General features: G+C 48.0%; 1 protein-coding gene across 1 annotated transcript; it reads right to left on the bottom strand.

Moving 5' to 3' along the window:
• Positions 1-45,932: 45,932 nt before the first annotated feature.
• Positions 45,933-95,479, bottom strand: ZBTB40 (zinc finger and BTB domain containing 40). The gene is given in 22 exon segments (XM_053963185.1): positions 45,933-45,963; positions 45,965-46,095; positions 46,838-47,007; positions 48,074-48,157; positions 49,680-49,842; positions 51,157-51,190; positions 51,192-51,501; positions 51,504-51,569; positions 52,181-52,193; positions 55,586-55,658; positions 55,660-55,717; positions 56,671-56,846; positions 57,322-57,478; positions 59,830-60,010; positions 67,873-67,916; positions 67,919-67,982; positions 68,486-68,734; positions 75,256-75,386; positions 75,984-76,204; positions 76,206-76,540; positions 76,542-76,707; positions 95,391-95,479. Coding segments are annotated over 22 exon segments (2,946 nt in total).
• Positions 95,480-144,179: the final 48,700 nt, after the last annotated feature.

The raw sequence follows: 144,179 nt of genomic DNA, 5'->3' as shown, positions 1-144,179 counted from the left end.
TACCCACCATAATAAAAGGGTTAATGGTCAGCAAACTACACCAGAGAGACACACACATGGAGTCTATGGAGTCAGATGCGATCTGAGGGATCTGGTGGAAGTTTCCATCATTTATCAGCAATCGTAGCGCACTTGGGAGGTCACAGCTGTCCCAAAGCTGCCCTGGTGTTCCCCAGGGCTCAGTAGTGGGTCCAGTCCTGTCTAACATCTTTACCAATGATTTGGATGAGGAGATTGAGTGTACCCTTGTCACTGTTGAGGCAGGACAGGAATAAAGAAGACTTCAAGTCAGAAGGCAAGAAGAGAACTGAACTGATTTATTTCAAATGCACTGCTCTATTTATAGAGAACATCGTGCAGACCAATTTCATTGGTCTTTAAGTCAAAACATCTCACACCATTGGTGCACTGTGAATGATGCACGGTGGCAGAATATATCTATAAACAATGTGAACAACAAGAGAGATAGAGAATTATTTACATTCCTTTCCAACTCTCTGCCAGGCTCAGCCTGGTTAGAAATGTCTCTTTTTCTCTCTGACTGAACTGAGAATATCCATATACCCTCAATAAGTTTACAGCCAACACCACAAGCGGGGTGGGAGTGTGGATCTGCTGAAGGGCAGGAAGGCTCTGCAGAGGTATCAGAACAGGCTGGATTGATGGGCCGAAGTCGACTGCACAAGGCCAAGTGCCAGGTCCTGAACTCAGGTCACACCAAACCCAGGCAGTGCTTCAGGCATGGAGAAAAGACTGGAAAGCTGCTGGGCAGAAAAGGACCTGGGGGTGCTGAATACGAGCCAGCTTGTGCTCAGGTGGGCAAGAGGCCAATGGCAAAGCAGCACCAGGGCAGTGATTTTCCTTTGGGCATGACAGGAAAGACATTGAGGAGCTGGGGCAGATCCAGAGAAGGGAATGGAGCTGGGAAAGGGTCTGGGGCACCAGGAGCAGCTGAGGGAGCTCCTGGAGAAAAGAAGGCTCAGGAAGGACCTTCTGGCTCTGAACAACTCCCTGACAGGAGGGGGCAGCCAGGAGAGGGTCAGGCTCTGCTCCCAGGGAACAAGGGACAAAACAAGATTAAATGGCCTCAAGGTGTGCAAGGGGAGATTTAGACTGAATATTAGGAAAAATTTCTTCACTGAGAGTGTGTTTGGATATTGGAACAGCCTGCCATGGCCAGGGTGGAGTCACCATCCCTGGAATTGTTAAATAATGTGTTGATGGGGCATTTGAGGACATGGTTTAATGGTAAACATGGTGGTGCTGGATTGATGGTTGGGCTCAATGATCTTAAAGGCTTTTCCCAGCCTAAATGATTCTATGATTCTAATTAGAAAACAGGGAACCAGCTGCCTGTCATGGGTGGTCTCTCTTTCCCATCAGCAATGCCCACTGCTAAGCAGAAATGGAGCTGCAGGAGCACTCCCCTCCCAGTCCAGGGGCACAGGAATGAGGGCCTGGGAAGGAGCGAGGGACTCTGGCTGAGTCAGGGCAGCCCTCAGCAGAACTGAGCATCACAGAGGGGCATGGGAGGCACCTAATTAATTGTGGAGGGATCAGAGAATCCCAGAATAGTTTGGGTTGGAAAGGACCTTAAAGCTCATCTCATTCTATCCCCTGCCATGGGCAGGGACACCTTCCACTATCCCAGGTTGCTCCAAGCCTTGTCCAACCTAACCTTGGACACTTCCAGGAGTGCGTTTAAGCTTCTCTGGGCACCCTGTGCCAGGGCTTCACCACCCTCACAGGGAAGAATTTCCTCCTAACACCTAATCAAAATCAATCCTCAATTAGTTTAAAACTGTACCACCCCCCACCATGTTCTGTCACTGTCTGCCTGTGCAAAAAGTCTCATTTCCTCCTTTTTATATGCTCAGCTTATCAAAGCTGCAGCTGCTTTGGGATTAGCAAACAGGAGAGGCTGAGACAGACCCTCCCCATCAGCAACATGGACAGTGGCTGTCACAAGGGAGGCCCTGAGCCCCTGTGCCAGTATTGATGCAGCTGGCTGTAGCAACCACAGCCCATTCAGAAGGGAATAGAATAGAATAGAATAGAATAGAATAGAATAGAATAGAATAGAATAGAATAGAATATCCTGAGGTGGATCATGGAAGTCTCCTGGCCCTGCACAGACTACCCTACCTCCCTCTCCATGAACAAGGAGCTGTTCCAAAGCAGTGATGCCTGGGGTAAATGCCAAGATTCCCTCCTCCTCTTCCTCCTCCTCCTCCTCCTTCTCCTCCTCATCTCTTGTCCACTCACCTGCAGGACAGACCTGCAGGGAGAGGAAGAGGAGGGATGTCTGGTTGCAGCAGAGCATCAGAAGCAGGGCTCAGCGCAGCTGCCTGTGCCTGCAGCTTCCGGCTAGGCCACTGCAGTGGAGCCTGGCCTGCAGCAAGCTGCACACAGCTGCCTGCACTGCCAGGCCTCCTGCTGGGCACCAATCTTCATCTCTTTGAAATCCACATTAAAATACATGAGCCACACTCCCTGGCCAGGGCTCCCAGCGCTGGATAATTGCCTTTTAAGTGCTTTCTAAATGCAAACTGCATGTCATTCTTACCACCATTGCCACCTCCCCTGCATCAAGTCTTTGATCTGCTACATGTCATGATAATATTGCAATTACCCTGTCAGTGTCGGGAAGTGCAGGCAATCCTGGATGGAAAGCACGGGGATGTGCTGGACACTGCAATCCTGCCCTCTCAACTGACCCTACAGACAAGGGGCTGGCAAGAGTACTGCTCACTGGCTGGACTTGGTGGATCCAGAGGAGCATGTGGGGGTCACCAGTGAGGAGCACCAGGATAGATCCCCTCAGGTAAGGAGGTGACCTGCTGCAGGCTGAGGCTGGAAATGCAGTGTATCCCTGATTATGCAATGGATCCCTGGTGATATGATGATATGATCCCTTGCAAGCTGTGTGCAACTTCCTGGCTGTATCCTTCCTCTGCAAGGATCTACAAAGTCCATGGTTTTTAAAACTCAACCAGATCCCTGCCTATGTATCCTTTTTCCTCAGGCCCATGAGCCCAAGATCTGCTGCAAGTTGAAACAGCAAAAATCACTGAATTCACCCCAAAACCAACTTATAGTCACAGAATAATAGAATCACTGGGGTTGGGAAAGCTCTCCAAGATCATCAAGTCCAGCTGTTAACCCAGTGCTGCCATATCCACCACTAACCCATGTCCCTAAGCGCCACATCTCCACGTTTTTTAACTCTTCCAGAGACTTTTTCTGTCTTTTCGCTTTGTGGGAAATGCTGAAGGAGAGAAAGAGAAAAAAGAAAGAAGCGAAAAAGAAGCCAGTACCATTCTGGACTGGTTCCAGGTGTTGATTTAAAGGTGCTATTTCCAGACTTGGCAGCAAAGCTGAACTCTGACCCACCCACCACATCCTGGGAGGACACAGCTCTGAAGGCAGCAGCAGTCAGGCTTCTTCACAGCTCACTCCAAACTCTCTGCCAGCATTATTCCCATCTGCTGGAGGGCTGCTGGTGGGAACCTGCCTCTGCCACCACCTGCAGCTGCCTGTCATGCCCCTGTCATCCCCACCACAGCCAGACCGTGGGGCAGGGCAGATCCTTTGCACAGAGGTGAGACAAGGCAGTGCTGCTTAGTAGAGCGTGGCTCGGGAAACCTTTGGGGATGCCATGCAGATGCAGTGGGGAGCCCTGGGGTATTCTCCTTCCCCATCTGCTCCATCTGGCCCAAACAGGGATGGTGAGGCTGGGACACAGGTGTTCCTCAGCAGGGGACACTGACTGGGATGGAAACACAGTGGGAAGAACCTCCAAATGGCAGCAGAGCCTTTTGGACTGTCACGTCAGCAGACCCGGGAAAAACACCCAAAATGATCCTAATACAGCTCTGCGGGAGCAACGTGCACCATGTCACTGTAGACAGCATCACCCTCCTGCTGTCATGTCACTGGGCAAGGTCAGGAGTACAGGGCTGTGGACTGGCTCCTCCACCAGCTTCCAGTATGCCCAGTATGCCTGGCAGAGCAGTGCCCCAGGGAGAGGGCACAGGGAGCTAGCAGCTCCCATCTCCACAGGAAAAGGACAGAGCAACTCCTCATCTATGGGGAGCTCCAGAAGGCACATTGCTGCCTGACTCCAGAGAAAAGGGACAAAAGCAACATAGAAAAGACGGTATAAATGCTGCTTTCCTTCCCCATTCACTCTGGATGGGTAACTCTCTTCTGACTGTTCCTAAATCCTACAGGGATCCTCTGAATACCAATTTCCACATCACACGCACCTCTAAGTCTCCGTGCAATGCAGCTCCCCCACAGCCGTCTCCCCCTCTCCAAAAAAAAAGGAGACACCTTTACTTTGGAGTACCCAACTACATCTCAGGCAGTATTTCCCAATTTCCAGAGCTCCTTGCCCAGTCATACATGCACTGAGTGGTCAGGACTCAGCAGGAAACTGTGTTTGAGCTCACCCCAACTTGTATTCACTGCCTTGGGGTGCAAGGGAATGTGCAGGGATGTGCAGCTGGGACGTGGGCACTCCAATCCCCATGGATGTGCCCACTGTGTGTGCAGTACACAGTCATTTCAGAAGGCTTTGGTGCTCAGCACTGGCTGTGAGCTGCTGCATTTCATACCTGGCTGACTCATTTGAAATGTGCCAGGTCCCTGTGGTCACTACCACAGTCTTTGTGCCTATGAGTGGCCACAGCCACAATCTGCTTGGTGTGACACCAGAGGGAAACACCACACTAGGAGCTGCTGGGCATCTTTGCCATTTGGGGAGGAGACAAAGCAGAGCACAGATCCTGCCTTGCTCAGTGCTGGTGGGAAGGTGGAGAGACATGGAGACATTGCAGGCAGAAATGAGCTGGTACTTTGTCCTCTGCTTCCTGCTGCCTTGGATCCCACAGGTCACTTGAACCCTGCTGCCCCAGATTCCACAGACAGATCACTTGAACCTGAAGAAAGCTCCTTCCTGCATCCATTTCCAAGAAGGGCCCTTTCAGCTCCCCAGGCACCTCTTGCTTTGTTGAGAGTGGCTGGTGGATGCATCTCCCCTGTCCCATTCATTATTCTATCCATTTCACCCTTTCATTTGTCCCTTCTCAAACTAAATAGCTCCTTTCTCCTCTCTTCTCATGTGGAAATTGCTCTCCACCCATTATCATTTTCATGATTTCACTTTCTGCTGTATCCACTGTGATGAGACACGAGGATGCAGCAGTTCTCTGTGCATTCCTAGGTGCATGGAACATCTGCCCTCATGCTGGTGTGTCTTGTCTTAATGCATGTGGAAAAACTCATTTCCTCTCTTTTAGTGGTGATACTATCCCCTGGTGAGAGCTCATTGCTCTCTGTTTCCAAGCCCTGTCTCAATGCAGGGGTATCGGAAACACGTCTGAGGGTCTTGTTCCCAGCTTCAGATGATCTTCCTCCCAGCTGTTTCACTGCTATATTTAATTTCCTTCTTTTCACCCTCTCATGCTGCAATAGAAAGATGCACTATGCACCTCTCCATGATTCCTCACCAATTTGCTCCTGGATATCAGGAGCATGACACCATGGCCATTTCTTCAGAGGGATACAGTGGCTTGGAGGCATTTCCAGCTGTGGCCATGTGTGGTGTGGTCCTGTCCCAGCCATCAGAGAACTGCCAGCACCGTGCTAACAACAGGCCAGGCTCACACTGCCTGGCTTGGCCTCTCTGTTACATCGAACAGAGCAGTGCTGGGACCCAGTGTAGGCAGGACCTCTGCCTCCTAGGATCCAGCATCCAGCCCCCCCCAGCCACTGCCAGCCTGGCCACTCCCAGAGTCAGCTGCTCAGAGAGCTGAACAAACACTTGGGCTGGTACATTCCTGATAAGGCTCTTTTTTATTCTGCAAAACAATGTCACACTTCTTATCTGACACAAATCCTCAGTGTTGCTCCAGTAGCTCTCCAAAGCAGCAATTTAACCCCAGACACATTGATGTGAACTTGGGTAATTATAGCTGGAGCTGCCTCCAGCTCTTTGAGGGCTGTGGGTGTTACAGGTGCTCTGTATCAGCAAGGTGAGCTGGATTAAAGACATCATCCTGCCAGGAGAGGGTAGGTCAGTCCTGGAATATAAATCAGCCTCTTCTCCAGGCTAATATGTCATTTGCCTGACCCCCAGAGCATCGTGCAATGCTTTACACTAGTTGCCCTGTGACTAACCAAGGCATTAGCAATGGCAGCTGGGTTTTGCTGTCTGCCCATTCATGGCTAAGGGGTTTTTATGTGTGTGGTTCCAGATGATGACCAAGTGTCACACCAAGCCTGACCAGCACCACCAGAAGAACCTAGAATGGTGTGGCTCAGGGTGGCTTCTCCTTCCACTCCCCAACTTCAGCAAAATTCAAGACTGAAAGCACAGGTGAACCCTTTTCACCCTGTCCATTTCCTGTAAAACCAGGCCAGGTAAGGAAAGGCCACCACCAACTATCCAACACAGAGAGGAACTGCCAGCCTTGAGGGCAGCCCAGGGAGGTGCCTCCCTGACCGAGTGCTTGCTGGGATTAGGGAGCCTTTCTGAAGGGCAGACCTTACAGTGGGGAGTGTCCTGGCACTTCACAGATGATCAGAGAGCCTAGTGCTCCTCCACAAGGTGGGAACAACCTTTGTGCTCTTTGTCCCGAGCTGTCCCTGATGTCTGAGGCTACAGTCATCATGGGCAAGTTACCTGGGCTGGGCACTGTGGGGAAGGGGAACAGATTCACACCATGGCCCTTGGGGTGAGCCGCAGGGACAGTGACATCTGCAGGGACATCCACAGTAGCACTGTCCCACTTGGATCCCAGCTTGAGAACCTGGGCAACTGGAGTGTGGCCACACTGGCTCTGCCCAGAGTCCCAACACCACCTAGGCACTGGCTCCTGGTAGGGTCAGCAGGGGACATGGCCAGGCTGGGGGAAAGGACAGAATGATCATGATGCCACAGTGACATTTGCAGCATGATCCCAGGAATGTTCTCAAATCCTAACACATCCCATAGCCACCGTCTGGTGGCAGACCTTGCTGCTTGAGAGAAAACCCACTCATCGCCCAGGCTGGGGGAGAGAAATGGGAATTTCCAAGGGTTGCGGACAAAAGGATGCGTAAGGACCGGAGCATCAGCATTGTGCATAGGTCTGGGACAAATTTCAGGTCTGATCTCTGCATGTCTAATGGAAGAGAAGCCTCCCCACACAGGCTGTTCCACTGCAGCAGGGACAGGCTCAGATGCACGCCGAGGGAGGCATGCAGATGCCAGCATAATTAGCCACAAAATAGACTTTTCAGTATCACACAATGACAAAGGAAAAAAAAAAGCTCTGCGTGCTGATAATTCCTCAGCGCGCCTCAGTGACAAGGAACTGGGACAGACCTGAGCTTCCACTGAGCCAGAGGAAAAGATATTTTTAAAAAGCAGATTATCTGGTTAAACAGAGGGCAGGGGGCTGAGCCAGGAGATAATGGGGGTGTCTGTGACAGCTTTATTAGGAAGTGCCTAACGTCGGAGTGATTTCACAGAGGCTTTCAGAGCAGAGGCTAACTGAGAGCTGGATCCCCACCAGGGAGCCTTGGCAGCACTGTCACACGAGCTTAGATGGCAACTGGCCCCAGCTCTGTGCAGCAGGGGGCAGTGAGAGTGGCAGGGATGTGCTGTAGGGGGTCCCCACCTGCGTGTCCTTCTGAGGTACTGCCTGAGGGTGGCAATGGGTGAATGCTGTATCCATGAGCTATCATCAGTACCAGTAGCTCTACTAGGCCAAAAGAGGAGAATTCTCAGAAACACAGGGGAATGCCATTGCCTCCATCATCAGCACTGACAGTCCTGGTCCAAACACTCCCTGGCTCAGCAGGGGCAAGATACAACCCTTCCTTGGCCTTGCAACTGCCACTCAGGACACACTCACCTGCTTTTTGCAGGGTTTCTTTGTTGCTTCTGTCTCATTCCTTGCTGTGTCATGTTCCCACATGATGCAAAGAGCCCTCAAAGTTGGCATTGCACTTGTTCAGCTGACTCCAGCCAAGGACAGTACTCAAGGGTGCTGAGGCACTGCCCAGGCTCCCCAGGGAATGGTCATGGCCCCAAGGCTGCCGGAGTTCCAGGAGTGTTTGGACAACACTCTCAGGCAAGGGTGGGATTGTTGGGGTTTTCATGCGGGGCCAGGATTTGGACTCAGTGATCTTTCTGGGTCCCTTCCACCTCAGAATATTCCATGATTCTATGATTCTCATCACATCTCCAGCACCTTTTGCATCCAGGGCCTGCAGAGAGTTACTATCTGCAGCTCTCAAGGTCCTGCTGCCCACCCTGGCAGCTCGCCATGTCTCACACAGACACCTCCCAGCGCTGACTCCTGTAGTGCTGGGCTCCCAGAGGTTTGGGAACGCACAGCTCCAGAGTGCATGGGCAATACATTGATGGGATGGGTGCATGGGGATGGGGCACATCTTTTCCTTCTCCAGACTCTTCTGTCAGGGTAGGGACCCAGCCTGGCATCAGGGTGTCACCAGTATGCACTAGCGGGATGCTCACCACTGAGAAGCCCAAGCTGTGATCATCCCATTCCCAGGGACCAGCCAACAATGCAGGGTACCAGAGAAAAACAAGGCTTTGCTAGCGTGACTCCTGGCCTAGGTCTCTAGGAGCAGCTGTAACTGGGAACAGGGGCACTCAAACATGTCTCTAATCCCAGATTTTACATGAGCTGAACAGGTCCTGCCACTTGCCTGAGGCTTACAGTGGGATTGACAGCTGCTCCCATGCTGCCTGGATGCCCTGGGCAGCCAGAGCTGCCCTGAGTGGCTCCTGTCTTCCGGGCCAGGGCTTCCCTGTGAGAGAAGGGCAAGCTCAAATGCTGGGACTGCCTCGGACATGTACGGCCGTGGTTCTGTCCACAGGCATCAGACAGAGGATGTAAATCCAGGTCCCCAGGAACAAAGGCTGCGGCGCCTCTGCCCTCAGAGCTGCCAGCTCAGCATGAGAGGACTCCCCAGGGCTCAGGGGAGCCAGTGATGAAGCTGTCTCTTGACAAGGGAAGCTAAAGATGTAAGAGGCAGCATGAAATCACAGGTGACAACCATAACAGGCAGCTCCAGACATGCAAGGAGGAGCAGGAACTGTGGTGCATTCACCCGGGAGGCACAACCACATTTGTAGAGAGTAGTGCATGGTGGTGGGGTGCAGGACTGACATAGGAGGAGATGGAGACAGGCCCTGTACTGGCCCCATTGCCTGGTGATGCTCTGTCCTGTCTCACCAGCACAGGGACCAGGTGACATGTTGTCCCAATCCTGGCCATGATTCCAGCTGCTGAATCTTGCTGTCCAATGCTGCAACCCTGAATGAAATGTTTTTAACACAAAGGGGATCGCAGCACCCACGGTGCTTCACCTTGACTGGGTTGTCAGCCTGAGTGCCCAGCTAGGACAGAAAACACTTGCTAATTTCCTTGTGAAAGTATTTCTGTTCCATTATCACTTTAACCCAGAATGCCTGAGCCAGTGCAACATCTTGTCAAACCCTGGGGCTGCAGAACACACTGCCTGTGCAAGCAGGCTGCTGCCTGTGCTGGGGTGTTACCTGTGCTGGGGTGCTGTCTGTGGTGTCAGTGATGCTGCCCAGCTTCTCCCATCACTTCTCACCACCAGCTCCACATTTCCCCTTTGTATGCCTCTGCATTAGAGCACCAGAATTTAGCCACCCTCTCTTTCAACTTTTCCCCTCTCTCCTGTTCCCCACTCTGTAACAAATCAGTGAAAAGAGGGAAGAGAAGAGGCTCCAATGACAGATGGAGCTGACACTATCATCTCTCTTAACTGTCACAGAGAAAATCACATGGCAGCCACTGAAATTCAAATTAGAGTTTTGCTGAAGCTGCTAAAACTCATCAAAAGATATCTTTGAAGTCCACTGTCAGGCTGGTCATTTCTTTTAAATTAGTCCCTGTTGAAAATGAAATTGCAGGGAGTTGGTGTATTAGCATATTGGAGTGAGAGAGACAGCATAATGCTGCCTTTCCAGGGAGCAGAGGCAGTTTTCTCCCGCACAAAGCCCACACTCAAACGGGGCTCTTACTGCATTAGTTTAAATGAGCGAGTAATTTCAAAGCTCCCATTAAGGGGGCCGGGCTGGCGCTCACAGGGAAGGCGGTGAAGACAGGTCAGTGCTGTCCCCGTGTCCGTGCCCTCGGAGCCGAGCTCCCGGCCACAGCACCGCTGCCCATGCAAATGAGGAGCTGCCTCGTTAGAGGAGCCAAATTGATGCCCAGGGGAGAGGGGCCCTCTCCAGTCCCAGTCTAGGGACTGGCGTTTGCCAGAGCTGATGTGGTGTTCAGGACATGCAGCTCATCACAACTCTCTGGGGGGATGCAGAGCCAGGATCAGTCACATAAAAGCAGGGACAGTCTCCTCCCCAGGCTTCTTCTACATTGTGCTTTACTCCAGCACCTTCCAGACAGACTGGAGTCAGCATCCTGCTGTCCCAGAGGTAGCTAAGCCCCAAGGAAGGGCTCTGGAGAACTCCAGACCACCCTTGAAAAGTTGCAGCAGCAGGAGCCTCAGGCAGACCTCCTCTGAAAATTTGGCCCTGAAAAAGATCAGTCCCAGCAGTGGCTTCTCCTCACCTGAACTCCAGGTGCCTTGCATCCCAAAGGTGCCTATCAGAGGTGAGTGCAGGCATTCATGACCCTTGTGAGTCACAGATTGTGGTGGGACTCCCCTGAGACATGGGAAAGCAGTGAACTGGATAGAGTGGAATGGTGGGCAGTAACCCCAAGAACAGCTGCAGGATCTCCCATTAGCAGATTTTTTCAACACAGACAAAATTGGTCTGTCAACCTGCTCCAGCTCAATCCAACAAGGAATTGCTTAGAAATACTGATTTTTAGGATGAATACTAGCCTCATTCTCATCTCCCAGGCCCTGCACCACACCACTCTCTCCTCTCCTGGGAGACTGAGCACAGCACTCTTGCTCTTGAGGAGGTAGCCAGCCACTGCTGCTTCTTTCCCCAGCTCCACTAGCCCAGAACATATAGTTTCCTTTGCCTGCCCTGAATCTCTGAGCAGAAGTTTCCCTATCACTTCGAATCCTTAGGCAGACAGTTGCTGTTGGATAGAACTGCTTCTTTCATTCCCAGGCTGATGTGATGGGATTTAGAGTGGCACTAGTCACACACTGGTGTTTTGACACAGAATGTCTTCAAGCCAGGGCTCAAAGCTCTGAGAGGGGTTGGGAGCAGGTCAGAGGTGGAGAGTGTCGCCAATTCCCCCCTGAACTGCAGGAGACAGAGCAGAACTTGCCCCAGAGCATGTAACCTGTGACATTTTCCTGAGCTCATGCAAATTGCACCAACCCAGACGGAGGAGCTCCTGCCATCACCAGCACACTTGGCACAGGCTGAGCAGAGGCTTTTGCTGAGGGTTTTGTCAGAAAGGTCACACAGTCCAGGGCTGAGCCCTGTGTTCCAAACTGTTAGCTCCTTACTGTGATTTTTCCTGGATTTCTGACAAAGCGGCACAAGGAGGCACAGATCCAATCTAGCAAATACACCATTAGGGTGCATAGTGAGAAGGTTTTTCTCCACCACCTTGGCTAGTTTATGGCACTTAACTGCATTTCCCATCCTTGACTGGGCGGAACACTGAAGTGTTGGATGGGGTGGGGACTCTGAAGGTCATGCAGCCTATGCTGTGGTATAGCCCAGCACCCCAACATCCCAGGCAGGAGCAGCAAGCAGGGAAGCCAGTGCCGGGGTTCTGAGTGTATGTTTCTGACATGCAACCCCAAATCCCCTGCATGGGAGGAGGCTTGAAGCAGCAACTGCAGTTTGGCCAAGGTCACTAACCTCCAACTTGAAGGAAAAGCAGTGCCCAGGGATCACTGGGAACATCCATCATGGTTGCTTCTCACAGTATTACAGAATCATGGAATCATAGAATATTCTGAGCTGGAAGGGACCCACAAGCATCATCAAAGTCAAACCCCTGTCAACAATCCCACCTTGTCCCTGAGAGCATTGTCCAAATGTTTCTGGAGCTCTGGCAGCCTTGGGGCGGTGACCATTCCTTGGGGGACCTGTTCAGTGTCTGACCACCCTCTGGGAGAAGAACCTTTTTCCTGATATCCAGCCTAAGCCTCTCAAGCTTTGATAAGCAGGTGGCCAGTTGTTCTGCAACTGGTGGGATCACATCCCAGTCACCTGGCTGAGCTGGAAATTCAAACCTCCATTACCAGTTTTCAGGATCTCATCTCAACCCCTTGCATTTCCCCAGAAATCCTGTCACTTACCTATCAGGAAAAGTAGTAGGATGGCCAGAAAGCCATGACAGAAACAAAACTTCTTCAACTCTGGGCTGTTAATTGCCCTCTCTCTAAAATGCCACAAGCTGGGATACTGTAGGCTCCAACTGCTTTGCTTTCCTCCAGCAGCTCTTCATCCCTCCACAGGCATGAGCAGCACCAACAAGAGTGTGCCTGGGGCAAGGGCAGCAGTCTCCTGCCCACCCAGGCCAGACACCTCCACTGCTCACCCCAGCACCAAACCCCATCAATACCTGCTGAGCTCCTTTTTGCTGCCACTGCAATGCTTGGCTCAGAGACAGTGGCTGCAGCGGGAGCAGAGGAGGCAATGCAAGGCCTCTGTTCCCACACCAAACACGGGAGGATCGCTCCTTCCAGCTGCTCTGTGTGCCAAGAGCAGCAGCAGGTGCCTCACCCCACCCAGCCCTGCCCCGCTGCCTTCTGTTCAGGCAAACAGGGCCAAACCCAACTGTTGTAGATGTCGGCGAACCGAATGGGAAGAATGCTGATGTCTGACTTGGTTCAGAAGGCTGAATGATTTCTTTATTATAATTATGCTATAATACATTAATATACTATGTAAAAGAGGCTACTAAAAACTACATGCTACTTTCTCTAACCACTAACAACTCGTGACCCTGTTCTCCAGAGTCCAGACACAGTTGGTTCCGATTGGCCATCAGGCCCAAACAATCCACCATGATCCAGCCAAGCATTCACTCCAGGTGAACAATTCTCCAAACACATTCCACAAGAGAAAAACAAGGAGCAGAAATAGAAATTTTTTTCCTTTCATTTCATTCTATGTACCTTTATGAAAAATCCTGAGAGAGAAATGTGCTTGCCACACCCAACCATCTAGATGCGGCATTGATGGGGAACAGAGAGGAAGGCAGGGAAGGGCAGAGCCCAAGAGCTCGCAGGGCACAGCCACCATCATTAACTTCTCATTGTGTGCTCCACTTCCTATTAGGGAGAAAGGCTTTAAATATCGCCATTTTCTACTGTAACAAACCAAGAGGTGGTGACGCACAGAGCAGTCCTTGAGTCACAAGCCCTGGTCAGGTTTCCAGCCTGAGGGAATTGCAAGAGCTGACAGGGTCCCACCAGCCTGGGCATGAGCTCCTGAAATATCCCTTTTCTGAGCCCAGAGAGCCTTGTGTGTGGTGGGAGGCCCTTCTCAGGCTATTTCCTGAGGGTTTTGAAAAGCCCCTAATATGGACAGGATTGTTTCCTATGGGATCACAAGAGAAGTGAGCTGGAGGAGGGGAGTGGGGAACTCATGTCCCAGACACAGACAAATATCAGCCCAGGGACCAGCATGATGGCACAACATCCAACAAGGTTCCCATCTGAAGTGCTCTTGACAATTCTCCTTTTAAACCTGATTGTTTTACCTTCTGGTAAGATCAAAAGTGACGTAAAACCTCAGTGGGAGACTGCATGAATGGGAAAGAGATTTATTTCATGCCATTTCCAAGGTGAAGCCATCCACTTGCCCTTGGCACCCAGCAGTGTCCAAGTGGTATGAGCAGAACCCCTTGTGTGTGACAGAAGGGACACAGGATGTCAGTCAATGTACCATCCCCAGCAGCAGTGACAACAAACTGGCATTAACACCCTCTGGGAAGCAGTGGGAATTCCAGGGTCATCTCTCACCTCAGGATTTTGCTTATCCCACCTCACAGATCATGGGCCCAGTCACTGCACGTTCTGTTGGTGGTTGTGTCCTCGTTCTGCATGGCCATAGCCACAGCCAGAGGTCTTTCCCAGCTAACCTTCTGCTGCTGGCTGTTCCCAGGGCAGGGCACAAAGGCTGTTTTGCAGGATGGGTACAGGGGGAGAAGTCCATGTCATGAGCTGTTTTCAGGGCAGGGATCTGGTCTTATCCCTGTGGGGAAGGAAGAACTAATCTGAATTTCTACAGGTTGGTGAGGATTTATCTGGAGACGTTCACATCAACACACACAAACTGCAGAGCATCCCCTCAATGTCTTGCCCAAAGGAATGATCTGTCAGAGAGGCAAACACAGTTTCAAGTGTTCATGAACAACTTTATCATCCTTTTGGATTTGTCATCAGCCTTCGTGCCTGGTGGTGAATAATCCAAGGTCCACTGAGACAGTTGGAGAGACAGAAATTGAATGACTGCCCCAGGAATGCAGACAGGTAAGTAGGAAACCAAGATCTTTTTAATGCTACCCAAAAAATACAGGAGTTAGATGGAACCTTAAAGCTCATCCAGTCCTACCCCCTGCCATGGAGAGGGATACCTTTTATTGTCCCAGGTTGCTCCAAGCCCCATCCAGCCTGACCTTGGACATTCCAGGGATGGGGCACCCATAGCTTCTCTGGGCAACCTGAGCAAGGGCTTCACCACCCTCACAGCCAGAAATTCCTTCCTTGTATATATTCTAAATCTGCCCTGTTTAAATTTAAGGCCATTATGAAAGAAAGGAGCCATATTCTCTGGAAGGATTAATGGTAGGAGTAGCTCGGTCTGTGATGGGCTGAGGGAATCACTCTCTCCTCTTTCTGCTGGGGTCTGGCATTTTGTCCGCATGGGGACAGCTGGGTCTGGGTGATGGATAGCCTTGCAGTGAGCTTCCAGAGCTACATGTTCTTTGGGCTGGATCCTTGTAATGAAATCTGACAACACTGCTCAGGTCTGCTCTCCTGCTCAGCATTATCTTAATGAGGGGGCACATAAAAAAAAGAAAACTACATCTATCTTATTGTTCCATTCAAGAGATAAACAACAGAAATGTAAGTGAGCAGAGTTTGGAGAGGCTGGAGCAGAGTTTGGAAACACTGGTGCAGACCCTGGTGCTGCACAGACAGGCTGGTGCAGAACATCCCAACTCTTCTCACTGGAACAAGGTCACCATTTTCCTTCCAGAAACAGAAACAATATCTCCAAAGAGCCTAGGCCCAGCAAACACTACAGTCACCACAGGCACATGAATGAGTTTTGCATCTCCAGGCAGGAGCAGAGGAATCAGTTTTACTTTTTGAAGCACAGACCAGCTCTGAACAAAGAGATTCTGATCTTCTCCAATCTTATGGCTTCCAAAGGGGTCATGTTAGAAATCTGGAAGCTCCTGAATCCCACATTTTTTCTAAAGAAGTATTTTTTCCCAAGATAATTTAAAATGTCTTCAAAATTAGCAAAACAGCATTTTCTGTGGAAAAAACCCCAAACTGTCCAGCCCCAGTCACCCCCCTATATCCTTGATCCCTCTAAAGACACTATCAAATCCAGCAGACATAAAGCATGAGGTGAAAGCTTCCACACCAGTACCATGTGCCAATGCAGAGTTCACCAGATATGTCACCAAGCATCTCCTCATTTCCTGAAGCCCACGATAGAACCGTATCTTGGACTTCTCCTTACCACTCCTGCACTGCTGAGGGCTACCTCAGACCCTTGTGTTCTGGCTTTCTGGAGTAGGCATTGCTGAGTGAGGCCATTAGCCCCGGCCCTGTCCCCGTCATCCTGTGGGGATGGGGACCTTGGTGGCCCTTGATGCAGCCAACAGTTGCACAGCCTGCTAATGCCAGAGACTGCTCACACCGCACATCCCTCACATGGTGACAGGGCCAACCAACACAGTGGCTGCTCCTCAGCAATCTCTGGCAGACGGCGACAGCTCTCCCAGCACTCTCTGGCAAACAGGAAGGCAGTCACTCATCTGCAGGATGGATTAGGGACAGTGTGACAGTGAGTGGCTCTTACCTTGCCTGTGCCACTGTTCTGGTTTGAAAGCAAAACCAGTGAGACATGCCAAGTCAGAAATACAATTTATTAGGAAAAGGGAAAAGAAACAAAATACATGCAATAATACAAAAGAAAAAACACAGAGTCAGAATACCACCTGACACCCCTTTGGCCAGCGTGTTGGTAGCAGTCCAAATTGGAGTGGCTGCAGTCCTGGAGTGGCAGATGTGGTTCTGTCAGAGCAGTGATCCTGTAGAAGGGTGTAGTCTTCTTCTGAAAGTCCAGTGGAAAACCCCAGCTGTTCCTCTTGGGAACCTGTGGAAAGGCTGCCTCTGATGTCCCCAAAACCCAGATTATATCCAGATAGGAATGCTTGGCTTCTCCCTCTGGGCAGAGCATCTCACAGTGGGATGTTCTAGTTCTTATCAGTCACCAGTGACATTCAATAGCCCATTATCAGCAGATGTCTCCCCTGAGAGAGGATTGGTTGTGGAAGAGATAAGGAAAACTGCTCACTTAACAGAAAACAACTGCTACACAGATGGCAATAGAATACATCTTGCTTCTCAGTCTGGGACAGCCACCCACGGACTCATCACAGCCAAGGGCGTGGAGCAGCAGGTGGCCTGTGGATATGGGGATCAGGCCCTCGGACCAGGTCTCATCCTGCCACACGTGTGGAGCTCAGGGCTGTGTGGGAGGACAGCATTGGCTTGCACAGGGCCCTTCCCAAACCTCCCCACCCATATGATCCCCACTCAGATCATCCCTTCCCAAACGTTCCATTCCCAAATCCTCCCTGCCCACACCCTCCCTACCGAAACATTCTATTCCCAAATGTTCCTTTCCCAAATCCTCCCCCACCCAAAACTTCCCTTCTCAAATCATTACTTTCCAAATAATTCCTACCCAAATTATCCCTTTCCCAAACCGTCTCTACCAAAACATTCCATTCCCCAAACTTCCATTCACAAACCCACCCCATCCAAAACTTCTCACAAACCTTCCTTTCCCAAATCCTCCCCACCCAGATCTTCCTTTCACAAACCATGCCCCCTCAAACCACACCTGCCAAAATCAGCCCTTCCCATATTCTCCCCACCCATAGATGTCCTTCCCAAAACTTCCTTTCCCAAAACCTCCCTATCCAAACCATCCCTTCCCAGATCATCCTCACCCAAATCATGCCTTCCCACACCCTCTCTACCAAAACCATCCATTCTCAAATCTTCCCTTTTCCAAGCCCTCCCTACACAAATATTCCCTTCCCAAACCTCGCCACCCATATCATCCCCACACAAATCATCCCTTTCCAAACATTCCATTCCCTAACCTCCCATTTCCAAGACCTCCCCACTCAAAACTTCCTTTCCCTAGTCATTTCCACCCAAATCATCCCTTTCTGAAATATTCCCTTCCCAAATCATCCCTTTCCCAAGCCTTCCCTACCCAAACCTGGCCACTCAAATCATCCCTTCCCGCAGCCTCCCTACGGAAACATTCCATTCACAAATGTTCCTTTCTCAAATCCTCCCCACCCAAAACTTCCCAAAACTTCCCTTCCCAAAACTTCCCCACCCAAATCATCCCTTTCCAAACATTCAGTTCACTAACTTTCCATTCCAAAGTGCTCCCTTACCAAAAACTTCCCTTTCCAAATAATTTCCACGTAAATCATTCCTATCCCAAACCTCCCATACCTCAACATTGCCTTCTCAAATCATCCCCACCCAAATCATCCATTTCCAAACATTCCATTTGCTAACCTTCCCTTCCAAAATCATTCCCATCCAAAACTTCCCTTTCAAAATCATTCCCATCCAAATCATCCCTTTGCCAAAACCTCTGTACCCAAGAAGTCCAGTCCTGAATCCTCCCCACCCAAAACTTCCCTTCCCAAATCATTCCCACCCAAATCATCCCTTTCACAACCCCCCCCTACCCAAACATTCCCTTCCCATTCTTCCCACCCAAAACTTCCCTTCCCACACCCTCCCTATGGAAATATTTCATTCCCAAACCTTCCCTTCCCAAATCATTCCCACCCAAATCATTCCTATTCAGATCATCCCTACCCAAATCTTCCTTTCCCAAACAATCCCCAGCCAAACCATACCTGCCCAAATCAGCCCTTTCCTTCTCACACTCTTCCTACCAAAACCTTCCATTACCAAACTATCCCTCTCTCAAATAATTCCCACCCATAAATCCCTTTCCCAAACATTCCCTTCCCTCCCCACCCATATCATCTCTTCCCAAATAATCTCTTCCCAAACATTCCATTCCCTAACCTTTTATTCCCAAATCCTCCCCATGCAAAACCTCCCTTCCCTATTCATTGCCACCCAAATCATCCATTTCTGAAATATTCCCTTCCCAAATCATCCCTTTCCTAGACCAAATCAACCCTTTCCAAACATTCTATTCCCAAAACTTCCATTCCCAAATCCTCCCCCCTGAAAACATCCCTTCCCAAGTAATCTCTTTCATTCCCACCCAAATAATCCCTTTCCCAAATCCTCCCTGACCAAAAAATCCCTTCCCAAACCTACCCCACTGATATCATCCCCCCTCAAGTCATCCCTTTGTAAACATTGCATTCCCTAACCTTCCTTTCCCAAATCCTTCCCACCTAAATCTTCTCTTCCCAAATCATTCCTTTCCAAAATAATTTCCAACCAAATCATCCCTTATTCAAATCCTCCCTATCCAAACCTTCCCTTCCCAAAACATTTCTTTCCAGATCCTCCCCATCCAAATCATTCCCTGCCATAACTTCCCTTCCCAAACCATCCCCACCTAAATCATCCCTTCTCAAACCTTCCTTTCCCTACCTGAGTAATTTCTTTCCTAAATCATTTCTTCCCTAACCCTCCTTACTCAAACATTCCCTTCCTAGATCATCCCCTCCCAAATCATCCCAAACCAGAAATTCTTCTCACAAACCTTCCTTTCCCAAATCCTCCCTTCCCAAAATATTTCTTTCCAGATCATCCTTTCCCAAATCAATCATTCCCAGATCATCCCTCCCATGCCAGTCTCTGGAGAGGCAGCAGAGCCTGTGCTGGTCCCTTCTCATAGCCCAACTCTGCAAAGTTTCCATGGGCATCATTTGCTCCTTTTTCCTGAGCTGCCCTTGAAGATGGGAGAAATTGGGATGTTTCAATTATGGAATCATGGGATAGTTTGGGTGGGAAGAGACCTTAAAGCTCATCCTCTTCCACCCCCTGCCATGAGCAGGGGCACCTTCCACTATCCTAGGTTGCTTCAACCTGACCTTGGACACCTCCTTGAACATCTCCATGACTGTCCAAACTGCCTTGAATCTCCATGGACCACCAGGAGAGCTGGATAAGTGGATAAATTCCATTGTTTCCCCCTGGAATGCCATCCCTGGCTGCAGCTGTAGCCCCTTAGCTTCTTTGCCTGTGGGAACCCAGCTGGAAACCCAGTGCTCCTCATCCTCCTTCACAGTTTGGAGCCTTCTCAAAGAACTGGTAGAAAGGGTTCAAAATATTTCCAAAATTTTCCCAAGCCCTGAAGTTTTTTAAAATCAATACATGAGTTTCAGGAGAAAAAAAAAAGAAAATAATTTAAAACTTCATCCTTCTCATTATTTGAAAAGTTTCTTATTTTGATATTATTAGAAATTGATAATAAGTTTTTTACTCATTTTACTTATTACTATTTAGTAGGACTTGCAAAGCCAATCTGTCTTGGTTTGAAAAGACAGGACAGCAGGTATCTGCTAAGAAAGGCAGGAGCCTCCCATTAAATGGAAAATGTAAAGCTCCTCCATCTGAATTGTTATAATTTTGAAATTAAGGGGCTCTCAGGCAAAGATATGGGAGTAGGAATAACAGTTCTTTATTAGGGAAGAAAATAAAAATTAAAAAAAAATGCAATAATACAAAACAACACTGCCAGAGTCAGAACAGGCCCTGACACCCTGTGGGTCAGGGTGGTGGCACAGTCCCATTCCATGGTGGCTCAGCCCTCCTGCAGTGCCAGCTGTGCTTCTGCTGGAGCAGGGATCCTGGACAAGGCTGGAGTTTTCCTCTGAAGGTCCAGTGGTGGTGTAGATGGGCCTGGTCTTCCACTGGGAATTCAGTGGAAAACAAAGCTCCTTCTCTGGGAATCCAGTGGGAAAGAGCTGCTTCTCTGGGAATCCAGTGGAGAAGGCTGCTGTGGTGTCCCAAAATCTCAGATTGTATCCAGGTAGGAATGCTTGGCTCCTCCCCTGGGGTGGAGCTTCTCCCAATGGAATGATGTCATTTTATCAGTCATGCAGGGACACTCACTGGCCCATTGCCAGAAGATATGTCCTGCAGGGAGGATTGGTTGTAAAAGAGATAAAGAAAACTGCCCAATAAACAAAAGATAACTGCCCCACCTCTAACAGATGGTGATAGAATACACACCCCCAGCCACATCTTCTAACCTAAGACACCTTCCTAGGTGGAAAATTGCTTTTCCAGAGAAGTTCAAGAGCAGGAATAGTAATAACAGACCAGGAAAAGTGAACATTTTTATAGCAGGAATTCTGCTTAGGGAGAGGCTCTCAATGAATTGATCCAATCCCAGGTTTTTGAAGGTTCAATTGTCAAAATCCTGGATTTGAAAGTCCACTCAGGAGTGCTGGAAATTAATGGTTCCCTCTGCTCTAAATGGCAATTTTTAACTGGGGATAAGCAGTGGGAAATGCAGGAGATTCCCTGGACTGACACTGTCTTCCAGGAGTCACCTTCTTCCATCCTTTCCAGAGAGAAGGTTCCAGTTGCCTCCACCTCATCTCCTTCCGTGGAAATGCTGTTCATATTCCTTACAAATGTTGAGCTTTTGTATTCTCTGTGCAGAACAAGCCTTCCCAGGATGTTTGGCACCATTTCATCCTCTTATCTCCAGAAGATTCCCTGCCTGGAAATCCAGTAATCACCAAAATCCCTTTTTCCACATAGAAGTCACTCAGACATTCATCCAAATCTGCAAACAATGCAAACAATTCCCTGGCACCAGGAAGAGATGCTGACTCTAGAGAGCTGGGAATCAGGGCCTAGTGTTGGTTAAAGCACTCGGCATTGGATTATGGAGAGAGGAATGAGCCAGAGCAAAATGCAAGGAAAACATTGGAAACTAAGGACCTCAACAGGTTGATGGGCAGAGAAAAACTGTCTGGAAGTAGAGAACAGGGAAATGCAGGTCTTGCACGTGGGGAGAAACAACCACCACAGGCTGGCGGGGACTTGCTGGAGCAGTTCTGCAGAGAAGGACCCAGGGACAACAAGTTGTCCCTGCCCAGCAGAGTGACCTGGGTACAAAGAGCCAATGTGATCCTGGGGACCATCAGGAAGAGCATTCCCAGCAGGTCAGCATCACGCAGCAGGTGATCCTGCCACTCTGCCCAGCCCTGGGAGGTACCTCTGGAGTGCTGTGTCCAGCTCTGGGCTCCTCAGCACAGCAGGGACAGGGAGCTCCTGAAGCAGAGTCAGCAGAGGCTGCAGAGCTGAATAAGGGCCTAGAGCATCTCCCTGATGAGGAAAGGCTGAGGGAGCTGGGTCTGCTCAGCCTCAAGAGGAGCCCCAGCTGAGAGGGGCCCTCAGTCCTGGTGTCCCTGTGTGAAGGGGGGGCAGAGCAGGGCCCAAGCTCTGCTTCGGGGCCCAGCAATGGCACCAGAGCCACAGGCAGGGTCTGATCCCAGGAACTCCCCCTGCACAGGAGGCAGAACTTCTTCTCTGTGCAGTGCCCAACCCTGAGTAGAGACCAGAGAGGCTGTGGAGTCTCCTTCCTGGGGATATTCCAGAGCTGTGTGGACATAATCCTATGCCCTGTGCTCTGGAATGGCCCTGCTGAAGCAGGGAGGTGGCACCAGTGACCCACTGTTTTCCCTCCAATCTGACCCATTCTGGAGGATCCCTCTTCCCATCCCTCCTCTCCTTCCTCACCTCCTGCAAGGAGAGAACAGCTGTGTTTTCCTGCCATCTCTTGAGGCTCTTTCATACTTCACCAAATATCATTGCAGAGAGACAAAATACTGTGTTTACTGTGCTCTGTTTACAGAAGATGCTCTCGATTTAGGGTTTTTATTATGATACTTTATTTTTATGGCTCTTTGCATGATCTGTTTGTTTGCATTAATTTGAGTCAAAGGTTTCATAATCTGATTATGGGGAGCAGGGCTTGGGAAGAACTTATAAAACACTCAGAGTCCAGCAATGCATCTGCATTCCTGAGCACTGGCTGGGTTTGCTCCTTGATTCTCAACTTCTTCTTTTGCAGGGCTTTTTCTGGAGAAGAAAGGTTCTGATGGATCTGTGGCCAGGAAAAGGGACAGAAAAGTAACACAAGAAGGACTTTGAAGACTTGTTCCTTAACTTTTAAGGTGTTCTCTGCCTGTGCCCAGTGACCCAGGACCTGCCTGTCCATGAGTTTAACAGGTCCATTGTTATGAAGTAGAATGATGCGGACTCCCCAGGCAGGTGCAAGAGAGAACCCTTTATTGCAAAACCAGGCCTTTTTAAGCAGTTAGGCCTTTATCAGTTAAGCACAACAAATGTAATTCAACCAACCACCATAAACCACAATGTATACATGTAATGGTTATATAACTTGTTTTTCTACCTCTAATTCAGCTGAGTCACTTTCCCATAGTCCTTTTCTACTTAGCCAAAGTATCAGGCCTGAGCTATGTTTTTACAAGGGTAACAAAGGCCTTATTTTGTAAAGTTTTACCTATACCAAACATCTTCCTCTTCATTTCTTGTGTGAAGGGTTCATGTATCCTAATGCCAAAACAGTCTGCACCTGTAAGGCCATTATCTTATTAAGACTATTACTGGTCATCTGCTGAACACAGGATAAGATACATGGAATACAGATCACAATCAATAAAAAACTCATCAAATACAACCATGCCACTGACAAAGAGACCCACAGCACAGGGAAACAAAAAGATGGTGTCCAATGCCCCCAGGAAGTGGAAATAAATGTCTACTGTTCCAAAGTTCATATGGCTGGAGCTCAGGGGCCGTGCTGTTTAGGTAGGAGGAAGTCCATTAGCTAGAAATACTGTCTTTGACATTGCTGAATGTCTTTCTGGAAGCATGGAACAGGGAATAACTGAAGAAGGTCAGCAGGAACACAATTACGTGATGGTGGGTGCAGTGGGACACAAGGCCTGTGTTGGCAGGCTGCCTTCATAAGCTTCCAGACACAGCCATGTCCTGGCAGTCCTACCCCTGCTCCTGTGTTGGCCACGAGGGCTGGATTGTGATTACAACATTTCTCCTCTCACTGGGCCTCATCTCCTTGGAGGCGATCCCTGTTTGTCCAGACAAGCAGGTAGCCACTTTAGACCTGTTGGCAATAAAAACACATGCCTACCTTCTCCCCTGGGTTAGTAAATCAGCTAGGCCTTGCCATTGCACACCCAATTGTGGATCTTTACATAAAACTTTTAGAAATTGGTTCTGTCGCGGCGAGTGTTGTTCAGAGTGCCGCGACCTTCCTGAAGAAGAGTCTTGAAAAAGACACCTCAGGGGTATGGGCACGTCTGTGCTCACACCAGGTGATTTCAGCTCTTCTGTGAATCTGGGCAATGCAGAAGGAGAGACAGGGTCTTTGTGTGGGGTTCTAAGGAGAGCCTTTATTGAGCTTCTTCCTCAATGGGATCCAGGGACAAAAGAGCCACTCAGGCACGGAAAGCAGGGATTTATATAGGGATCTCAAAGGGTGGGACAGAATACCAAGGTCAATGGGATGAGGGCACAGGGGTGGAGCAAGGGGGAAGGGCCAATGGGATACAAGGAATCAACATAAAAAACAAAGAATTCTGGGGATGCTCTTTTTGCTCGCCATAACCAAAGGGTTGTGGCTTAGGGGTCAATCCTCCAGGGGAGACCAGCAGGCTTTTCCTTCGCCAGATTTCTGGCCTCTACAGGTTCTGCATATGCAAATCTTCAAAGCAGTATTGTTCTGCTGGGGACCAAATTGGTGATCTGCTTTCAGAAATTCTTGTGTAAGTATTGCATTATCTAAATGTTCTTGAGGAGACATATTCCCCCTTCTTTGTTTTTTTTTGACAACATGTGCATCTCTCACTATGAAAATGAAGGCAACATAAAAGTAAAGCCATACATGTGATAAAGTAATAAACTCACACCAAGCAAAAATAAGCAAGGTGTACATGTAATAATTAGCACACAAGAAAAAGGATCGTGATTTAGAATGATACATCATCAATTGCCTAAATACTGTACCATCACCTAGAGTCTGCAATAGCTGGCAAGCCCTGTTTCACAATGAGGACCCAGAGAACCATTTCACAGGAAAAGTTTCTAGGTTTACCTCAAAAGGGGGTCCGGCTTTTATAAGCCCAAATTGGCAAGTCAAAGTGACCTGAGTACAGTTTTAGTGCAGAAAACACCTAGGTCTGTTGGCATACTTCCAACCAGCTAGGGCCAGGGCTTGGCCAGAGAGAAGGCCTTAACTGGAAAAGTCTCCCTAACATATCCTATGAACAAGCCTCTAGTAATAGGAGTTGGAAAAGTTCCTTAAAATTATACATGTCCTGCAGATAGCTACCAACAGTATGGGGAAGTTTGTAAAGCAGCTATGGGAAAGTTTGTAAAGCAGCTGGCTTTGTCATTTATCCTTAGCTAAGTAGTCTATGGTACCACAAACTCCAAACATCCAAAGCAATGCATATGAGTCAACCTCAAATAATATCCTACGGATAATGCCCATTATGAAAAGTCAGTGAATTCACACTGTGACATCGACAACATATTCAGAATCATTAATACATCAACAGTAACCATCCTAAGAAGTTGAGATTATGCTTTTCCAAACATCTGTGCATATGTGACAAAAAAGCAAAATAAAAGCAAGAAAGAAAGCACTAAACAGCTTGCAATTAATAGCAGCCATAATTTGGAATTGTTATTCATTCCTCTGTGCTACCTATGGAAGATAAAACAGCAAAGATTGTTATGAATAATTATGTTAATTGATCAATGTAGAACATCTATACCCTTAGAATTTTCTATGAAATTAAAGATCTAATAAACCGCATCCTCACTATTTTTACACAACTTAGTATCTTATATTCTTAAACAGTTGCTTAACAAATTGTTCATCATACTTGTTTCGGTCAGTTCCATCTTATCTCTATAACAAAAGAGCTGTATCTTGTCATTTAATAAGCATATTTCAACAGATCTTAAACTTAACGTCACCCAAACCTAATGTCAACCAAACATAACAAAAAGCATACCTAACAAAACTTAAAGTTAACATTACTGAAACTGAACAGAAATTAATCTTAATAGAATATAAACTTAACAGAGCTTAACATAACAGACTTCAACTGAACAACACTTCACTTAAACTTTACAACACTTAAACTTGACAGAAATTAAACTTAACAGAACTTAACCTTAACAGAATTTAAATTTAACAGAACCTAAACTTGGCAGAACTTAAATGTAACAGAACTTCATATTAACAGAATGCAAACCTAACATCACTTAAATTTAACAGAACTTAAACTTAGCATCACTTGAATTTCACAACACTTAACAGAAATGAACCTTAACATCACTGAAACATAACAGAACTGAAAATTACGATCACTTAAATTTAACATAACTAAAGTTAGAGTTGAGGGTATTCCTTTAGAAGTTTCAGATACAAAAGAATTTAACTCATTTTGACTCCATCATTACAAGAAAGCTGTTGAAAATTTGTCATACAACAGTTAAGCATCAATGAACAATATGCTGGCAAACAACTGATTTGTAATGGAAATAGCAGCAACATGGATTTACTGGAGAGATTATAAAGGTGTGGCAAATGCGTTGTGATTTTATATAATTTAGTTTTGATAATAGCTCATGGTAAGTGTAAATATTATTGAAAATACCTGTTCATAGTGAGGACTTTTCTGGTGTAAGTTTGCCAGGGTTTATTCAAGTGCAAGCTTTAATCAGAAAAATGACAACAGTGTATATCTTGCCAAACTGTACTTCAAACCTGTTCAGTTCAGAGATGGTAAGACAGCTTTTCAAGATTGTCTGTACAATAGATTTGATCTTGGACTATTAAAGGTAATGAGATATAAATATTTAGGGATAAAACATCAAGGACCTATATAATACTGCCATGAGTCTTGCACATGTAACTCAGTTAGGTCAGTGGGTACATGAGAGTAACATGTGGAATTAAACTGCTACAATGTCATGGATTCAGATGATTCTAAAGGAGTGAGCTACTGTTTACTGTACTTGTGGTCCATCAATTTTTTTTTAATATCAAGTTTTTATCAAGTCCAATTTCAATTTATAAGTGGCAAGGAAAAATAACTATGTTTGAATCACTAAATAGCTGTACCTAACTGAAATGCTGTCACATGTGTCTTCATGGCAAAAGATTCACAAAAAAATTACTTTATCAAAGCTGTGAGGTAACAAGCAAGCAAACAGGTGAAGCCAGCATAATTCTGCCTACATTTACAGTAGAGAGTCATGAGCTAATTATATCTAATTCTCTAATAGCTTCTGCAGATAACACTCAGGGTTTGCCTTCACACAAGCAAAGGAATGCGTGATTTATGAGTGGCATTAATTGTTGTGGCTTAACATTGTGTTCCAATAGTATCCACCTGAAATATTTCCAAGGAGGAATCTACTGAATTTTCTAAGAAGCCACAATATCTTACAAATATTATTCTTCCTGTCCACAAACTAAAACATTAGCCACATAGTGATAAATGTGGCTCTGAGGGTAACAACTTGCAAATATTTTTCCAGGTATATAGATCTCTAATTTTTGTGGTAACAGCTAACATCATTATAACTTAGCAAAGGATTGGTATTAATTCAGTCCAATCAGACTTTTAAATCAAAATTCCTGAAAAGACAGTATTCATCCCACACGGCAAGTTTTACCAATCATGCACTATATCAGCATTTCTGTTGAAGAATTTAGACCTTGCTAAGCAGACTCAATGCAAGAAATTACATAATGCAAACAGCATCTGCAAAGACACTACTTTCACACACCTAGCCTTGCATCTCTCCAATAAACAATCCTGTCAAAATCCACAGTTCACTGAAAAAACAAGGTTAGTTTTAACAGAGTTCCGGTAATGATGTCTGTGTTCTGGGGTTGGAGTGTGCAGCGTCACCTGTTAACTGAATGACAAACTCTCCTGTCCCACTCTCCACAGGTCTTTGATAATAGAGTAGCCTAAGTCCTTGTAAGCAGGTCGGCACACAGTAATAACCAACAGATCTCCACATTTCAATGCGTCCTCTTGCCATTCTGACAGTGATGTGCTGCAGCATCAGCACTCTGTGTACACTGTAACTCTGCCATGTTGCCCCTGAGTTATGGTTCTGGGGTCGGAAGAGCAGGCTGACCCAGGAGCTGCAGGGATGCTGTGTTCACCTGTGCAGTGCTCCTGGGACACTCATTGCTGCACTGAGACAGAGCATCAAGAAGGTGCAGTCTCTGACCAGGGGAAAGCATCTTCCTCAAAGGGAGAGATGGGGACAGGATGAGGTGGAGGGTGAACCAAAGCAATGGTACTAGTTCTGGAGACTGGGAGAAATAGCTGCAGATGCAGTTGGACTGCATCTCTCAGTGCAAATACCAAAGCAGTGCAAACATGTAACAGAAACACACTCCTGCCATTTCAGCCATGTGACATGGAGAGAGACCAGCAGCAACACCAACAAGAGTTGCCCAGGAGCAGCCTGACAAGGAGCAGCCTGAGAAGAGGCTGCAAATAGTGCCTAAGAGCCCTTCTGTGGCTCTTAGGAATGATAAATTTGGCATTACTCAGCAAAGAGCCCCAGCTTTTCCCCTACTGCAGGATGGCACATGCCATCCTGGAGTTCCTTTAAGGGGTTTGCAGCTACAGACCTGCATCAGCAGGGGGATGTTGAGAGAAAATAGAGTTAGATGAGACAGGTAAACTGCGCCTACATGAAAAGCCTGGAATGGGTTCCACCCAGGACCTATGAGCACCCAGAAGCAACATGTGTAGATTCTGATTAAACTGCAGAAAATAGTTTAAACGCAACTGAGGTCCTTTGCACAATCTAAAACACAAAAGACAGTTTTGGACCCCAGGTTTCAAGGTCACATTCTGCTGGAGAAGCAGAGGCAGATCTTCCAGATCCAGAGGATCCTCAGCTGCAGGGAAATGGCCCTGGGAGCCTGTGATGCTGGATCTCAGTCCCTCTGGGCTGTCTGCAGAAGCAGAGAAGAGGGAGAGCAACATGTAATTAGCAAATTAACTTTGTGCCAGAGCAGAAAAGCCCCTGAAACAGCTGCTGGGCCACAGCTGGAGCAGAGAGCCTGCCCTGAGCAAGGCAAACTTTGCTGTCATGCAGCAGGCATCATTTGACACTCACTGGCTCGGTACCATGTCTCCCCCCCATCATTTCAAGAGACAAAGAGAGGAGATGGTTTCTTCCTCCTGAAAGATAAATGCCTCCAGATTGTAGCCACTCGACAGGTCCACTGAAATTCATCAGTTCTGACTTGAAATGAAAGCTGTAATAAATCTCCCTGTTGAATAGGAGATCAAAGGCAGATCATTAGAGTTCTTGGATTACCCAGTGAGAATGCACTTCCATCAGCCACTGTGCTGCCAGTCCCCCGTATCCAGAACAACCCCTTTGACAGTGCAGCTTTGACTCTAAAGAAAAGGACAGCTTTCCTATGAGAAGGTCTGGGTTGTGCCCCTCTCCTTAATCCACCTGTTCCCTGACTTCTGTCAAACAGCTCTGTGTGGCTCGTGTCCACATCCTTGGCAGCCACAAGAATGGAGTGGGACATTGCTCCACCCCACAGGCACAGCAGAAGAATTCGGTGTTGGCCAAGACCTCAGGGAAAGCCCTTCCCCACATCAAAAACTTCCTGCACCTTCTTTCTAGGGAAGGGAAGTCCTCACCAAGATTTAGGAACTATCCCAGCTCAGCTGCTCTCCTTTAATTAAAGACAGACCTCAAGACTGCAAGGTAGAGCCCTGCAACCCTTAAGTGGGACCAGGTGTCACTCCTGTCTCTGGAGGGATGTAGGATGTTGTACTGATTTTCCACTCTGTTCTGAGGATTCCCAGCAGGAATCAGGAGCAATCTCTGTCTCAGCCTCTCAAAACATATTTGTTGTCAGCAGCCTACGATATAGCTACAGTCTCAATTGGCTCCACAGGGAAAACATCTCCCTTTCCCAAATCGGTGTGAGTTAACCCCTTCTCTCTGCTTGAGCCATGAGATCCCAAACTCAGCGAGCCCCTGGGCTTCCTGCTTTCTCATTTCAATCTCAGTAGCCATGTTCACACATCCAAGCTGGCATCTGCATGTGGGTGCAGGGGAAGGTTGTGCAGGAGGAGCATAAGGTAAGGAGGCTTCAAAGCTGCAGGTGGTGCCATCCTATTAGCAATACAGCTGCTGGTCCACCCTTCCTGGCTCCTTGGTGCTATCAGGCAGGATCTTCTCCCAGTCTAATGCTGATCTGGTGAGACAGTTGTGCCTAAGCCAGCTGGAGGATGCTGGAGAGCAAATTCTCTAAATACTAACAGCATAAGGCAAGTAGGTCTTTTCCAGTGCCCTGGCCTGTGGATTGCTAGGTTTTGACCAGAACAAGCTGGAAAACATAATCTGATGTCCCTGGCTTAGCACAGCTGGGGCACAGACTTTGCTTCAGGTGCAGCAGAGCTGGATCCAGGCTGTGGGCTGCATGCCCGGCAGTTCCTGGGGACAGCAAGGGGACCAAGCTCTGTGGAAGACACACAAAGGGAGCTTTATCTCCATGCAAAATGTGTTGCACACAACAGAATGAATTTCATCCCTGGAGAGATTATTTTTTCCCCCTGAGACCAGGTTTGCTGAGCTTAGGTCTGAAATGAGGGACCATAATAAGTCCATTAGCTTCAGAGGAGTTATCCTGAGCACATAGTTCGGCCTGTGATCCTTCATTTTACAAAGGGATAAACGTGGAGAGGATGTAGCAGTGGAAGTGAGAGAACCTCTGCCATTTAGCACGGCTGTGATGTGAAAATCAGTGCTGGGGTGAAAGTGGGGTTATGTGGGACTTACTTCACTGGCTGAAATGTGATCCTGGTAATCAAGCTTCTCATGCTGTATCTGCTCTTCTGTTCTGCAGGATGGGGCATGGGGTGTCTTACACCAAAGAGTGTCTGGGGACATAGAGTATGTGTGTTGGGGGTGTTCCATGACATAGGAAGTCCTGCAGTTGGGTGTCCTGTGATACACCCAACAAGTTATCTTCACTTGCAGGGTATCCCAGAGAAAGTCCTGACAACACACATATTGATACAAGACATTGAGCACCCTGAGAAAAGACACTTCGAGTGGACTTTTATTAGGTACCAGCCTGGCTGGCTGCAGGAAAATATCTGCAGCTGGGCAGAAAGCAACAAAAAAGGTCCCAGCACTGGGGCTCCAATAATGAAGAAACAACCCTGCAATCTGTAGCTGAGCCCAGAGTTTTGGAAGACCAACTTCTGAATTTGAAGTGCAAACCAGCACAACATCCCCCATTACCCAGCTCACCCTGGGAGCAGCCCCAGCCCTTTATGTCACCTCCAGCACAGAAGGTTTCCTGGACCCCTGAGCACATCTCCCACCGGACACTCGCACAGATGAAACTGCTGAGCAAGATCAAACACAAACCATTCCCCAGGCTCCCCCCGCCCCGACTGCTCCAGCTGCCTGATAATCCCTCCGACTGAAAGGGAACCTGAACCCTGAGTGGTTTTGTGCACTGGGAAATGGAGCTGAGCCCCTAAACCCTCTTTGTGCTGGGATAATGGTCCCGGTGCCCTCCATCCCCACACTGTCCCGATCCCCACTGGCACTGACCAGCCAGGAAGATGAGCTCTGGAGCTGTCACCACTCTGAGCTTCAATCCAGCATAAACCAAACTTTTTGTTTGAGGTAGTAGTTAAAAAAAAAAAAAAAAAAGCATGTCTTTGATCTTGAATAAAGCTTTTATCACAGCGCCTTCAGTCTCAGTGAGCGAAAGGGATTATCTTTCTTTCGCACAAAAGTTCACCTCCCAGTGCAGGTCACGGGAGGAAGATTTCACTGGATTGGGAGGCATTTTCTCCAGGGCATTCACCTCAAGTTCGGCAGGCAGCTGCTCCCAGGGAAACCTTTTTATGAGCTAACCTACTGCCTCAAATCCTTTCACATGCAAAAGGAACAAAAATAAGAACCCTCGAAAAGAAGGAAGCAGATGCAAACTGCCTGACAATCACTGCCGGCCTCATTTAGCAGCAAAGACCTCAGCTCAGCATCCTGCCAGCTCTCCTAACTCCCAGTGAACATCCAGGACTCAGGGAAGTCACTTGAGGCTGTATCCGGGCCCAAATCCAGCCTGCATGCAACCAGAGTAGGGACTGGATTTAGCCTTGTGCAGGGTCTGCTCTGGATCTGACCAAGGGTGTCCCCATGATTCTGCTCCCCATGTCAGGCAGGCTGGATCCATGAGGATCATCCCTTTATCCACAATAGGTTAATGCCAGAGGTGCTTGCTGCCTGGAATGGGGCTCATTACCTGTGCTCTGGGCAGCCTCCCTGCCCTCACCTGCCCTGCCTATGCATCAGACAGGCAGTGCTGGATAATAGGATTTACCAAGACTGCCTCAAAACTGCTGCCTGTTCTCAGGATCTGTCAAGAACTGGGGGCAGGAGGCAGCATCACCAGCATGCTGTGACCTGCCCATGGGGGCACACAGGTATGGCAGGGCTGCCTGAGGTGCAGCACCCACCTCCACTCTCCTACAATCTTTGGGAGCCATGGGGAGCAGGGTGCTGCTGGCCACCTGCTCAAGGAAGGGTGCTGTGGTGGTAGAGGCCCAAGTTCTCCCTCTCCCATGGACAGGGACATTAATGAAAGTGACAAATATGCTTTGACATCAATTATGTTACTTTCTTATTCAGCCAAGCAGTAATTAACTTAAGTGAAGCAATTAGGTAAACTTATCAAGGGAAGTTTGCAGTACCTTAAACAAACAGCTAATTGGGATAGGAAGGAGTGGAGATAAAAGAGGATAGGCTGAAACTCCCAAAAGGGGCCTGGAGGTCCCCAGGGACTGAGGCTGCTGCAGGCATCAGTTCAAGGGGGAAATTCTGCTATGAGGATGTCTAGAGTGAAACATCCCTCCTCCCATCTGTACCTCTGAAATTGTCCCTCTTGCTCTTCTCCGGACACAGGCAAGAGGAAATGACACAACCCCAGGGGTCTGCTAAGAGTAGTGGTAAGAGATGAAGTGATCGATGGGAACCCCCACTGTGTACAAGAGACTGTACAAGCAAGTCTCAAAGCATTTGCTGATAATACCAGGTAAAGGCAGAAGATGGACATGGACACTCAGTGATGGACTCCCTGAAGGGACAGCAAAGACACAAGTGGCTGTGTCTCATTCCCAGCCTTCTTCATAGAGGAGCAAGAAGGGCTTGGGGTGTTCTGCTGAGACAGACGGTCACATGGCTCCGTCCCATGGAAAGGTGGGACAGAGGCATGGAGAGAAGTGCCATGGCCCAGAAGTACTTCTAGAAGCCCATGTGCTCCCAGGACCCCATCACTTTATAAAAGACATAAAATTCTGAAAAAGGTCCCTCAAGAATGAGAGAGAGACAGCACAGCCACGCCAGCCATGTCATGTGTGGAAATGGATGGTGTGTCCCCCAGCCAGTGCCACTCCCTTGGGCAGTTGGTGCCATCATACCGCTCTGCTGTGTCCAGTTCACTGCCCTACCTTTCAAGTCAATGAACTGCTAAATTTTAAGATCTAATTTCCAGATTTCAGAAGAATCCATGGCACAATCTGCTTTTAAAGGTTGCTAAGGTGTCAAATCAAAATGCAATACGATAAATCATTAATGTACCCTGTGTTGCAATGAAGCTGGAATATTTTAATCACTGAATAATGAAGTCAATACTCACAAATCTCAGCTGTCATTAGAAATTCACATGCCTCTGTGCACCCTGCTGGAGACGAAATTTTGCAACTGGACTGGATTTACCCAGAGAAGGTGCAGGCAGAAGCACCGCAGCAGCAGTGGGACACAAGTGGGTGGGGTTTGCAGCTCAGCTCTGTGACCAGCAGTGAGTCAGCAGGCTGCTCTGAGCAGCATGATGGACTTGTTACAAGGGCATGTAGTGATAGGACAAGGGGGAATAGCTTTAAACTGAGACAGAAAATTTAGATTAGCTATTAGGAAGAAATTCTTCCCTGGGAGGCTGGTGAGGACTTGGCACAGGTTGCCAGAGCAGCTGTGGCTGCCCCATCCCTGGAACTGTCCAAGGCCAGATTGGACAGAGCTTAGAACAACATGGGATAATGGAAGATGAACATAGCGGGTAGAATGGGATGAGCTTTAAGGTCTTTCCAACCCAAATCTCTTTGGGATTCTGTGATTGCTGAAAGAAAGAAACTTGTGCTAATCCATGACATGGTTCCTGGTAGAAATAACAGTGGCTGGAGCATTTACGGTTTGGATGAGCACTGAGGTTTTGAAGCGAACACTACCAGACTGCTCACCTTGGTACCAGGAGAGTTTTGTCCATTCCCACTGAGGACAGCCCAGAGTGGGAATGTCCTGCGTCCAGGACCAGACACCATCCTAGAGCTGGAAAAGTCCTGGAGACAACAGTGTGGAGAGAACCAGAAAGGGCAGATCTGGAAGCTGGTGAACAGAAGGCAGAAGGGCAAAGTTAGAACAGTTCTGTGAATGCTGGGACATGCCTGAAGGCAGCAAGAACCACTGTGTCCCTGGCACAGATGGAGCATGCGGCTTGGAGCTGCAGCAACCGCGTGGGTGGGAGGAGGGTTGGCCCTGCCAGGGAAAAGAGGAACAGGCATTAGGCACTACTGAGTAACACCAGCTTCCTCAAAGAAAGGAAACCCCTGGAAGTACAGCATCAGGATGGCAAACAACCACAGCCAGCACAGAGACTGAACACAGAGAGAAGTGCTGATGTTTCTGCCTGCTCCGGTTAGGATGTCCACAGTGATGCACTGCTCAGGTGTGTGGTCCCACCACTTCTAGGACACACCTCATGGTGTGACAACAAGCCTGAGGCCCCAGCATTGCAATGGGGCTGCTATCCAGCTGGATGTCTGAATACTCATGGAACCTGCATGGTCAGATGAACATCACCAGGACAGAGGGACAGGACAGAGGGACTCATCGCTTGATACTTCCAGAGCTGGGTCCAAATCACATTAAGACAGAGCTGGTAGGACCTGTGGGAAGTGGAATAGGTGAGAAACTGCCTCTTTGTTTCGTCATAAAAGGAGGAACAGTCATAACAGTGCTCTCACAGGGCTATTGCAGTGGGTACAGAGCTGTCAAATGGTCACCTGAACCACAGGAAACCTCCCTGGCTCTGCACAGAGCAGACTGAAGTACTGCACACCCTGGATAAGTGGCATAACTTTGAGTCAGATATTCCTCCTTCAGGGACCTGGTGAGACAAACTGTCCACCTTGAGTTGTCCTGCTCCAACCTGTTATGGCAGTAAAATTGCACTGGAGCCCACACTTAAAAGTCTTTTGGGTTTGGTCCATTTTTTCTCCAGCTGAAGAATGGAAGCAGCACTCTTGAGTTCAGGATTTGCTTAGACTGGAGAGGGACATTTTCAGGGGCGTTATAGTGACAGGACAAGAGGAAATGGCCTTAAGGTGAATGAGGGTAGATTTAGATTGAATATTAGGAAGAAATTCTTTCCTGTGGGGGCAGTGAGGCCCTGGCACAGGCTGCCCAGAGAAGCTGTGGCTGCTCTGTCCCTGGAAGTGTCCAAGGCTAGGTTGGATGGGGCTTGAAGCAACCTGGGATTGTGAAAGGTGTCCCTGCCTGTGGCAGGGAGTGGAACTAAGTGAGCTTTTAGGTCCCTTCCAATTCAAAACATTGTAAGCTTCTATGATAGTTCTCTGTTCCAGTTAGAGAAACACAGCTAAAGCGATGGATTCAATCCTCAGGGGAAAAATTGAAGAGATCTGTCAAAAATTTGCAATCACAGAATCACAGAGTAAACGGACATTGGATAGAAGCTCTGAAAATCACCTCGGTCACCACAACACACTGCTCAAATCATTGCTGTACCTTTTTCTCCCAACTTCACTAAGCCCTCAGAGATGACACGCTGGTGGAGCTGGTCACATCTCAGGGTGTAACAGCACAGAGGCACAGTAGAACATACAGCTGGCATCCTTCTATGGGTGACATCAACATCAACAGTGCCCATCAGATATCACTTCTGTTTCACTCTTTTTGAGGTAATGATTTAACTGTTGGAGCTTCCTGGAACTGCCCCCATAGATAAGGGGGGCCTGGAGCAAGTCTTGCCAACCAATCCCTAAATTAATTCCAACCTGGACAATACCATAGGCTTTGCAGCAGTGTAACAGGGTTTGGCCCTCCAACAGTGATAGCCAAAATATTTACTTAAAATCTGAGGGGATACAGTGCTCCAAAGGGATTTCTTTCCCCCTCAGGCTGCTGCAGAAGTGTTCATGTGGGTGGCAGAGGATTTTCACCTTTAGTGCATGAGTCCAATCACCTCTGAAGAGGGGACCCTGAGTGAGTTGGACCAACATGGCAAATCCCATTTCCTCATCAATTTTCTTGAAGGATGCTCTGGAAGTAGCTGGGTGTATGTATTTGTGTGAGCAAGGGATATTAGAGACTTATGCCGTGAGATTATATCCAATACCAAAGGTTGTTCTCTCCTAAACCCCTCTTTTAAGGCGTTAACGACTTTAAAAAAACCCAACTCTTTGTGCTAGAGATGTCTCAAGCTTAATCACAGATGAAAGAGTTTTTTGGGAAAATCTGAGCCAAAGTCTCTGTGGCTGTGTCCTGCATTATCTGAGCTTGTATTAACAAAAAAAAAAAAAAAAAAAAAAAAAAAAAAAAAAAAAAAAAAAGAAGGGGGAAGCACACCCTGTTAATACTGTTTGTCATAATCCTCTTCTTCCATCATCCTGCCCAGCAACAGCCACTTGGGTCTGCCCCTGCTCCTCCTCTGAGAACAGGCTTGTGTGTGCACCTTGCACCTTCCTGCTCCCCTCTTTCCCCTTGGAGCCATCCAGTGCCCTGATCCACCTGTGCATGCATATAAGATGCCCTCTTAGACCATCCCTTAGGCAGGCAGCTGGGAAACTCTTGACCCCCCATCACCTCCCTGCTGCCTCCAGGGCACAGTGACCACGCTGATTCCCTGTTCTCAGTGCCAACAGGGCAATCAGCAATGCCAGGACATGGCAGGAAGTAAGGAGGCTCAGCAGACAGTGGAATCATGCAGGCCATGATTCCACAGGATTGTGAGGGGAAACCTCATCCAGGCCGTCCAGCACATGCAGTAAAGAGCATGGAAGACTCGGCAGGAGAGCTCACTGAAGTCAGGGAGTGACAAGGCACAGTGGGCAGGGCCAGAAGAAAATGGAGCAACCCCTCAATGAGCAGAGACCTGCCTCAAACACCCAGAGGGTGGGGATAGCTCCCCTCAGAGCAGGGAGGAAGCGCCAGCCCTCATCACTGCCCCAGATTAAACAGCTTCTGCAGGTGAAATTGCCAAAGCCTTGTTCAGGATCCTCAGAGCTCCAGCAATGTGGTTTCTTCCAAGGCACTGCCATCAGTGCTGGGGCTCAGCCAGGCACAGCGCGAAGCCAGCAGAGGTACTCTGAGGATCAGACATCACTGGAGATGCCAGTGTCTGAACCCTCAGGGCCCAGCCAGTGTCCCCAAGGGATGAGAAGATACAACTCCTACTGAAGCCTATTACCAGCTTGGGGTTCCATTCATCCCCCTGACCTGCAGTCATTGATTCCATCTGCTTTTGGATTCTTTTTGCTTCCCATCATGGCAGACAGGAGTTTCCATATTTAAACCAACACCAGTTAGTCCCCACTTAAAATACAGCCAGGGGAATCCCCCCAGCCCAGGGGAAGGGATTGTTCCCAACAGGAGACCCCTCCCTGCAAGCACCTGGCCTGAACACAACCCCAGGAATGAGCTTGTGACACAGAAAAAGGAAATTGTGTTTGATCGCTCTGGCTAGATGAGCTGCCTGCTCCCTGAGGGGAAAGGGGAGCGCAGGATCCCTGCCGGTGTTGCAGGGTTTTGGAAGGGGGAAAGCAGCCGGGCAGGATCAGGGACAGGAGCAGTGTGTGGGGCTGTCCCAGGACTATGTCCCACATCCCTGCATGGGCTGTGGCTGACACATGGAGAAGTGCAGGGACCTGAGCACCCCATTGCTTCCCAGAGCTGCTCTAATATGCTCCAAATAATCTCTGGAGCATCTGCAATTCTTTGCCAAGTGCTGAATCATCTTCCTGCAATATTTGCATTAGGAATGCAGGAGTGGTAGAGCCCTTTGCAGAGAGCCAGGGAGGCAGGGACAGGTACTGGCACCCAGCAAGGACAGTATCAGTAGGAATGTGCTCTCTATGTTACCTGCTCTGCTGGCCCTCCTAAGTGCCAACACTTGGCAAACACCTGGGCACATCCATGAGGGACACAGGCTGAGTCTGAACATATGGCAAGGCTGAGGGTTTAGTTTCATCACCATGAAATGAGTCACTGTCAACCCCCAAAGCAAATCCGCTCTGTCCTCATCCTCCACTAGAGCTGTAGGGAGAGCCAACCTCACTTGTGCAAAGCTCCTGGAATCCCAAATCCAATTCCCTACCATGGATTCCCATCAGCTGCATCAGGTCTTGGCCAGCTGTACCACCAATGATGTGAGTCAGCTCATCGGGGGGAACAGCAAAGCCTCACCTTTAAAACAGAAAAACCCTCAGAGCCACAGAGAAATGGATGAGTAAAAGCGGTGTATTTATTTAGACTTTGACAGAAACTTTGATAAGAATCCTACATTGGGGGATTTGAAATCTCTAAGCATATCCTGGTTACACACAAGGACACAAGAACTCGTGTGTATTTAATAGATCTACTGAGATGTGGCAGATAGCAAAGGATTATCTGGGTTAGTCTGTGTGAGAGGCTGGAGGGATCCGCAGAGGGAATTCACTGTTCACAGAGACCGGCTGTGTGGTGAGGGGAACACGGTGGTGATAAACAGGAGTTCACACTCACCATGGGAATCATCTGACCTGCTCCTGAGTGCCACTAAACTCACCATCATCTATAATTCTGCTGGAGAAAGCCCCTGTCTACCACACAGCTCAATAATAACAGCTTTACATGCTCAGAGACAAAAGAAACAACTTCAGGTCTGAAGTGCAATGTACTAAACCAAAGTGATGTTATTATGGCATTAAGGATCAACAGATGGGGCAGCTCTGCTCTAAGCAATGTCTCACTGGACCCTCTGAAGAAAAAATAAAACGAACACAATTTTTTTTTTTTTCCAGTCATCTCACCCATCTTCTACCCAGCACAGAGACCTCCTTGTGACTCCTGCAGAAGGCCAGAATGGGAAGTATTTACCTGCAGCTATAGACTTTCCAGATGTGCCTCTACACATCTCTACAGAGAGCAGAGCATGGGCACATGTTGAGAGGTGCTACCTCTGCAGCATGAGCTTTGGGAAGAAAGTCTGGGTCACAGCAGACCAGGGGAGTGTGGGTGGAGGGCTGGGGTGAGTCAGCAGGGGACCTAGTCCAGCTGAAGAACAGCAAAGTGGGGGGACAAGGATGGCTGGCAAGAGCTGGAGTTTAACTTTTGCCTACCAAAGTGGTGGCCAGAAGGCCAAGGTCATCAAGTAGGTGACATATGGCCTTGGCTTCCTTGGGCAGAGAAAGACAGATTCACATGTTAGAGAAAGACATCAGACCCATCAGCAGGTTCAGCACAGCTGGAGGGGCACAGATTGTCTCCCCAGGCAGCCTGAAACCTGAGGCAGGGCTCTGTTTACCTTATTTCAGCCAAGAGGAGGAGGGCAAACTCCATCTCCAGCAGGAAGCCTCCAGTGGGTGGAAAACCTCTGAGCTGAGACAATTTTGCACAGTCCCAAGCCAGATCTAATCTATCCAGACAGACCCATTTGCTGGCAGCTCCTCTGTGCTGCTAGGGAGGATGTGGACACCAGACCCATCCTGGCCAGCCCTCCCCATCAGCAGGAGGTTCTGGGGACAGCAGGAAAGTGTCTAAGAGGCACAGAGAAGAGCTTTACATATGCTGCAGGCCTCTAAGCATCCCTGATCCATGGGATGAAGGAACACAGGCCAACAAACTTGACCCTAAGCTCCCTGGGAGCAAAACACAGACTGACTACTCCCATTAGAGGTGGAAAGGTCACTGTCTGGACTGCCTGCAGTGCTGGGCATCTCCAGGGTGTCCAAGACAAGGGGAATAAGGCCAATCTAAGCATTTGTGCTCTGCACAGATCGGCCCTGACTAACGCTGATGCTCTTCAGCACTTGCCAGAGAGCAGAGATGGCAGTGAGCACCAGCACAGGGGCGAAGGCTGCCACCAGTTCACTCCTCAGCCATGTCAAGCAGTGTGAGCTCCTTCACTCTTGTACTGTTTGGCAGATTTCCTATCTTTTGACTCGTGCTGGTAGTTGTTTCCTGCACAGTCTCCAGTTTGTCATTTACATGTCACATGCTGCTGTGGTGAGCAGCTGTAGGCAATGACATGTCATTGCAGCAACACTCAGAATAGGGGCAGCTGAGAATGCCTTCTGACCTGCCAAAAGCAACTCCTAAAGCCCACAAACATCGCTCAGGACTCTGCACACCTCTAGTTCTGACCAGCAGCCCTCAGGATGCGGTTACATGTCTGACCAGTTCCCTCCTGTCCCCATGCAGCCAGCATTGCTTCCTCCCAGGCATATGGTCTGACATTTAGCAGTGCTGAGCTGCTCAACTGTGTCCATGTGCTGGGCAATTCAGATCCTACTGCTCCTTACTGCTCCTTCAGCCTCTCTTTCAGCAAGGGCTCTGTTTCCTTGCAGGTCACAGAAACCAGTGCCATGGCCTGATCCATGGGTTTGTCCCAGCCCCACTCTCATTGTAGATGAGAGCTCTGTACCACAACTTACAGAGCATCCATGTGTCTGCTATTACATGTACTAAGAACTACACTTTATCAAGTTTGCTTAACATGATTAGAAGTCTGGGTAGATTTCCTACTTTGACTGATCATAAACAGTGCAGGAAAAGAAAAGTGAGAGCTTCTGCTCCCAATAAAAGGAATTACTGTGTTAACACAGGATATCAGGAATTGTGGTCACTTACTGAGGGGGGCCCCATGCAGCTGATGGTACTGGGGGTTCAGGCACATAAATTGGAGACACAGCTGAGCACCCATCAGCCAGCCTGCTCCTCCCCAGGACAGAAGGTCACGGAGCCCATCTCCTGGGGACATGCCTCAGATCTCACTGTCTGCAGCAAACCACCAAAATTTGGGAAAGCCCCTCTGGCTGCTGAAGCAGCTCATGTCTGTGTTGTGAAAGGGCATTCAGGTTTGCTGAGCTGGATGCAGGCCACTGGAGACGTCACTTCCCTTTTCCAGTGCCCAGATTAACTGGGGACATGCTGGCAGTCTGCCAGATTAATAATAAAATTTGCCAAGACATCAGCATCAGCTGGGGCTGCTGGGGCTTGTCCAAATCACAAGGAGGGTTTTCAGACCACTGGTATCCATTTTTCTCCTGCTCTCCCTCTCAAGAGGCTTCAAGGAACATCCAAACTGCCTCTGTGCTCCCACCACCGCCATACCTCACTTCTGAGCAAGCAGCAGATCTTTGCACCTAATTACAGACAGGTTGGATTTTAAAATCATAAAACCTTAACCCCTAAAGGAAGCCTAGAGCACCAAATTTGCATATACTGTGTTAAAATAACACCTGGGGGCTGTGAAATGACACTTTACATGGAAAATGTCAAGTGAGGGCTGCTCAGGGCCACTTGTGTATCCAGGACACTCTGCCTTCTTCCAAAGGATCCCAGAGCAACAGGACAGACACTGGGTCACAAATGGGAGTTGTGCAGAAAACAGACATTTCCTAATGGTCACAGGCTTAGTCATGCACCCTAAATGCAAGGAGATTGTGCTGGTTTTGGCTGGGGTGGAGTTAACTGTCCTCAAGTGGCTGATGTGGGCTGTGTTTTGAATTTGTGCTGAACACAGGGTTGATAATATAGAGGTGTTTTTGTTATTGCTGAGTGGGGCTTACACAGGGCCAGAGCCTTTTCTGCTTTTCTTAAGGCCATGCTGGGGAAGAAGTTGGGGGTGCTGGGGAGGTTGGGAGGAGGCATAGCCAGAACAAGTGACTCAAACTGACCAAAGGGATATTCCAGACTACATGACATCATGCTCAGTATATAAAGCTGGAGGGAAGGAGGAAGGGGGGGGACATTTGGAGTTATGGTGCTTGTGTCACGATCCGCTCGGAGGAGCAGGGTGTCGTGATGGCTCGTTTACTGATCCCAAAAGTGCAAAAAGGCAAACAACAGGAGACCATCAATTTAATCACAACAAATGCACCTTTATTATAGAGTGCCAACAGCAAATGAGATAGAGGGTTCAGAAAAGGAGATAAAAGATAGAAAGCAAAAGACAGGAAAGGGGATTATAGCTACCAACGCAGACAAAATCTTCACTGGTCTGGACAATGGAGATCCGTCTTGTCGCGTCGGGGAGAATCTTGAAGTCTTGGTTATCTCAGGGGTCTTTTACAGTCCTCTGTGGAAGGGGGGAACAGGAAAAAGACAATGAAAGTATATTGAAATCATCGAGGGGGAACAGGTACAATGAAGAAATAAGTCCATTGAAGCCACCGAGGGGGAACAGGACAGCAGTGAGAGCCATTGTCTTCTTGGTCCAACAACCACACCTGGGAAAACATCTCGCATTGATCAGGCCCGCCCTCCTCCCGGTGGTAGGATTATAGGGGTCTCAGTCTCAGTCCTTGGGAGGGGCTTCAATCTCTGTCCGTCACAGTGGTCATGAGGCAGATGAGGGGTCTTCCGTGGGAGATCACCAGAGTTACCCCAGAAAGCTCATTTGGCCAAGAGGTGGGAAAATTGTGGGTTGAGCAGGTATCGTGAAGCAGGTGTAAGCACGTAGAACAAGCCGCTCCTTGCCAGGTCCTTGCCAGGCCCTGCTTGAAGCAGTGGTCTGTGATGGTACAGCAAATACACCGGCAAAAATAATCATCCACCTCTCCAAGCCGGAACGCCAATCGAGGTCTCCAGGATCTCAGTCTCTGCCATTGCAGCAAACGTGAGGCAAAAATGAGGGGAACTTGGGACCATCTCTTACAGTTTGTCTTCCCAAGCTGCTGTTCCATGGGATGGGGCCCTGCCCTCCTGGAAGTGTTGAATACCTGCCTGCCCATGGGAAGCAGGGAATTAATTCTGTTTTTCCTTGCTTGTGTGTGTGGCTTTTGGTTTCCCTATTGAACCGTCTTTATCTCAACCCATGAGTTCTCCAGCTTTTACCCTTCAAATTCTCTCTCCAATACCACTGGTGGGGGAGTGAGCGAGTGGCTGCGAGGGGTTTGGCTGCTGGCTGGAGTTAAATCAGGACAGAGATGCATAAGTCATAGAATCATAGGATTGTTTGGGTTGGAAAGGACCTTAAAGCTCATCCAGTCCCACCCCCTGCCATGGGCAGGCACACTTTCCACTATCCGAGGTTGCTCCAATCCCCATCCAACCTGGTCCTGGACACTTCCAGGGATGGGGCAGCCACAGCTTCTCGGGGTAACCTGTGCCAGGGCCTCCCCACCCTCACAGGGAAGAATTCCTTCCCAATTTCCATTCTAAGTCTACCTTGTTTCAGCTTAAAGGCATTTCCCTTTGTCCTGTCACTCCATCATTACCTGATCTAAGATCCTCCATGGGATGTCACTTCCCAGTTTGTTACAGGCACTCTGCCATTTCCCCAAATGCATCTGGTAGTTGCAACAGGATACAGTGAAGGGCAGGAAGGTCTCATGGTCCAGCCTGATCTTACAGAAGCTTCTCTGCTTCCTTAGAGGATGGCACCAAGGTCAAGAGGGGCACAGGACCCCCCACAAAACTCAACAGAGCACTCAACCCAGCACCCAGGGCAAGACTTGAAAAAATAATGTTTTCAAAAATGAAGGATTTTTCCTTCCAGATAATTTCTTCACATGAAACTCTGCAGATACATCTCTCCTTCTCCATATTTTATTTTTACAGAGGAAATAAAATCACAGCGTAACAAGAAACCACCAGCAATCAGTATCTCCGGTGTGGTACACACCAGACCAGGACATGTCCTGGGAAAAACATAGGTGTTGCTAACGCTGCAATTTGCTCTGCTGTGTGTATCTCATCCATCAAGAAGGAACTGGAATGGGGGGATGTGAGTTATTATCTCCTCATAATAATATGGGAGATGCTCAATGGACTCTGTAAAGCTGCAGAACTCTTGCTAGGTGTGTGCTGCTGGCAGGACTCTGCTGACGATACATCCACACAGGATCTTGCTGGGCAGAAAGGCAGGAGAGACAGCCCCAAACAGGACAGATGAGCCTGAACCACTCCTGATGTAATCACTTACATTGTCCTCTTTCAGCTGTGATAATTCCAGCAACAAGGCCCAAAGGGCACAGCCAACAGGCCCCATGCTCATGCTCTGCCCTGTCTGAGCTGCCTCTGCCCTAGGACAGGACTAGAAATAAAACAACTTCTCCTCAAGCCCTGCTGAACCTTTTTCCTCCCTTCACAGTTTTTCAGGAACAAAGAGAGATCAGATTCACTGTAGTGCTCCCTGCAGATATTGACTCACACATAAAGGCCAGGACACTTGTAAAGCATTGTCTGACAATCCATTTCCCATGCCAGAGCACTCCCACAGCTTGTGCAGGACTTCCAAAACTTCCAGCCCCTACAAAGTCAGAAAATGGGGAACAGCTTCCAACTTCACCAGCCTATGGGACAAAATCCACTGCTTTCCCCCCAACACATCTGTTCTGAAACCACCAAGACATAGTTGCTTGTTCTGTCATTATCCCCACTGCTCATCCAAAGTGCTATGTACAGTGCCCAGGCAGGCAGGAGATGGGCTCCAGCAGTTCGCCCTCTGGCCCCTCTCCTCCTGGGCAAGGGGCATCCCTGGTTTTTCACCTCTTCGCCTCAGTAACAGATGCATTTCACTCTCTCCACAGGTGGCCAAGGCCCAGTTTCAGGCTCTTTAAGCAGTGATAGTCAGGGTTTGGAGGTGACCTGTCCAGGGCTTGTAATTTTCCTTCAGCCTGGCAGTAGCTCAAGATTTCTGCACAGGTGGCAACCCAGGAGCGGGGGAAGGCCTGGGAAAGCTCAGAGGAGCTTCCACAAAGGTGCACCTGGGCACTAGCACTAATCCTCAAGGCCTTGAGCACCATCTCCTGGTCATTCGTGGATTTAGTGGCAACTTAACCCTATGGTTTCCTCCATGTCACTATCCTCGCAAAGCTTGCAGGGACAAACCATACATGGGAGCCCTTCAAGACATCCAACACTTCAGCAGGGTTACTCTCATGCTTGCTGCCAGACAGGCAGAATGCCATGAGCTCCCCCAGCCCCTCTCCTGAGAGCTCTACTGCTCTTTCTTCCTTCCAAGTTTTAACGGGAACAAACTCTCACACTGGCACAGCCACATTGGCACGCTCCTGTGCCACCACCTCTGCCTAGTGGCACTGAGCAGCCGGTGCAAGATGCTTCTGGAAAGCTCCAATCTGTCCCCCTCCTGTGCTGCTGTGGCTCTGGGCAGCAGGATACAACAGGCACTGCTCACGGTGTGTTCCTGGGCTCTGGGATCCAGCACGATCACCACTCTGTGTGTAAATATCGCAGTGGCAGGGTTCAACCTTTTGGCATGAGGAAAAGGAAGATAAATGCTACCAGTCCCCTCAGAGCCACAGGAACCCTGCATCTAATTACACTTCAAAATGGATTCAGCAAACCATTAATTATATTTTAGGAAGCTGCAGATAAAAAAAGCTTTATGAAATTTAATCTCAAAGGAACTGGTGTGCACAATGAAGCTGTTGCATTATGCCAGTACCAGAGAAGCAAACTTTACAGCAGGTTCTGAGTGCATTTTACAAGGCAGTGCCCCATGTGCCAGGGGAAGGTTCACGTGCAGTCATAGCAGCTATCTCACACTCCAACACCTTCATTGGTACCACACCACAAGGACACTGGCACACAGGCACAGCTCCTTCCCTTTTTTCAGCATGTCCCTGGTGAATTACAGGGTGGCAGATCTCAGGGCTGTTTGCTCACAGAAAGGACAGATATGCCCAGACATGCCTGGGACCCTCCTTCCTAACAGACCCACAGCAGAAACATGGATCAGACCTGTGTAGCACAAGGTGCCATCCAAACAGTGCTGAAGTAATTTAGCACAGCTCCCAGGAAGTCTCTACTGGAGAAGAGAGGCCCAAAGGTCAGCTCTTCAGCTCTGTGCTGGAAGAGTTCTCCAGCTGCACAACAATGCAGAAGAGAGCAGAAGGAACAAAGCAGCCCTTACACCTTGCAGAAGAAGATACCTGTGAGCACATCACTGATTCCACAATAAAAATCTCCAACCTAAATTCTCAGGACAGCTTTTTTTGGTTTCCTGTATCCATAAGCCCCAGCTTTGTCCTGTACCAGTCCTCTGCTCTCTATTCACAGTAGTGGAGGATCACACCTGATTCCCATCTTTTCCTCTGCTGCTTTATTTCTCATGTGTTGGGGGAGATAAAGTGTTCTACCAGTGGCTGACTGCAGGTAGACTTCTCAGGCAGTGAATGTCTATGAACCTTCCCTGTCCGTGGTTATGCTGTGCTTGCTGCATGCCTGGGATTGCTTTCCCAAAGAAGCCCCAAATCTCCCAGGTGGAGCAGCACATTGAGCTCCTGAACAAGCCTAGTGGATACCAGGTGCCAGGCCCGGGCAACCTCCCCTGTCCCTCACTTGATTTCTTCACACATCAGAGTGATTGTCATCAAACAACTTCTCCTTAGTTACTGCCACCACCTCAGAGCCAGTTTGGCTCACTTGGAATTTGGGCAACGTCACAAGTTTGGCATCATCAAAAGAGATTATGTGTTCTGCTGCTCCTTGCTCCGATGTCTGCGTCACCTGTGTGGAAGGAAGATGACCCAAGAGTCAGACACATACAGCACCACTTTCCCCTGGATCCCTTTGCTGTTCACACTTTTCCCAGCCTCAGCTTAGGTAATAACATTTAGCTTTACACTACAGCTTCTGCAATTACAACAGGCATGAGACTAATAGGAAACACCAAACCACACACACCAGTGATGCAAAAGAAGACAGGAGAGTAATTTAAGTATTTCTCTCCACAAATTGCTATAATTTAGCTCCACAAGCAATCGTAGACAGTAAACATTCTGTGATTATCCACTGGAGGAATGCCATCCTAGGGAATCTTGCACACTGGGCTCCCTCATCCGAGGAACTCTTCTTGACTGATGGATGAGATATTGAAGAGGATGAAGCTGGGTTCAAACCTAGCACTGGGCCTCCAATAAAACAGCTGCAGTGTCACAGGGTGTCATTGAGATACCCTGTGTATAATAACCCCTGAGTAACCAGGCACCTCCACACACACTGCCAATCCTCCTCCTCAGCTCCTTGAAGTCATGACTGAGCTGCTTTCCCTCCAGCAAACCTGCTTCACGCCAGCACAGAAATCCCAGAGTACTGTGGGCTGGGGTTTGCATCATAGACCCCTCCAAGAATGGGAAATCATGGAGCAGAAGGGGAAACAGGGCCCACAGGATGGATTTGGGAAGAGTAAGAGCATGGGAGAGGAGGATGGGTGAACAGTGCAGTGTCTGTGACACAGAGCAGTCCTTATCTGCACAATGTAGGCAGTGGTGGCTTGGGAGAAGGCCACCTTGGGATGCTCAGTGCTGAGGTACCCCTCCAGCTTGCTCTGGGAGGGAAAGAGCTCATCAATGAAAGTGCTGTCTATCTGTGTGAAGTGCTGGCTGGTGACGTGGCCCTGCAGGGCCCCAGGGAGCAGAAGGCCATGAAGCAGTGTGAGCAGCATCACGTTTGGGAACCTGTGGGAGAAGCACTGTCTGAGTCTGGCCTGGGACAGCCAGGGCCAGCCTAAGAGCACAGGGAGCTGCAATGGCGAGGGCACACAGGGCTGAAACCCAGGAGGAACTGGCATGTGCTAGTGTCCCTTCTCCTGGCTGCACCATTGGCTGTCAAACAGTTTATGGCTGCTTGGGTTCATTCTGGCTCCCTGCAGCACTGGCATTAAGAAGCCCGGCTGGTTTACCTGCAGCTGTGCCTGTCCCTGCTCACAGGAATCCACTCCTCCTGTTCCCTCACACCATCCAGCATTGTTCCTTGCTGGCCCAGCTTACATCTCCTAATCCAGCTATTCCAAAATCATTACCCAACTCAGCGGATCTCCACTTTCAGAGAGAGCTTTTTTCTAGGTCTTCTTCCTCATTCTCTAGGCTGCTGTTGGCTGCTCCCTCCAGTGTCTCCTGATTTATATTCTCTCCTGCTATCCTATGCTCTGCCGTGGGGACCCACCATTTGTCATAGCCTGGTCCACCAGTTCACTCTGCCCTTACAGCTTGCAAACTTGCCAAAGCATGGAACTGGACGATTTCTGAAGTCTCTTCCAACCTCCAACCCAAACCATTCTACAATTCTATGATTTAAAGGATCCTTGACATGGTGTCCCCAAGCCCAGGTTTGCCTCTCATCTTTCTAGTGCTACACTCCCCTTTTCTTCAGTCTCCCACTAGCTATGTAGACAGACCCAGTGCTTGTGTTTCCATCCATCACCTCCTCATGCTGTTGTGTCCTCACTTACACTTAGCTCTCTTCTCTACTGTAACAATCAAATCCATAACTTTCTATGATTCCAGTAGGTCCAAAAGCTTTACATGTCCCAGCCTCACCAAATCCAGTGTTTTTCCAGTTCATCCTTACTTTCTGTTTCTTCACATTTTTCCTTACCACGTCCCTCTTCACCCTCCTGTTTACATTTCAGACATCACCAAGAGGAACCATCACTGCTCAACAGGTAACCTGAACAGCAGCAAAGGTGACAGACCTGAGTGCCTGCACTTCATGTGAACCTGCAGGAGAGCCAGTGTGGGGAACAGCTCCATGCATGACTCACACTCACGGAACTTCACATCTGCAAACAAAGCCAAGAACACAAAAACATACTCTTGGGGTCTTTTACAAGAGGGCTTCTGGACCATAGCTCTCTAGTATTTCATCACCACCACACCTGCACACAGGCATAAGGATCATCCTCAGAGGAGCAGCCAGGAGCAAGCGAGCTGCAAGATGCTGAGATGAGCCAGAGGAGACTACTACAGTTCACAAGAATCTACTGTGACTTGCATGAAAATGGGATGTGCAACCTTGTGCTATCAGAGTTATTACTGCATTGGTCTCTTCTCCCACATAGCAAGTGATGGGACAAAAGGAAATGGCTACAAGTAGCACCAGGGGAGGATCAGGCTCTGTGCTCTTCCACATTTTCATAAATGACTTGGAGATAGGACTGGAAGGAATATGAGGCAAGTTCACAGAAGAGACAAAACTGGGAAGAGCTGCTGCCTCCCTCAAAGGCAGGGAGGCCCTGCAGAGAGACCTCGACAAAATAGAGGACTGGGCCATCACCAACCATGTGAAGTTCAACAAGGGAAAGTGCCAGATTCTTTACCGGCGATGGGGCAACCCTGGATGTGTGGGTGGACTAGGGAACAAGAGGCTGGAGAGCAGCTGCAGGAAGGGACCTGGGGTCCTGGTCAATGGCCAGCTGTATCTGAGTCAGCACTGGCCTGGCAGCCAGGAGGGCCACCTGTGTCCTGGGAGACATCAGGGACAGCATCGACAGCCAGACAAGGGAGGGGATTGTCCCACTGTGCTCTGCAGTGGCGCAGCCTCACCTTGAGTCCTGGAGCAGATTTGGGCACCACAAAGTAAGAAAGATATTAAACTATTAGAGTGTGTCCAAAGGAGGGTCATGGCAAAGGTGGAGGGCCTTGAGCAGAAGCCGTGTGAGGAGCTGGTGAGGACACTTTGTTCAGCCTAGAGGAGACTGAGGTCAGACCTCATCACAATCTACCACTTCCTCATGAGTGGAAGAGGAAGGGCAGACACTGATCTCTTGTCTGTGGTGACCAGTGACAGGACTTGAGGGAATGGCCTGAAGTTGTGTCAGGGGAGATTTAGTTTGGGTATCAGGAAACAGGCTTTTCACCCAGGGAGTAGTCAGGCACTGGAACAGGCTCCCCAAAGAAGTGGTTCCAGCACCAATCCTGACAGTGATCAAGAAGCATTTGGAAAACACCCTTGGGCACATGGTGTGACTCTTGGAGATGGTGCTGTGCAGGGCTAGAAAATTGGACTCAATGATCCTTGTGGGTCCCTTCTTACTCAGCATATTCTGTGATCAGGGAAAACTTCTTCATGAAAAGCATGGTCTGGCATTGGAACAAACTGCCCAGGGCAATGGTGGAGTCACCATCCCTGGAAGCACTCAAAAATGTGTGGATGTGACACTTGGGGACAGGGTTTGCTGGTGCACATGGCAGTGTTGGGTTAATAGTTGGACTAGATCCCAGAGAGCTTTTTCAACCTAAATGATTCTGTGATTCTCTCTCTCCCTCCAAACAGTCACTATATCGCTTACAATGAGGTCTTACCTGTGTGCTCTGCCTTGACGTGTTTTTGGTGAGCAGCAGTGCTGGTGAAGGTTTTGTCACAGCAGCTGTACCGCAGGGAGGAGAACTTGGAGAAGTAGTGATTCTGAGCTGCAAAGACATCAGGGTGGTGAGTCCTGTTGTGATAACATAGCCCTGACAACTGCTGCAATGACAAGGATCAAACCACAGTTACCATCCAAAGCTGTTGGATTTAAACCAAAAGAGAGCAGGTTCAGATGGGATATTGGGAAGGAATTCTTCCCTGGGAGGGTGGTGAGACCCTGGCACAGGTTGCCCAGAGAACCTGTGACTGCCCCATTGTCGCCTCATTTCTCTTTACAGAGAAAAGCAAGGCACAACTTTTTCCCATGCATTTATTGGGAAAGGCAGTGAGAAGCCTCAGAGAGAACAAGAGAAAACAATTCTTATCTGCTCCTGTGTTTGCCCCACATGGAATGTAGTATGGAGATTGTTTACCCAAAGTGATTGCTTGATTGGATTCTGGTGAAGGTTGTTTGGATTCATGGACCAATTGAATCTAGCTGTGTCAGACTCTCGAGCAGAGAGAGTCACAAGTTTTGTTAGTAGTTAGTTGAGAGATAGTAAGGAAGTAAGTATGATATAGTAAGTATCTCTTTAAAATAGTATATTAATGTAATATAGTATAGTTTTAATAAAGCAATCCTTCAGCCTTCTGATCTGGAGCCAGACATCATCATTTCTTCTCACTGGGGGTCGTCTGATTTTCGATAACCCATCCCTGGAAGTGTCCAAGACCAGGCTGGATAGGGCTTGGAGCAACCTGGGCTAGTGGACAATGTCCCTGCCCATGGCAGGGAGTGGAACAAGATGAGCTTAAAGTCTCTTTCAACCCAATCAACTCTGACATTCTATGATTCTGTTGCAGGGACAGCATGACAGCCAGAAACCATGTGGAAAGCAACATAACAGGGGAGTTGTGCTCAGCAGGCACAAGACCTGCTTGTTTTCCCACTGGACAACCACTAACACCTCACTCTGCTTCTCCATTGTCCCTGATGAGCTGAATACAGCTGAATCCATGATCCTTGTCTCATTCACTGCAGGTCTCCTTTTGGTGTGAATTCTTGTTCCCTTGCAGCAATGTGGAGGTCTGCCACAACATCGTGAGCTGCCCCAGGAAGGGCAAAGAGATTTGGTTTCTCACACGCATCCTGCTAAAGCAGCCAGGAACTGGAACAGCTTGGTTATTTTTGGAGACTTTCAAATTTGCCAGTAGCCCTACTTTTCCTGGATGAGCTATGTGGAAAACCAATTAGGGAAGAACTAATCAGAAAGTGGTTGTGCCAGTGGGGCAGGAAAAATGAGCTGAGCTGTGTTTCTCACACATGGAGCACATGTTTCTCTCACACAGAGCTGAAGAGAGGAAGAGGACAAGATTTCAGACTATTACTTATTATATTGTCCAAACTTCCGTCTAAACACCTCTGCTCCCAGCATCCCTATCTGAGGCATGAGCAAACTCTCTTCCAGATGTCACATGCCATGGGGAGTCTCTTCTTTTTCTTCTTGGCCATCCCCACCATCCTGTGGACCTCCAGCTGATGCTTCTCCAGCTCATTCTTTGTCAATTTGACCTCGCCACACTCTTTAAGCTGGATCTGCTTTCCTCTGGCGACCTGATGGCATTTCATGTGCACCTTTGGGTGGCAGTAGAAGTGAAAGACCTTATCACAGGCTTTGCAGACAAAACTCTGCTTGGAAGAAGCTTTGTCTTGGGATTCCTTTGCTTCTTTGGCACTGGCACCTCCTTCCTTGTCCTTATCTTTGTCCAGAACTTCAACTGGGATTCATTGTTCACCTTCCATCTCCTGATCCCAGGTTTCTGCCCTCTTCCCTCAATCAAGAGACCTATGCAATTACTGTTTCGGTGGTGACCAGTAGGACTGAGCACCTGCCCCTCAGTCTCCCATCTCCTGAATGCTTCTACATAGTTTTCGCTGCTCAGACGCAGCAGACAAACATCAGACATGTTGTCCCATCACAATGGTGACACACAGCTCTGTGCAGAAGTGGTTCTGGCCATGCATGGTTAGAAACATAAAGACTGATCCATGAATTTCTCCACCACACATGCAAGGGTCTGCATGAGATGCCAAGAGCCAGGGCCAGATTTTCCAAAAAGCTTGTTTCTCAAAGACTTGCTTCCAAGCATTTGCCTCCTGCTCAGACACAAGAAGTTACAGCTATGCTTGCAGACCTGAGCTTCAGGTACAATACTGTCAAAATCTGCCACTAAGAGTGGATATCTAGCCCTTAATTACAAGAAATCTCAGAAACACTTCACAAACACAACCCCTTTGAAAAGGAACAGGTAATCTTGCTATGACCCTTTTGAGTCCTCTGCTCAGGGCCCTGGGGTATTTTAAACAACTCAACATGTTCATTTCTTAGAAAGCACAAATGCCTTCCCCAGTCCCTCTAACACCATCACCTCAAAAAGCACAAGCTAGAAAATTCACCCAGGATCTCAATCTACCGAAAAGACCCACAGGAAATGTATGTATGGGAGAAATCAAAATACTAACAGATACATTTGTCTTCTTTACTATAATGAGAACCCAGAACTGTGTAGCTGTGGAAACTGGCACAGACTTCTCCTTTTGCCACTATACAGGAAAACTCAGCCTGTGCTTGAAAAACTTCATCTCTGCCTTCCTCACTATGGGAAGAGCTCAGCACAATGTCCCCTCGCACAGCACCACTGCCCCAGATTTCCAACAAACTAAAGACCAGATAACATATTTCAATGGACCTGGAAAGCTTAAGACACCAAGTGGTGTTCCATAATCAGCAAATACATCAAGGGAGAACAGCAGACTGGAAAACTGATTTCCAGTCTGTCCTGTTCTGTCCAAGTCACTGACTTGTGACCTCTAAAATTTCTTTCCACATCCCTTCAACCAACCTGTCAGTTTTTCTGACCTAAGTGAAGAATTATTTTTCAATCTACCAGTGAGATGGTAACTGTCCTTTTTTTAAAAAAACAAGACCATGGAGAGGAAAAGGCTTTTTTATAGAGCTCTTGACACATTTCTGATATTTGAGAATAAGACAAATCTTGACAAATATGATCTCCTAAATGACAGTAGAGAGCCCTAAAAAGCAGATGGCTAGGGAGAAGGTTATGGAGTTGGCTGAAAGAGCCAAACCCTGCCCTTACATGCACCAGCTGCGAAGAGTGACAGTGCTCTGGCTACAGCAGGGTTCAAAGGAGAAGCCAAGAGATTCCATGTTGTACTTCTACCAAAGAAACCAATCAATTACTTGCAGTGCTGAGCATGGTTGGAGATGGATGCAGTTTCTTCCACAGGGATGCTCTGTGTCTTCCAAGTGCTTTGGTTCACCTAACTTAATTACTAGAAAATTTTGAGGTTTTTTTGCAATAGAGATGCAAAAACTGTTGTTTTCCTGTGGATGTGCAAATGGAGCATATCTCCATGCAGCACATACATTCTCAGAAATGTAAGGTCTCCTCGGTTTTAATAGGAAGCTCACACCTCTCTGATATGAAGCCTGCAGTTATCACTCATATCTCATGCCAAAAGCCACAGGGTCCATAAAGTCACCTGCAATGTGTAGGCCTGGTAAGCAGTGATGTCAGAGATGAGTAGGCTGGCCTCGAAATTAAGATATGGAACTTCAGTGCAAAGATCTGTAGGATGCCAGAAAGAAGTTGATACCTGGCAATCCTCTTCTGGACACTTCATCTAGAATAGATGTTTTTGCCAAGTAAATAACATTTTCCAGGGCTTTTGTTTTTGATGATGCTTCTTGCTTGATTTCATCTCAACCTTGGCTTGAAGCCCTGAAAAGCCACTCAGTGGCAGCAGTCTGCTCTCTTTGATATTGCTGCCAGAGAGGCGGCAGCTGCCAGAGCAGTCCCACTGACTCCCCAGGCCCCTCCACTACACACACTGAGGTGTCCAGGAGTTCACTCAGGCTGCGCATTCACAGACACATGAATTGTTGGCTCATCTGCTCCAGAGTCATCAGGGCATCAGCCCTGGCCCATCCTACAGGCACACAGAGTCCAGGGGAGTGGGACAAGTGCCTGCAGCATCAGAAAGTGACAGAATCAATGGCAGATAAGAAAGAGTCACCCTTTCTCTAGAAATCAAAGCCATGACCACGTGAAAAATGCCAGCTGGATTGGTGGCAGCTCTTGGTACAGCTAGAAGAGAGGACGTAGATCTGAACTGGGAGTGAATATTGGATTTGCAGCATAGGACCTCTCTCAGGAGACTACTGAGGCAAGGAATGGGAATGGAGAATGTGCTGTCATCCTTCAAACCCTACAACTACAGCAGTCATCATGTGTTGAATATAGGTAAAACCTTATAAAATAAGGGCTTTGTTACCCTTGTAAAATCAAGACTCATTGCCTAAGCAGAAGGGGACTATGGGAAAGTGACTCAGCTGAATTGGAGGTAGAAAAACAAGTTATATAACGATTATGTACCCACATCGTGGGTTATGGTGGTTGGTTGAATTATATTTGTTATACTTCAATGGAATGTAACTGATAATGTCCTAACTGCTTACAAAGGCCTGGTTTTTGCAATGAAGCAGCTCTCCTTTGCACCTGCCTGGGGACTCTGCATCATGTTGCTTTGTACAATCGAAATCCTTGGTTTCTTCTACCTGTGCCCTGCTCCCATTCACCCACTCCCACCTTCCACCCCAGCAGCATTTCCTCACTACTCCAGGCCATAGGCAGGCCAACAAGCCCAGTGTTCAGAGGGTGACCTGCCCCCAGCACATGGGGGACAGGCTTTGCCTGTCCCTGCTACACATGAAATGATGGCAAGTGTCAAAGCCATGAGGCTTGTGTTCATTCATAAAGACCGATGGCCTTGACCCAAATTTGCAGATAAAGTAATCAAACCTTCTATCCCTAAAAAACCCCGACACATTAACAGCAAATTGCTTTTTGCTCCAATTCCCCAGCAATCTGATGGCATTTCCACGCTGCTTATCAGCTAAGTAGCTCTGGCACCATGAGAAAATAGGAATGGATTGAGCCTGTACTTGGCTAAAAACCACACTGTGCACGTCCCAGAGGACTCTGCAGTCCAAATAACTGGGATATACTGGAAAACAGATGAAAAACTATGTAAGCAAACAGAATAAGCAAGTCACATTTGCATCCTTTCCGGGAGAACACACACTTGCAATTGCCTTCCTGACCCTCTGGTATCTCTGTCATTAAAGCACCAAATTCAGTTAAGCATTTTTCCTTCAAATGATGGATGCAAAGTTACAACTGGGCTCAGCTGGAAAGCCTCCCACAGCTCAGGGCAGGACTCACTTGTGGCTATTGCTCTGCATTTTTTTCTGGAGTTAAAAAATTGCTATCTGCATCTGTATCATCCACAACTTTGCCAAACTAGTATAGCATGTAACATTGTCCTACTGCTGTCAGACCGTAATTAGGAGGGTATTTATCTGTAAAGTATATACAGAGAAAGACCAAATTAAAACATTCTAAGAAAATTAACTTAGAAAATAGTCTGGGACTACAAACTGCATTGTCATGGTCACCTTTGCACTAGACAAGTGCGCTCTGTCATGACCTTTCCTCCGCATATCTAATGTGAATCTGCCTTCTGTCAGCTTAAGGCTATTTGGCCTGGTCTTGTCACTCCTTGCCCGTACAAAAAGTCCCTGTCCAGCCTTCCTGTAGGCCCTCATTTATATAAAACACTCAGTAAAATATCCAGCACACTCTCACTTCAGCAAAGGGGCACTTCCAACTTCAGATGGCTTCCCCAGCTTAAGCAATGACCCTTGATCTTAGGGCACATTGGGACCTGTCCACCCTTTGAGCCTCAAACCATGTCCACTATGAGAACATCCCATCATACCTCTTTCACTGCTTCTCTGAGCCCTGCCTCCCCCAAATCCAAGCCCTTCAGGTCCTCTCTTTGCTGGATGGCTTGAAGATCAGCTTGCCATGCACAGGATGATTTCAATGGCTGTGCTCTCACTGATGGCCACTGAAGGTGAAAATAAAAAGCAAAGGTATTAAGAACACAAACCCAAGAAGAACCTGAAGCTGACCTGTTAACAGGAGTGACTTCTGCATGGCACAGAAAACAGCAAACTACCACATTCAAGCTTTGGTTGTACTAATTGCAGCACTGACATCCAGCATGAGGTCCTTGCAGACCTCCCTTCTCACTGCTTGTCCAACTTCAGGCAAGAAGATCTGGTTTTCCAAGGTATGTTGCTGAAAGAGACAGTAACAACTTCAAAAGGCAAGGCATAGTTCTCCCAAGACTCAGGATTTCTTATCTCGCTAGTTATAGAGATTCCAACTTCTGCAGAGAACAGACATTCCTAGGCACAATTTGCCTCATCTGAGGACTGCCACATGAAAATTGGCTGGATGCACCAGGGACCAGTGGCACAGTTTTTTCCAGTCAGAACACAGAGGGGATGGGGGAGATCAGATGGAGGCACCTGGCTGCAGGTGAATGCCAGCTCTGTGCGCATAGGGTCAGCACACAAAGTCAGGCTCTGCTGCAGAGACTACCAAACTGACTACTCCTCACACTTGTGTGAGAGTTTGACAACAATTTAGAGGTACAAACACAGTTTAGGTTTTAAAGTAGGAAAACTGAAAGCCAAGGCTATGGGCAGGACAGGATGGTGGCTGCACAGAGACCTCCGATGAGCCCTGGGCTCTCAGACTGATGTGCCTCCAGCTGACTGTTACCACAGAATGGTGGCCAGCTCTCAAAGGTTTGCTCATTATATAACCTGCACTGAGCCACAAGCAAAGCAGCTGTGTTTTCCAAAGTGCTTTTCCAGCTATAACTGTTTCACCAAGGACATGGGTGTTGAGAGGCACTGGAAGAAAAGAGGTTACTGGCCAGGGAGGGATGAGGAGTTAGAAAGCAGCTGCTGCCAGCAGCAGGAGAAACTCAGGGAAAGAGTAAGAGAACACTTGTGAGGAAGAAAAATTCTGAGCTGGGTTGTTTCGAGATATCCTTCATTAACAGTTTCAGGGATGCAGATTCCTGCACAGCCATTAGCAGCTGCCAAACAGCAGAGACAGACAAGGACTGCTGCTCCTGCACTGCCAACACAAGGAAGGCGAAACCACCACCTCCTGCCCACAACCTGTTCCATCACCTTGGAGAGACCCTTAGGGAGCCACTAATAGGGACCCCACCCACTTGCCTCCTGCATCACACTCAGACACAGAATCTCCCAGAACCACAGAATATTCTGACTTGAAAGAAACAAGAGCATGACCGAGGTTCACCCAGACCCAACCTGCCCTTGCTCCTACCTTCTGCAGACCTGGCTCACAGTGGTGAAGTGGTGACCACTTAGAACCTAAACACATCAGCCATTCCCTCAGCTTGCTGTGAACAAGCATCTCTCAGAGCCCAAATCAGCCACTCTTAGTTGCTAATCTTCAGCTTCATATACATTACCCTGCTTCACTCCTACTACAGAATACTAAGGAATCATTAAACCAAGTCCTGCTGGAGGACTGCCCCAAAGCCAGAATGGCAGGTAGTAAATCAAGTCCTTAGGAATTCCAGTATTTCTCCCCAGATGGGGATGAAAACTCTGTATCTGCTTGCACAAGTCCAGGAGCCTGTTCATCTCTCTCTCCACAGGAGCCAGGCTCCATGCAGCAGAGATGCCCAGCAGCAGCACCTGAGTGTCTGTCAGGAGCTCCATAAAGTTGTCTCAGTATTGTCACAATAGTTTGGCCCTAAAATCCTCTGGGCTCCGTTTGCCTGAATTCAGTGAATGGAAAAAGGAACAGTTCAGCTTGCAGCATCTTCCCAAAGGGCTTCAAAGGTAGGGGAAAGGCCCAGGCACCCAGTCCTCCCTAGATCACTAATGCCCAGGGCCTTATGCTCAGCATACCCGGATTCACCTTCAAGCAGAGGATGAACATGACAAATCAGAACTTCTCCAATGCAGGGACAATACAAAATATCTTCTACCCCCACGTGCAAACAGAAATGCATCTTTGGCACCCAAATGTCTCCTGAGTATCAGTCCCAGTCTGAGCCCAGAGGAAGAAAGCCTCAGTGTTCAGCAGATGAACATGTTGCCTTGTCTGTGAACACCTCAAGACGTTTACCAGCCTCTTCTGATACCCTGGAATTACAAAGACTCCATTACTGACTCTTAACTACAGTTTCATTGTAAGAGGTCTGTAAGTCAGTGTTTGATCCACTCCACCGAGAAGGAGCTCAGAAATGCCCTGGCTCATGTCCCTCTCATGCCCTTGTATGACTATCAAACACACCAACATTTTACACTCAGGTGGTCCAAGGTAATCAAGAACTCAGTGGGCTGAGTTGCCCTTGGTGAAAATGTTAAAGGAACACAAACCAGACCTGCGATTGCAGAGCATCTGTAGTACTTCTTCTCCCTCTCACACCAAAAAAATGCAACTTTAACCTTATTCCTTTCTCCTGTCTAATTCTAAGCTGGATCTGCTGAGTTTGCCTTAATGAATCAGAAAAATGATGACTCCAGAGTAAAACCCCAACCTCTAAAGACACCCCAGCATCATGACATTATAGACTAAGTCAGGAAAAGGAACAACGTTTATTCAGGATAATGAAGAGACTTGGGCAAAATCTACTGTGTCCCAAAAGTAATCTAGGATTGTGCTTGTCACTTGATAAATAAAACTGGAAAGTGGCAAATATATTAATTTGAAAAGGACTTTTTCACCACTGCAGTTACTAAGTTGAAGAAGATGCACAGTTATACTTCAGTGGGAGAAAACATACCCAAAACCTATAGTTCATCCCAGACATCCATGCATGATTTTTGTGCTTGTGTCTTTTAATCATTCTGGTTTGGTATCAACCAGAACAACCCATCATTCTCACAGCACTACATGGGAGAAAAGCAGGAAGCACAGCTTGGGGAGAAAGGTAAAGTCTCTGGGACTCAGAAAATACACAGTGCCATGTAAGAAGAGAAAACTCTCCGGGATGGGAAGAAAGCAATAGCAGGCTCGGGGATATTCAGTGGAAGATTCTGAGCTACTATGAACAGTTCCCTGAAAAAAGACTTCTTGGAGACATCAATCTGATCCCCAGCAAAGCCAAAGGAAATTCACGGATGAAATATTTTCCTTCTTCTCCCATCAGAATGTTTCTGATTTTATGACACAAAATTGAGTTGTTATGAATGCTGTCACTGCTCTGCCACCATGCCAAGGTGATCTCGAGAACCAGCATATACCATGTGCCACAGTGCAGGACCTCTTGCTCCCTATTAGCTGGACAGCATAGGACATCAAAGGTACCACTAGTTAATTCATCAGCTGCCAGCAGACTCAAATCATCCCCTCCCTCTTCATTTTCATCATAAGAAATATCTGTGCTTCTGTTTGTTCAAGCTGCAATTTGAGGAAATTCAATTCTGTGTAATTAAGTAATGCCCCTCCTTGAAATGGGTATTACCACGAGATAATTAACCATGCTGGGAATCTGGTGTTTTGAGAAAGCAACCGTGCTTAACAAGTGACAAAGCCAAGTGCCTGTTGGGAATGTATGCTACAGTGGAAATGATCAGCATTATGAGTGCACTTTTGCTTTCTATTAAATCCTCATTTACATTTCACTGCATGTTAATTTAGTTTTAAATTTTATATGACTTCAGAGTCTCTTGATCTGAATTGTTCAGGGTATGCCTAAACCCACCTAAACTTGGAAGGTTGTCCCACCAGGCAAAAGATGGGGGCTCCTGAGTCCCTGAGCCATCACAGGCAGGGAGCAAACAATAAAATCCCACCAAAATGAGTAAGAGGAGTGGCCTGGCCATCCAACAGAATGATGTGTAATGGGGACACTAAGTGTAGGAGTCCCATCAGCACGCTGCTCCACACAGGAGACCATGACTCAGTGACCAACACAAGCAGAAATGCTACCTGGATCAAGGAAAGAAGCACAGCCCAAATAAATTTTCCCCCTATTTTCCTCAATCACAAGGAATTAAAGTAAGACACTGTATTTAACGTCAAGACATCTCCAGCTTAGGGGAATTTTTAGGTATTTGTTTTCAAAGGCGGTCACTACCATACAGTAAAGTCACCAATAGAAGTTTAGTTTACTCATACCTTTACCATCAGAGATGTTTGTTCTTGCCACCAAGTTGTCCAGCATAAGCTGGAGTCCAGGAAGGATGCTTTCACAGCCCCCAGAAGCTTGCACTTTCAGGGTTTTCTCTTCATCTACCTTCCTGAGCAGATTGTCCATGGCCTCCCTCTGAGAGCTGCCTCCACAGCAATCCAAAGCCACCTGTAACAAAGAAACAGCCACAAAACTGTGACAGCTTCCTACAAACTCTTGGGTTTGAACAGAGATCAGAAAAACAGCAAGAGTACCACAACAGTGCACTACCCACTGCTTACACAATGTAACTGGAAGGGATTGTAGGGTGGCAGTTGCAGAACACCAAAACATGGCCAAGGCGTAACAGACATGTCACCTTGAAAACAAACCTGGTGGGTTCTTCCACCAAGTCCAGCTCTTGGAAGTGGCTGACTAGCAAAAACTACTTTTTAAAAAAAAACAAAACCAAAAGTGGACTTTAAAAGAATGTTCAAAACAACATCTCATGTAATATTTTTAGTGAATACTTTTTAAAACTGTCAGTCTCGTTTCCCTTGTCTCTGCAATTTTTTTGCTTTCCATCAAAAAATTGATGGCCAGAAGAAAGTACTCTTATTATTTAAATAAGCACGTATTAACTGAATTATTATTTCTGTGACAAGGCCACACAAAATATCCCTTATGTGAGATGCAACCACGGTAGTTTGGAAAAGCTCTAGGATGCCAGTAAAGTACCTGCAAGGCTCCTACAAGGGAGAGACACTTGGCAAATACAGGGTGACCTCCTTTCCACTAGCACTGTGCTCCTGAACAGAACCTCTACAGGGCACCAGCCCAGTTCCCTGATGTCAATAAGCACTACAGAGGCCTATCAATAAAATTATTAAGATGTGTCCTAAAACTAGTTACATTTTTGCTCCCTATTCCCTGGTTGGTAAGTTCTTCCACAGCCTCAGTCCCCTGCTGATTTTTCTAATTTTCAGCTGAAATTTATTCATGGCCAGTATATGTCTATTTGTTCATGCGCCAATATTATCTTTTAGCGTTAAAAGCCTTTTAAACTCTCTGAGGTGTTTACCCTACCTTTCCTCTTTGATTTCATTATAAGAGCATGATCATATTCCCTCTCAGTCTTCATTCCCCTTGACTAAATAAGGCAGCTCCTCTTATAAAACAGCTTCTACACTCCCCTGGACTTCCCACTGTAGATCTGTCAAGTTCCAGTATGAATTCACTTTTTTTGAACCAGACTGGAACAGAATTTTTGGATAAGGTCTTAACTCTCAGTTCTCATTACTGGCCCCAATACACACCCTTCACTTCATACCACCACATCAGTCAGTTCTCACTACTCAGTTCTCCAGCCATGGAACTCATATAGAATCATAGCATCATTTACGCTGGAAAAGCCCTCTAGGATCATCAAGATCACCCATCAACTAGCACCACCACCATGTTCACCACTAACCCATGTCCTCAAGTACCACATCCACGTATCTTTTAAACCTCTCCACCAACCCTGCCTTGGGCAGCCTATGGCAGTGTTTGATAACCTTCACAGTGAAGAAATTTTACCTAATATCCAATGTAAACCTCTCCTGGCACAACTTGAGGCTATTTCATCTTATCCTGCTACTTGTTACAAGGGAGAAGAAACCAACTCCCACCTGGCTTGGACATCCTTTCAGGAGTTATAGAGAGTGAGAAGGTCCCTCCTGAGCCTGCTTTTCTCCAGGCTGAGCTGTCCCAGCTCCCTCAGCCACTCCTCGTGCTCTTTCTCTGGACACTTCAGGTCTTCAGTGACTTTTCTGTCATGAGGGCCCCAAAATTGAACATAGTTCATTCTTCTCTCTTTTGCAGATCCTCCTCTGTGTGGACAAAAGATTTTGATTGTGCTCATCATCAAGATTTGCTAAACATGCCTTGGTATTTTTGTGTCCATAACATCAGGGTTAATATTAAGTTCCAAGAATCCCACTAGTGACCTTGCTACAAGTTGCGAGTCCTGCCTTCAGCACAACCTGTGCTTGTCTCCCAAAGAAATGCATCCTTTTTAGTTTCACTGTTTCCCCTAGAATAACAGCTTCCTCACATGAGATTCAAATTATTTGCTCTAGATCTAGACCAAGGCAAGAAAAGAACCCCATTTTTATCTCATCAAATAAAGAACCCAGGTCAAGCAGAAGCAATTCAGTCAACACCAGAGAGGGACAAATCTGATTTTTATTTATGCCTCAACATATGTTATGTTCTTAAAGGGGCTTTACACGTGCTTGCAACCCTGTCCCCAGGAAGGCTTCGCCTGGCAGTCAATCAAGGCAGAGAAAGCCTCTACCGTCGGGGCAGAGAAAGCCTCTACCGTCGGACTGTGAGTGACACACACACACCACCCCCCCCGCCACTTTGCCAGTGGGGCAAATGCCCGGATGCCGGCGAAGAGTGCTCAGGAAATGAGACTGTGGGAGGAACGTTAGCACACAAAAGCAGCTAACTGCAACACAACCCATTTTCTTTGGGTACCTTGGAGGGAGCGGGGTTTGGCCTGTAGGGTCCGCTCAGCCCTTCTCCCTCCTCGCCTTTTCCTCCCTGTGGTCCTGCTTCCCTGCTTCACCGTTCCCGAAAAAACAGCTTGTCATCGCGACGACCTCGGGCTCTGCTGGCTCCCCAGTGCAGCAGGCGCTGCTGCAGCCAGCTGGCCCTCATGCTCCCCGGGCACAGCCGCCGCCACCCTGCACCCAGCCGCAGCACAAGTCTGCTTGCACCAGCCACCACCGCCGCTGCCGCTGTTTCCTGGCTGCCCGCCGCACGAACCTGCCGCAGCTCGGCGGTGCTAGTGACCGGCCTGTCGCCGCCGCCTGCACCCAGCTGCAACCATCGCCCACAGCCGCCGCGCCCCGACCCTGAAAACCCGTGGCTACTCTAGGGGCTCGCCTGTGACCACGGCAGCCCGTTGTCCCCGACGGAAGGAACACGCAGTCTGCTACGGTTTGGAAATCATGCCCAGCCCACCACAGGAGCTACGGAGACGCGACGCGGTTGACAGCACACTCTGCCTGCTAAGCTGATGCCGACAGACCACCGGGGTTCTTGTGGTAACGCTGTCCCTGTCTTCTTTCTCCTTATCTCTTTTCCCCCTCTCTGCTCCTATTCCTATCCCCCTTAGTAGGAGCACTTAATCTTTTTTATCAATACACAGTTCTCGTTTAAACAGTGTCACGTTTGCACTTTATTTTTGTTCAAGAAATCCATCAGAAGAATCCTCCCTCTTTTATAGCAGAACAGGATGACACCCTTTACTGCATTTTCTCCTTTTTTTTTTTTTTTTTTTTCCTTACAAGTTTCCCCTCTATGTGCTCTCCTGCCTTTCCCAAAGAGCTCAGATCACTGCCTTTCTCTCTGAAATGTCTGGTCCTGCTCATCAACTGTCAGGACAACTCTCAGCTTGGAGAACAGTAAGAAAGAAGTCTTCTGTCACGTGCATGGCACGGGTGTCAGTTCTTCCCATCTGTTCACAGAATCACAGAATAGTTATGATCGGAAGCAACCTCTGGAGATCATTTAGTTCAACCCCCCTGCCATGGCAGGATCACCCAGAGCAGGTGACACAGGAACTCATCCAGGGGGATTTGGATTGTCTCCAGAGAGCGAGACTCCACATCCTCCCTGGGCAGCCTGTTCCAGTTGTCTGCCACCCTCAACACAAAGAAGTTCTTCCTCATGTTGAGGTGGAGCTTCTTATGTTTTATTTTATGGCCATTGCTACTTGTTCTGTCACTGGGCACCACTGAACAGTCTGGCACCATCCTCTTGGCACCTCCCTTTGAGATATTTGTATGCATTAATGATCCATTCTCAGTCTTCTCCAGACTATCCAGGTCCAGCTCCCACAGTCTCTCCTCGAAAGAGAAATGCTGCAGGCCACTCATCACCTTTGTAACTTCTGCAGGAACCTCTCCAGTAGCCCCTTGTCCTTCTTGGGCAGAACTGGACACAGCACTCCAGGTGTTCCTCACCAGGGACAAGTGGAAGCACAGGATGGCCTCCCTTGACTTCCTGGTCACAGTCTTCCTGATGGCCCCCAGGATCCCACTGGCCCTCCTGGCTAAGAGGACACACTACCAGCTCATGGACAGCTTGTCACCCACCAAGATTCCCAGGGCCTTTTCAGCAGAGCTGCTCTCCAGTAATTCAGCCTCCAAGCCTTTCTGGTTTATCTGGATTTATCTGGATTTATCTGGTTTATCTGGATTATCCCTCCCCAGGTGCAGGACCCTACACTTGCCCTTACTGAACCTAATTCCGTTTCTCTCCACCCAGTTCTCCAGGCTATCAAGGTCCTGCTGAATGGCAGCTCAGCCTTCAGGTATATCAGTCACTCCCTCCAGTTCTGTATCATCATCAAACCTGCTCAGGGCCCGTTCTATCCCTTCATCCAGGGCATTGATAAATAAGTTGAATAAGTATTGATGCCTGGGGAATGCCACTCACTACAGACCCCCAGCTGGATTCTCTTCCACTGTTCACAACCCTCTGCCATTCAGCCAGTTCTTGATCCATCTCAGTGTCCATTTATCTAACCCACATTGCCTGAGCATACCTACGAGGATGTTGCGGGAGACCGTATCAAAAGCCTTGATGAAGCTGAGGTAGACACCATCCACCGCTCTCCCCTCGTCAACCCATCCTGCCTTGCCATCATAGAAGGCTTTCAGATTGGTCCTAATGGATTGTTGAGGAATGTCATTTGAGTTGTGATTTTCCTTCACCTGCAGAAAATTTCTGTTTCTGTGTCTCTCTTGGATCAGGCTCCAGTCTAAGCCATGAATGTGCAGGTCATCTCCTCTCCTTATTCTTTTTCTTGGTCAGACAATACCTGCTGTGATGCCCAGCAGCCTGATGTCCCACAAGCCTCTCCATAGCTCCACAGTACATTTGTTTGCCTGACAGACATTTCAGCCATTCCCTGAACATCCTAAAGCTCTTCCACCAGTTATTCACTCACTCAGGTCTATAACCTCTCATATAAGATCTTCTCTCAAATTCAGGATGCAAACTTCAGACAGTTCCCCTGCCTTAAACATAAAAGAAACTAATCCAACAGCTCCTCCTGCACTCTAATGAGCAACTCAACTCCTTAATTAGTTTCTCTCATTTCTAAAGATCTGTCCTTTTATAGACCAAACTCTGCTAGTGAACCTGCTGATGTATTTTCCCCTTCAATTCACACCAACCTGCCTCTAGATCCCTTAGTCTGAAGTCCTATTCTGAGAAAACACAAGAAGAGGTACAAGAGCAGCATCCTTTGGGGAGCTCCTGCTATAACCTACCACTGCTCCCAAGCAGAAGAGATGTCCCTGGCAGTGGGAGATGCAGTGGTGACATTTTAAGACTTATTTTGACACCACCAGGTGAGACAATTAGAAAACATCCCCTAATTCTGCTTGCAGTAGGATTTTTCCATCCCCAGTTAAGATTCCTGCAGTGGCCAACAACCTGCTTGTACTATCCCTAATACCTGTCTGAGCTCTGAAGCAGCTTGGTTTGGGCATCAGGGTCTGCAGGCAACGGAGTCAAAAGGGAGAGAAACCACATAGCTCAGAATACCGGGGTGCCTTCTAGAAGAGAGCCTAAACAGAAGGAAAGGGCTGATGTTTCTACTACCTACTCTGATTTTCTGGGTTCTGTGCTGTATTGTGGACTGATCACTCTGAACTCTGAAACAACCTAAGCGGTGTGGTGCACCATGCAGGAGCAGTTACCCACTCTTCCTCTGTATCCATTTCATTTCTCTTAAGTGATAACCTGTATCCAAATCTTCCACCCCTTCCCAATTACAGAAACACTAAAAAAAGCCAGAATCAAAAGTTTTCCAGAAAAAAACAGAGATTTACAAAGACGCTTCACGAAACATCACGTACTGGTTTTCCAGCAAAGAAAATCAAACTTGCTCCATTGCACAGCTCGGACCAGGTACAGAAAGAACCCAGCTGCCATGAAAAAAGGCTGTTCCATGAGAAACTCGTACTTGTCTTGCTGAGTAAATGTGTAGCTAATGACGCAGTGACAGTGGGAAGAAAAAGGAAAGCCTCATCTTTATGAACCTCTGGAGAACTAGATCCCCATCCCTGCCAGCCCAGAGCTTCAGTGCAACACTGGATGAACCAGATAAGACAAAACCTTCAGAGGTGGCTGCTAATTCCAGGTTTGTTTTCCCAGTCCTACACCTGAGACACCGGGGATCCCACTGCATACATGCCATGGGCCCATCATTTTAATCAGTTTAACTTCTGGAATAATTCAACACTTTCACACTTTCTGGGGGAGAAGGGGTGGAATTAAACAAATAAACCCCTCCAAGGTCAGTCTACACTTGGCAATTTCTCTCTTGTTTTCTTCTGCCACAGCAGGACAGAGCTCTGCCCGCAGCCCCACTGGAGTGTTCCCCAAATAGATCTGTCATTTGATGGAAACTGTGGGCTGAAACAAGAGCATGAAGGGATCCCATAGAAAGGAGCAGGATTTCATATTCGGAGCAGGGTTTGGGGGCTCTGTAGCAAATGGAGCACACAGTTACTGGTGAGGATGAAAAGAAACACTGTTCCTCCACCAAACGAAGCAGGAGCTCTGCAGTACATGATGATGCAGTTACAGGCTGTATCCTGTTCCCAAGAACCAGAATTATGATGGCAGAATGGTTTTGGTTTATTATTGGGATGTTTTGTTTGTTTTTTTCAATATGAAGGGCGAAAAAGAATTGTTGAATTTTAACCACCTAATTCTATGAAGACTAAGAGAAGAGAGCAGGGAAAAGGTGAAGCCTTTAAAAGAAAGGCTGCACTGCAACATGAATAAGCATATATGAAGATCCTAATCTCCCCACCCCAGTCTGCCGATGAAGCTTCAGCTCCAGGCCCTCCACATGGGTCTCTGCTGACAGCCACAATGTCCCCAGCAAATGTCAACTCCTTTGCTGTACTTATACCCTGCTCTCTCCTCTAAGATCTCCATTCCAGGCTCAGCTGTGTGCTTTCAGAGGCAAAAATTCATCAGTCACCAGTCACACCCCAGTCATACCCTAGCTCACAAGGACAGGACAGATGCCTCTGTTGGCAATACCTTTTTAGGTATCCTATTCCAATCTGTGTCTCTTCTGAGCAACTCTCCATGCTGGACGTGGTGAGGGACCATGGGACCTTAATTGAGGGGCTTATGAGCTGGGCAGAAGTTCTCAGCCCACCTGTTGTGGCTCTAGCCAGGCTTACTCAGACAGAAAGCAGAGATCATTCATGCCACTGAGCACAACTTTCCACTCACTATAATCCTGTGTCAGGGGAGCTCAATGATGTGACAAACTAGGACAGGAGGTCAAGCTGTGTCCTGATCACAGCATGTGAGGGCACCCTGTAATTTCCAGCTGCACAGGGTACAGCTAGCTCCCCTCAAAAGAAAGCAGGTTATAAACAGCATTTTGTCCTTTATGACTTCTGCAAATCAGCATACAGAGTGCAGTTGCTTACCGAAAAGGAAAGCAACAGTCCTCCCCACCAACTGCTGCCTGCAACACATAAAAAATAAAACCAAATTATTTGGTGGATGTTCTAGTCTTGCAGGCAACTGTGTGGTAAGAGTTGCAAAAATGACATAAAGCTGGAAGACAGCTGAAAGGGAAGCTGATGACCAGGAACTGACAAGCAGGTAGCAGAGATATTAGTGGTCCTGTTCAAACTCCCCTATAAAGCCTTGTCCTTGTTCCCAAAAAGGCTTTTTCAGGGTATGAGGAGTACCAGGTACCAGGCTCCCTTTGCAGGGGTAGTCTGACACTGATCCTGATCTCCAGGTTGCCTTCACTGTTCAGTTTTCACTATTCCCACAGTCCAGCACAGAAGAACCTGAGACCACACACATGTACAGTTGATGCTATGCAAAAGGCAGGTGGAAATGCCAGGTGAGGCTTGCCCATCATCTGGTAAACCATGTGTATGATGCTACCTTGAAGACACACACACCCCACTCTGTCCACACAGTTTGCCTATTTCAGATTTTTTTACCCGCTTTTCTGAGGCAGTAAGGAATCCCTCTTCTGCTGCCTCCAAAACTCTGTGACGGGGCTCAGCTGTGTCACACTCTGGATCAGCTCCTCCCTGCAGCACAGCGAGCGCTCAGCTTTGCTTCATTGGCTATGCTCTCTGGGGGAAAAAGATTCAGAAACACAAGAGAAGAAATAAGTCAGTCTGAAGAAACTGACAGGTTTCTGAAGTGAGGGAAACTCTCTGAAAGATCTAAGTGAATAGCAAAGCTCATCCCAAGCACAAGCAGCAGAGGAAAATCACTTTACTATTCTCTTTAAACTCTGTGAAAGGAAAATATCTCATTTATCTAATAGAGCACAAAGCCATAAAGCAAGCTGGAAGTTAACACCAGGTTTGCAAGGCCACTGGTTTGTGTCAAACTCGACTAAAAAAGAAGTTTTCAATCCCAAGCCTCAGCTGTACTCACACTGGCTGCCAGCCATTAATCCAGCCCTCCAGGCAGCAGTGGGGAGAGCCCCTCACAGCTACACCTCCTGCTACAGGCAGAAATGCTCCAGGATCTCGGCCAGCACATGATGAACCTCCCACATCCGGATACAGGATTTCTCTGTAAGGTTCCCACTCACTTTGCCAGAGTGGCACCCAATTTCCTATCTGCTTGCTGTCAGGCTCCTCCACTGCCCTGCTCCCTCTCTGGCAAAGCCGCTCTCAGCTCAGGATTCGTGTCTTGAAACAGCTTCAGAAAAGACACGAGGGTCTGAGTGTCCAGGGGCCAAGCATCCTGAGTGTCACTATCCTGGGTGTGAGCATCCTTAACTTTGCCCAGAAGCTTCTTGAACACTGAATGTTCCTCTGCCTTGGCCAGACAGGCAGCCATACCCTACAGCAGAACAGAAATGCAGGAAGGTTTAGAGAGCAGAGTCAGCTGCCCTATACAGAAAGATACAACAAGCAGAACCCTGGAGTTTAGGTCAGGGGACAAAAAATTAAACTGAAAAAAAAAATAACCACACAGACAGACACCACTGAATGCAAACTCTGGCCTGTGGCCACCCACCCTGGGAAGCAGGGCAACAAGCCCTACTGCCAGTCCTTATCCATACAGCAAATCCCACAGACTGGAGCTGGTTCCAACACCAAATGTTTCTTCATGTCCAACTAGCCAAAGACCACTAAGTGTAAGAGACCTGATAAAGCATGAATTTAACACTGCTACTTTGGAAGGCAAAGCTAGGGCATTTCAAGTGGAACTTTCAGAAATCTCCATTCTCAATCACAATGGAATTCTGTCTCCTAGAGAAAACTCTGGAGAGGAGGCACGCCAACTCTGAGTGCCATGGGCTCTCAGCACACCTGGCAATGAAACCTGGAGCTCCAAAATCTGCTTCAGTGATCTGAAACAGCAACCAGAGGCAGACGTGCTTGGACAGTTATGGAAATAAGAGGCAAAGAAATAAGCTGGAATTCTTACTCCCATTTCCCCAGAGTCCTTTAATGCTGTAAATATTGTCCCTGAAGACACATGCTCCCCAGCTCTCCAGGAGAGATGCCAGCCTTTCAAAGCAGGTGGCCTTTATTGGAGACTGCAGGGATTCAATAAAGGTACCTCTGAAGTGGGAAGTTCAGCTCTGCTCCAGGGAGAATGGCCATTTTCTGCTGTCATTGTCATTTTTATTCTGATGATAAAAAGCCTGTATGCAACTGCTTGGGGCCGCACCAAGGGCTGGTGGACTGGCATTTCCTAGCAGATGTAAATGCTCACACATTAGGGCAGTGTGGCAGTGCAATGACCTATTGCAATGACCCCGCAGAAAGGAAACTGCAGCAGTCCCAGCTCTTCCCACTCACAGCAGTTTGCCTGCCGAACAGAGAGTGTGGATGTGCAGGGCTCTGGTGTAAAGAAAACACATATGTGCTGAAGAACAAATGCAAAGGTATTTTTTAAATTCAAACATTAATTTGTAATAAGACTTGATAACCAGATCATGTTCTCAAAGTTTACGTGCCTGGCCCCTTCCAGATCAAAATGAGCATGTAAAACACAAAATATCTCCAATCTCACCACCTTAAAGGTGTTCAGATCCTGCCAAATCCATATTTGCACTAATATGGATGAAAAGTAACATCCATTGTTGCAATATATTTTTCAATTTTAGGGGTTTTTAATTAAAACCAGTACAGCATTGCTACTCAGAGCCCCAGGTAACATCCCTTCCTCAGCGCATGGATTTGGTTAATAGAAATGAGTTTTCAATAACTGAAATATTCTGCTATTTATAGGCTCTTTCCAGAAGATATTTCCTTGGACATTTTGCTCAGTGGGAACAACAGCCTTTTAGCATTGTTATGAAAGAGCACACAGTATACTTCAGACTTACATTGAAGCACTAACAATTCCCAAAGATCCTGGAAAAAAAAGGAGAAATACTGATACCAGCAGGAATCCCAGCTTCCACTTAGTCATAATGTGCCCCCACATTACAGCCTGATCCATCAGGCTTCCACTGCCTGGCACACTGCAAAACTCTTCATGGCCAAGTTGGCACAAATTAGCATACATCCAACTTCCACATGGGAGGAAGAGACTGCCTTCTGCACCTGGAAACTACATCACCAAGACCTGGCCTACGTGTGGTCAGAGCTGTGCAGATTCCAGATTCCCAACAGATTCCATAGCACTCCAGAGGTTTGGTCCCCATTGAGGATATCAGTTCTGGTGGCCAAAACACTCCCACCTCAGCACCATGGAACACATCACACACCATGGAAGAGCCTTCCCCGTTCATCTCAAACATGCCCCGTTCATCTCCACAGCAGCCCCATGGCAAGTTCTGAACAGGAACCTCTGCAGGTTAAGGATCCAGAAGATAGGTCTCCTGTCTCCATGGCATCTCCACATCTTCCATGTTTTTCCAAAGACCTCAACCACATGCGCAAATAATGTAGACCCCCCCTGAGCAATGTGCAGTGGCCCATAACTGAGATTAAAGAGGGATGTGAGGAGAAAGGGAGGGCACGCAGCACAGTCATTAGCCCAGCTGGCCATTAACTCTACTCTGCAGGTGGGTGAGCATGGTTATGGCTTTTCATGCCTTATCCATGCTCCTGCTCCCACCATGAGAGCACATCCCAGCAAAAAGCCACTTTATTGACTATTTCTGAGTGATCTCCTTCAAGTATCAGCTTTAGAGTGAATGCAAGCATCCAGAGGGTGGTGGGTAGGGATCTGCAAGAGACAAATTGGGAAGCACCTGTTCAGGGTGGCAGAAAAAGCAGATTCCCTTCAGATCTGAGGGACACTTAGGTACACTGCAGGATGTTGGGCACTGTGGGGAAACTTCCACAGCCATAATCATCAGTCCTCTGTAAATGCACACTGCTTTGGGTTTTGATGTACAGAAGGTGATGACAATATAAAAAAGTGATTGGAAACCTGCAGGGTGAGGGACTGTTTCACTGCTGGCTCTTCTGTGGCTCTGTGGTTATCCAGCCTTTGGAAGCTGAGCTGCACTGTTCCACAGGCTGCTGCTGCTCACAGGGTCAGTGGCATGGACAACCCCAGGACTGGCTGCACACACCTCTCCCTCAGAGAAGCCCCCTGGCTGTGACCCCACCATTAAGTCAATCAACCATCAGTCAACTACTGTATTGTGCATACAATAATCAGAGAAAAACTATGTTCATGTTTTTCCTTCAGAAACCTAAAGGGATTTTTTTTTCAAGCCTGCATCTATACATGACTCTTGAGGGAGACCCCAGGAAGGCTCTGTGGAAAACACTGATCCCCTGCTTGGTCCACACAACAAGAACAAAAGCTCAACCCAAACTTGTACAAAAATACACCAGAACAGAGGAAAAAAAAAAGTTCTCTAGCTCTGCCACCAGGAAAAAAAACAAACCCAAATCCTCACAAGCTCTCGCTCCTAATAAGGATGCAGAAGATAACAGGAAACTTCTTTCTTCTGCCTCATCCAGAAATCCCTGCAGCTGCAAATGAAGGGCAACAATGACTGGACAGGCCCACAGGCAATGGAAATGATCCACAAACACAGTGACATTTATTCTACTTGGGAGAATCAACACTCCCCCACTTCATCTGAACCTGGTAGTAGAGGGAACAAATGAGCTGTGCAATAATTTGAATTGAGTTTCTCTAAGAGAGCACAGGAAGATAAGACTTGACAGTGGCAAAGCTCTTCTGTGCTTCCCTAAATTACTGCAATTTCAGTCTTGCTCTCCTTTCCAAGCAGGTCTCATCCAAGGCAAAACCAAATTAGATAGGAATAGTTTATGTGAAATATACAGAGAAACTATAAAACAGAAACAACCCCAAAAATCACATCTTCCTAAACTGAAAAGCAATTCATCTGTATTTTTCAGTCTGGGGAGCAGAACAGAATATCAAACTCAGAGAGAAGCAATAGTTCTCACAAAAGCCAGCCCTGCACCACAAACCTTGTTGGGGAAGAACCCCACAACCAAATGAGTCTTCACTGGAGGTAGGAGGAAATAGGCAGGAACAGTAGAGGGGAGCAGACCAGAGTGCTGCACAGAACAAGATATCATGCAGGGATGAGTTCACCAGCAAAGGAAAATAAATAGAGAGGCATCCAAAGCCAAATTCCACTAAAACCACGGGAGCCTGAACACCAGGAGAACCTTGGTGCCAATAGGCAGGCTGACAAAACTCCCCAAAACTTTACTGCCCAAAATAACCGGTGCTTTCCTAGAGAGATCAGCTGCTTCCAAAAGGGTCCCAAGAGAATAATCCTGAGGAATGGGAGATCTCCCCTGCAGCAAGGCAAGCACACCCAGCAAAAATGCTTTCTACATAGAAACAGTGTCTCACCGGCTTCCAGACACACTTTCACTTGCCCCAAAGCACTCGAGACTTCAAACAAATGACTAGTGAAAGAATACTAAGAAAGGGAGGGGGAAAAATGAGAGAAAAAAATCCATTGACATCTACCACTGGCACAACCTTAGCCTGAGTTACACATCCCAGTTCGGCTCTTTGGAGCTGAACTTGCACTTCAAGCATGACTTTAAAAATACACCGCTGTGCTTCCTCCCAAAGAAACACTAGGCTCTTGTGGGGGAAAGCTGCTCTGTGTGCTGGAAACAGACTCAGTGCTAAGGTCCACAGGTCCTGCTGGTCCCAGAGGAGAGCTCAGAGAGGGATAGATCTGGCTGAGCCCTTACTTAAAACAGGCTGCAGCCTGTTCTCCCACTGCCCTGGGGCTGACACTTTTCATGCTTGTCACAGTTGAAAAGTGATTTTTCAGGAAACCTTAAAGAAAATCCATTTCTCATTTATTCAGCACTTATTTATAGCTGCAGAAAAATTGCCCAGCTACCACTGTGCGGTCAGACACCCAAACTGGCTCTGAGCTCCACAACCTCTCCCTTGGCTCCTGCTGTAACAGCTCATTTGGGAGCACAAAAGGCCAGGAATGGATCTGTAAACCTCCCCTAATGGGTCTGAAGTGGTGAAGGAACACAAAACGGCAGCGATGGCAAAGCAATAGCAAATAGGGCTGTTGTGCAGTGCAGAAGCTGTAGCTCACCTGCCTGGGCACTCCACCAGCACAGCTCTGCCCTCCACATTTAAGGGCTCAGCAGAAAACAATCTTGCACTCCCCAACTCAAGGTGAAGCGATACGCAGAATAAATAAATAGACTCCACAACCTGGGGTAGTTATGAAGTGGGTATGTATGTCAGCGCCCGGCACAAGTGAGATAGCTTTCCAAAACTTGTGCCCCGAGCCTCAGTCTGACCCACACTTTTATTCTTAAAGACGTTCCATATGCAATACATTGCACAACTTTTTCATGCGTATTCAACCCCTGGCCCCGCCTGTCCTCGCTTCTCATGCTAAGTAAGTCCACGCCCTTCTGGGCATGCGTGGTTTGCTGTGGTGGTCGTACGGGGGTCTCTTGGTGGTCCTGAGGCTGAAGATTGTGGTCTTCCTCATGATTGAACTTTTGAACTTTTCCTCTCTGCGCGTGCGCTTTTGGTCCTTTGGTGCTTATCTGAGTACGTCAGTCTTGATAGGCTTGGAGACAGAGGAGCTTCTTTATCTGGGTTCTTTGCTTCTTCTGGTATTGTTCTTTATGCAAGAAGCTTCAGAAATTTGCATTTTCCTATGCCCTTTGTACTAGGCAGAGGTTTCTTAAGTAAAAGGTTGAAAATTCAACACATAACTCTACAAGCTAAATTATAAATGCTTAATTCATTTTGTTAACCTAACTCTAAAAATCTGTTTCAAAGGGAATTCTCCTCCCTGCTGTCACAAGTTTGTTTGTTTTTTTTTTTTTTCTAATAAAGATGTAGTCTTGGGCTTTTATAAGCAGAATACCACAATGGTAAAAACATACCATGTCCTGTGATCACACTGCTACTGGAGGGACTTGAATCCAGACAGCTTCCAGCCATCAACTACATGGGAACTTAGAGAGCATGGCAGCCCCCAGCCTACGGAACAGCACTGCTCAGCTACCAAAGGTTGAATAACCAGGGAGCCACGGAAGAGCCAGAAGTGAAACAGTAATACATTTTCCCCTTCAGAAAGGCATGCAGGACAGTTCATGCAGCTTGGTATGAAAAATGCTCTACCAGAAATGGCTGGGCTGAGAACAGCAAGCACAGTCCCATCCTTGCTCTACTCTGGCTACACAGCTTTTCTGCAGACCCTGCCACTGCACATCAGTGTGCAGCCAGCACGAGTGCCCACCTAGACTCACCACAATCATTCACAGGCTCTGTCTCCTCCTGCTCCACAGCCACACCAGTACAGACATCACATTCTGCTTCTGGGACAATGGGTGGCATCTGGCTACCACAGCTCAGAGCCCAGAGAACCCTTCAGCATACGCCCAGCAGCAGACTCAGTTAACCCTTCCAACAGGAATGGAGCATCCTTTACCAACTCTGACTGCTCTTAAAGCAGCACGTTGGCAGGAGAAGCACCATGGGGCAGCACCCAGCTCCCCCTGTCACGCCCTGTCCCACTCCTTCCTCAGCAGCTCTACTGTACAGAGAGCAGCAGATGCTTCACAGCAAGACACTGCCAAGGGCTCGGGAAATCTATTTTGGGATCTCATATGTCAGCCATTTACAAGTCGATACAACTCCTGAAGCAAATGCCAAAAACAGGAGGAGAGAAAGCTGTGCTGGAGCTCTTCTACAACACAAGGATGTCTTCAGGGCAGGACATACTTCTTTACCTGCATGCCTGAACAACTTGCACTTACACATGCTTCTCTCTAGGGTGTTGCTCAGGTAAGCCCTTCAAACAACCAGGATCCAGTTTCCCATGAAACAGTTTCCTAAACAAGGCACAAAATATTACAGCCCTTAGCAGGGTGAAGAAATTGCATGATTTATGGAAGTAAATATACCTACCTCCTTTTGAAGATTTCTCTGCACTCTTCAAGTCTTTTCAGCACAACCTGGGCATCAGAAAGAGCCTCAGAGAAAACATTTTCAGATTAAGCAAAGAAATCCATTTTATAGCTTTTGCTCTCTGCTGCTGTGCGAGAGAAACAAGATGAGTTATTTGCTAATTGAATGGATTCGCAGAAAGCATGATGTGATTGAAAGGCATCAGTTTGTAATCAGCACATTGACTATAAAAGGAAAACTGTGATTTAAAAATCCCTTCTGAAGACATCACACAGCCTGGAGGGAAAACCAACAGTTTATTTAACACCAGTTATAAACTGAACATTTATTTTAAACCCAGTACAGCCTCTGTTTTCCTCCCATGCTGAACAGGAGTTTAAAGGATAAGGTAGCATTAGCAAGCAACTCTATTCACTTGCTGTTAGACAGATTGTCTAAACAGCCCTATGTCCTGCAGTCACATAAATCCCACTGCATGGCAATCACATGCCTGGGCAATAAAAGTTTTGCTCACTACAGCTCTGGCAAAACAATGAGTATGAAGCAACTACAAAAGCCAAAGGAAGAAAATCTCTGCAAAACAGGGGGATATGTTGCTGTTGCTCCCAACCCAGGGCAAACTAAAAAAATTAAATAGAGAGTAAAAATACCCCAAAACAGGCAAATGTGAGCCAACATGTTGGAAATAAGAGGCAATGCTGTGTCCAGACCCATGACATCTCACCTAAGTCCCTTGATTGCCCTTTCCCCTCTGGCAGCTCAGCAAGCTCCTCATCCATACAGCCACTCTACTCAGCATGGGCAGGCTGGTCAGGGCCAGAGCCTGAATCCTCCTGGAGGGACCTGGAGTCACTCGACATTGTGTCCTGATGAACCCAGGTATGACTCACGGTAAGTTCCTGGCCAGGAGGAGAAACACTTTCTTCCATTTCTGCTTCTATAGGGTAAAGGAGAAACTCTCTGAGTGAGGATGATAAATGTTTTTTCTTCATCAGGTCTTCCAGACTGGGGCAGGTAATTAGCTGCAGCTTGGTTTCCAGATGAATCTGCTTCCTGGCTGGAGACTCCTTTCGCTACCTGGTCCTGAGCAGAACAACTTATAAGATCCCTGAGGAGGTTTTTGCAACGAACAGCCACATCAAACATCTGCAGACTACCTGCCACAGTTATCGCTGTGAAATTTTCTTTCATGAAATTGTGTTTCCCCAGTGGGAGTTTGCCACTGTACATAATCTCAAGTAAGACTGGAAACTTCTCAGATTTTACCACAGAAGCATCAATGGGAGATGGTGTCTGTGCTGTCCAACATGGATTTACACAGCAGGCTGGCAGGAACTAAAACCACCTTGTGCACTCTAAAATGCACATTCCCAATGAAGATAGTGCAGTCACAGAAGTGCTGCTCCTTGCAGAGAGTGTACAACTGGGGCAGCAGTTGCCAGCCATAACTGGGATGCTCCTACTGGCCTCCTCTTGCCTTAGTCTCCACACTGCTTTCACAAAGCCCAAATAATGAAAAGGAAATGGGTCCTGGAAGCATTTCTCTCTACAAGACAGAAAGAAGTAATAAGAAAATTACTTTTCAGTTTACATGTTTTAGTAGTCTACTATGCTTCAATTCTTTGGTTACAGCAAGATCCTCATTCTGAACTTACACTCCTCAAATTCAGCAACTTACTCTGACACCGGAAGAGTCTAGATAGTGTTCAAATGAGCAGATATGGACTGAGTACTGAGTCCTAGGAGCTATAAAAAGGGAGTAGAGGCTCCCTGATATGCCACACATCTCATGGAGGTGTGAGTGCCCATCAGATCAGGCACTGCAGTGCCAGGCTGTGCCTGCAGCCAGGGGCTGGAGCTGATGCTGAATTCACCAGCTGGTTTCTGAAAGGGCAGGTGGGGAAGCTGTTCTGGCACGTGTCTGACCACCGGTGTTCTCTGAGCCAGCTAGCAGCGGAGGGCTGGAGATGGGTCAGCAACAACACCCCGAGGGATCTGCAAGACGCATGGGGAAACCCTCTGGGAGCTCAATGATGGTGTGGTCAAGTGGCACAGCAACAAGGAAGGGACGGGTACAGCTGAAGTGCCAAAACTGAAGACATTAATTAAATAAATAAAAGGGCGCAAACAAGGGTGCAAAACAAAACATAAAGAGGCTGCTTCAGAAAACCCCGAAGCAGAGCTGACATGCGTATATGTAGTTTCTCATGGAATATAGTTTCTCAGAATGTTCTAGAAGCCTTCTGGCCAATCATGGGCTGTTGATCTGCAAGGCCACTCCCGACTGATCCCAGAGTCTTTTGCGTGTCCTTTGCTCCTCAACATAAGCTGCCTGGATGTCATCAGTTGTGTCTTTGTCTTTCTTGACACCTGATGTTGGTTGTCTGGGGTGTGTCTGTGTGGCCAGTCCCTAGCCCATCCCCTCCAGGACAAGATTGCACAACTCCCCCCTCTTTCATTTAAAATTAAAAGTATAACAATTACAGTAAAAATAAGAGCCTTATTTTAGCTAAAATGACACTCTACTTAATGGACATTACAATCAATTTAACTAAACTTGTGAAAAATATGTAGAATACTGTAAATAAACTTTACAACTAAACAGGTGGGTTCATCCTGCAAAGTTAAATAAATAAACAAATGGGTCAACTGGTCTAACTCCAATGGTCGCACTGGGTCAACTGGACTAACTCCGAGGGTCGCCCAAATAAATAAAATAACTAAACAAGTGGGTCAACTGGCCTAACTCTGAGGGTCACCCACATAACTAAACAGGAAATAACAGCAATCTCTGCAACATGAATTATAACAAAAATGGAGAACAGCCAATTTTATATAATAGGAAAGTGGGGATAGGGTTGAGGGCTGACAGAAAGTAGGTTAGGGTAGAATCCAGGTCAGCATGGCCAGTGCTGTCCTGGGTAGGGGACAGAAAAGGAGGGGAGATGCCAGATGGCAAGTGGCTCGCCTGTGCTCTACAGCAGGTTCCATCTCCCATTCTGTTCTCAGGGTCAGTAGGTTCAGGGACACAGGGGGCAGAATGCGAAAACTGGGAAAGGAAGTCTGTTAAATATTGTACAATCAAAATTAAAATTTAAATTATTGTTACCCTATTGAAACGAAAAATAATCTCTTAGCATCCTGACAATGTTGCAAAACAACAACACAATAAATGCATCTGAAAAGAAATTAATTGTTTAAATTTAAGAAAAATTCTAGAGGGGAGTGGGGGTTGATTATTCTGATCTTAAAGTGTTGATGTAATGGTTTTAGGGTCTTCTTTGGCAGCTTTTAAAAGAAAGCAAGACTTAAAATTGAAAGCTTACATCCCCCCTCTTCTCTGCTGGTCCTCACGAAACCTTGCTCCCGAGTACCAAAGCCCACAGTGTTCTAGGGCCTCACGTTGGTAGTCTCTCTGCACCGTCCTCAATACCCCACATTTGCTGGGGCGTCAACGCTCTTCAGTGCCCCACGCTGGGTGCCTGCATTCTCCACCACTTGTTGTGGCCCGTCTCCAGCCGCTCTGCTGCTAGCCAGGTCAGAGAGATCACCGGCGGTCGGATGCGTGCCGCAACAGGAAGCAGGGCATGAAGACCGGTTCAGATCATCTACCAAACACAGAGGAGAATCTGAGGTGTTAGTTGGAACCTGCAAAGCGCTAAGTGATTTGGGACCAGTTCATTTTCTCCCCCAGATCAATGGTAAGATGAGCAGGGCCATGTGAACATTAAAGACAGGGCTCTGCTTGCAGCCCAAGGCCTTCAGCACCCCCTTCTCAGCACACCATGGTCTCCGCTCGTTGATTTATGAGTCTTTCCCCTAAAATGTAATTTTTGGGAGAAGTCCATAATCCTAATCCTATGTACCAGAGCCCCTCTTTAACCTCCACCCCTCCCCACCCTATTGCAGGAGGGAGAACAGATAGGACATCTGCTAACAGAATTTTTACCAGTGGGTCATCTGGAGTTTTTATCTAAGATAGAGAAGATAAAGATGTTACTGCCTTGTCCACACACTAGGATGCCTAACACTGGCATGTTAGGCAAAACAGAACAGTATGAGCATTAGAGAAAGAGCACCTGGATGGTCATGAATTACATGGCCTTCAACACTTAACATCTTTGCACTCAGCCTCCTGCTCTCTTGTAGATAACAGGACTAGTATAGCCTATCACCAGGATATGAGCTTTAACAAGCCAATGTACCAATCTCAAAGCTCTGCCTCACATGAAATTGGGCTCAGAGCAACTCCCAGCTTGTACCAAATCACATCATAAGCAAACGCTGGGTGCAGGCTGAGCTGACGTCTCACTTCTCCAAGGCACCACCTCCTCTGGAGCTCAGTTTTTGTGGGAAGCAGGACTTCCTGTCCACAGGCAGGCAGGACCCCAGCCATCCTTCTGCATGGCACTGCCTGTGGTGGCTGTGGAAAGACAGAGAATAGAAGAATAGAAGAGAGTAGAGACATCACCTCATCCCAGAGCTACAGAAGGCTGAACAACAATGTTAGTAGATACCAGAAATGCAGGAGAGCTCTCCTGTGAAGCCAAGAGCTCCCTCAGGCTTTAGAGATGAAGTGCTATGAAACTTGTTTTTCAAGCACCAGGAGAAGATCACAGATGGTTTTGACATCACCTCAAAGCAGAGGTGTTATGCTCCACAGTACTTTTGAGTACTTCTGAAGCAAGAGCACAGGGTTGGTGGGTCCTTCTCTGGAAGGCAGAAAAACCTGAGTGGGCTGATAGCCCACCCTCCTGCCCCCCAGAGCCAGAGCTTCATCAGTTACATCACTACCAAAGGCTGTCTGATCTGCAGCTCATCTTTCCAAGCACCAGATCCACCCCTTCCCCCATGCACAGGGCCAACCACCTGTACTTCCAGTTGATCCAACACGCAGGCTCTGCTCTCCTCCCACACCATTTTAAATCACAAGGAACCAAGCTGCCATCAGCAGAGTTGCTGCTGGTCGTGGGAGAAGAGACAGACCTGATTCTTTTGCCAGACTCCATGTAACAGCGGTTTTAGTCCACTCACTCCTTCCCCGGAGGACTTCAACTAGAATTCCTTCAGATGAATTGAAATTGGGTCTTCTGGTTAAATAATAATAGCTACAGCTCTTCCTACAAAATAATAAGCAGGAAAAATGTCCTGGAAGAGACATCTGCTCATTTTGCCATGAATAGCCTCCTGCATGAAACTGATTGCTTGCACTGCTGTCAAGCACTGTCTGCTCCCTCTATTCCTGGCAGGAATATAGAAGACATATTTGCTCATGAAAGCTCAAAACAGTGAAGTTCTAAGCAGCCTACTAGCACGTCCCCTTCTTCATTACAGCAACTCAGAGCACTGGAAAATATGTAATAAGCACATTTTCCTGAGTAATTACCACAGACATATTTGTTTAAATACATTTTATTTCTTTAATTATAGGGACCGAAGCCATTCAGTACCATAAAAGAGAGCAGGCATTTATAACAAGAGGTGTTGGCCAAGACCAGCCCCAAGGCATTTGCACCCTATTCAGAGGACCCAAGAGCCAGAGGGGACCACCATCAGCAATCTGATTGCTCATCCATCACTGCCTCCCAGATTTCCAGGCTCAGTAACTTGGGTTTGGCTAATGTCTCTCTTCCAGTAAGGAGCCCAGTCATGATAACTGATTTTTAAGTGGAGTACCCTCCACTGCAACACTGTTAAATTATGTCTTGTTTCTCACCTGAGTTTGTGTGACTATGTCTCCCAGCCATCCTCTAGATGACTTTTGGGAGATTTGGCTGGGGGACTGGGCAGAACTGGGAATCTCTCTGAGAGCAGGTAACTGATATTTGAGCAGCACTGAGTGCTGACAGAGTGAGTGCTGACAGAGCCTGCGCTGTCTGCCTCTGCCAACACCACTGAAAAAGCCAATTGTCACTTCTTCAGCTTAAAGCTGCTTCTCTGACTCCTCTCAGGAGTCAGGCCCACTCGGGACTTCAAACTTAAGGTAAAACATGGCTCAAGCAGACTTATATGTTTCTGGGTTGTCTGACACCTGAGCCACATGAGAACTGCCCTCTTCCAAAATACCACTCACTGGAGTCAGAAAAGGGACAAAGGAGACAGGGCATTTGCTCAACCTAGCTGCACAACAGGCCTTGCAAAATTAATCCCTTGAGGGGACATCTTAAGCCTCATCCTGTCATCTTTCCAGAGGAAACACCAAGGTGGCTTAGGAGCTTTCCTTCCACTGACTTCAAATGAAACTGCAAGATCAATCCATTTAAGCCAAATTTTCAACAGTGCCTACAAATTCTAAGGCTCTACTTGACAACATGTTGATAAATGTCCCCCTGTCACCCTTAAGCAACAGTTGTCATCTGCAACTGCTCTCAGGACACCCACTTCAACAAAGATGACCCTTTTTCTTCTGAACTGCAGAAGTATAGGAGGTCCAGAATATGTCTACAGAAAACATCACCCTCCACTGTCCAGTTTCAGCTCTTTATGCCTTTTTTCCGCTTATTTCTGTCCTCCCACACCTGATAGTTTGAGGCTATCATGTTGTTTTCTTTGAACTACATTAGAACAGGAAAAAGATCTCTTGATACCAGCAACCTTTCTTTCTTTGGGGAAGTTGAAGGAAGAATGAAGGAGGAAAGGGGATACTCAATTCTATCCACAGAACTGAAAAGTGTGCCCAAATTAAATCACTTCTCTTCATTATTCATATAATTACTTGCATCTAGATCAAACAGACTCAAAAGCCATGCACATCACCAGGTCCATCAAAAGATAACTGAAATTTAAGACCAAGCACTTTAGCAATCAGACTCCACAGAGACAGGTGCTCCCTAAGTGCACGGATGAGACCATCCTTCCCTCACAGTTCCTGCTGCCACAGTACCCACACCTTCAGAACATCCATCATAAGGCACAGGAAGAAATGTAATGCCGCTAAGATTTAAGCAAAAGGATTCTGTATAACCCTTGCTATATAATTAAGGACTTTTACAAGGTGTGGTCAACACAGCTGCTGTCATTAATAACATAACAACAAAAGCTCTTCCTGTATCTATCTCAGTGGCTAGCCTGATGATGTATTCCATGCCTGAAATTCTCACCAGAGATACACATGGAGCAGGCTTTTTGTAGCTTTAAAAAAACAAACAAACAAAAAAAAATTAAAACCCAACAACTATTGCTGCACTGCCAAATGATGATGTCCAAGCATACTTGTTCTGTATGGCACAGACCCACAGCCTCCTGCTCTGCAGCAGCCATGCAGAGACAGGGAACTTCCAGTGCTCACATGGATAATGTCATGGATAGAGTTTGTTAAAGTGGTTATGCAATGCTGTTCTCAATACTGTACACTTATCTGTTTTCTATATAATGTTAAGAGCTGATGGGTTGTTGTTGAAGTTATGACTTACCTGTTTTATCTTTCTGTATTCTGAAACCCAGATCCTTGTAACCCTCTCCCTCGCGTTGGGTACTCCTGACGCTGCTCCCCGAGAAGGTTTCCGGGTTCCCAAGATACCTTGCGAAGAGTGCATATTAATTATCATATCTCCAGAATTACTAAAATCTGGGTTATCCCTAGAAAGCGAGCCCAGGACTACAAATTACCGGTGCCCATGGGTCGGGGACAGTCCCTGGTAGCAGGAAGAGGGCATAAGAACATTCCGGGCTGGTCACTACAACTTAGAAGAAGCCTAAAGAGGATCACCTCCTAAGACTGCGAGCCGATTGACGAGTCTCGGACGTGTTCCGAAGAAGGTGGAGACTTCCGACCCTGCCGGTATCTGACAGGATCGAGGCCCTTCCTCCGTTTGCCGGCTCGAGGGAGCAGCGGTGGCGTCGCGAACCCCGAGCCCCCTACCCCTTAAGCTGAAATCTCTTAATAAAGGCCTGTTTGGTTGGAGCACAAGGTCTCCTAGGCCCATTTATATCAACTGGGGGCTCGTCCGGGATTCGCCACGCCCACGAAGGACGAAGAGGACTGGCCATCCACTGCGGACTTCGGGGGACTTGCTGGCCACACCCGGACGACGAGATCTCCTTAAAGGAGGAGCCAGCGAGAATACGGAGCGTCGGAACGGTAAGCGCCTCCGGCAGCGGGACACGGCAGGCGTGCGAGTGTGAGTGAGACGGGGGCCGGCAGCTCGGACCCCCGAAGCGTTGGGGACCCCCTAGTACCGCAGTTCCGGACTCCCGCAAGGGGGCCGGCCGGGAACGGGGGGAAGAGGGTGGAGGCCCGAACAGGGCCCGGTGAAGTGCAAGAGGCGTCTCCCTTCGGGGTCGAACAAGAGGGTTCCCCCAAAAAAGGTCGTGGGGTGAAGGGAGGGACGTCCTAGGCCCCGCTAGGACCGAGCCCCACAGGAGGCGCGGGGAGGGAAGAGAGAGCGTGAGGGCTCCGATAGGGACTTGACCCATGAAGGGGTTGCAGGGAGGGAGCGAGGACGCGAGTGCTTCCGTTAGGACCCGGCCTCTAGGTAGGAACCCGGCAGTGCTGGAAGGGGTGAGTGCTGCCCCGCTGGGACCGGGAGTCGGGTTTCCTGAAGAAGGGTGAGTTGAGGACCGGGGGAGGGAGTAGCCCGCCAGGACCCCGTTCCAAGGCTTCCCCGCCCTAGGTGTGACCGCTAGGACCCGGCAGGAGCGCGCGGGGAGGTACCCTAGGGTTTTCTTTTTGTTGTTCTGTTAGGGCGGTTCTCTCTCGCAGGGGAGGCTCACTCCCTAAGAAGGGAGACTGCTATTAGGAGAGACTTTAGGAACTTTTGTTTGAGGGTTCGTGTGTTTGAAAAGATTGTAAGTTACGTTAAGGTTTGTGTTGCTTGTCATTGGCTCTCATTCCGGGTAGAGGCAAGGTACTTTTTGGTGAGTATAACTTTTGTTTGAGGGTTTGTAAGTTAGGTACTTTTTTGGTGTGTATAAAATGGGACATGCACCAGCATTAAGAGCCCTCGGGAGAGAAGGAGGAGGAAGGAGAAAAGCATTCCCCCAAACAGCCCCCTTGGGAGAATGTTAGATAGGTGGGATGAGGATGAGTTGACCCGAGGATTGGACAAGATTAGAATGGTTCAGCTGTGTGTAGAGGTATGGCCACGACTAGGAATAGAGTGGCCGTGGTTTGGTTCAGAGGACGAGTGGATGTGCTCCCAACTAATACGGAGTTTGTATGATCAGACAGAATGGAACGAGGAACAGCTTATTTATGCTGCATGTTGGGGAAAAGGGAGGCTTAGGAATAAGCCAGTTAAAGTTTGTAGACTAAAGGAAAAGAAGCGGGAGACTGGGGAGGAGGAAGAGGAAAATAGTAGACCTTGGGATCCTCTTGACCATCTGCCACCTCCCCTGTATCCGGTAACTCCCCCAGAGATCCGAAACCCTATTCCTTTACCCCCTCCGCCTAACCGAAACCCTATTCCTTTACCTCCTCCGCCTAACCTTGCCCCTGAGCTTAATACACCTCATCGGCCTCTTGACTCCCAGACTTCTGTCCCCGTACCCTCTCCTCTTCCTCCAGAACCCCTTAACCCAATTTTATTACCCCTCAATCCTGCGACCCCTATTCCCCAGGTACATACCCCTAGCACGTCTGCCACGCGCCGACTCAGTAGTCTTCCACTTAACCCTGTTGCTAACCTCTCCAGGATAAAGAGGAGACCCCTGCCGCCTGGCTGGGGAGGTTGAAAAGGAATTTTCAACAGTATTCCAACATAGACCCTGAGAGCCAGGAAGGGCAGGTGTTGTTAAAAGTACAGTTCGTATCGAAAGCATGGCCGGATATCCGTAGAAAATTAGAAAAGATGGACGATTGGCAAGAGAGGGATATGAATGAATTATTGAAGGAGGCTTTAAAGGTGTATTTAAGAAGAGAAGGCAAAGAGTAAGGCGAGGGTAATGGTGGCCATTGCAAGAGAGAGCCTGGAATCGGAAAAAGGAGCAGCAGTTAGACCGAAAAGTGGTGTAGCTTCTGGTTATGCGGAGGGATCGAACAGGGATATCCCAACTCCCCAGAGGAAGCAGAAAATGAGAAGGACCAAAGGGGCGAGGTGCTTCTATTGTGATGAGGTAGGCCATTTCAAGAGAAATTGCCCGAAGGCTTCTAGGGACGAGGCCATCATGCGGGAACAAGAAACCTTGGAAAGAATCCTGCGGGGGGAGGATTAGGGGTGTCGGGGGCTCTTTGTTTTAGGGGACCATGTATTCCATCAATTAGAGCCCTTGATAACTTTAGAGGTAGGTCCCCAACACCAAGAATTAGAATTTCTAGTAGATACTGGTGCAGATAGATCAAGCATCAATATAATTCCATCAGGTGTAGAGGCGGGAGAAAAGAAGTGCGAGATTGTGGGAGCAGAAGGGAAGCCTTTCTTTGCGACAGTATTAGAGGGGGTGTTAGTGAGTGGAAACTCTCGGACTGGACAAGTGGATTTAGTTTACTTGCCTGACCTAGACACCAACTTACTGGGGCGAGACCTACAAGTACAGCTGGGATTGGGAGTGATACCCCAAGAGGGAAGGATGGTAGTGAAGATGTTGCGGCTGACCGAGACAGACTCAAGGGATATTGATCCCAGAGTATGGGTGGAACCAGGAAAGTACGGGAGGCTAGACATTCCCCCTTTAGAGGTAGAAATTACTGAGGGACCACCCATACAGGTTAAGCAATACCCTTTGTCAGCAGAAAGTCGGAAGGGACTAGAACCAATCATCCGATCATTAATGAAGGAGGGAGTCCTAGAAGTATGCATGTCCCCCCACAATACTCCCGTATTGGCGGTAAAGAAGGCTGGAGGAAAGTACCGCCTAGTACAAGATCTCCGGGAAGTGAATAAGAGAACTGTGGCCAAACACCCCACGGTCCCGGATCCTTATACTTTATTAAGCAGAATTCCTCCTAACCATGCCTGGTTTACCACAACTGATCTGAAAGATGCATTCTGGGCCTGCCCTTTGGCTGAAGGGAGCCGAGATTGGTTTGCATTCCACTGGGAAAGCCCAGACGGGAATCGACGCATGCAGTTAAGGTGGACCAGGCTGCCCCAAGGATACTGTGAATCACCCAATCTATTTGGGCAGGTATTAGAAAAGGTACTAGAGATCTTCACCCCAGAGGGAGACGTACAGATATTACAGTACGTAGATGACATCTTGGTCTCGGGGAAGGACGAGGAATCTGTCCGAAGCACTAGTTTGAAACTGTTAAATTATTTAGGAACTATTGGACTGAAAGCATCAAAGGATAAACTTCAATTTGTCGAGCAGCAGGTGACATATCTCGGACATATAATTGGACCAGGGTATAAACGATTGACACCAGAAAGGATCTCGGGTATAGTTAACATTTCGGCCCCAAAGACTAAAAGAGATGTCCGTAATATCATAGGCCTATTTGGATACTGCAAATTTTGGATAGAAAATTATACCCAGAGAGTTAAATTTCTGTATGAAAAACTAGTGCTTCCAGATCCGGTAGGGTGGACACAGGAAGACGATGAGAGGCTAGTCGAGTTGAAAAACGCATTGGTCACCGCTCCTGTCTTAGGGTTACCCGACTTGGAAAGGGAATTTCACCTGTTCATCAATGCAGATGAGGGAGTCGCCTATGGAGTATTAGCACAAGAGTGGGCAGGATGTAAGAAGCCTGTGGCATATCTATCAAAAATTTTAGACCCAGTAGCCAGAGGCTGGCCAACCTGCTTGCAGGCAGTAGCGGCGGCAGCAATCTTGGGAGAGGAAGCCAAGAAACTGACATTCCATGGGAAGATAAAAATGCATACCCCTCACGATATAAAAGCGATACTCTCCCAAGGGGCACATAAATGGCTCTCGGATTCACGAATGTTAAAATATGAGATCATGCTCATGGAGGCAGATAACTTAGAATTGGTAACAGCGAAATTGGTGAATCCTGCCCAGTTTTTATCCGGGGAGCCAGCCCCAGATATAGAACACCTGTGCATAGAGGCCGTAAGTTTACAGACGAAGGTGAGGATGGATCTAAAGGAAACACCCTTAAATCACGGTGATGCTTATTTCTGCGACGGGTCATCTAGGGTAATAGAGGGAAAAAGGAAGTCGGGGTATGCGGTGGTGAAAGTGGCAGAGAATGGGAATATGGAAGTAGTAGAGAAGAGAAAATTGCCAGCATCATGGTCCGCTCAGGTGTGTGAACTGTACGCATTGAAACGAGGGTTAGAACTGCTTGAGCATAAGAGTGGGACAATATACACGGATTCGAGGTATGCTTTCGGGGTGACACATACATTTGGAAAAATCTGGGAAGAGAGGGGTTATCTAAACTCAAAAGGAAAGGATTTAGCACACCGGGAACTGATAAAGGAGATCTTAGAAGCCTTGTTACTACCAGAGGAAGTTGCCATCGTGCATGTGAGGGGTCACCAGAAGGGAGACACATTAGTCGCTAGGGGAAATCGAGCAGCAGACACAGCGGCTAAAGAAGCCGCCCAAGCCCAAGAAGAATTAGGGGGAATCTTTACATTAAAGGGAACCCCTACAGATGAGAAGGGAAGCCCCAAAGGGGGAGGGATGGTGTTCTTGGATGACCAAGATAAAAAGGCTATCCAAGAACTAGAGCTTCAGCAAAATTCTAGAGGGGAATGGAAACTCCCGGATGGGAGGAAGTTTTTATGCAAAGCTCTAGCGAGAAACATCATAACTGAATTACACCGTCTCACTCATTGGGGGGTGCAAGGGCTCTGCGACCACTTTTTAAGAGAATATGTGTGTGCAGGGGTGTATGACATCGCCAAAGCAGTGACAAAAGGGTGTGTGATATGCCAACGAGTAGATCAAAAAGTCATGAGGAAACCTTTGCCGGGTGGGGGAAAGCTGGCAGAAAGACCGTTCCAGAGAATCCAAATTGATTTCACAGATATGCCACCGGCAAGAGGGTTCAAACACTTGCTAGTAATAGTAGACCACCTGACCCACTGGCCGGAGGCATTCCCCACCCGAAATGAGACATCGGGAACGGTGGTAAAAATATTATTAGAAGAGATTATTCCCAGGTATGAGATAATAAATACCATAGACTCGGACCGGGGCCCCCATTTTACAGCCAAGGTTTTGCAGGACACTATAAGAGCCTTAGGGGTCCATTGGAGGTTGCACACCCCATGGCACCCCCAAAGTTCGGGGCGAGTTGAAAGAATGAACCGAAGTATAAAGACCACCATTACTAAATTAATGTTAGAGACGAAGATGGATTGGGTAAAATGCCTACCCCTTGCACTGCTAAGAATAAGAACGAGGCCCAGGGCGGATGTAGGAGTGTCTCCATATGAAATGCTGTTTGGTTTACCATTCCTCATTTCTCCGTATAGTACGGGACAGTACGTAGAAGGGGAAGAGGTCACCCAACAATATCTGAGAACAATAGTGGAGACCCTTGGAAAACTCCGGAAACTAGGGTATCTTCCCCAAACTCCCCCTCTGGAGGTGAATGTGCACAATATTAACCCCAGAGATTGGGTCCTAATAAGAACCTGGACACATACTCCCCTTACACCCCGGTTTGAAGGGCCATACCAAGTGCTGTTAACCACCCATACAGCGGTCCGGACACAGGAAAAGGGGTGGACCCATATTAACAGAGTGAAAGGACCTGTGGCACCACCGAGAGGAGACCAAGATCCCAACACTCCCACAGACACCTCTGCAGCCTGGACAGCCACACTGATCCAGGATCTGAAGATAAAACTGAGGAAAATTCCCAAAAACTAACCTTGGTATCAGACTGTTCCCTGGATTGTTAACCTAGCAGGAAGTTATACCAGTTCTGTAAGAGTTCTTTTGATAAGTTATACTTACACGGTTACGTAGGATCGTTATCTTCCATCGGGCGGAGATCCCCTTTAGAGAGGGAAATTTAGGATAAAGGGAGGGTGCAGAACGGGGCCAGGGAAATGGGCACCCTGAGACAAAGAGGAGGCAGCTCAGAGGAGGCAAGACCGGGGGAGGCCAGAAGAGAAAGAAAGGCTCCTACCGGACTCCGGAGAGCGAGAGTTCTCTCTCTGAGAGGGGTTGTGATAGCAGTCATTATGATTCTGAGTCTTGTAGGGGGAAAAGAAGTAGACCCCTGCGTAAAATGCTATCACCCCATATACGATGGAGAGAACGTGGAATCTCTAGTTCGGGTGCATACCAACCTGAGCCCCGTATGCTATAATAGCTCCCAATTGGATGTATGCCGGGAGGGAGGAAAAACTTATTGGATGACTAGAAACATTGCCTCTTTTAGGCAGAGACTCCTAGGGAACTGCCCTATGAAAGATACTTGGTTATGCTTTGAAAAGAAAGAAGAAGGAGTGTCAAGTGGAATAGATATGATAAAGGAAAAGAGAGTTGAGATGGAGACTGGAAATAAAGACTGGGGAAGCCTGGGAGGGAAGAACCTATTTATAGACCTGATGGAGAGAATTAGTAAAGAATTGAACGTAACAGACTGTTGGATTTGTGGGGGTACACGAATGACAGACGTGTGGCCATGGGAAGGGGTGAGTTTGGGACCTAAAGAAGTATTAGAGGTACAGCAAGTGGAAGGGGGTCGGAGTAAGCTGGAAAAGAGAAGGAAAGAGAAGTGGGAGTTGAAAGCAGAAGTTATCGGGGAGGAATGTATCTTGAGAACTGGAGAAAAATTCCATACCCTTGTAGGAAAATTGGCTTGTAAGAGGTATCTGATTACCAAGGGGATCCCCTTCTTCACTCGGTGGGTACCCCAAGAACCAAATAGATACTGGACAAGAAATAAAAAGGAGAGGGGATGCATTTACAATGAGAGAAGCAACCTTTATGAATGTGCAGAGGAGAGAGCAAATCCTTTTAAAGGAGTAGGATCTATAGCTAAATTTTGGGATCTCCCTCATGAGGTTAAGGAGGAGTTTTAGGAAGCCCCAGAAGGTTTATTTTGGATTTGTGGGAGGGCGGCATACACCCACCTTCCCGGAGATTGGAAGGGGAGTTGTACAGTAGGGGCCATAAAACCTAGCTTCTTTCTACTACCCAAGGGAGCGGGTCAAGATCTAGGGGTTCCTGTTTATGACGATCTGAGGAAACTAAATCGAAAGAGAAAGAGGAGTTTGATTGATATCGGGGGCACCCAAAAGTGGAAAGGGCAAGTGTGGACCCCAGATGAGATTATAAAGACCTATGGGCTGGCCACCTGGGCCCAAGATGGATCATGGGGCTACCGGACTCCGATATATATGTTAAATAGAATCATCAGGTTGCAAGCAGTCCTAGAAACAGTGTCTAACAGAACAGCTTTAGCCTTCGACTATGTCAGTGAACAGTTATCTCAGACTCGAACAGTAGTCTACCAGATAAGATCAGCAGTAGACTACCTCCTGGCAGATGAAGGAGGGATCTGTGGCAAGTTTAACACCACAGAATGCTGTTTAGAAATCAATGACCGAAGTGAGGTAATCAGGAACATATCACAGGAAATAAGGAAGATTGCGCATGTAGGAACGCAGGAATGGTCCTCTCTCTTACAAACAGATTGGTGGGATAACTTCTGGGGATGGAAAGGTGCATGGTGGAAGAAAGTGGCTGTTATTGGGATAATGGGACTAGCGGGATTACTGTTTCTTCCTTGTATCATCCCCTGCTTAACCCGATTGATTATATCAATAATCCAGTCTAGTCATTCGGTTCCCACAGAGAGCGCTAAGATCATGAAATTAGAAGATGTGGGAAGAAAAGAGGCTAGAAAACTGTATGCCAGATATAAGAAATGGGGAAAGCTATACGAAAGAGAAATAAATACAGCTGGTTGACGCGGGCTGAAGCCCGGTCAAAGAGAAAGAGGGGGGAGTTGTCATGGATAGAGTTTGTTAAAGTGGTTATGCAATGCTGTTCTCAATACTGTACACTTATCTGTTTTCTATATAATGTTAAGAGCTGATGGGTTGTTGTTGAAGTTATGACTTACCTGTTTTATCTTTCTGTATTCTGAAACCCAGATCCTTGTAACCCTCTCCCTCGCGTCAGGTACTCCTGCCGCTGCTCCCCGAGAAGGTTTCCGGGTTCCCAAGATGCCTCGCGAAGAGTGCATATTAATTATCATATCTCCAGAATTACTAAAATCTGGGTTATCCCTAGAAAGCGAGCCCAGGACTACAAATTACTGGTGCCCATGGGTCGGGGACAGTCCCTGGTAGCAGGAAGAGGGCATAAGAACATTCCGGGCTGGTCACTACAACTTAGAAGAAGCCTAAAGAGGATCACCTCCTAAGACTGCGAGCTGATTGACGAGTCTCGGACGTGTTCCGAAGAAGGTGGAGACTTCCGACCCTGCCGGTATCCGACAGGATCGAGGCCCTTCCTCCGTTTGCCGGCTCGAGGGAGCAGCGGTGGCGTCGCGAACCCCGAGCCCCCTACCCCTTAAGCTGAAATCTCTTAATAAAGGCCTGTTTGGTTGGAGCACAAGGTCTCCTAGGCCCATTTATATCAGATAATGAAGCTCTATAAAATCACCCTGCACACCCGGTGCAAAACTAGAAGATGGGGAGTCCTATGCAAGCTCTAAAAAGCTAAAACTAAGAAGGCAAGGGAAAAAAAGTGGACAGAAAGAGATAAGCCAAATGGAAGAATCCAATTTCTTTTCCTCAGTTAATGCCACTTCTGTTGCAGCTGATCAGAGGGGCTCATAGGAGCACTCCCACAACCCTCCTGTTCCCCATACTCAGCTCTCTGCTTGGGGAGCTGAAATCCAAAGTGGTCATTGCAGGAGAGTGGTTGCCAGCCCAGGAAGGCTACCTGCCCTGTGAGAAGAGCTCACCACATCCCAGCCCATTTGCACTCAATCAAAGGCTCATTTCACAATCCTCACCAAAATCAGCGAATGAAGTAGGACCAAAAGCTGGGATACATCTCTTGTGTTGCTCTGGCCTGCAGTCCCTTGGGCATGACAGTGGCCTCTGAGTGAGGGGGCAATGTTCTGTTTTTAGTTCTGGGGAGTTAAGAGCTGTGACAGCCTTAAATCATAATCTGAATACTTTCTGCACCTCTTTACCAGTTTCCTGTTTTCTTGTTACTAAGATGATGATCTTACACTGAGTGTTATTGGAAAGCCAGAAAATCAAGGACTGCAATTCAATTTTCTTACCTCTCCCACAAAAAGTAATTCAGCCTTTGAAGTGCTGAAAGAGGCTGAGGGGTCATTACTTGTCTCTGGGGTGCTCCAAAGGGGCAGAGCAGGCAGCTCACCCAGAGGATAATGTGAAATCCAGCACAAGGAACCAGGTAACACCAATTTGTTTTTCAATCTATTTTGTTGCAGTTTAGAGCATCAGTGCAGACTAGTAACAGAGGAAAATAAGCAACACTTTGACTACATTCAGCACTTCATAGTCTCTAAATGCAGCAGAATATACCACTCAAACCCCACACATTTTGGCTGTCTGTCTGCACTGATGCTCTGAATAGAAATACAATAGATCAAAAAACAAACAGCTCTGCTACAACTCTTAATGGCAAGTTTTCTTCAAACCAAGAGCTGCCCCAAAAGGCAAAAATCATGCAATGGAAAACCTGCACAAACCCAAAGAAACAGCCACAGTTTGCTCCAGTCACTGCTCACCCATGGATCACCGTGCCCAAGAACACCAAAAGTGCTAACTGTATTTTGCAGGTTCCCTTAATATCCTCAAAAAAACCAAAGCTGGGCATCTGAACTGCTTTTTGTCAGGTAGGTTTACATCACAGTGTGTTGCAATTGCTTAGTGACTTATTAAGAAAAACAAAACTACACTACTTTGACCGGTTTTTGTGACCCATTTTGCATCAGCAGAAGTACAGGAACCATTTGTTCCACAGCCAAGGGCAGACATGGCTCTACACACCCCTAGGGTGCCTTGATGCAAAGGCCTTTAAAATTATACTTCTCAGGCATGGTTACCCCAAAATGGGTCTGATTCCCTCAGATTTCTCAGTAAGTACACAGAATTACTGGGAGCTGAGTCTATCAAGATACCTGGACTTCCACCACTGTCACCTCCTGCATCAGGCTGTCAGAGAGGCATCTCCTCAGCCCCAAAACTCCACTAAGACAAAAGGACTTTCAATAACTCTTCAAACATGAGTGCAGCTGCTCCAAAACAGCAGAGGAAGATGCAGGATCGTGAAAGCCAAGTAGTGTTCACCCCACAAAGCCAACATGCCTCCTCCATCTCCTGGGCGGGGGAGGGGCCGTGGGGGGTTTGCTTTCTGGGGGCTCCTTCTGGAGGTCTTCTCCCAAATTTTGCCCTAAACTAGGACACTGCTGAGCTGCTTTTTAAGGGACAACAGGGACATTTTGGGCACCTTCTTTATGTGATATGTCCCAACAGTTACAATATACTGGAAAGAGAGGAAACATGAGTGAGTAAGTAAGGCACAGAGGCTGGGAACGGACCTCTCTGTTGTGGTCCATACTCCAACAGGTTGCTCCTGCACCACCCTGTCTTTGAACAAGGGTGTAAACCCAAATTCCTCCTCAAACACAAGACACTTGGCATATCTTAACCAAAACCCTGCAGGACCCTGCTGCCTTATGTTATGTCTGGCCCATAAATCAAGTGTGTCAGTCTTCCTGACCAGCACAGTAGAGGAAACTGCCCCCAGACCTCACCTCACTGTGCAGCTTCTCCCTCTGCAGGGAGGCGGTCAGTCCTGGTCAGGACCCACCACAGCATCTCTCTGTAACACATCTCACCTGGCCTGGGGACAGGGACAGCCCTGAGGCTCTCTTCTCCCTGCTCCCCTGCAGCAGCTCAGTAGAGCTGGAGATCACAGAGAAAACCAAATGAGACTCCTCATTTTTTTGGTGTAGTGAAAAAAAAAGCTGTTCATTTGTCTCTTGATGGCTTAGTCTTGATGGATCATCTCAAAGAACAGATGTGAGTAGTGGTCCAAAAGAAGGAGAGGAATCTGCTGTGACCAAAGCACAAGATAAACCCCTTCCATGCATATCTTTAAAAAACTTCCTGGAGGGTCACACCTGCCCAAGCAGGGGCACAGCCCTAATGCATATAACACTTTTGGAGGGTAATGGAACCCTGCAGACAGGTTTTGGCTCACTGGTAGAGACAAAATTTCAGAGGAAACATCTTTTATGCGTAGGTTTCAAAAGTAAAGGCCTCTGCCACAAGGCAACAATGGCAGACGGGACATGGGGAGTGTTTAAAATGAGAAGGACTGCATTTTTTGGGCAGTCGAGGAGCTCCCACAAGGCTGACTTCGATTTAACATGGGTAGGGTGTGAGGGTTCCCGCACCCGGCCAGGTTGAACAGAGGCACCCTTCAACCTCCTCATCTGCCTGAGAGGCTTCGTAGGGGCTGGTCCCTCTCTGCGAGTGGGGGAGGCACACACCCGTCCCGTCCCCCGGCTCCCTGGCACGAGGCGAAGCACCCCAACCCCTCCGCGGGTCTGGTTCCAAGACAGGGTACGAGGGGTGGCTGGAGCCGGGACAGCCGGGCGGCGTCGGGGGCAGCCGAGCCGAGCCGCCCCGACCCCCCGATGCCGAGCGGGCCCGGCCGGCTCCGCCATGGTTTTACCTTTACTGGGCACGGCGCGGCGGACACAGCGGGTGGCGGCGGCAGCAGGAACAATAAAGCTTCAACAACAGCCGCCCTGTCCAGCCCGCCTCCCCCTCATGGTGCCACCATCTTAGGGCCACGGCCGGGCCTCTCGCTGCCTCCACCCTGCTGTCTTCCAGTCGAATTTTATGTCCCCTGGCTGAATTTTCTCACCTTTTGTAAAAGTAATTGTTGTAATCAGATAACTTCTACAACAGAAGTTGCTTAATGAAGAAAAGAACTCTGTGTTTCAAGCATTGCGCAGGGTCACATCACCAAAATTAAATATGCATTAGGTAGGCGGAGAATATATGTTAGATAGGCAGGTTCGAGTGAATGTTAGTGCATAAATGATACGACTTCTTAGCCCTTGGTGTACTTAATTTGTGGAAACCTCCACCTTACAGCATGTGCAGATTAAAGGATGTCTCCTTTCTGAACTAGACGTTGTGTCTGTGTTTTGAGAGCTCCTTAAACCGGTAACATCGGCGCCCTGTTCCGGGCAGCGCTGAGGGACCTGCTGGCCATGGTTGACTGCTGTCACACCCCCACCTTGTGCCCTCACGATTCCGCCGCCGTCAAGCTCTGCAAGGGGCTGCCCAGGGAGGCGGTGGAGTCACTGTTTCTGGAGCTGTTTAAGGAAACACTGGACATCGTGCTTAGTGCCATGGTCTAGTTGACAAGATGGTATTAGGTCATAGGCTGGACTCGGTCTCTGAGGCATGTGTTTCTGTAATGAAACATCACCTTCCTGTGTTAGAGCCAGGGCTCATTCCCTGAGGGAGGTGGTAGTGGTGGCCGGGCGCAGGCTGTGGGCAAGCAGCCAGCAGTGAGGGGCATGTGGGGCTGAGGTGGCAGGAGACTGTCTACCTCAGGGTCACCTGCCCTTGGCCTGGGCCAAGGGAATGCTTGGGCAGTGCTGGACCTTCCAGCCCACACTCTGGGTGTACTTTGGGGTGCTGGCTGTAGGACATGAGGAAGGCAGACACGGCCCTGGCTGTTGGTCCTGATCTGCTGCTTTATTATCTGCTTGCCTGGTTTCCAGCCTTTGCCTCCCCCTGCATGCTGCAGGCACAGCCCCCTGTGCCTTCCTGGCAGCATCTCACTATGGTGTGCTGGGGACGTCACCTGAGGCAACAGGATCACCTGGGGCAGCAGGTCTAGAATTGGGGTGCTGAAGGGTGTGTGTGTCACAGGCAGGGACCCTGGGGTGTGTGGCTGCCCCTAGGATATGCAAATAGCTAAGAAGCCCCCCGATGTTGAATGCCACCATGCTTGCCCATGTTTTTTGCATGTCAGCCATGTGTCAGTCTGTGTGCAACAGGATGCAGGGTAGGACCAGGCTGTTCTCATAGCCCATGTGCTGGCATCCTGCTCTTGGGGCAGGGGTGACAAGACCCTGATCCGCATTTCTGTCATAGCAGGGGTGCTCCTTGTTCCTTCCCAAGATCCCAGTCTGTATTTCTGCATTAGCAAGGGTGCTCCTTGTTCCTCCCCGATCTGTATTTCTGCCATGGCAGAGGTACTCCTTGTTCCTCCCTGCGACCCTTATCTGTATTTCTGCCGTTGCAGGAGAGCTCCTTGCTCCTCAAGGAGACCTCTCTGTGTTTCTTTTCCCTGTCCCTCTGTCGGTAACCTGACCTAGCCCGTGGCTCACAAAGGGCCTCCAGCGGCATTTTTTTCAGCAGCTCTGAGAGCTTCCAGAGGGCCCCAGTGCCAGTGCAGCAAAGTGCCTACCAGCAGCCAGTGCAGCGAAGGCCACAGAGTGTCCCCGGTGGCTTCACTAAGCCACAGCTGTATGGGGACTGTGCCCTGGCCTGTTCATAGAGACTCATAGAGACTCCTCTCCCACATGCTAAATTGGAGTAGGCATTCTCTGCTCTCTGTATGGTTGCACACCTGAAAGCTGCTGGTCCCTCTGTGCTCAGCATTAACAGAGCTCTGGGGAAGTTTTGTCTGACTTGTGTCATTGGAGAAGCAGAAAGATTTTGGCTGAAATTTATATGAAAAATAATAAAAAAAAAAAAAAACAAACAAACAAAAAAAAAAACATGTTATCTCACCAGGCAGTACAGAGTAGCAAGGTAGTTTCCATTCACATTCCCAGGCCTGGAAGGGCGTTATCTGCTCCATCTATTGATGGATTGCAGAGGTGAGCCAATGAACTGACTCATTTGCATAAACAAGTGTTAATTTCGAGATAGGTGTGCAGAGTTGTGGACAGTGATATCCTGGGCTGTGTGTGACCTGGTGACCAGCAGCAGGCAGGCAGTAGGGCCTAGGACTGTGGGTCCTGGCAACTGCCAAGCCCTGTCCTCAGGGAAGAAGATGAAATTCTAAGGCGGGCATGTAGTCAAGCACATCAACTTACAGACAAACGGGTATTAATTAGAAAACCACAATTTCATGATGAGACTTGTTCTGCTCTGGGGCCTCTGTGCTCTTCCAGGGAAATGCCTCTTGATGAGCCTGTCAGACTAGAGTGGCATGGCAGCTATTCTGCTGTTACAATAGAAATGGCATCGCAGCAGCAAGTTTCAAGGTCACTTTTGGTGATTGCAACAAAAGCAGGACAGGCTGTTTTCTTGTGGAGGTGTAGAGAGAGGTTCATGGGGACCTGCTCAGACTATGGTCCTTTGCCAGTCTCCTACACTAAGTTGTCTTTGCTACAGCTGTCAATTGCCGCTCCACGAGTTTTCTCCTGAGTGCTCCCATTCGATGTGTTGAAGAGATCCCTGTGAGAGATCTGGACCCAGATCTGGTTATTTTTATCCCCAGGCTGGTGATCAAAGCAAGGTGATACCTTGAAGTCACCAGTGATATCACTAGCAAGGTGATACTTCGAGAAGTCACCAGTGAATTTTGCTCTATGGCTACTGACAGCAACTGACCTGGAGATGACACCCCAGCTGTGAGAATGACCTGCTCCAGGCTGCTGGGGGAGAGGCTGGCATTTGCCAAAGAGTATTGATGAGATGAGGGGCAATGGCTGCTACACTAGAAGCAACATCCTCATCACTGTCAGATCTACACTTGCTGCAGGGCCATCCATGCTGTCAGAGGCACACTGAGCCACCGCAGAGCAGGAGCTGTGTGTTGCAGTAGGTGCTTTCTCTGCAGAAGCAAAACTTTTCCTGCAAGGCCATCCTTGATGGCAGAGAAGAGTCCTGATATCTCTGATACCTTGAGACTTGTTCCTTATGCAAGCAAATTGCAGCTCTGGCACTAAAATGGGTGAGGTTTTGGCTACAGGTTTGTGAGCCTGCCTGTCTGTTTGGCATTATGATACTACTTCCTACAAGCACCTGGAGCAGGCATCTGTGGGAACAGTTTTTTGCCAGAATTAGAGAAAAGAAGGAGATGAATGTCCCTGCTCAGATCAAGGCAGTACAGCAAAAGGTCATAAAGGGCTGGCTCTTTGCTGAGGCCAGCTCTGGAACTGAAATTGGTGTTTGTTGGGTGGTGTCTGTGATTCACGGGGGCCTAATGGGATGACAACAGCCTTCTGGAAGAGAACCTGTGGTCTTCTACCTTGCAGGGGATAGATGGTGGTGTGTGAAGGTGACAGGACAGTGGCATGATGAGCAGCGATGGAAGAGAACACACATGCCTTCAGAGAAGCCACACAGACTTTTCTCCAAAGGCTGCGGTAAGGTGGTCAGAGGCTAATTCTTGTTAGCACACAGGCACATCCAAAACCCCCCAAACAAACAACAACAAACACCAACAAAGCCAAACCCTCAAATTAAGACCTTTATTATACAATACTCCTGCTTCCTGTTCATTTACCCACCACTCAGATTAGCAAACTGGTACTAAATTTCTCACCTTGAATTGCTGGGAAGGCTCTCCAAGTCTCAAGATTACACTTATGTACAACCAATGACTTTATTTAGCTCTCATTCCTCCTGAAGCCATCTCCAATTCAAGCACAAAGCACAGTCACAACTTTCATAATCATCACCAACTTCACTCCCAACTGAGCTTCTCTACAGGGACAAAAAGAGACTCAGAAGTTCCTGTCCCCATCTCCCTGTTTCTGTGCCCTCTGCTGCTTAACTCAATGGGATTTGTGTCCATGCCATGTAAATCAAACCAATGCCATGATCCAGGAGTCTCCCCAAATATGAAAAAGGGTGAGGAAGCATATACAGGACCTCTTCAGGTCCCCAGTGTAGCTTTGTCAATTCCCAGCACAGTAACATCCAGTTGTCCCTTGAAAACATCTTAATTCTTGTACAGCAAGTCCTGGTGAGTGGAGCTGTACCATTGAGTGCTTCCTTTCCCCAAGGTGTAGGACTGCAGGATAAAAGCTCTACCAGGTGACTCTCCAAGGAACCCGCAGGGTAAGACCTGAGCGAGGTGAGCTGGTTTTGAGTTCAGCATCCTGCCAGGGATCACCTGTGTGTCCCACAAAGGAGTGCAGGTGACCATGTACCATGTCTCCAGCTACCATTCTCACTGGGAGCAGGCAGAAGTCCCACAGATCCAAACAGGCCTTATCTCCTGTCCCTTGAAAGAGCCCCTCTTGCTGAGACACCCAGCTCACTGAAGAAGTGAGAACAGCCCTGCATAGCTCTGCCAAAACAGCCTCAACACAGCTTGGAAAGCTGACGCCAGGGAGTGAGATGGGGTGAAATCCAACCTCCCCTCTGGAGCTGGGACACTGGGATGCAGTCCTCTCCTCTCCAGAGGTCATGTCTTCTGAAGGAATGGATCCAGGAGGTCTGGCTGGGTGGGATCACTCCAGTGGCCAAATCCAAACTATGCTGCTTCCACAAGCTTGTGACGTGTGCATCTTTTCCAGGCAACACAGACATTAAATCTGTTTCTGATGCTCTTGGAGCTTCTCTTGGTAGCAGATGGGCTATCAGCACAGATCTACCAATTCGAGGAAAAGAAGTAGGAAAAAACACAGACATCTCACCCTAGCTCAGGCAGGGAGAGCAGTGAGCCACGCTTAACGTCATGCAACCACCTCCCTCCCCTCCACGTTCATAAGTCTCCTCTGCCTCGCAGCCTGGGTGGTAGCAAGCTCCATCCCTGGCTTGCGACTTCTCCTTTGAGCACTTGAGGGCACTGTTGGAGTTTGGAAAGAGGCAGATTCCTGGGGCGAAATATTTGTTTCGTGTTTTACCATGCAGAGGCACATCAGTTTTGTGGCTTCTATTCTCAGGGGTTTGTAGCTTTGGCCTGAATGCTCTGTCTTGGGCAAAACCTTTCACAGAAAATATCAAGTCATGCGGACTTCTTTTATCTTATTTTTTTTTCTGTAAATATTTTTCCCATCTCTTTAATCCCAAGGTTTGTCTCATGAGGGTCAGATCTCAGGGAAAAGGCTGGGCTGCACAATGAAGTTCTTGAGGGGAAGCAGAGAATTTGATCACATGGAATTATACTTCACCTGCACAGATGGTTTGATCTTCGAAAGAACTGTTGATGCAAGGGTGTGCAGCCTGTCCACGTGTGAACACAAATCTCCTTGCTCCTGGTGCTGGTCTCCAAGAAAGGCAGCAGCACAGGCTGTGCTGGGGGTCAGTGCTGCACTGACTCTGAAGGGTTGCATACAGCACTCTGCTGTGAGCCTGTGCCAGAATAATTATTTACATGTGCTGGCATGAAGGAATTGCTAATGGAGCGGAACACCATGCATAACCCCTCTGAGTTGTCCCAGAAGGCACACTGGGAGTTACCAAACAAAGCACACTCTCCATGTACCAAACCAAATTTCCTTCCACCCTGGTCCTCCTCCTTCCTGCCACTAGAGCAGCTGGTTCATGGCAGAGGAGTTTCTGCCCCCTTTTGCGCCATCCTCTTGCCTTTGCCAGCACATTCCAGACTTGCACTCAGAGAGTGTAAGTTGCCCTGTTATTCTATCTAAATTGCCCTCAAAATTGAGCTGGATGGTGTCTTGGGGAAGGGAAGTCCCTGCTCCCATTAAGAAGCAAAGACTGTAAATGGGTTTTAAATATTTCACTTCTGTGTTTCTCCAGCCAAAGTGAAGTTTCCCTGAAGAGATGGACTGCTGGCACCCAGACTGACTTTGTAATACCTTCTTGTAGTTCCTGGTCCGTCAATTACCTTGGCTTTTGACTTGATTACTTTTTATTGCAGTGATTCCCAGGAGAGACCATCTCCATGGCATTTGCCATTCCTGCTTCTTTCTGTGGGATATGTGGGGAAAGAAGTCTTATGTCCAGCTTCCCACAGGATACTGAACTGTATTCACTCTGTTGCTGAGTGTGGTGGTCCAGTTTGAGCAGAACATGTTGAGATCAGGCTTTCTAAAGGCCATCTTCTGCTTCTCCACTACATTCTGACTTCTGTAGCCTCTAGAAGGTTTAGTTCCCAAGCTCTGTGGTTGCTATTGCAGCTATCACATATCTGTGGTCCATTGCTAAATGTGATCAGGTTTCTTCCAGTTTTTCCACAGACAGGTTGGAGTTTCAGGAGGCTGCAGAGATTCCTTTCAGGATGGGGCACAGCGCTTGTCTTCAGCTAAGCATCAATATCCAGCCCTGGCACCACTCCAGGCATGCCTTCATCCTCCACTCAGCATGCTTAGGCATCCATCCATGATGTCAACTCTCCAGTCCCCTGCTATTAATGCCTGGCCTCTTTTAAGCAAAATCCCACCTTAAATGTGGCACAGAGTTCATCTCTTACCTGCTACTGGTAGCTGTTGGTACCTGTCATATTGATTTTCTTTGTGATCTCACCAACCTTGCTGTACAAATTATTGTCCTGCCTCAGTACCCATGTCTGTTGGGATCTTTGAAACTTCACTTGGGCCTCTCCTGCCAGTACTGCCAGTACACCAGTACTATCATAAGCTAACAGACTGAAGATCCATCTGCGTGTGGTGAAAGGGATGAGCAGCTCAACTTGAACTCTTTCCTCTTTCCAAGACTCCTCACAAGGGGCTTCATGGTGAGCAGGGATGGCTCAGGATCTGTGCTACAGTGAGCTGAGCAGTTCTCCCATGCCAGAGGCTGCAGTCAACAGCTCCTGTTCTGTGTGAGCACAACCTCCCTCCTCTCTGTCACTGCTGTTAGCAGAGCAGCAAACTCCTGGCTTGGCAGGATCCCTGCTCCAAGATCTGCAAGCTGCAGACTGCCCTGGGCACTGAGAATATGCACTTCTTCCACTGCTTTATTCCTTTTGCAGGCCCTTGCTGCTGCAGAGTTCCCTGCTTCAGAACCAAGTATCTATTTCTTCTCTCGTGCCTTGGCTTTAGGTAAAAAACAGTATCTCCGTACACTCATTTTTTCTGGTGACAGGCCCCATCAACACCTCTCTCAGCTGTTCTAGTGCTTCAAACACCATTCCTGGGCTGAAGAGTCTGTTCTTCCAGAAATTGTATCCCCATTTAGATAATAAAGTGTTTTCATTCTCCTGCCTTTGCTCTGGGTGGCCAGCTCTTCTCACAGCCTGTGTTTCCTTCCATGCGTGTGCCTGGGTTTGTCTGTGATCCAGCATCCCCGGTGGTCTGGGTCCCTGTGTATTGTTCATTTGCTCTGTTTCTAGGTGCTGATTTGTTTTCCTATTAATCTACCTCCCTCCCTTGCTTAGTTCTCCCTAGACTGACTGCTGCCAACATATTTCATGTATCCTTGTGCTGTGTAATAACCCAAGGGAAGGGGACTTCATGCCTGCACTCTGGGACTCTGTAAGAGCTATTTCCAGAGGTGGCAGGTGCTGGCAGGGCTCCAGCCATGCGTTCCCTTGCTGATTTAGTTGCTCTCCCTCCAAACTACCCCCCACGGCACATGTCCCTCTGCACGTCCCAACCTTGTTGTTGCATGGACCATGTTCCTGCTGGGGCAGAGCACTGCCAATCCCTTTTTGGCCCTCAGCAAAGGGAGGCAGCTGCACACCAGTGCCGGCTGCTGGCTGGGAGTGGGGAGCATGCTCAGCTTGCCTGTGATTGTGCTTTGCTTTTTCTGCTGGAGGAGCAGAGGATGGAATCACCTGCAGTCTCCTGATGGTTCCGAGGTAGTGCCATGATTTGGATCAGAAGCTCCTCTCTGGGCAGCAGTGTTGAGCTGCAGAACAGAAAAAGGCTTTGTCATGGAATCACAGAATGGTTTGGGTTGGAAGGGTTACAGCTTAAAGCTCATTCTGTTCCACCCCCCTTCCATGGGCAGGAACTATCCCACATTACTCCAAGCTCTGTCTAGCCTTGCCTTGAGCACTTCCAGGGATGGGACAGCTACAGCTTCTTTGGGCACCCAGTGTCAGGGCCTCACCAGCCTCATAGGGAAGAATCTCTTCCTAACATCCAACCTAAATCTATCCTCCGTCAGCTTAAAGCCATTCCCTCTAGTCCTGTCAAGGGGGATGTTCTCCGTCACTCAGCCAAGCAGGTGAATCTGTGCCCTGTGCACCTGCCCTGGGGAGCATCAAGCCTCCAGGCCTCCATCACAAAGAAGTAGTGCTTCAAACACTTCACAAGGGTCCTTTCTTGTGGACCAGGACCTGTCCTGTTATAGGATGCATGCAGGCCAAGTGGGAGAGGTCCCAATGGATGGCATCTAGCAAAGTGAACTCCATCCCTAACTGATGGAGGCCGAGCAACATGCACCCCATATATTGTTCCTTGCCTATCCCAGTCCGAATGCCAGGCCGGACATTTTGGGAAGTGGTGTTGCAGAGCAAGCTTTATTTAAAAATCAGTTTATGGGGTTGCTGATGATAATCTCTCCATCCTCAACCACAGTGTGCTGTCCCTGCCATCTGCTGACTCCTTTGGGCTAAGGATTGAGTCCTAGAGAAGACTTAAGGGTAAGGAAGGGGTAAATATAACCCCTGTCTGCTTTCTACAGCAGTCACAGTCACTGGATGGGAACAGTGCCAGGGATGGCGAGGCATGAAAGAGAGGAGAGAAAGTAGTAAAATCATCTTTGTCCCCCAAGAAAACAGGCTCCTGGTAAGGGGAAAGCTGACCTGAAGCCTGGATGTGGGAGGATGAAGTCAATCTCCTGTGTCCATGGTTACCACCCACTCCTTCTGCTATCAGAGGAGCCCCCAGCTCTTTCTGATGTGGAAACCAGCCAGCCTCACAGGGCAACTTTATCCTGACTGGGTTGGCACTGAATTCCCTCAAAAGTTCATTATGTTTTCATGTGAGAAATTCAGGCTCTCTGTGAGCTACCACTGCCCAGCAGTCTCCCATAACAGTCCAGACCTCCTCCTCAGGCTGCCTCCATCCTGCTCCCCTGGGAATAGCCAAAATGATGGATACTGTCCCTGCCCTCAGGTCCAGCCAGGGCTGCAGCAACCCTGCCCAGCTTGGATCCGAGATAAATCACAAGGGCATGGAAGTCGTGGCATTTATAAATATTGATCCTGTCTTTGGGGAAGTTCACCATTTTGGAGCAGGAGGTTTTTCTAAATAGCATTAAATAGAGATGCTGGAATTATTCTTGGCTCTGTCAACAGCACAGATTTGTATGGCTGCCCTGTGTGTGGGGCTGAGTGCTCTGGCCTGGGCCCACTCCCTGCTCCTGCTTGTCTCCCTTGGGCCTTCAGGCCTCAGAGTTATTTATTTTGGGATCTCTCCCAGCAGGGCAGACATGGAAAAGGTCTGTCTGTCACAGAGCTCTTTGCAAGGGAAGTGTTTTAGGCCTCTGGCTGTTTTAGCTCTGTCCCACGCACTGGTGACAGGTTGTGCATGACCACCCACCCCTGTACAGCTGGCCCAGGGCAGTGCTAACAGTATGCTGGCTGCATGCTGCACTGTCTTCTAATTTGCGAGACCCAGCAACAGTCATCCTCTGGGAAAAATTCCATTGGCACCTCTGTACCTCACAGGCACCTGCACCACCTGGAACAATGAAGGGGAGACTCAGAAATAGGGTGGTGAAAGGTTTCCAGCAAGCTTGCAAGGCTCCAGGTGGGTTACGTGGATTAAGCATTTCTTATCAAGCCTGTGGGTCAACCTCTGCAGGTCTTTTACTCCAGGATGAAGAATGGCACGTGTTTGGTGGGCTGGATCACTGCTCTTGGATGTGAAAGGTCACTAGGTGAAAAGCAGAGACCTAGATTTAGCCTGATCTCCTGGAATGGGAACCTCCAGAAAGAGAAAGTGGTTCAGTCATGGTAAAATGGTTTCAAATTCAACTCAATTTCAAAATTTCAAATTTATGTAATCCCTCAGTAAGCAGTAGTGGACATCTCTCTAGCAACAATTGCTTAAATATGTGGGTAAGACTGCCCTGTGTGGGGGCACAGTAGAGATCAAAGAGATAACCATAATGGGTCAACAGAAGAAACCAAACCTGTGCTCATTTATCTGGGCAGCTTGGGAGGGTGCTGTGAATCAGAAGTCATCCTCTCTACAGATGTTCAGAGACATTTTGCTGTTTGTCCTGACCTAGCAGCTGAGGATATTTCTTCCTGAGACTGACCTATAGGAGAGGACAGGCATAGGGACAACAGACCAGATGGATGGTGAGCATTTGATAATCCTCCCAGGAGAGCCTCCAGCCTAGCCAGGCCCCAGGAGCAGCACCAAGTTTCTCAATGTTACTGCAGTCTGGTGAGGATTTTGAGCAGTGAAGCATCAGGCAGTATGGGCTGGCACGTGCCAGGACAGCACTACAAGCATCCCAGAGATCCCACTGCTGAACTCAAATCAGCTCGATATGAGCCAGCCTGTCCTGCCTCCTCAGCACAGTTTGCTGCTCCAACAATGCTGGGAACACAGCTAGGCTGAAGAGGCCCCATTCCTGAGACCAGCAGGGACAAATGAAGGGCCGAGCCTGCACTCTCTTGACTTGGAGTGGATCCTTTTCTTTCATCCCAAGGGAAGAACTGTTTCTCACAACAAGTACAGGGACCTGTTGGAAGAACACCTTCCTGGATAACTGTGCATCTCTTAAGTGGTGAGAGATCTCTGGTGAGATGCACTTTGGAGCACAGAGTGCACTGAAAATCCTAAGGCAAGGTGAGCCACACTTACCAGGCAGCCAGAGCAAGTTCTGGGCTGGCACACACCTATCCTGGTCACTCCTTACTTCCTGAGCTTTACCCCTTTTGCTACCTGGGCAAGGCTCTACATCCTTTCCTGAGGAGGAAGGCAAATTGCTCTATGTGTCCCCACATGTCCCAGAGGGGAGAGCAGAAAGGCTGGTCTGCAGCACCAGGCAGCACCAGCCAGGTGCTCCACTGGTGATGTGTGTGGCCAGCCTGGAGCAGAGCACACCTCAGACTGGAGCCCTGGGCTGAGGCTGTGCAGCTGCAAGTGGGAACAGACAGCACCTGTCCCAGGCAGTTTCCTCCTGGAAGCTATCACTGGAGGCTGAAGTGGGGCTCTTGAGCTCCCCTCCCCAGGGAGCAGGTAGCCAGTAGAGGCAATAGCTGTGTGCAGAGCACACAGCAGCCAAACTATGAACCCATTTGTAATTTGTCAGACACTTTTGTGATCCTTGATGCTGCTGCTGCTCACCTGTGCAGGGCTGAGCGTCCTTGCCCCAGGGAGAGGATCCCCATGGGTGGGGGTCTTTTGAGTTGGCAGAACAGACTAACTTGTGGCAATGGAAATTCAGCCTTGGAGTGAGTCAGATACATGAGTCAGCAGGTCCCAGAGCACAGGCTGTGCCCAGTGTTGTGCAGGGAGAGGTCAGCATACTGCTTGTGCTGCACAGGGTCTGCATGGGGACAGCGAGGACAGGCCTGGGTCTATCCCAGAAGTCTCCAAGCAGGGGAACAGGCCAGGTGGGGACCTCTTCAACTGCCATGCTCTGCTCCATGGGGTCAATGACTGTGGCAAAAGGGTTTTGCAGGAGTTATGACCCTGATGATCAAGACATCTTCTGCCCATGGAGGTGCTTGCCTGCCATGGCTGAGCGTGCAGGACAGAGCACTTGATGGGAAGAGTCCCTTCACTGCAGTCCCTGTGCCATGGTCCTTGCACTCTGCAGTGGTTCCTCTCTGCTGCTTGCATACCTGGTTGTTTGGAAAGAGCAGGCAGCTGATCTGCCCCCTCCTGCCCCATGGTGTCCTGCACACACTGTGCTGGGTGCAACGGACAGGGTCATCTGTGTCCAGCCACCAGAATCTGCACTGGAGAGCTGCCACTGTGGACACCAGGCTCAGGAGCCAAGTGCAAGCTCTACCTGGTTTTGACAGGGGACGAACCATACTAGCATGAGACCAGGACAGAGCAGGGGTTGTGGGATGAACATAAAGCCAGTCAGATGCTTAGCTTGATGCCATTCTCAAGATGACCTTGATGATCATCATCTGTGCTTTTTGCAGAAGCTGAAGCAGATGTAACATGGTAGGGAATTGGTTTTTATTCATTCTCTTGGCACTGAGCATTTCAGGAGAACAGAAACTTTACAAATAAATGTCCACCTTCTCTGTCCCAAAGCCCTTCTTATGGACCATCACAACCACACTTACAGTGTGCTGGTGAACCAGAGCTCTGTCCTTTAACCCTGACCCTGGAAAAACATCTTCCTTTGATACAGCTTAACCTTTGTAGTGAGCCTTGAGAATCCTAACCACAGCAGTGCTTCTGCAGAGCAAAGTCGCAGTCTTGGGATCTTCAGACAACTCTGAAAGCAGGGTAAGACACATAACTGTTCTTCTGCAAATGCTCCAAGACCATATGCACTCCAGTGTTAAATAAATTCATGTTTATGGTAAACCACCAGGGACATTGGCCTGTGAGATATCTGATCTAAGGTTGCTGTCACAATTTTGCTGTTCCTTGCCTTGAGGTTAAACCACAAAAGCATTTTCTTTCTGCAGAGCTGAGAGAATTCCTGACATTTGCTGTAGCAGTAGGTCACTTGCATCTGCAACTACTAATGCAGGTTTCTGAAGCAAAAGCAATGCACTATAAAGAAACTATAAATTCAGAATGACTGTAGCCAACCCTATGAACAAGGCATTTGATATTTTTAGGATATATTTTCAAGCAGCTGTATGTTCACACCACAATTGGAGCCCAAGAGAAGATCCTCCACATCTCCTCTGAAGTTAAACAGAGGATAGAAACGAACCTGAAGGCTCTAATTTTCATATACTAAGGGTGCTTCAATTAATAATTAAATTGATCAAGAGGCTGGAGGGGTTGTCTTGTGAAAAGCACTGAAAAGGTTGGGATTCATCAGTCTGAAGAGAAGAAAACCAGGAGGGATATGACAGACGTGACCGAAGGGAGTGAATCAGATGAAATTGAAATCAATCCCAAGGCCAAGAGCTAGGGGCAGTCAGTGGCACTGGAAGGATATCACTCTGAAACAGAAAAGGAAAGATTTCTTCATGCAGTGAGTAAAATCTCAAGAATTTGCTTCCACGAGAAGCTGACAGCATGGGTGGAAAGGGATTAGACCAGCTAATGAAGAGCAGGTCTATAACGGAATATCAGAGGGAACAGTCAGACATATGCCTTCTGCTGTCCCAAGCCCAGTGACCATAAATGCTGAAGTAGGAGGTGCTTAGACAGCAGAAGGCTCCCCCAAAACAGCATCTCCTATTGCCTTTTCTAGATGCAGGCAACACCGGCTGTAACTCTGACCCAGTGAGGTTCCTATTCCCTTTCCTGTTCCAATTTTCTTTTGCAGGATTTTTCCATTAGTTAGCACTCAGCTAATGGGGCATCCCAGCAACAGCACTGAGCCCATGGGATAATCTCCACCCTCATCATGGTGAGGACAAGCTCCTGTTGATAGGGATGGAATAGATGGGAAGCATGTGTTGTGCCTGTGTCCAGGCAGTGAGACTATCCTCATTCAGCTACAAACATCTAACGCCCTTGGCAGCTCGATCCTTGCCTGCACAGCCCTGAACTGCCTGTGCCCCATGCTGGAGCCAGAGCCTTGCTGTGCTTCTGTTCTGGAGATGCAAGCCCAGGGTGGGCCCATGCACGTCCTGGAAAAGAATATGTGGGCCCTGGTTAAAGTTGTCCTGGTCCAGACAAGATCTATACCAGTATGGGTCCAATGGAGACATACCATTGTTACACAAATCCTGCATACCCATCAGCAGAGCTGTGTACCACATGTCATACAGACTCATGCAGGCCATGCAGTTTTAGTTTTTTCTCTTCAGGGCCTTTGCAGAGGCAAATAATGCATCTGCTTTTCCAATGTGCTTCTCCTAAATTATTGGGAACACTTTCGATGGGACTTGGAACAACCTGGTCCAGTAGAAGGTGTCCCTGCCCATGGCAGAGGGTTGAAATAAGAAGGTCTTTAAAGTCCCATCCAGCATAAACCATTCTGTGATTTTGTGAGTCTCCTGAACACGATGCATGGTGTGATGTTCAGACAGACCTAGCACATCATAATAATGAACCATCTTCCCAGCCAAGTGAGCACCCATCTCACTCCAAGTGCTCCATGACAAGAAAGTGCTCATAAGGTTATGTAGGAAGCAAGTAGGGATGGGTAAAATGGGTCTGGTTTGATTAGGAAGAAGGTTCTGTCTTCATCTCTCAGTTTCCAACATATTCCTCGTTACATGGATGAGTAATTTAGAAGATTTTAAGTCCTTGCCAGGGCATAGAAACTTGTGTGTAAGGATACAGCTGTGTTTCTTCACATCTGTATCAACATTCAGGACTCCTCACAGCCTCAGTAACACATTTAAGTGAAACTTGTCTGCAGCAGTGAGTGGAGGGGTTCAGTTCAAGCCCAAGTTTTCAGTTTGACCAAAGCATCCACTCTGGTTTCAGGCATGAAATGCATTTCAAAATGTGATTGTCCAGGAATAAAAGCTGCCATTGTTCAGCGAGACAAAGCTGCTGATGAATTTCCCTCTCTTCTGAATCCTTCCCAGGTGATCTCAGTTGCTGGCAATGACTCCCTCAGTCGGGAGTCTTGGTCAAGTAACTCGAACAAACAATATTTAGTCTCAAACTATTGTGGGAATATTTTTTGCTTATTTGCTGTTCATTCACCACACTGCCTGAATGGGCTGCTTGGCCACATGCAGTGGCTTCTGATCATGGATTTGGTGGGCCTGAATCTTCACAAACAGAAGGAAAGTGGGTGTGGCCAGCACAGAGTGTGTTTGTTCTGTCCTCCAGCCAGTGCCAGCATCCACGGTTGCTCTTTGCATGAGCTTTCATGCTGGGCAGAGCACCAGAAAGGTGGCCAGTTTGGCTGCCATGTGGGGAGCCTGCAATTTAAGTCTCATTAATGTCAGATGCCACATTGCTGCTATGATGCTTGTCTGAGTCCTCCCACATCAGAGAAAGGGTGTTTGAGATGCAAAGACCACCTACACAAACCTTCATCTCACTGCCCAGAAGATATCTTTTTGTGTCTGTGCTGTAACCTTCTTAGAACCTTAAGACAGGGAGGAGGAACCCCATCCCCACCGAGCAGAGCTACATTATTTGTGTGCTGTGATTGTTGTAATATCACCCAGCAATGCCCTGAGAGTTCCTGCAGTATCTCCCAGTCTCCCTATTTCAGAAACTGATTTGTTGTGATGCCACAGAAGGTGCCTGGAGAAGTGATGAGTCCACTGACTCCTCCAGGGCCAAAGCAGCTCATAAAAGGCTTCTGCTGTGTCAGCTGCAGCCCAGCAGTTTTCATCACCACACTCATGAAAGATGTATTTTTCCTTTCTAAGGGTAGGAAGACATAATCCCCAAATGAAAATATCATTAACCCTCCTAATAAAACTGGGAAGAGGGAATTCCTGAGCAAAGTGTGTTCTGGGCATCTGCAGGACCCAACATCCCCTCTGCTGACCCTTGAGCAGACAATGTCAAGAGCAGCTCAGGCTGAACTCATTTAATATTTTCATTAAGAAAATTTATTTACAGTTTTGTTCTGAGAAACATAACCTGTTGTGTTCCTAGAATGAGGTATGGTTCTGTTGTTCTAGATCTGCCTTTTAGGAGAATTGCAGAAAATTTCAAATGAGGCAACCCAATGAGTTTGGGAGTAATGAAACCTGGGGGCTGCCTTGCAGAAGTGCCTGGGGAAATTAATTGTATTGCGTTTTGAGGGAAAGGAGGACTCTCCCTTCCATGGGTCATCAGCCAAGATCCTCTCCAAAGGTGACACTCTGCACATTCATTAAATCCTGCCCTTGATACCTTCCTGTTATCAACTTTGTCAGGCTGGGCTGAAACATGTAACACCAATTCACTCCTGTAAGCTGGGCTGAGTGTGAGAAGGAGCAACTGAACTGCCAGAAGTCCCAGCCACGGCATTCCTATTTCACCAAGTTTTGTTCAAGTGTTGTATAGAACTTTCTCCTCATGAAAATATATTTCCAAAACATATTTTCAAAATATCAGTCAGCTGCAGAAAGGTATTCTTTCACATTTGCCAGGTTTTGAACAAGCACCCAGGAACACTGCATTAATGGAAAAGAAGAATGTATTACAAGGAAGGTTCATCTTGCAGTCTCAGGCAGGACTTTGGAGCACAGGAAGAGCAGCTTTGTGTTTGTCTGCCTTTGCCAATGTCAACTGGAGGTAAGCCTGGCCCTGCCACCATCTCAGCCTGACGGAGATGGAATATCGCACTCATACCACCATGGGTCATTTCAGGTTTTCTTAGCCGAAAATTTACATTTTTAACTTCACCAAGACCAACAGCTTATGATTCAGTTCACATCCTCAGAAAAGTGGCCAGTCTGCATTCCAAGGCTGTATGAGATGAAGAGTTTACCATATCTCTTGGCTCCTTGTTCCAATGGTCACTTATTCCCACTGTTAAAAGGAGTCCTTTATCTCAAGCCAAACAACCACCAGCTTTGCTTTCCAATCCCTGGATCTTTTTCTGTCTTTGTCTTCTTAAAGAACCTTTGCACTCAAAGTATTCCCTCACATCAGTTCTCAGACATCACAATTAAATCACCTCTTAAAAACTGGATAAAATAAACAGATCATGTTCCATTTGTCTCTCACTGAGAATGATTTCTAGCCCTGGCATAATTTTCTTGTTCTTTCCAGAGTCTTTTCCAAGTTTTCAGTGTCACTCTCAAGCATAAGCACTAGACCTGAATGTGCCATTTCGCTGATGATGTCACTAAAATCACATGCAGGAGCAGTGCCACCTCCATGATATTCCATTTGTGCATGTCAGGGTCCTGTCTAGCCTAGTGGCAGTGTGACTGTCTGGTCTTGGGTTTCAGTTGAAGCCTGAACCCTCATAGGAGTCCCCATTCTCCCTATTCCATCATGGCAGAGTGGCCTGCACATGTCATATCAAGCCACTGAAGTGTCCCTGATTTTCTGTATTCCAGTCCCTGTGAACCCCTCATCCCTCCAGTTGATTTCTTCCTGTACCAAGTATGTGTCTGTGTTTTTCTTTAGATAAGGTTTTATCCCATCCCAGACAACCATTCTGTGCTGTCAGTAATCCCATAAACAAGCTTTTCCCATGATGTTCTTGTTCTTGCAGCAGACCAGTTGCTTCCAAGAGAGAAAGAAAATCCATGCTATCCCTTTGCATTAGAGACCAGGTGATTTCTGTAGCATTAAGTTAGGTATTTCTAAAATGAGAATGTTTTAGGTAGCATCACAGGTAGTCCAATGTTTGCATTCTGGAAAGGGCATCATGGTCTTGGCAGAGACAGTGCATCCCACTCTGAAAAAGCATCTAAAGTACTGAAAGGAACTAAAAGGACTTTCCATTTGGAGGGATCCACATTTCTTCTCCAGCTGCAGAGACTCCCAGAGAGCTCCTAGACTAGACAGCAAAGTGAGGCAAAGCCAAATGACAAAGTCAATTTTTTCAATTAGCAAGCAAGAGTAATAGAATTAGGGAATCACAGAATATCCTGAGCTGGAAGGGACCCACAGGGACCATGGAGTCCAACCCCTAGACTTACATAGACACCCCAACAATCCCACCCTGTGCCTGAGAGCATTGTACAAATGCTCCTGGAGCTCTGGCAGCCTTGGAGCCATGACCCGTCCCTGGGGAGCCTGTTCAGTGCTCCACGATCCTCTGGGGGAACGTCCTGTCACTGTAACCAGAGAGCAGAGATCAGCAACAGCCCCTCCACTGACACTTGTGAGGAAGATGTAAATTGTGTCCTCAGGAAGCTGTACAGTCAATGAAATGCAGCCTTCCAATCCCCCAAAATTCTTGGTCCAGCATTCATGCATGTATGTTTTAAGAGAGCTCAGGATCCTCCTGCAGCCCCAGCATGCTTGGAGCCAGGGCAGCAACATTGCTGTGCACCCCACCCTAGGCACTGTGGCTGTGGCTGGCCCTCATTCCCCTCCCAGGTGCTCACACTTTCCTCCAGCTCCCTTCACTACACATCTCACAGGGATCCTTCCCATCTTGCTGTTAGGGCTCTTAGTTAACAAAGTATTTAAGAGGTTTTGGTGCCTCTTAATAACACACTTAGAAATATCTTTGGTGTTAAGAGGTGAACTTCAATGAAGTACTTTGCCAAGGGAGGAGCATGGAAATGTCAGCTGGATTGTACCTATTTGAGCTGTATTGCTGAGAGGACAGTGTCAAACCCAAGCCCTGTGAAGCCAGAGGCAACCTGCTAGATTTCAGCAGAGAAGCTGGATGGGTTCCAGAGCCACCAGTCTGAGCCTGGAGCTCTTCACTGTCTCCCTGCAAATCCCAGGGAGACTTGGCTCTGCATGTGACCAGGAAAGGGGTGGGCGGAGGCTGTGTGAACTGTTTGGTGGACCATAAATTGCATTGTCTCATCCATGAACAGCACAGGGCAGCCTGTGCCCCATGTCCTCTGATGGGCAGCCTGGGCAGAGGCTGGTGGATTTCTGATGAAATAGTTTAAAAACAGTATTTGAAGGAAGGGGAGAGTGAAGTCAGCTAAGAAAAAGGAATATTGTTCCCAGACATTAAGGAATAGGGAACTACCACAGGTTGTGAGGCCCCCACTCCAGAGTAAACCCAGACCATCCCATGGCAGAGAGGAGGACCCCAGCATGGGTTTCACATGGGTATCAGCTAAAGAGGTGGCAATCTGCACACCTCTGACTAGCTCAGACCAAGGCATGACATCTCAGGAGCTGAGAAAGGCTTTATTTTCAGAGGAACAGGTTAATGGAGGGTTCCCTTTGGGGACAAGATGAATTCAGCATCTGCTGCTTGTTGGACTGTACCAAAACATCCTGCACCTCTCACTGCTCCCACCATCCATCCACAATAACCCAGCAATTGCCAAGCAAAGGAAATAACCAACTCTGGAGCAGCAGTAATATGTCAGATGGCAAAAGCCAGTAAGAGGCTCTTCTAGCTTTTCTGGATGGCTTTTGTACCTCTATTTCTTTCACTCCTTTGCTAAGTGCCAGTTCCTGACCCAGGACCTGGCCTTTGGGGCCCAAGCCACCCTGCAGCCCCCACACTAACACACACAAGCCCTGCAAGGAGGAGAACCTGGCAAGAAGACTGAGAAATATTGTCACTTCAGCTGAGGTCACTCTGCACCCCATCTTCTACCCAAGAGACCTCAAATGAAGACACTGGAAAATAACACTGGAACAAATTCAGATGTTACTCTCCAGCCTGTCATTACCCTGAGTCAGATGGAGACAAGTGAAGAGCCTCTACCCAGGCTGGATTGTAATTGGAGTGATGGAAAAGACCATTAGGTCATCTGGGCCATCTATCCCCACCAGCACACGCCTGTTCTCTGCTTCATGTTATCTAGTGCTGAGCTTGAAGTGAGTCGAGTCATGCAGCTTCCAGTTTCCCATGGGAGACTTCTCCTAATAAAACTAATAGCTGAGATGGAAACATTTCATGATATCCTGCCTAAATATGCTGTTGCTCATATTCATCCCATTACTCTTGCTGATCATCCCTCTGAAAGCACATCTCTGCTTGGTGTTCATGCCCATCACTCTCCTGCTGACAGTTACAGTCAGATTTTCCATGGGTTGCCATCTAGACAAGCTGCATTTTACTGTTTGGTGGTAATGATTCCAGACTTAAGGCTGCAAATAACTTTCTTTGTCCTTGGAGCCTTTGGACCCCTCCTAAGAAACTAGATTCCCCAGATATTCAGCAAAGGGAAATATTCTGAAGAGTTTTTTGTAGAAAATTAGGGCTTAGAGAGATGGACCATTGAGTCAAGTTTCTCATGATTATTCTTCATCTTCTGTTCTGATCTAGTTTTCCTTCTTTAAAATTTATTCTTTGATTTCTCTAGAGATCTCCATCCTGTTTCCACACTTAATTAGAGCTTGAAGCCCCAGCAAGACACATGATGCCACTTGGAGGAATGCTCCACGTGCCAGGTGACTTAAAGATATTCTGTTTGTAAAGAGACTCTGTCATATCCTTGCAAGGTAGAAGATGGAAAAAAAAAAAAAAAGGGAGATGGGTACATCTGTAGGCTGATGCCTTTAGGAGCAAGAGATGTAGCCATGAAACTTTCTAAAGGTTTCAGTGCACACAGCCTGGCTCCTTCCCCTCACTGTGAATAAGAAGCTTATTAAAATAAGTGGTTTTCAGGGTTGTGTAAGCCCCATGGTAGAGCAGTTGTCCAGCATTAGATGCTGCAAGAGTGGGGAATCCCCTTGGTCCCTGGAGACCTCTGTGTGGCATGAGCTCCTTGCCCACCTGGTGCTGCTCAGTCCTTGCAGGTGAGCAGAGCACCCTCTGTTCCTTGCAGCTTCCTCCAAGGACACAACATCCTGGATTATCCTGGTGGCAGTGAAGAGTATGGAGAGGAAGGGCCTGAATGAGTCAGAGACACACACACAGGGTTTGTCATATCACGGATTTTTCCTCAGAATTGGACCTGATTTTCAAAACACTTCTTTCCATTAGCTTCTGACAAAAAAACTTGCCATGCAAAATCCTACCATGCCGTGTCAATGCCACCCACCTGAAAGGCCACTGTCTCTGAGGGGAGCAGTGTCTTGCAGGGAGCAGAATGAGCCACAATCCAAGATGGAGTCTCTGTGTAGGACAGATAAACAGAGCTATGCCTGCAACAGGAAATTAATTTAAATTCAGAAAAAATCATTTTTTCCCTTGGTTGAATGAGATGGGAGATCCTCCTTCTGTTCTTCATTAAGCAACAAAGGGTGAAACCAACAGCAAATTGTGTGCAAACCACCCAACCACGGCCCTGAACTCCTGAAACATCTTTGTTCACTTAATCTGGGATTCAGGAAATTCTCATCCAAGCCAGTTTTATTGGGTGGTTTGCATTGAGCTCTCAGCCTCCCAATCAGTAACAGATGAACAATTTTGCATAACATTTTTCTTCTGGATTTTTGGCTCTGCTCCTCCTTTCTAGCGGCTGAGCTGATGAAGCAGGCTTGTTGTTCACCCTTTCAGAGACGTCAGCCTTGTTCTGATTCTGGGAATGGACACAGGCTGCCCTGAGTCCTGATCAATGCCAAGTCCTATCTTTCTGGATTCACCTCCATTGGTGGCTCATCTCCCCATCTCCTTCCTAATTCCTTCCTCTTGCTGCTTCCAGGGCTGGCATCAGGTACTGAGCCCTTAAAAAACAGCCCAAACCAGGTCCCAGCTGCTGAAGGGCAGCAGTAGATGCTGATAAACTGCAGCAGCCTGACTGTATGGGCATCTGCTGAAAGAACACAACAGGCACAGGTCCAGCTGTGGCTGGAGCTGCATGAGGAGGAGGGTTGTTCTGGGGTATGATCTGCCCCTCAGCCCTTCTCCAGGCAAGTGGCTACTCGGCTTGTTTTCATTGTTCCCTCCTGGGCAGAGGGAGTTGTGACTGTGAGCAGAGCACAGATGGGCTTCTGTGCCACTGGGGTGTTTCCAGCACTAGTGTCCATGTTGGTCCATTACCCCATGTTTGTGAAGCTGTCCCTGGCTGTGGGACATGCTGTGCCTGCGGACCTGCTGTGCAGTGTGAGGACACGTGCCAGAAGTGGTGGGGACGAGTTGGTGCATGCACCCACACTCATCCCTGTGGCCAGGGTGGTGCCAGTCCACAGGGCTCCCCTGCCCTACTGGGAATGCACAGCATTTGGACCACTGAGAGAAAGGAAAAGGGTGAGACCCTGGAAAAAAAAGGGCCTGGAGAAATCCCAGCTCTTTGGCAAGGGACTGTTTATGTGTGCACCCCATGGCCATGCACGTGTGTTACTTGTCAGCATCTCTCTGCCTTCACCCCTGTGCCTTGGCTGCCCAGAGCTGCCAGGACTCAGCTGAAAGTCAGTCAGGAAATAAAATAGGTGATATGTCCCTGCCTTGTGCCCCCTCATGGGTGGGCTCCCTCACCTGCCCATCACACCCCTCACCCTTGCAGACCCTCTGGCAGATGATTTTACAGGAGGATGTTGCTGCCTTGATGTTTCAACACTGCCAGTTCCCAGAATAACTGGGTCCCGGGGCTGGGGAAAAACACTTTGCTCAGCTGATGTGTTTGCTCAGCCGCTTGAGCACAGGCTTTTAATATTATAATGCCTCTGAGATCTGGGACTTAGAGGGGGATTTGCTGCCATGTGCCTGACAAAGAGGAGTGACCTCAGCAACATCAGAGAGTAGAGAGTATATAAAACCTTTCTGGGCTCTGTGTAGGAGTGCCTCTTCCCTTTTTGGCTGCTCTCAGCTCCATCTGCTCTCTCCACACATGGGTGTCCCTGATAGTCCCTCTTGAGTGGAGATGAGTGCTCACACAAATGGGTGTCACATTATTTGCAGAGCTCCCAGTTTCATGCCCTGAATTTTAAGCACAAGAGTGATTCCCCTCATTCCAGCAGGTCTGCACCTTCTCTTCTCCATCCTTCTTCCTCTCCATCCTCCAACCTATCTGCATGAACTACTTTCCCCATGCACTGGCTCTCCAAGAGTGAAGGAGCTCCCTCCTCTTGCCCGCAGGGACCTGATTCTAACTCTGTTTTTTACCCAGATCTCTCCTACGTGGTTGTGTGATCACCACTGTTGCAAAGTTGGAACTGCATCAAATCAACATGTCAAAGATCATATTAGACATTCCTTCACTCACCTTGTGAAATATTGGACATTTTCTGACACATGGAGAAAAGTAAGTTGCAAACCCAATAGGAAAGGCAGGAAAAACAGTCATTAATAACTGTACTTAATTACAAGCTAATTTATTGAAAAATGTGTTTGAAAGCAGCTGGCAACAAGTTGAACTGTGTGGAAAGTTTGAAGAACACCAGACCAGACATTAATAAGCCAACAGCCTCCAGAAAAGGTCAAGCTCTGGAAATATTTAAAGGCCCCTTAATAAAATGAATTTTAGTTCCAATGCTGAATTAAAACTTCATTGCAAATCCCCAGAAAATAGACTTACTCCCCACAGACACGCTGCACATGTTTGAGGGAGACTTGCTTTCCATACAAGATCCCTATGGGGTTTCCCAAACCATTCTTCCAGTGACCTCCTTCTGGCTGGAAATGCCACACAAGCACCTTCTTTCTATCAAGGGCTATTGTTAGACCAACCTCTCAAAATTATCAACTGGCATATGCAGTGCAGCATAACCTCTCTAGAAGCCTGGTGCCATTGGTAAAATCTCATCTGAAACCCACCCTTGGGCATGGAGAGGGATGATCTCTTGGGAAGACCTGAAGAAATGCTGTGACCATACACAGTGTTAACAATTATATTTTTGGAAGGGACCACACATTGCTTGCTTCCAGCAGCCCAACATCACTGTTACACTGTTCCTGTTGCTTTAACTGAACTCTGAAACACAAGGATATGGACAGGTATGGCTCATGGTGTGAGTCCCTGCAGTTCTGGCAGAAGCAAGGATCTTTCCCTTTGCCACACCAGGAATCATGTCCTGGGAGTAGGAGCTGGTCACCAAACAAAAAAATCCCAAGGAGAAAAAGAAAGAAAAATATCTATCTGTAAAGGGTGACACTAACCCAAGAGGCATTGGACAAAGCCAATCCTAGCAGACATATTCTATGCCTCTGTATTTGCAATATTTCATTGTTCCTTGGTCATTTGTTCTCCAACCCTCTCCTTATCCTGGCCTTCTTCAAGACCACCCCTCAGCAGGTACTCTGCAGAAGAACCTGTGTGAGAACATTGGGAATGTCTTGACACTTATAGGGGGGCACGAATACCAGTCACCTTCCTTGTGGAAAGACACACACCACTGACTCATCCCATCATAGCCACTATCACCTCCCATATAAAGGTACCCCTGCTCAGGTTGTGTGGCATTGCCTCGAAAGCATGGATCCCAGATGGGCATGGGCAGAGCATTCCTAGTACTGCGGTGTGGGAGCCACATGCTGAGCCTTCACACTAACTGTCCACTGCTTACCCATCCTGGCTGCTACTCCTCTCTGCTGCAGTCTGCTAAGTGACATGAATCTCCCCAGAAAGTAGGGCTGGGACAAGCGAGGAGCTCACTGGTGGATGGTTTTTGGCAGCACACAATATCTCTGAACATACGTCATGCCTATTTGACTGAGTGTAAACTGGTACCTCTGAGCTCTCCCACTTCTGCTGGCTCATCTGCCCACCTGGTTCTGAGACAACTGTGAATCCCAGACCCTCCCATGCTCCTCAGCCACTTCCAGAGCAGCTGGCAAGAAACAAGAGCTTCCAGGTCTGCAGAAAGTTGTGAATAGCTTGGTTTCAGAAATAGCAAAGTGTTTGGACCGCAGGTGTTTCCAAAATAAAACATCTCAGTAGCTTTCCTTATTTGAAAGGTTTCGTGACATTTGTCATGATTGTCTGATTTTCCAAATCAGATAAAGGCATTTTCCTATGATTTCAAACTTTTCAGGGGAGGCACTTCTGCCATGTGATGGCAAAATACTGCCAGTGCCAACAATCACAGAATCAGAGAATGGTTTTGGTTGGAAGGTACTTTAAACCTCATATCATTTCATCCCCCTGCCATGGGCAGGGACACCTTCCACTAGACCAGAATGCTTCAAGCCCTCTGCACTTCCTCGAACACTTCCAGGAATGGGAAATCCACAAACTCTTTCCTCAAGATGTTGCCAAGGCTTTGGAGCCACGTCTGACCACCAAAACATTGCTCTGTTCTCCTTTTCTCCTCCTGGCACATCTCCTGCAGGGGGGGGAGACAGGTGCAGTCTCACATTCTATCACTAACAGAGAGGTAGGAAGCAGCAAAACAAAATTCCCAAACCTTTCACACAAGTGGCAGTGTTTTTCAATAGAAATTGTGAGTTACCCTTTTCTAATCCCAGCCTTGGACTGGTTTGCTGGAGCTGAGAGAACTGTTTCTGTTCTCCTCTTGCTATTCAAAGGACCTTGGTCCATCTTTGAAATATCTGTACAAGGTCACCGGAGAGGCCAAGCCCCAAATTCAGGCCTGAAGGCTGTATGGAGCAAACAGAGAGGATGGGTTTGTCTGGAGTTCATTTCAGAAGTTCCCTTTCCTTCTGCCCCACATCATCTCAGCCCTCCCCTTTCATCCAGGAGATGGCACAGAACTGCTACTTCTGGGGAGACACCAGCTAGGTGATCTACGTTCTTGGAAATCTTGCTTTCAGATCAGCTGTCCCCTTATGCCAGACAGAGTTTGATCAGCTCATTGATCCATTTTGGGGGACACGAAAAGAGGGAGAAAGAGAGAGAAACTCTCCTGTAAGCCAATGAAAAGAGATGCTGGAACTACACAGGAGAAATTCTGGTAGTGAGAATGGGCTCAAGTCTCTGGGGATCCACGGCAACAAAATAGTAACACAGTTTGTCTTTTTTGAGGTAATTTTTTGGATCAGAACAGAAACAGCACACTGGCATCTGGCCATCTTCAAACAAGCCCTAAGTTCCAATGGGCTTCACCAAAGCAGAGCACAGCACTGCTTTCCCATGGGAAAACCCTGTGTCTGAAGACACAAGTGAAGGTGACTTCAGAAGAAACATGAAGTGTCTTTCCAGGAATTGTTGTAGACTCAGATCCTTGGCCTCCATCATGTTTACAGCTAAGGTACATATCACATCTCACATCCACCTGAAGAAGAGCTGTACTGCTCCGTGCCATGACTAGAGGCTATATTGACCTAAATGCCTGCATTCCTCCAGCCAGAGGAATCCTTCCTTGGTACAACCTTGTTGTATCTTCATAGAAGATTATGGCATCGGAGCTCATTGGAGCAGGAGAGAAGGGGGCGGGTGGGGGAGAGAAGGGGAGGGGAGAGGACAGGACAGGAGAGGACACGGTTAGGTGTTGTCATGCCAGGAGCAATATTGTGTGCAAACTGTTGCCTGTGGTCCTGCCTGAGTACCTGCAAGACACACCACAAAAGCCACCAAGGATTTCCACCCTGCAGGGATGTGCTGCTTTTCAGGTATTCCAGGGCTCCAGGGAAAGTGTGGCTGCTTTAACAGCCCACATCAGAGGCTTAATTCCCCTTAATGCTTTCCACCTGAAGAGACTAGGAGACAGCAGAGACCACAAGGTCCTGGGAAATCACCTCTTTGTGTTCCTCTGGCCTCAACAGTGGAGGGAGGCAGGAATGGGAACGCATGGGCTCACAGACAGAGGGCTAAGACATCCTGCTGCAACATCATCAGCTATTTTTGTGAGTCTGTCCTTGACCCACAAGCCAAGCACTGGTAGCCAGTGTTCTGCTGCCAGTCACTGTGTTTATGAATCAACAGTTCAGTATTTTATGACTTGGGCTGAGGTGACCAGTCCCCTGCAGCTGGACTGTCTGGCTGGGGTGAGTCACCTCCCTGCCCATGGGTCCTGCTGGTTGCAAGGTGACAAATGGCAAATGATGCCCTGAGGTAACAGCTCTTGAGGGCTTTTCATGCAAAGCCAGCTTGCTCAAGCCTTCCTCCAGAGTCCAAAACTCAGAACTAATGGGAAATGCTGCAGGCAGCCTGCAAGGAGCTCTGCAGTACCACAAACAACCCAGACTGCAGAAAGACATCACCAACTCCAGCTGATATCAGGCAGAAAACCTCCAGGACCCTGCCTTCAGCAGCGGAAAGTGAATCCGCTTTCTGGGAAAGGAGATGATCTCTGGGCTCTGTCAGGGAGCCTGCCCTTGACATCTTGGTATCAGCTGGGACAGACCCAGCTCAGTCCTGTGGGCTGCCACCCAGAAAAGCCAGTGCGCCATGTCCCCACCTCCTCTGCCTGAGGCCAGTACAGAGCATCCATGGGGTTGCCAAATATCTCCTTCACCTTGACCCTGAATCCCTGTTCCCCACTGGGCAGTGAATGCTCTCAGCTGTCAGTGTAGCAGAACTGGGTGAGCAGTAAGTCAAGGGCTTGCAAGTTTTTCCTGTGTGCAATGATTCATGGCTCATATTTGTCAGTAGATGGGAGTGTTTGGAGAACATCCAAATCATCATGAAACATTTACAAATCCCAGACGTTTTGTGGATTTCACCACAAATTATCTTCTGTCCAACACAGCCAACCCACACGTTCATCGACATTTCTGAGCTGCAGTTTATTAATCCTCTGTTTCCAGAAATGGTGTGAAGATAGCAATGGCCAGCAAGAGGGGACATGCCACTGGAGTTGTGCCAGCTTGACAGGAGAAGGGGAGTGGTTGAAAGCCCAATGACTCCTCTCTTCTCCATGGCTCCTTCACCTTGCCCAGTAGTCAAAGGAATATGGATCAAAACTTCCCTAAGACTGTTCCTAAGAGGGTAAAGGCCATGCCAGCTCCTTCAAAAGACTTGTCTGAGAGCATCTATGGAGAGGTGCAGTAGAAACATAAAGTCTAAATGAGGGGTCAAAGCCTAGGAAAAAGTGTCAAAATGGGATAGAAGAGTATCAGGCATTGATGGCACCAAGGCCATTCAGATTGTAGCACATCTGTGTATAGTTTTTCAAGACCCACATACAGGGAAAATAAAGAGCAGCCCAAAATAAAGAACAGCATAAAATTAAGGACAGACTATGCCCAGGGAAAAGGAGTCTAAAGGAGTTTTTTAAAAAAATGACACAAAAGTGATGTCCATGGGACCCACATGAAAACACAGTTCAGCTCCTAAATGTATCCAAAACTAGTGCATGGGCAATAGCTGAGAGCCCAGGAGATGTGAGGACTCACTAGATAACATGCCTTCTCCTCTCTAGTTTGAATGCTGAACATTTGTTCAGGTGGGTGTGAGACATTGAGTGTCTGAAAACAGTTTTGTTTGAAATAAAATAACCTTTTCTTTCACCTTTCCCTCTCACAGATATGTTAAAATATGTGGGAATATGGGAAAACGTGTGAGGAGATCTGTGGAAACATTTGCATGTGTGGTGGGGGCAAGTTTCTGCTTGCTATTCTGAGGGGGGCAAAAACCCATCATTTTTAATGGCATTTCAGGCTGATCCCTCAAAGACAGTACAGATCCCACTTAGCCTGATGTTTTGGGATGTAACTGAGTAGATTTTTTTTTCTCCCCCTACTTTACGCTGTAGGCTGTCCCTCCATTACAAGGTGGAAAGGAAATCTGGCATGCTGGAGAATTCGTTCATGGCCTCTCCACTTACAGTGACCCTCTGGGACAGGACACAGCTCAGCTTTCCTGCTCATTGGGCATAGGAAACAGATCCATGAAGGTCATGGAAAGCTGTTCATATCTCTCTGACAAAGTGAGGTCCTGGGGACATCTCTCATTATTCACCAGACAATGAAGGCAAGAAGGCAGACCCCTGAGGAGGATTAGTCCTGGAAAGGTTCACCTGAGAGGGACAATTCCCTTCAGGCTGATGCTGGGATGCTCGTAGTGTTCAGGGATCAGCAGTCCTCAGTCTTACTATGCCTAGGTATCTCGAATTGGCTCATTATATCTGATTCAGATTTTCCCTCTTGCAACAGCCAATGCCTCTGGCAGCAGCTATGGTAACACTGCCAAGATGTTCTGCTGTGCATCCTTGTGGAGTGGCTCTTGGCTGCCTTCAGCCTTCAGTTTTGGAGCTGAAAGTCTGTTTCTGATATTTTAATGTCTGTCAGCTCCTACACCGTCCCAGAGTGGGTAGACAGTGAAATACAGCAGGTGGAAATTAACTGCCATCCTCCATGAGAGCCCATGGTGAAGCCTGAAGCCAGACAGTACCACACATGGTGGCAGGTGCAAAGCCTGGCCCATATCTGGACAGGTAAGCATTGGCTTGCTTTGGCCATCCCTCCCCTGCCATGCTGTGGCCATTTCCACCTGGCAATGCCAGGTTTTACACCTGTGCAGTGGAAGCGCTGCCAGGATCCAGTGAGTTGAGCCCAGGGTGCCTCTTCGTGCCATGAACAGGCAGTAGGTCACATTTTGGTGCCAAACACTGAGGAATGTCCATGCCAGCCAGTGGCTGAGGTGTTCCCAGGTGTTAAACAGACACTTACCAGAAGTGGATCCCAGGGCTGCCATCCCATAGCTGAAAGCCAACCTTCAGACTGCAGCCAGACTCTGTCAGGACCCTCATACGGTCATGCTGACTCCAGCTGATAAGACTGTGCAAGTCATGAGAAAAATAGTAAATTACGTAATCCAACCTCCTGGGTATCTTAGGCCTTTGACATTTGCCTTGATTTTTCTATATTAGGGCTAATAATTTGGCTTAAGCTTCTCTTCCAGATAGCAACGCTACTGGATTGCACCAGCACTGCTTCATTGAAGAAAATCTTTGCCTCACTGATCAGTTGGGATTTCATGGTGTTGACAGCAGGGCCATTAATAATGAACCTATTTTTTGATGTATTTTTAACACAGAATTATTTACCAGGACTTTCACAACTGTTTTGATAATAAGCTTCCCTTGGAGCAGTGTGGGAAGCTGCAGGAAGAACCAAGTCCCAAAACTGGCAGGAGGAGGAAGGAGGAGGACAACCTTGTCAAGTCCATCCATGACAGGGGACTGCCAGATTACATGGGAACAAGGGCAAGATGGAAGGCAGTCTCATCCCTCAAAAAAGGGACATCATGGTTGTGAGAGAAATTTAAATGACCGTGTTCCCTCAGCACAAGTCCCAGGACATCCTTACTGAATAGAGGACAGGGGCTGGATGTTTCTCTGAAGCATCCCCATTTGTCAAGCAGAGTAATCATAGTAAAATTACATAAGAAGCATTGGCTAGGAGATCAAATCTCCTGATCCAGGCTTTAAAATGGCTCTTTGGGGTTAGCAGGAAAGCAGCTTCCTTGCACCATCCATGGATTTTCCTCAGCCTCCCTCCAACTGACCTCTCCCTTGCACAGCTCTGGGGAAACCGATGTAGCCCCTCTGTCTCTCACCCCCCGCACCAGCACAAGGGTGAGCCCAGCCCCCAGCTTCCCGGTGAATGAACTCGAAAAACTTAAAGCTCAGTTATTTCTTTTCTCCCATTCTCAGAGTCCTTCTGAATATCTGCTCCAGCTCCTTAGGCTCCAGGGATTTGGCTCTGGCAAATGAGCTCAGGCAAGCAGGAGCTGACTGTTACATGACCCTTCTTGTAATTTTCTGGAAATCTCGTCTGTAGGATAAACAGACCAATGTTAACCTTTATATAGTAAATAAAACTCCAGTTAATGTGGCCACTTACCATGTCTAAAAGATGCATTTTTACTCCTAATATTAACACATTTTTAAAGAAATATTTATTTGGCAAAAGCCAAAAAAATATTTGTTTCCTGTTTCAGTAAATAGACACCATGGCAGAGCAATTCCATCTGATACTTACTCCCTGCTCCATACAGCTGATCCCCCTTTATCTCTGTTTACTGCAGAGATACTATTAAATACCTTCAGCCACTCCTGCTTGCCGATTTCCAGAGAGCCCGTATCCTGTTTATAGCATCTCTGCCAAGGCTGCTTATGGGGGAGCTCCAAACAGGAGAGACAAAAGGTTGAAGGGGAGATGCTGAAAGAAGGAGGTGGAGAGATATCTGCTATCTCCAAGCACATTCCACTGAGAGGCAATATTTTAATGTCTATCAGCTCCACACCTCCCCAGTGAGGGTAGATAGTGAAATACAGCAACAGAGAACCTCAAAATCAGAAAGGTTTGGGTTGGAAGGAACCTTAAAGCCCATCCCATCCCAGCCCCTGCCATGTGCAGGGACACCTTCCACTGTCCCAGGTTGCTTCAAGCCCATCCAACCTGGCCTTAGACACTTCCAGGAATGGGGAATCCACAGCCTCTCTGGGCAGCCTGTGCCAGGGCTTCATCACTCTCACAGTGAAGAATTTCTTCAGTCTTCAATATAGCCAAGTATATCCTCCAGTTATCTTGAATGCTTCCAAGGAATGCCTGGATGAGGTCTCCAGAGCAACTGGGCTGCGCTGGTGATGGAGGGACCTGCCCTAGGCTGTGTCTGCTGCAGTGCTGTCCATTCCCACAGCCATTCCTGCACTACTCACCAGTTTTCTCTGAGCATCAGAAGTTCCTACAGCCCCTGCGAAGCCCCTGATGCAACCCCTGCTTAGAGCTTGCATCCTGGAGCTCTCAACACATTCAGCAGAGAAGCAGGGAAGTCTTTGGAGGCTGATTTATTTTGCTCTCCCCAGCTGTTGTGTCCAGATGGAATAATTCTCTTCTGTTCCATTTGGAAAGGACTGCACCCAGATGTCTGCACGCTGCTGTTGGGGATCCGTGTGGCCATGAGCTTTGTGACTGTGCCGGGGTACCTTTGCAACATCTGCACACCTCTGGGAAAAATCTCCCATGATACCTACTGGGGACTTCAGCCCTTTATCCCTTTAGACACCCACAGTGATTTCTCACTTTCCCTCAACCTAAAATGGATCTGCATTTTTTTAAGCCACGTGTTTTCTCTGCAAGAGAGTTTATGAGAGCAATAAAAGGCAGAATGATGATTAAGGGAGACAGGGAAGGGTTTGCACATCTTGCTGAGAGCAATCTTGTTTTTGTTTTTGGGCCAATCTGCCTGACATATGATGTTTCATGTCACATCTGGTTTGCAATTCAGAAGGAATGCAAATGCTTCCAGCATCAACTTGGTCACCTATAATGGGCTGAGCCTCTTTGGGCACCACCAGGGGCTTGTGGGATGCGAGATATGGGGAGGATGACTTGTACTTGTGCTTTTGCAGCAGGATGACTGAGAAGCCTGAACCTCACAGAAAGGTTTGTCAGGAATTGGAGAGGCTGCCCAGAGCAGCTGTAGAGTTACTACCCCTTGAAGTGCTCAAAAGATATGTGGATGTAGCATCTGGGGACATGGTTTAGCAGTGGACCTGTCAGTGCTGGGTTAATGGTTGGAATTGGTGCAGGGCTTTTCCAGACTGAATGATTCCATGATACCATGAAGCCAGCTGAAGCCAACATGCACACTGAGTTTCACAGGATGAGAGTCAAGGAGGCAGTTTGCTGCAATGCTCAGCACTGCACAGTCTTGGTTTAGGTGTCTGGATCAAGAGATGGATTTAGGAGGCTAGAATACCCCTGTGGTGGGCAGGGAAGCTGGAGAGGGGGCCAGGGCAGCTTCCCAATATCCTGCACTGGGAGCATTGGACCAGAGATGATTGATGAGCAAGGCAGAGTCTCCAAGGCACAGGCAGGGATTGGGCAGGGAGGCCCTGGCTGCATTCTGGAGGCTTTGGGTCTCAGCTGAGACATGGAAGCCCTGATATGGAAAGTCCTCTTCTCCTCTCCATGGAAAATCCTCTCCTCCTGGGTGAATTGCTCACATCTCATTTGACAGTCCCTGGCTGAAAAGCAGAAATGTTGTAGGGTCTCTGAGCTGAGTAATTTGCATCCTATGGGGTCTGTGGCATACACTGCAGCCTGCCTTCAGGCACTGCTGGATGAGGGGACTTCTGTGACTGCTTCCAACTTGGTCTCTCTTGGGGAAGGAAAGAGCAAAGATAGTGTGAAGACTAACAGCCTCTCCAGTGCTTCCTCAGTGGATAGCTCCCAAAATGAGTTACCCTCCATCCCTCACAAACCCAGTTTCAGTGCTAAGATTACCACTCACCTCCCAGCCCAACCTGTCTGACCTACAAGTCAGTCTTGGTGTGACCATCTGCTCCATCCCAGCTCAGGGCTTGCTGTGGAGGAGCACAGAGATAGGAGAACACCAGTCACCCCAGCGGGCCTGGCCAGATCAGCAGCTCAGAGACAGCAGCCCAGATGCAGAGCCAGTCCTAAAACCTTCACAGTTCAAGCCTCACCATTGCACTGACCTGAGCAAGGCTTGCAGACTTGAGAGAACCATCCCATCCAGAAGTCTGGCAGACCTGGAGCCACAAGCCCGGCTGGCAGCCACCTGCCTGGAGCTATGTTCTCCTCCACCCCCCAAGACAAGTGGGTTTTGTTCAGGGTGTGTGCAGGATGTGGCTCGGTGACCCCTCTGGGCGAGAGGCAGCTGCTCTGCCACTGCTTCCCCAGCCGCGGCCGGGCTGTGAGGTAGAAAGCCCTCTTTGTGCTGGGGAAGGTGTCAGGTACTCGCCGTGCAGGAGCTGAATTGGAGCTTTTCATCGGGTGAGAGACTTGCCGGCTAAGGAATGCTGTCTCCGGGCTGGAGCTGGCAGGAAACTGCCTGTGCCGGGCTTGGCGGGTCCGATGAAACCCACAGCCTGCCCGCCCTGACCAGGGGCTGTCTGTGGGCTGAGGGCAGCAGGAGCGGTGTCCCCTCAGTGGAGACACAGGGATGGAGTTATTTATAAATGAGCGGGTGTGCAGAACCCTCAGGGGAGAGAAGTTGCCTTGCTGACCTGGTCGGTGCATCTTGGGCAGGATGCGGCCCTCCAAATATGCCAACCCAGGCTACACCCAAGCTGGGGATGCATCAGAGGTGCAACGTGCCTGCAAATCCTCAGCAGATGGCCTGCAGCATCCAGGCAGCTCGAGGGGACAGCCCGAGGGGACAGCCCAGAAAGACATGTTTTAGGGAACAGTTTCTCACCACAACACACCGAGGATACTTTTGCAAGGGATGCTTTTCAGACACACATTTCAGCTCAGGAGTATAACTGTGCTTTCAAGCTTACTCTGGTTTGACAAGTTGGGGAATCTGCAGTATTTGGGGGCATGTCTGCTGCTTCAAGCCCCATTTTAATGTCTGTTTTGGAGGCAAGGAATCCATAACCCATCTGACAAAACAGCTTTGTTTTCTAAATTAAGATTATGTGTACCTCAAAATTGACTGTAATATCTGATATTAAAAGTGACATTTCCCCCACAATAACTGCAACTGCTGTACCAAGGATTTGGATTCTAGTTTAGGCAGAGATGACTGACATGAGCCAGACAGCAACACACGGAGTTATGGCTACTGCCTGGGTTGTTTATTTGGGTTTTTTTAACAGATATTTTGTCATTTTTGCTGCAAAGTGGCATGGAGGTTTTACCTCAAGAAGCTGCCAGTGATGAGCCATTAACTTCTAGTTATCACCATATTATTAGCCAGAGTCACTGGGGAAAATGCTGCCTCTGAAACTGCTGGAGGCTGCTCAGTGTTAGAAAGTGGGAACTTCAAAATAAATAAATGAGGAAAGTTCATTTAAAGGGCCCTAAAGGCAAATTCATTTCAGGCTGTAGCTTTGATATGGAAGCTGTGGATGTGCCCGTCAATGAGGCTCTGAAGGCTGCACAACTTAAGAGAAAAAGCAGAAATGCCCATGTGGGAAAGAAAATCAACAACATTTGCTGAGATGATAGGGTTTCATTGTGTATTTGAGCTGAACGGGGCACTTCAGAAAAAGGAAATCCAGCCCTAGTACAGGCAATAGAGACAATATAAAGCATGCCAGAGACTATCTAACAAGGGGATTAGGATGGGATTTCATCAGAGCAAATGGCAAAAAAATGCTATAAAATAAAAATATACAAAAATAAGCAATGAAAAGACATAAGAATACATAAAATCTGATGTTTACGAATAGGTGGAATCCTGGGAGGGAAACATAGGGTGATAGCAAAAAGCAGGAATGGGAAGCTGAGGGGTTTCTTTGGATTGTTCAGGCCCATGGAAGGTGAGGGTAGAAAGCTACTCTGGATCAGCTCATTTCAGGTTTTAAAATGAGCAATGGGGATATCAGAAGAAGATGCTGGAATAAATTGACATGCTGAAGAGCAATAAGTCACTGAGTGCCAATGAGGTATCCAAGACTTGTGTAGGAACATAACAATGAAATGACTGATCTACTGACAGAAATATGCACATGAAGATCTGTGCTCAGCAGCAATCAGAAATAACCAGGGAAATGATAGGACATGACAGGGATGGGAATGGGTGGAATCTGGAATACATTATAAAGCCATCACAGAGCCAGCAGGGTGCCCTTCTCCCAAGCTGCATCCTCTCCTGTGGTCCCGTCCTGCCCCACCCCATGGGCTATGGGGAAGCAGAGGGACAGGAAGGCTGGGGGACAACAGGAGTGGAGTGCACCAGAGACACCAGGAGAGAGGCTGGTTTGGTGGGGCAAGCAGGCAAGGAGGAGATTTTGGCATGAGGATACCTGATGTAACTGAGAGTATTACCCAAGTGAAAAGAAGTGAAAGGAGGTGAGTATCCTCCACCTCATCTTCTTCTGTTACCCAAAAATGAGGTGTCAGGCAGTAACTCACACAATAGGCTGTAAAACTCACTGATGTGCTGCAGTGCAGCAATTCTTATCTTAGCAGCAATTTGTACCAGCTCATGTGGCCTCACACTGACAGCACAGCTTGTCCAGTGTTCCAAGTGCAAGGGAAGGTTGCAAACCATCTGACTTCTTTGGGCTGCTGACAAGGAGGAAGATGTCCTCCTCACATGTCAACTGCAAGGCCCTGGAAGATCTCTTTAAGACATCACTAGGGCTCAGGGAGTGCAGGAGGAGGGCTGCAGGCAGCAGGGTAGTGGGACCTATGGGGCAGGGTGCTGAGGAAACATTTCCCTCCCAGGAGGCAGAGAAAGATGGGAAGGCAGTAGGAGAGAGGAGAGGAATTCTCTTTGGGTCTGTCTTTCTTGATGAGTGTGTTTACTCATGTCTGAACTGGCTGAAGGCCTTTTATAGCCTTTTCCAGTCCGAGAGGATACATGGTGGTATCCCAGCATCATTGTCCACACTCTGTCTTGGTCACTGTGTGTGAGAGAAGAAGCAGGGGACAAAACAAGTAGATGAGCATAATTCCTACCACTCGTCTTGCATGGCGACCGGCCTTGTCAGGGCTGGAAGTGTCTTACCTCACTCTATGCTCTGCTCTTGGAAGCAGTTCCTGCTCATAGACCAACCAGCACATCTTCCCTGGGTGTCAAGGCTCAGTGAAGGAGAGGGTCTCCAGCAGATGATGATTTATGGTTGATCACTTTTAGCCAGAGCTGGATTGAATCAACTCCTCTCTCCCATGGCTCTGCCAGGTCTTATGGCCCAGGGAGGGGAGGAGAGAGGAGAAATAATGAAATTTCCCATCCAGAATTGAGGAGGATTTATAACTGTTGTGATAACCTCGGCCACTAGTGAGACTCACACAAGAAACCATGCTGATTTCCAAATTCTGATTTACTAAACAAAAAAAATGAAAAAAGTGAAATGTCAACATAAATCACTTCTGCTCACACAAGTGGCAGCTTTGGGGAGCCTGCCACAGGGATATACGAGGGCTAGTGCCTGGTTGTCTTGGCTCTGGGGTCTCCTCTGAGCTCTGCCCAGCCCAGGCACTGGATGGAAGTCTGGGCACATCCACCTTGCCCTGCTATAACATGCAGCAGCTGCTCCTGGGGCAGGAGCACAGAGCCAAACAGATGGTATCAGGGCAGTGGCTCCATACCGGGGCAGTGGCTCCAGTAGGCCCAGGCAGGGCACTGAGAAACTCTGGGACAAGTCCCCAGAGGACTAGATGGGATGGGATTTTCCATGGCTTATCTAGGCAAAGACATGGCCATGCCAAGCCAGTGCTAGAGACAGTCCTGCTACTGGTGGGAGGCTGGTCTGGAGACCTTGTGTCCCTTTCCACCAACCTGTTGAGATCCTGGATTTACAGTAGAACATTTCCCCCAGTCATTGCTGAATCAGCCCAGGATGTTTCTGCTTTCTTTTACAGGCAGCCCCTTTAGTTTAATCTTCCCAAGAAGATACACCTGCTTTCCCAAACCAGATGGCAATGTTCTCATCCTAAGAAATATTATTGTTTTCAAGTGCTACTACTAAATGTGACACAGGAGTTTATAAAAAGAAAAAAAGTTAAAAAACCAAGAACTTACATGGCAACAGGGTATGTGATAGTGTGTCCTATGGCAGCAGAGCATGGATGGTGCTGGATGCGCCAAACCAATGTCAAGCTCCTGAGAACCTGAATGGCTCTCAGGACATGCATGGAGTGAGTCAGGACAATGTTTGGTGTAACTGTACATTTCAGGATCACTTTCCAAGTGAAGGGGAACAATGGGGCAGATCATGAAAAATCATCACTATTACCATGGTAGTGAAGCACATCCAATATCCTCAGGCTTCTGTTAGGAAAACCTGGACATGTATTGCTCTGTCTGACCATAAAAGACAGCAGAGGGGCCAAGTTGTTTGAGCAACAGCCCTAACCTGTAAGGTTAGAATTAAATTGGTGAGAAGGGAAACAGGCAAGTTGAACACACTGATATATATGTATGGACATATCATATCATAGCAGAGAGAAGTTACTATCCTGATAAGATAAAGTGAAGAGAACACTGCCAACAACAAATGGTACAGGGGAAGTTTCAAATAGTTGAATGTGCTCCGTACTAAGGACAGGAAGAAATAATATTAATTTGCAAAATAAAAACATGCAGCAAGCCTCTACAGATATAAAAGGAGGTTTGTTGGGGCAGAACTAGACAATCGTCAGCTCAGGAAAATGCAGTATCTAAGGCAGAGAAGTAAATAGAAGGTGCTTGGACTCGGTACAATTCACTGACCTCTTGGAGATCCATCACTGCCGCAGGCAACAGGAAGGGAGACTGGACATGGCTCCAGGGGGATTTGGTGTCCCAGGTCTGTGACTCCCTGAACTCCACAGCAGGGTCATGTTCCCAGCATCAGTGTCAATCTGGGAAACAAGCAAAAATTCTGGACAAAACCCCTAAAATAGGACTTAATAATTTCTTTCCCCATCTATGTCCCTGCAATTGTTCCTGGAAGAAGCTTATTCCCTAGGTTTACTGAGATCCTTTCTATGTGACTGTGATCGGAGAGTGACATCTGTAAGATGAAAAACTGCATTGCACTAAGAGATTAGCTAAACTTACCTTACGGGTAAGTAGCAAGCTAGCCTGCAGACCCCAATATCATACTGAATCTGGTTCCACAAAATGTCTCCCTACAGAGACTTCCATAGAATTCAAATATTTCATCCTTATTCACAGGTTAGGCTGGAGGATGTGTTGCTCTTTGCTGAGCAGGGAAGTGCACACTGAACAGTGATGATTGCTTTGAGGCTTGCACAGAAGAAAATGTTGTTACTGGATAAATAATCCCATCACATAACCCACAGCATATGTTCAGCATCCAATGAGCACAGTTTCACCAGCCGGCTCATTTTCATCAGTGCACAGTGTTGTTTCATCCAAAGCACAATCCTGGCCCTTGAGACCCAAGAGTGCAGACCCTGGATTATTGGACCAGGTTACTGGCTATTGATTTCGGAGTTAATCTTACAGAGTCCTCAGCCTTCAGGGTACTGTAGAATTCAGCATGACAAAATGTATGGGGCAAAGCAGTGACCTAAGGCTTAGGCACTGAGCAGGTCTCTGTGTTTGATACCACATGTGCAGGGGCACATCTTCAGGACTGCACTCAGATACTCTGGTGGTCCCTTGTTTGTGCTCCAGTACAGGTTACACCTTCATTCCCACAGTATGCCTGGACTGGTTACCATTCCAGCTTTGCTGTCATCACAGGAAGAAAAATCCCCTGAGACTGAAAAATTTTAGCATTAAATTCTGCCCAGATAATCACTGCCTAGGACACAGAAACACTGAGGTCCTGCAGAGTCCTCCAAGACATCCAGGTCATCTCGGGATCTGGCTGTACCTCGCTGGGCTTAACAGGAGTGGATTTTTTGCCCCAGGATGAGCCCCATCTTCCTGCCAATAATTAAAGTCTGGTCAAAACAATCAAAACAATTTTGTCTCCCAGCAAACTCTCCTGCAACGGTTTACTGTAGTGGGGATTCCCCAACTCTCATAACAAAGCCCCAGAGCAGGAGGACTTTCCAAACCTGTATCCTCATCATTCTTTGACAAATCCATGAAATTTCTTCAATAAATAGCTAAACTGTACACAGGCTTTCTGTGACCTGGGTCATAAATACCATCTGGCCTTGTAGATAATGTACTGAGAGCTTGTTACTGTACAGTCCACATCAGCTGCCAGTATTTCACATTCTTTAGAGAGTCACAGAGTGGTTTGTGTTGAAGGGACCTTAAAGTTCATCCCATTCCCACCCTCTGCCATGGCAGGGATACCTTCCACTAGACCAGCTTTTCCAAGCCTTGTCCAGCCTGGCCTTGGACACTTACAGGGATGGGGCAGCCATGGCTTCTCTGGGCACCCTGTGCCAGGGCACAGGGAAGAATTTCTTCATTCTTCATTCACATCTAATCTAAATCTCTCCTCTATTAGTCTAAAACTTTTCACCCTTATCTTATCCCTGTCTGCTCATGTAAAAAGTATCTGTCCCTCTTTTTTATAACCCTCTTTCTCAATTGCCATTGTAAAAATTTAGATCAAGAGACTTTTTGACTGGATAGGATGTATTCTCCATGCAAGAGTCCCTGCATTGACCTTAGAAACTAATTGCAAGCAGGGAATGAGGAGGCCAACTGAGAAACAGTTGATGGGATAAGATAGGGCATGATGGCATGGCATGGCATGAAATAACATGGCACAGGGAAGGAACGGCCAGGGATGGAGGGCAGAGGTGTCTTGCTAGTGATGTGACCTGAATGTCCCATTCCCACCTGTGGAAGCTTCTTACAGCAGATACCGATGGCAACAAATTTTTGTGCGGCGTTTTTTTTTTTTTTTTTTTTCAGTAAAAGAAAAATGGTTTAACCGTTTTTGTACTTCACTGCCTCTCTTTGCTGCCATTTGCAGTCCACATTTTTGCACTGAAATACCTCAAGCTACTGAATACAACTGCTCCTCTACGTTTCCCCTACCTGACAAGGCTGTTGAGAAATCTCAGATTTTCATTGAGGCTGCCTGTTTGTGGGGGCAATAGAGGGGAAAAGAGTCGCTAAAAACACACAAAAGCACTGGAGATGGAGCAGGGCCCATGCAGGGTCCCAAACCCCTCTGAGAAACCCTTGTTTGGTAATAAAAATATTCCAAGCCATTTAGTAAAACTTGACAAATGGCATGAAAGTGTTTCACAGTTCTGGTCATTTTCCCATCTGTGATGACCCAGGAACCAAACAGAGCTAAGTTTGTAAAGGACTGTGGGGAAGCAGTGCTTGTTAGATTACAAAGAACATGACTTGTTGTGAGAAAACCCAAAAAGTCATGGTTTTTGTCATGAAAGTCTAGGCTGTGACAAATTCAATGTGTTAGTCATGATGGATTTTTACTGGAAATCGTCAGCACAGAGCAGGGTCATTACAGCAGTAGCCTCATGCCCCACTCAAGCCCTCCTGCCTCGGCCATGGGTGAGCAGTGATAAAGCTGCACCCTGGGATTATCCTTCTGTGGACCGAGGAGACAAACTGGGACAATCATTCCCCAAAAAAGGGACTGTGGACTCCTCTCTCCCACAACAGCCTCCTTTGTGTCTAGGGCTGGCTGGACCATTTTCTCTGACCAAATCTGTGTTTCACATCTCTGCCTGCCTGACCCATCCCTTGTTCCTGCAGATAAACCACCCTCTTGTCCTCCTTGGGAAGTACAGTCCCCAATCACAAATGAACCTTTCTCCACAGGGCACACTGATGTTAATCCACAGCTTAATTTTTTTCACTCCTTCCAACTCCCCGCCCCCCCACCTTGATCCTCTGTTTGCAAGGATCTTTCAAACAGGTCCCCTTCCCGTTTGGCCCAGAGGTTGCAAGCCTTTTCTGAGCTTGCAAGCCTTGCCATCCTGCACCATTGCTTTCCCATCAGATAGCACATCTCATCCTGGGCTGCTTCCTCATGGCATGGAGGGAGAAATAACTGCAAGGGGGGCTTGGGGAGCATGTGTGGGAGACACAATTTTAGCCGCTGGTCCCCACACTGCCAAGACAGTGCTTGAGTTGCAGCAACAGCTTTGGAGAGGGTGGTCCCATGGGAGGAAGAGGCCAGGGTGATGAGCTGGTGTGCTCAGTGATGGGGATGGAGAACAGGCACTGGAGAGGGGGTAGGAAGAGATGGTCAGTGGTTGGTAGAGGGGAGAGTGAAGGTCTGTGATGGGCTGGTGTGGTGTGCAGGAGTCTGAACCTTGTCAGAAGAGTATGAGGAACAAAAGAGAGGATGAAACAAAAGAGGTGGCTAAGGTTGGAAGGGGAGAGAGAACAGTGAAGAAGGACTGCATCAGCAGACACAAGCTTGAAGAATCACAGAATGAAGTAAGTTGGAAAAGACCTTTGAGATCATCAAGTCCAACCTATGACCTAACCTAATGCCTCCTCATCAATTAAACCATGGCACTGAATGCCATGTCCAGTCTTTTTTTAAACATGCCCAGGGACAGTGACTCCACCACCTCCCTGAGCAGACAATTCCATTGCCCAATCATTCTTTCAGTGAAGAATTTTTTTCTGACATCTAACCTAAACTTCCACTGGCACAGCTTAAGACTGTGTTCCTGCATTCTGTCAGTGGTTGCCTGGTAGAAGAGACTGACCCCCACCTGGCTACAACCACCTTGCAAGGTAGTGGTAGACAGTGGTAAGGTCTCCCCTGAGCCTCCTTTGTCCAAGCTAAACAACTCCAACTCCCTCAGCCATCCTTCATAGGGCTTTTTTTTACAAGCCCTTCACCAGCCTTCTTGCCCTCCTCTGGACACATTTGAGCATCTCAATGTACTTCCTAAATTGAGGGGCCCAGAACTGGACAGACTACTCAAGGTGCAGCCTCATCAGTGCCAAGTACAGGGGAAGAATTACTTTCCTGATCCTGCTGGTCATTCTAAGAAAACAGCTCAGCTGAGAAAAGCCCCTGCCACAGCCCTGCAGGGAAAGATCTTTCCTTGTTGTTCCACCCCTCAGCCCTTGCTAGCAGCAGCCCTAGTCTCCAGGCTGTGGTGGGGTTAACGCCGCTGCAAGGCTCTGAGAGTTGCCTCATCTACCAGAGGACATAGTGATGTGCAAGTCTCATTGCGGTCCCCAGGGGAAGGGTGGAGACCTGTGCTGGGCTTCTCCAGAGACATCCATTCCCAGGCTGTGCACTGCTGGATATAAGTAAGCTGCCTCCCATTCCCTCCACCTGGGTTCCAGGGTTTCCCAGCACATCTTCCAGCATTCCTGTCAGCATTTCCCTATTTAATCTTCATGCTGGGTGCCACATGGAGCAGGGAGGCAAAGAGCAGCCCACGCCAGTAGAATATGACTGTTTTAAGCCAGCAAAGGAGGACGCTCAGCCAAGCAAACCTGCAAACCAGAACCACATTATCCTACCCACAGAAAAGTACCAAGAGCTTCAGGGCTGTTCCACAGACTCTTTTAGAGTTGTATTGCCTGGCATGGAGGAACCATCCAGAGCCCCTTTCCCAGCAGTAGTGTCCTGGTATCCTGCTGCCCAAGAGAGGGTGCCACACACACCAAAAAAAAAGGGCAATGGGAACCCTTCCTCCTTTGCCAGAGCTCCCTCCTCTTTCTCTCTGACCCTCCCTATCTTGGCTTTTCTCCCATGTTCTCTTTCATGCATGTTGGTCCCTTCCTGCTTATTAACTCTCCAGCCCACCTGAGGAAAGTGCTCCTCTCTACAGATCTGCACAGAGGATTTATGAGCCCAGCTCTCAGGGGAAGGAGCCTGAGCATAAATCACAGCATATTTAAGAATGTGATCTGCATTTATTACACTTAATACTATATTTAGCATAATCAAGAGGACCTTATAAATCAGAGACAGTGCAGATCTCAGTCTGGGGTCCTGGGGGAACCTGTCCACTTGGTGAACATGTGCGAAGCCCGAAATCAGCAAGAGCAAATTTATGCTTGAATTCTTTACTAAGTTTATTCCCCTAATTAGGGCTCCATATCATGCTGATGATTTCCTGAATTGGGCTGGGAATTTGGGGCCCAGGCTCACTGCTTGTCCCCACATACACACCAGCCACGCTTGGTCCATCCTCCAGGACCATGCCAGCAAAATCTGTGAGCATCTGTCACAATGAGGGATGACAGTGCTGGTGGGTGATCATTAGCCTTCTAATCCCAGGCTAATGCATTGTGCTCCAGCTCAACCTCAGCCTGCTGCTGAAAAGAGACCGAAAATCCTCTTGTATTTCATAGAGACCCCCAAACCCACTTAGGCCTGTTTCTGTTTCCTTTCCTGTTCACTGGTATTTAATGTTCCATGATTCCAGGCAAGCTCTGTGCCTCCCCACCAACTATGCTGGACCAGCAACTTGCCTTCATCTTCTCCAAAATAGTCAGCTTGGTGGCCTCTTTTGGGGATCTCAGAGCCTTTGCCAGAAGTTTGCACTCAGGCAAAGGATGACTTGATAACCTGGTGATGGAGTGCAGGGAAAAAAGGGCATGAAATGAGGACTTTGGTCCATAGAGCCTTGTTGTCCAAAACTGATGGCAACAGAGGTCCATAAGGAAGTGGGAATCTGGTCCCTTCAGCAGGAGGGCCGACCTTCTCCAGCCATGCTGAAACAGTCATTCCCATCCTGCTTCTGTTTCCATGTGGCTGAAATTCCCAAGCCAGCAGATAAAAATGAGAGAGAAGAGCATGATGCTTTTTTCCAGCTGAAGTGTCCCTGGCCAAGTGAACACTTGGCAGGGCAAAACCATGAGCCCCCTCTCCGCAGCTCCAGCTGATCAGGATAGTCAGTCACCCAGGATACATACATGTCTATGCAGCCCCAGGATTAGTGGTTGCAGCTCATCTCAGTGACCAGGTCACCCTCCACCATCTCCCAGCTGAATCTGGCTGAGCACCCTTCCCAAAATAACTGAGGGAGAGGCATGGGTTGCTAACAGGAGCAGCCATCGGTCCTCTCAACACACTGTTTAAACCCAGGTGGATGCAGAAAAGCCCCATGTGTTGTTCTCCTGATGCTGAGAGGTTTATGCAGTGACCCTGTCAAGCATCCCCACACTCAGTGGACAAGCTCTGGCTCCCAAAAGGGGTTCTCCCAACCTCAGGCACATCAGAGATGCTATGACAGTGCCAATTGATGCAGGGTCTTGTGCAGTGCTGGGGTCAACAGAGACATTTCCTCACCTTGCTGAGGTCCTCTTGTCCCATCCAGGCGTCACCACAGCAGCCAAAGCTTCCCTCCTTCCTTCCCGGAAAGCCCTGCTGCCTGTGGCGCCTGCCTGGGAGCCATGGGACCTATGGCTGGGTGCATGTCGGTCCGTCTGTCTCCTTTCACAATTTTCCAGGAAAGTTGCTGTGATTTACGAGCCGTGGACAGTGCTAGCTGAGTGCTCAGGAGGGCTTGATTACAGTTTCCCAGAGGAAGCTGTCTGTTTGGAGATGGCAAGGTGACAGGGTTTATACAGCACAGCACAATGTGTCTAAGCAAAGCTGTCAGCCGGAGACAGATGAAGTGACTGAGAAAGCCCATTACTTCATTCACACCTCAACGGGCAAACAATAAAACACTTACACACAGCGGCGGTGCAGGGGGAGTGGTCCACCAGCCCCTGAAAAAATGCACCAAGCTGCTGTGGAGGTATTTGCTGCACTCCTGGCTCAGCAGGATGGGGCAAAGGAAAGGACAGAAGGGACAAGCAGTATGGAGAGAAAATGAGTCACTCCTCACAGACAGGCATTTGTCCCCAAGGTGATGTGCCACATTGTTATGTCGGGTCATAACAAACCCCTGACTTGTGCTTCCGCTGCAGCAGCAGCAGGAGCAAAAGGCTAGGCCTGAACAAGGGACCCATCCTGTATCATGCACGAGGCCCCCAGCCCATGCAAGGTCTACCAAGGTGCAAGGTAAGCTAGTGCTCACACTTCTGGGGCCAAGAGGTGGCATGGCCCTGAGTGAGGGACCCACAGGGAGAGTCTGCTGGGCAGACATGGCCTGGTCTGCTGACCTAAGTGGTCCATTTTGCCCAGCTGACCTGTGAGCAGTACCTGGGTTTGCACAGAAGCCACAAACAGTTGCCCATGAACCCAGAGCTCCTGCTCTCAGCATGCAGCAGACCCTCCATGGTGACCTGCTGCCACCAGCCAACCCACTTACACAAGGAGCTGATTGGGGCACAGGCAGCAGGTTGTCAGTGAAGAGCAATCAGCACAAAAAGATTTGGCAAAATGTGTGTTTTTCTTTCATCAAATCACCTCACACCAAACTGCAGGTCAGTGATCCTAGCATGTGGAGAAAGCTGTAACCCTGCTCCCTCAGGACGACTACTGCAACAATGAGAGGGGCAGAAACAACCTCCAGCCTCCTCCTGACACCCCCCAGGCAGCAACCTCATGCCCAGTGGAATAACAGGACAATAAAATCAACAGTGCTCACACTGGGAAACACTCACTGTATGTCCTTGGCTGACACTCAAGTATCTGAAAGTAATGACTCAGGATGCAATTCCTGTTAGGAAGCCTGTTTTGCTTTTACTGATGTCTCCCAGATGAACGGGCCCCTAGGAGAAGGTACATTCATCTCTCCTAGGGTTCAGCGGAAGCTGAGCTCTGCTAATGCTCCTGCCTTGAACTCTTTGCCAGACTAAGCTCTCCTCAAAAGCAGAAAATTAATTACCTGGCAGGTTTATGGGCTTTTCACAGGAAAGAGAAACCCCTGATTTTCTCACTCACAGTGTTGGGGATGGAAAGCACCAGCACTGAGCTTATTTATTGCTATGAGATGCCAACGCCAAGCTCACATGCTAAAATTTTCTAGGAAACTTACTAATGCCCAGTCAAATAGCTTTGAAGTTCAGCCTACAAACTGTGCCATGCAAAGCACAGGTGGTCAATTTTAATGCCACAGAGACCCTGGCCATTGCCATGTGGTTGGGAAAGCAATCCGCTACCAGCTTAAGAATCCCTCCTCTCTGTGTGGAGCCCAGGAGAAAAGGTTTTCTTACTTTCCTTTCCTGGGAGATATTCCTAATCTAGTTTCTGTACATTAGGCAAGAGTGCAGAACATGCTGTGGTGGGTGCTGATGCTTTGGCTCTGATGGATTTTGCTTTTTCTTGTGGTTTTCCCCTGCTTTATTACAGCATTACTGGGTATATAGAATCATGAAATGGTTTGGGCTGGAAGGAACCTTAAAACTCATCTCCTCCTATGCTCTGCCATGGCAGGGACACCTTCCACTATCTCAGGCTGCTCCAAGCCCCGTCCAACCTGGCCTTGGACACTCCCAGGGATGGGGCAGCCACAGCTTCCCTGGGCAACCTGTGCCAGGGCCTCAGATAAATGAATCAAGGTTACTCATCACACCAAGCCTGGGTGCACAATAGCAGAAGACACAGTGCTCTTTCCATGCTCTTTCCATTCTCTCTGATGGAATTTTCTGGGACAGCTTCAGATTAAAGAAAAAAAAAACTTTAAAAGATCATAATTTAAAAAAAAAATCGTAATCAAATGTGGCCACAGGAAAAAAAAATATTTCATAAAAATGGCCCTTTATTTCCAAGGAAAACAGGACTTGTTCCTAATAATTGTGTGGGATTGCTCCTGGCCACATTAGACCAGGACAGCCCTGCCTGGGGATAGGAGCTGGCACAGCCACCCAACACAGCACAGCCCCCACTCCCCACCACAGCAGAGCCTTATGTGCACACACACAGGTGCTTTATTAATGAAAAGTGTATTGAAAAATGAAAAATTATCCTTTCTCTCCCCATCCCTCCCTCTCCATGCCAGCATCTAACACTTCGCATGTGCCTTGACATCCGCAATATCGGGGCATTGCAGCAGCTAAAGGTTTTGCCCAGTTTCAGTAGGAAATAAGGACTTTACCAATTTAATCGTTAAAACCCTTGTTATCGGCATCTTGTTATCAGCTTTTGGAAAGTCTGGCAGCCCTGGCAGGTGAGGTCAGCTCTCGGGTGAGTCGCTGGAGCATGACTGCCATGGACAGCTTTGTGTTTTGCAACCCCACAGCCAGAGCTGCCAAGCACGATTGTGCAACCTGTGCCCCAGCCACAGGCATCCCTGTGCAGCAAAGCAGCCTCCCTGGAGCAGCCAGCACGCTCCTTCTGGGGCAAGGGTGACACACCTGGACCTGCTGGGACCAGATAGGCTCAAGGTGCTTTTGCCTCGTCAGGCTTTGCTGAAGTGTTTTGGAGTTCAGAGGGAGGCGTGACAGCTTCCAACTTGCAACCAGTTTTTTCTTTAAGCCAGTGTCATGCTCTTAAAGAGTAATGTGTCACATGCAAAAGCCCACAGAGAAAGAAACCCGCTCAAGAAACCCATTATTTGACACCTCAGAAGCCCTTTACAGACAAACCCCTCAGCTGCAGACAGTATTATTTTGCAGATGTGCAGAAATCCTCTCCTTAGATGGCAGTTGCTGCCCAGCTCTTCTACCTGCAAATGTTACAGGAAGACCTACATGGGCTTTTCCTGGCTAGCCAGATGATTTTTTTCACACCTAGCCATGGCAGCGGTGCTATGCTGAGCAGCCCTGTGGAAAAGGGTCCTGCACTAAGTGATGCTGTATTTTGCAGGAGAACACATCACACCTCTGCCTTTAGCTCAATTGTAGGTGAGAGTTGACCCTTTGCTAGCCACTCTGACTCAATTTGCCCCAAGGTGAGATGTTTCTAATGTCTCTCGCTGTAGCAGCTTTGATTTTGGAGCAAATGGGTGGCAATTTGCCTTATTTCGTAGTTTGTGACTAGATCCTGGCTCCCTGCTGGAGAAATATTTCTGGAGAGGCAAGGAAGAACCTTCACGGAGCTGAAAGGCAAAGTTGCAGCCGGGGTCAAATCATGCTGCTCAATCTAAACATACACCCTTGGAAAAAGGAATGAAGCTGTGACACATCCCCTCTTGCCAGGGGGCAAGCATCCCACTATCTCTCACCTCTCAGTGACACTGGGGGTAGCCTCCATTTATCTTGGATATGAATATCTGGGGTGCTGCAGGACAGGCAATACCCCTTTGACCTCATCTGACACTTTGGTTGAGGCAGGAAGCTGGGGTGGGTGTGGGATGTGCAGGCTCCATGCACTGCCGTAGAAAATAGTGTTACAAAACTCCCAGCACTGTGTTCTGGTGGTGTTCCAGCAGGACATTCAGATAATGGGAAACTGCAGAAATAAATCTGAGTCTTGGCTTTCCACAGCCTGGGATCTGCCCAGTTGGATCCAAGATATGGCCTGGCCTTATGGCACCCACAGTCCAATGGGACCAGAAGTAGGGGCTATCTGCTGCCTTTTGCTTCTCTGCTCCATCTGCCTTCCCAAAAATAAACCCAGATTCTTGGAAGATAAAGCTCTTCAAGATCCCTTGAACTTTAGTTTTAGGGTTGTTTTTTTGTTTGTTTGTTTGTTTGTTTGTTTTTTTCCTTTTAAGTTTGCTGTTTCCAGAGGTTTCAGCTGTTTCTTTGGATCTGAAAGTGATGAAAGAAAGGAAGCAAACAACAGACACCACTTCCAGCCACTCTGAAATTCCAGTCTAGGTGTACACTGTAATCCAGCCCCTCAAACCCTCCAGCCTCAGTATCCTTAGACACACACTCACCTGCAGCTCCCCTGCCTTGGTCATCCAGCTGGAGTTGAGCATGAGATGAAGCTGTTCTCCTGGAAGACTTACGATCTCTGTCTGATCCACCAGGCAGAACCCAAGGGGAAGTCTCTGCTCTAGGAGCAGACTTGGGCCCCTGTATATCCCATGCATGACACATGGGACTGGTCTCAGGTTGGTAGCATATGGTGCTGGGACACAGTTGGAAACACCAAAGGCAGGACTGTGCTGGAGCTGTGTCTCAGCTGGTCCCAGAACTATTGGCCAAACCATTAGGAGACTGATCAGATCTGAGGCATAGGGACCCATCCTTTCTCATTCAGTCAGGGAGGGCTGCATCCCTTTGGAGCACCTCTCCAGTACACAGGTTCTCACTTTGGGATCAGTCAAGTTCTTTGACCTCCTTAGTCAAGGGTCCTCATATTTCGTAGGATCAGAGAATCTTAGAATGGTTCAGGTTGGTAGGAGCCTTAAAGCCCATCCAGTCCTACCCCCTGCCATGGGCAGGGACACCTTCCACTATCCCAGGTGGCTCCAAGCCCCCTCCAACCTGGCATTGGACACCTCCAGGGATCCAGGGGCAGCCACAGCCTCTCTGGACAACCTGTGCCAGGATGTCATCACTCTCACAGGGAAGAATTTCTTTCTAATAACCAATCTAAATCTGCCCTCCTTCAGCTTCATCATCTACATTCATCTATCTACCCTTCATCAGCCTCCATTAGTTTTTACTTCTCTTCGAGAAAGCTTCCCAGAAAGCTGTGTAAGCTGTATGGCAGGACCTTCCAAAGTGT

This window comes from Vidua chalybeata, chromosome 22, assembly GCF_026979565.1.
Source record: "Vidua chalybeata isolate OUT-0048 chromosome 22, bVidCha1 merged haplotype, whole genome shotgun sequence".
In the NCBI taxonomy this organism is placed as follows: Eukaryota; Metazoa; Chordata; class Aves; order Passeriformes; family Viduidae; genus Vidua; species Vidua chalybeata.
This window is presented reverse-complemented; position numbering and strand designations above follow the sequence as displayed.